This window comes from Martes martes (genome assembly GCF_963455335.1).
Source record: "Martes martes genome assembly, chromosome: 4".
Lineage (NCBI taxonomy): Eukaryota > Metazoa > Chordata > Mammalia > Carnivora > Mustelidae > Martes > Martes martes.
In genome coordinates, this window is record NC_137891.1 from 58,556,731 (window position 1) to 58,700,909 (window position 144,179).

At 41.9% G+C, this 144,179-nt stretch overlaps 1 protein-coding gene and 1 pseudogene across 4 annotated transcripts; one reads left to right on the forward strand and one right to left on the reverse strand.

Moving 5' to 3' along the window:
* The first annotated feature begins 3,846 nt into the window (after positions 1 to 3,846).
* Positions 3,847 to 85,753, forward strand: JPH1 (junctophilin 1). 3 transcript variants are annotated; one of them, XM_080801051.1, is made up of 6 exons: positions 3,847 to 4,488; positions 10,037 to 10,796; positions 61,425 to 61,543; positions 76,369 to 77,018; positions 83,145 to 83,240; positions 83,699 to 85,753. In XM_080801051.1, exons 1-5 carry the CDS (start codon positions 4,110 to 4,112, stop codon positions 83,223 to 83,225), a joined length of 1,989 nt encoding a protein of 662 aa, XP_080657177.1. In that variant the 5' UTR covers positions 3,847 to 4,109; the 3' UTR covers positions 83,226 to 83,240; positions 83,699 to 85,753. The 3 variants fall into 3 exon arrangements, with proteins under 3 accessions (XP_080657177.1, XP_080657178.1, XP_080657179.1); XM_080801052.1 differs by having other exon boundaries at positions 85,050 to 85,733; XM_080801053.1 differs by having other exon boundaries at positions 83,413 to 85,725.
* A 44,111-nt stretch (positions 85,754 to 129,864) lies between these two features.
* On the reverse strand, positions 129,865 to 130,744 carry LOC308342206 (small ribosomal subunit protein uS2B-like; annotated as a pseudogene). The gene has a single exon. The product of its transcript is annotated as a small ribosomal subunit protein uS2B-like (transcript).
* Positions 130,745 to 144,179: the final 13,435 nt, after the last annotated feature.

The window sequence follows — 144,179 nt, forward strand, 5'->3', positions numbered from 1 at the left end:
AGAGGAGAAAATCAAGGATTATTTACTTATTGAATAATTTATTTCTAGTTTTCAACCTGTATTACCCAACTGCCTTCTGGGCATCTCCTCTGGGATATATTGCTGGATTTTCTTCTCCTGAGTGAACCTATCTTCCCACCTCTCTAATTTACTCCTCTTTCTCCATTTCTTTAATTCTAGACAGTAACATCACCATTCATGTGGCCAGCTACTCTAAAAAGTAAGAAATAAAATTCACCTTCACCAGCCCTGCCTGCTCTCCACCCAGGTGGCTTTCTTCTCCCATCTGAAAGCTCTTATCCTTGTTCCAATAAAGGACAGTAATAAGTAAGAGAAACACCTCCAGAGTCAGACAGACCTGGTTGGAATCCCAGATGGACCATTTCTACCTGGAATGATCTTGGGTACATAAACCTAATTTTCTTCTTTGTAAAAGGGTTATAATACTAGTATTAATCCCATGGATTATTATGAGATTTAAATAAATTAATGCATTTAAAGAACCGAGCACTGAATCTGGCATCTAATCTGCCTCCTAAATTGTGAAGACCATTAATTTGGGGATTTTCTTCTTCTTTTGAAATCAATTAATCCGCAAAGCTTATGACCATATTTCTTTTTTATTTATTGTGGATGAACTTCTCAAATCCTTTTGAATGCTTTATTACAAATATGCTAGTAATAATCATTTCGATTTACTTAATCCAGTAATTTAAATTCTATGTGCTTTTTTAAACACACCTTGAAGCAACAAACGCACCTTAGACAATAAACACCTACAGATTAGCTTCTGTCATTTGTAAATTTTAATCAAGTATTTCAATAGTTAATTCTAATATGTAAATAAAATGAAGTCACTGATACATTTTTAAACACACCTTCATTAGAAAATACTAAATTCTCAACAAAACATCCTCACCAAAGGTTGCTACTAGACATCCACACTCAAACGCTTACATTTGGTTACAAAATTTGGGCAACTGGAAGCCTAGACTAGCTGAGTTTTGAGCACAGGGGAAAAAGAAACTGCTCCAGTGGTTATCAGCCCCTGGGCTCCAGTGGCCTCCCCCACCCCACCTGTCAAACCAACATTCACATTCTCTTCTTACTAATCCCTCCTTAAAGCTAAATTCAACTCCCCCTTATCCAGGGCAAAGGTTCAGAGTGAGAGGGAAAATAAGGACATGACTAACTCTGACTGGTGAATTGCAACATTATTCCACTGCCTACTACCTGCTCGGACATCGTCTTCAGCACCTCTTCCTCCTCCTAATTCTCTTTCTCAGTCTTCTCCCACCATTGCTATTGAACCTGAACACTTACATGAATGAACAGATCAGTGTGATGGGGGAAATATTCCGCTGTGATGGAGGCAACATTCCGCTGTGATGGCGGCAGGCAAATGGAAGCACGGCTTGCGTGGCTGCTTTGCCAAAAGTTCTAGAAGCTACCAAAACTCAATACTAATTTTTCTTCCATGAAGAAAGCCAGTGGCAGACTCAGGTTAGGATTACTATTAGCTGAAATTCTGTATTAGATGTTTGGTGTATCGATATCTTCTTCTTTTAATGAAGGTGCCTTCCAAGGAAGATATCTACTATGGATAGCAAGAGATAGATTAAGAGCTAAATGGCCCTATCTTTTTGGTTCCCCAAATCTCTATATTCTATCCAAATGTTATGTGTATCCTCGCCCTTTGTCCACCCACCACAGATGGACTAGACATCCATCACAGAAGCCAGACACTTTCTCTGCGCTAGTTTATTTCAGAAAATCTATCATTTGCAGTGAGAGCTCATTAAGAAAAGAAACAAAAGTTTCCACTGTGCTTGCAAACAAAAACCTAGCCCTGAAATATTCATATATGGATCCTAACACATACAGATGTAGATTTAAAAAAAGAAAGAAAGAAAGAAAAACGGAAAGGACAAAGGTTACTTCATGAAAAAAGCCAGTTTAGAAAGAGGAAAAACATGTTGGGTTTCAGCAACCACACTGTTTTTCATACCAAATAGAACTCCCAAAATTGATGGCGATGTGTCCATCTATGCTAGCTCCTGATCCTGGCGTATCCCATAGTAGAGAAATGGAATTGTGGTTCAGCAGCAAAGACCTGGGCCCTCGTTTTCCCAGTGGCCTAAATCAATCCCTAGTCCAGGACAAGATGCTGAGCAAGATGCGTAATTATTTCAGGCCACTAGGGTAAGCACTATTCCTGGCAACTCTGCAGGCAGTGCCATGGGTGAGGGTTTCTAATTCTCTTTGGTGATTTGGTTCTGTGTAAACGGAGATTTTTCTTTCAGTATTTCAGCCAGAGAAGCAGGAAGGGCCAGCTCCAGTCCTGAGATAGAGCCAATCAAGGTCAATTTTGGTTCCTTTTTCTGCATAGTTGAGTCTATTCTTTCCCTGCTCCCTATCCTGACATCAGATCATTTTTTTCTGATTATCAAATTTGGCATATTTGGCAGCCTCCGGTGCTCCCCCAATATCCAAAAGCCTCTCAGCCTAAGAAATGTCATGAATAACCGGCAAAGCAGTGTCCTCCAGAGGCACCCTCAGACCCCAGGGCTATGAACCACAGAAAGGTGTCTCCCGTAAGTATTTTGGTGGTTGAGACCAATGTGGGCTTTCACCAGAGTCTATACTGATTCAACTTGCCTATTACCAAATCTCTAATTCTTGGCTTTGAACTGTACCACAACATACTCAAGTTAATATCTCACATAGGAAGAGAAAAACAAATCTTGTCGTTCCCATTTGGCGGATGGTGAAATAGAGGTTTTCAAATTTAAAAGAGTTGCCTAAAGTGAATTCAACAAAACAGTGTTGTAGCTGGAAAGTAGATCAGCTGACACCTGTCCCCAGTTTTTTAGGTCACTGGCTTTTTGTAAGTTTAGAGCAGTGTTTTACTTACCATATTCCTCCTTGAGATCTTCTATTTACTTTGTTAAACTGTGGATACCAGGGGAGAGGTACCAGGTGTACATTCCAGACATTTACACAATATCCACGGACTGAGCAGTCTACCTGTTGGGTACATAGCTCCTGGCTGAAGAATTTCTAAGTTGTCAGAAGAACAAATGAGGCATTAGGGGCTCTGATATGAAAGGAAATTGCACATACCCCTGCAAAGATAGATTAAAACCATCCTGTTCCTTATTACAAATGAAAAGCTGACCGATTTAATCTGTGCTTTTTCAAATTACATTGCTCTCCCCCTGTATCTTCATTAAATAAATGCAAACACATGTGCTTAGAAATGGGTAGGTGTAAAAGAACATTCTGCACAATTATATCTAGGCTGCCAGAGATTTATATCACACGCACACATATATCTAGGAGATGTTAATTCATGATGACAGCTGAGCATGACAAATGCAACAGTACACAAGTTGGAATGCCGGAAAAAAATGCAACTACAAACCCCATGCAGACAAACACGCATACAGGAGTTTTCCCTCAACACACACGTGGTCGCACTTACAGGAGCTTAACCACTTTGATAAACGCCAAACACAAACACAGGAGGCTCCGCAGCCCGCGAGCTGCCCCCACACATGCAGCCGCGCCTTCGTCTACCGGCAGGGATTCGCGCGCGTCCCTGGGTACACTCGCCCTCTCACCGGCATCCCACTGCGCGAACACACGCGCGCCAACCGCTCCCCGCGCCCGCCCGCCCGCCGGGGAAGCGTTGGCTCCCGGGGCTGGGGGCAGGGCCGGGTGGGGCCGGAGCGCCGCGGGGCCGGGCCTCGGCGCCCGGGGAGGGGACGAGGGGCGGGCGCGGGGTGGCGCCCGGCTCACGTGGGCGGGCGGGAGCAGCTGAAGGTCTGTTCCGGAGCCTGGGCTGTCCTCTCGCGCGCGGCGCTGGCCCGGGCGGCGGCGGGGAAGGAGGCGGAGGTGGAGGAGGAGGAGGAAGGCGGCGGTGGCGGCGGCGAAAGAAGAGGGGAGGACGGGGGCGGCGTCGGACTGGAGCCGAGCGGCGGCGCGAGCTGCCCGGGGCGCTGTCGTGAGCTCGCCCGCCGGGCCCCCATCCCCGAGCTACACCCTGCCGTGCCCAGCTCTGCCCGCGTCAGTGCCCCCGCGGGGAGCGCGCCGGGGCTGCCCCCCGAATGACGGGCGGAAGGTTCGACTTCGACGATGGCGGCACCTACTGCGGCGGCTGGGAGGAGGGCAAGGCGCACGGGCATGGCATCTGCACGGGGCCCAAGGGCCAGGGCGAGTACTCGGGCTCCTGGTCGCACGGCTTCGAGGTGGCTGGAGGCTACACCTGGCCCAGCGGCAACACCTACCAGGGCTACTGGGCGCAGGGCAAGCGGCACGGGCTGGGGGTGGAGACGAAGGGCAAGTGGATGTACCGGGGGGAGTGGTCACATGGTTTCAAGGGGCGCTACGGGGTCCGGCAGAGCCTGTGCACCCCCGCTCGCTACGAGGGTACCTGGAGTAACGGGCTGCAGGACGGGTACGGCGTGGAGACCTACGGGGACGGAGGTGAGCAGCGTCGCAGGCGGCTCGGCTGCTCCGTGAGCTGGTGCGGTGGGCTTTGCCCAGGCTGCGGGGAAGCGGGGAGGACGAGAGGCGCACGTGTCCGGAAACCCGCCAAAACACCTGGGGAAGCCTCCCACCCATCTCCCGCGCCAGCGTGGAGACGCGACTAGTGCGCGGGGGGGTTTGCTCTGACCCGGTTCTTGGAACGGGCAGTGTGTCCACACCCGGGGGAGCAAGCCGTGAATATACCTGGCCGGCGCCAGCACTGCACTGCCACCAGGAGGGAGCACCGCCCGGGTGGGTTGGGCAGGGGAGAGGACGCTGTCACTTGAGCCCGTCACATTACGTTCCTGATCCCTCCCTCTCCCGGCCGGGTTTGAAAACGGCACTCCGGTGGAGTTAGAGCGAACGCCCTGGGCTTGTGAGGCTGGCGATCGGTGCTGACCGCTCCCCGGATTGGTTTCACGTGGAGTCGTATTTCGCTTCTGGTCCTCTAGTAGCCTAAAGATAGAAGCCAGAACCCCATAACTAGGATGTAGGGGAATTGTACCTTATTTGGAGCGCATTTGGAAACATCCTAGCTATGGAGGTGGAGAGGCCACCTGATGGCAGGTGCGGCTCAGAGGGTGTGAGTTTCCCTTCCCGGTTTTCATTCGGTTCCCTAAAGTAGTAGTTTTACATCAGAAGAATGGTAGTCATTGTTGACCTGGAGATCTTTGGGCAAGTTACTAGGAAAATGGCTCAGAAATGAACAATGAAGGCCACGTTTTAAGAAATATATTCAAAAGATACATTCCTACAGTTGCTAAGTTAACAGCCACTTTACTCCAGCGAATGGCAGTATGGAATCACCCAATTGCGCTAAGGTTGTATGACCTTAGCACGCAATGAACAAAATTGTTATATGAACAAATATGAGCAAAATTCACCTGATTTTACTATTTAACAACTTTGTGAAATAAATTGTGTATATAATAGGGCAGAGTTCCTTTTTTTTTTTTAATTAGGAAAAGTATCCATTACTGAAACAGGTGTCAAAACCTGATGAATTTTCTTGTGTAATAAGCTGAGAAGGATGAATAGCTTATGCTTTGGCAAAATACATTTTATGATGATAAACATAATCATAGTTAATTGAAAAAGGTTAGGGGAGGCAGTGTCAACTTTTGTCGTTACACAGCTCAGAGTTGAAGGGAATTAAAAGGATCCAATTAAAAGTTTCTCCAGCCCACTGCATAAAAGCTTATACAATTTGTACACTTCACTTACTCAGCACACTTGGGCTGTATTTCAAATGCAAAATAGTAGAATTCAATGGTAGAATTTGATAAAAAGACATCTCTTGGACCTACAGTATAAATAAAGGATATGGTTCTCATGGATTAAAAGGAGGGGGGAACTTTCTCTAATACTTTTATATGGGCTCCAGTCTTGAGTTTCACAGTAGTTAATTAGGGCCCTTAAATATTCTGAATGGGCATATAGTGCCTTGGTTGACAGCCCTATAAATATGTTAGCTTGTGATTGGATTTTATTGGAGATCCTAGGTCTGTAATATAACTAAATTCCATGCTCAAAAGTAGAATGCAAATTTTATTTTTTAAATTTGCATGTTATTTTATAACCTCTTAAGAAGGCTGAGGATAGTTCTCTTCAGCTAGGGAAGGTTAAAAATAAATTAGTCTTAAATAAAAAAATAAATCTATTAAAGTTACTACTCATTAAACAAAATCTCTTGGTTTAGAGGATTCATTACACTTAGCAAATACATAGATATATGTATCTATGTATAGATATATATATGTGTCTATATATATCAATGAAGGTCCTCTATGTATGTGTTGTAGAAGCTCAAATAAGTGACCAGGATGACGTTATGGATAATCTGCCTTCTGATTTAAAACTATATTTTTTAAGATTTTATTTATTTATTTGACACACAGAGATCATAAGTAGGCAGAGAGGCAGGCGGCGGGTCGGGGGGGCGGGGAGCAGTCTCCCTGCAGAGCAGAGAACCCGATTTGGGGCTCGATCTCAGGACCCCGGGATCATGACCTGAACTGAAGGCAGAGGCTTAACCCACTGAGCCACCCAGGCACCCCTGATTTAAAACTAACTTAAAAAAAATTTTTAAACCCTTAAAATTTGGCATCATGTGGTTTTCTTCTTCTATGAAAAGAAAAAAAAATATATGCTCCCAGTTAGGAAAGAAAAAAAAAAAAACCTTAAAAATCTCTTTGAATGTCTGCTCTATGGTAGTTTATTTTCCTGCTTTCTTTCATATGTCACTTCATTAGAAAGTCCCTAATCATAAAGTGGGGGTCTAAGTAGAAGTGTATTGCTATAACTTATTTTATGCAAAAGTTTTGGTCAAAATAGGAAATACCACCTTCCCTATTTTTAAGAATGAGTTTATTTTTGTCTCTGCACTACCACCTGTCCATCCCTGTGCACCCTTTGTCAAACTTAGGGAAAATCTGATTCCATGTATTTTGTGACATTTAACTAGAAGATGGAGTATTAATTCCATAAGGAATGTATCACCTGATTATTTTATTAGCGATTTGTGTGTAAAGTGTTGCCAAAACTGCCTGAATGTTAATTAAGAAAAAGAGTACAGTACTAATGAAATCCAAAATCTAGGTGCCCAGAATTTTTTGCATAAATTCTGATCTGCACCTCATTTTTCTTACTAGTCATAAACTATTGAAAATATCTAGGAAGGCACATTGCTTTATTAATTATGTGCATAGTTGCATATACCCATTCGTAGCACATGAATATAAATTTGGCATAGTGCAATCTACATTTGACTGGGACTCATTCTGAACTGAGTGACTTCTACTATAAAATTATGTAGCTAAAATGGCTATATCTAGAAAACCAATGCCCAGATGAAAAAGTCAGAACATAATTTAAAACAAAACCTGTAAAAATAATTTTTACACTTATGAAATATGCATCTTTATTTGAGGAATGGAGACGAACTAATTAGAACTTTATTTGGACAGCAGGGAAAAGTTGGAACCCACCTGCTTCATAAAAATTGAAAAAAAAAAAATAGAAGCCCTTTTTTCCCCCAAAGTTCATTGACTAAACCCATTTTAAATTTCAGATGAACTACTAACAGTTTGAGTGTAAATTGGTTTTTAGCAATTCCATGGAAGAAGTCTTCCATATACTGTGATTCAACAAAATAAGATAGGAACATTTCCAATGCAGTTGCCCCCTCCTCCCCTCCCTGTTTGACAGTTAAGCAGAAACCTAAACTTTCTAATTACTGCTGTTGCCTTAAACTGCTTGGATTTTCAAGCAAATACTTATTTGGAAATTCTAAATACTCTTTTGGAGATACCAGTTATGGAAACTACTTATTAATTTTCTGTCAGTGTTAAACATTTGCTAAGATGGTATGGTTGCATTGTCAAAGTATAAAACTTATCAAATAGCACCTTTGGAAACAGTTCTTGCAAAATTAACTTGTCATTGTGTAGAAAGGTAGAGATGATTATAGCATTACTTGTTTATTTAAGCAAAATATTTTAAAAACAAGGTTGTTTAGGTATGTATAAGTCAGTTTGTAGAACTTTTATCCTAGAACTTGTGTTTTACCCATATAGGCAGAGGGAAAGTCAAAGTTGAAATCTCCTAATTTCATTCCCTTCCTTGTTAAGGTGGTGGTATTTGGAAATGGCTAATATTCAGTAGGAACCTTTTTAACCTGGAATGTTCTATGTGACTGTCTTATCCTTTGGGGTTTAATCCTTTTGAGAAAACTATGGCCCACCTACCTCCTCAGAAGTTCATAAATGTCAGGATAAGACTCATATTTACTCAAAATAGGACATTCATAGTACCAGACCTACTTAGAATTTCATTGTTGTCCCACTGTTGTCCGTTTATACGACGTAAGTATATCAAACTAAACAGAAAGAGAAGGTAGTCATGAAATTTGTCAAAACTTTTGACTTTGGAGCCATTACTCTTTTAAATGTATTGAAATAATCAGCCCATATTAATATAATGATATAAAACCACTAGCCTATATAGCTCAAGTATTTAAAAAGTAAATGGAAATCTAAAATGAAAAGTGACTGCAAGTTAGATCTATATAGTCAGAAACTGAAAGAGGTCAAAAAAGACTGTAATCATGATTTACTTTCTATTATTTTGTGAGTTACTATGATAATAGAGAAGTAATTACATCTTAAAATTTCCACATAGCTCCTTTTGGGGGGGATACTATAATTTAAAATGTGCTTTTAATTAAAGGAAATCTCCCTGATTTTGAAAAGAAAAGAAAAGTAGTTCCCTAATTTTAATATTCAGTTTTTCCTGTGATTTAAAAAGCCACACCAGGTTATCTAGCTAATTTATTTAATAGAAAAACTTACCAAACACAAATGCTTTAGAGATTATCCTATTCCTAAAACGGCACAATATTCATTGAAAAAGTGATCTAGTATCACCAAACTTCTAAGAGATGCCTTTGCTCTGAGATGAATTATATACTGTCAGGAATGGAAGATTCACTCTGGTCTTCTCTCAGTTTTTCTAGGGGTAAGTAGTATATTCTTTTGAGCCACCATAGCTATTTACTATAAAGTCATCAAACAGCTACAGATCACAGGGCACATAAGTTATAAGACTAGAAATTTTGTGTTTGCTTTGGAGGTAATTTCTGCCCTCAGAGTGCTTCTAGTCCACGTGTTTCATTCTGTTGTGTCAGAGACTAGGGAATCAACGAAGGGAATGGTGAGGAGAAAGCAGAACTTTGGCAAGTAGTACAGGACAAATCTTGATCGTTTCACCTGAAAGTACAAAATCTTATAATAAATTGCCCATTCTTTAGTAATGGTTCGCTATGTTCAGGATACATATAGTATTTGTCAAATTAACCTTAGCACCAAAAATTTCTTCCAAATCTAAATAATAAGCCTAAATATTACACAGTTTTCCCTACCTTAAAAAAAATGAACATGAAAGAAAAAAATGTAAAATAATTTGATGGCCCATGTCCTGAGTACTCAGATCACTAATAATTTTAAGTCTTTGAGCCTGTTGGAATGTTATAGTGACAGACCTGGAGATTTTAAAGGTTTTCAGCTAAATGAGTAAAATTAGAATAAAATTCACAAATAGAACTCATTTCATCTTCTGTGACACTGCCTTCCTCTGGGGGATTTTGATGTGTTAATTTCAGGGGAGAAAAGTTGTTTTCTAATGATCACTCTTTTTGTATTAGAAAGTAGTGGTTTCATCTGAAACACTCGGATAAATTTTTTAATGAAAAGCAAAGTTACCAGACTATTGGAAAATGCTATGCAATTACATTAAAACCATAGACACAAAATTACAGGGCAGGAATTCGCAAATGGATGAAAAGTAGCGCTTAGAGTTGACTTGGAAACGTGTGGGATTTGACCGAGGGCCTGCCTGCTCTATGCGCCAGGCTCTCCCGCAGCGCACCCAGGCGCTTCGGGCGCTTGCAGCCCAGACGGCAACCCCTTGCCCCCCGACTCACGCTGTGCTTTCTCACGGTCTCTCGAAGGTACCTACCAGGGCCAGTGGGCCGGCGGTATGCGGCATGGCTACGGCGTGCGCCAGAGCGTGCCCTACGGCATGGCCACCGTGATCCGCTCGCCGCTGCGTACCTCCATGGCCTCGCTGCGCAGCGAGCAGAGCAACGGCAGCGTGCTCCACGACGCCGCAGCCGCGGCTGACAGCCCCGCCGGCACCCGCGGCGGCTTCGTGCTCAACTTCCATGCCGACGCGGAGCTCGCGGGCAAGAAGAAGGGCGGCCTCTTCCGAAGGGGCTCCCTTCTCGGAAGCATGAAACTTCGCAAGTCCGAATCCAAGTCTTCCATCTCCAGTAAGCGCAGCTCGGTCCGCAGCGACGCGGCCATGAGCCGAATCAGTTCCAGCGATGCCAACTCCACGATCAGCTTCGGCGACGTAGATTGTGATTTTTGCCCCGTGGAAGACCACGTCGACGCCACCACCACGGAAACCTACATGGGCGAGTGGAAGAACGACAAGCGCAATGGTTTCGGCATCAGCGAGCGCTCCAACGGCATGAAGTATGAAGGCGAGTGGGCAAATAACAAGAGGCACGGGTATGGCTGCACCGTGTTTCCTGACGGCTCCAAAGAAGAGGGAAAATACAAAAATAATATTCTGGTCCGTGGAATAAGGAAGCAGCTTATACCAATAAGAAATACAAAAACTAGGGAGAAGGTGGACAGAGCAATTGAAGGCGCGCAAAGGGCAGCGGCCATGGCGAGAACCAAGGTGGAAATAGCAAATTCAAGGTATGTAAATGCAGGATGGGTGGTTATGCCTGGTCCTTCAAAACAGTGGGATATCAAATATTATGTTTGTCATTCAGCTGGTAACATCACCAAAGAGCTGCCAGAACCAAAGTTAGAGAATGATGGAAGTGCAGTGGAGTGGGTCAGAAAGGTACCTGCACTGTTCTGAAACGCCATCATCACAAAATGTTGAAGGCACATTGAGATCCCCTTCTTGATGCAGATTACTTCCCTAATACTTACTGGCAGGTCGCTCAGACCCTATGCACATTTTCAGGAATTCAGAAAGTTACTTCCAGGGGTGGTTTTTTGTTTGTTTTTGTTTTATTGAGAAGGCCTCAAAATCTAAATACAGCCGAAATGGAAAGTTACAAGACCAAATCTTGCATGGTTCTTTAAGGCAAAGCTCCCGTCCAAGTTAAGGAGGGCACTTGTGGTGAGTCCTGGGTGTTGTATGTAAGTGATGAATCATTGAATTCTACTCCAGAAACCAATATTGCACTGTATGTTAACTGCCGAAAATTTTAAAAGTAATAGTAATTAATAAGTAAAATATCACTGCAGAAAATGAAAAAACAAAAAACCTCATCTCTATGGGAGTGGCAGAGGGATTAAGGCTCATACAAAGCACTGCGTTCTATGCAGGAATGATTAGATCAGTGGCATATTAAAAGGAAAGGGGTGGGGAGGAACCTGACATGGACAGATGGGACTGTCAATGTGCCAAAGTTGGAAGAAAGTAGAGCAGTAGAGAAGGGATGGAGTGAGTAGGAGAAAGCAGTGAATTATAGATTGAGAAGTGGGGTGTATGTGGGCACAGAAGGACTATGTGCCTGAAGTTTTACCATTAATAGCTGGGTTCAGGGATCCAGCAAGAGGGTTGGAGAAATCTATTGGGAATAGAATTGTCTTACTGTAGACAAAAGAGTTGGTTATAAATGGGAAATATTATTTTCAGGCTTATTTACATGGCCACCGACTGGCCACAGTTTTGTATGACTTGAGGCATATGTCTTTTCCTGCTTCAGTAATATTTTCTCGTAGAAGTAAGCCTTCTTTCAAAGCCACAAAATATTAGCATGTCTTCAGTTTTTATTCTTAGCGTTGAATAAATGGACTCTCCTTTGCTTTGGATGGACCATATGGAATTATTGATTTTTGGACCTTTTGATGTTCAAAAAATGGCAATTTCATGTGGTTCAACTGAATACTTTCAGACTTCTGAAGTTTCTATTAAAAAAAAAACTTTTATGGCTGCTGTTTACTTCTTAGTATCTGAAGCACCACTTGGTCTTATTTTTTGCATTATATTGAGGTATGTATTAAAAGTCTTTAGAATTTCCATCTTTATCCCAAACTCATCCTGCTTTAAAGTTAATATTGTTTGCTGATCAGCACAGTCTTTCAGGAAGGGTCTCACCTCTCTTCTCTGCGGGGCATCCTTTATTTTATATCACAGTTTTCCCAGATCATCAAGCATTGTATTACTTGCTTTTCAGTTTGCTTGTAGATGGGATTCTTGGCACTTCTGATCTTACTGGCTTCTCTAGCTCTCAGCTAACTTTTAGAACTAGTGATATACCTTTGGTTATGCCCTGGCCTCTTGTTTCAAATGTACCCCTGGATTCTTCCATTTGTTTTCCTCTTAGAGCCTGGTGATCTAGTAGAGGCAGTTCGATCTTGGCAGATGGAAAGTGCACCTGCACAGGACACTAGCAAGTGACTTTCTTAGACTTGCTTTAATTATTGACTTTTATGGTTTAAATTGGAGGAATCTAAATAATGAAAGTGAAATGCTTGTAATGCAAGGATCTGTGATCATACTAGTATCATAAAACTCTTAACCCAAGTCCTAGCCACATCCCCTCTGTTGAAAGTCTTGTGGGGATAGTCATGTAGTTTGAGAGTACTGTATTGCATAGTTGATAATCAACAAATGCACTTTTAGCCAGTTAACTGCCTCATTAATATTTCACTTAGCTATTTTGCAAACGCTCAATACCTTATACTAAGTGAAATAAACCAGTCACAGGACAAATATTGCATGATTCCACTTAAATGAGGTCTCTAAAATGGTCAGACTCCTAGAAACAGAGTAAAATGGTGGCTGCCAGAGGCTGGAGGGAGGGGGAAATGTGGAGCTGCCGTTCAGTAGCTCTAAAGTTTCAGTTAAGCAAGGTGATTGTGCCTGTAGCTAACAATACTGTATTGTGTACATAAAAATTCGCTAAGAGGGTAGATCTCATGTGAAGTGTTTTAACCACAGTAAAAAATTTATACTATTTGGATGATGCAATAGACAAAATACTCAATTAACCTTTTATGTCTGTCTTTCACTATGTTACTCCTCTTTCCAGATTCCTTGTTTTAATAAATACTTCAGATACAGAGTTTTGCTACTTCTTTTTGTAGAAAGTAACTGAAGGACCAGCCATCCCCTTCGGTAGCTCTGAGCTTGAAGTTCTACATTCTTTTAAAAACTTTTTTGGGTCACCTGGGTGGCTCAGTTGGTGACTCTCGATTTCGGCTCAGGTCATAATCTTGAGGTGTAGAGATTAAGCCTCCCCTACCCCGCCCTGGGGGTTCTGCCCTCAGCAGGGAGTCTGCTTGAGATTTTCTCTCCCCCTTCCCCCAACCCCGCTCTCAAAAATAAATCTTTAAAAAAGTAATAAATTATTAAAACTTTTTTTTTTTTTAAAGAGAGAAAAAGCTTCCGTTAAGGTTTTGGAGATTGCTGGCTGGGGAATGGACTTCTTACTATATTGTCATAAACCGTGATTCTTGATAATACCTGAGGATCTGCTTAGTCCTTCCTGGACCCTCCAGTAGTTACCATTAATGTTTTGTTTCTAAAAAATAGCAAAAGTTTAAGAATGTAGGTGACACTCTCCTCCTGGTCCTGCCCCAGTAATAGCAGAATAACAACTATAAAGTCAGGCTCCTGGCAGCTGCAGCTCTCAAAATCACGCATTCGCCACTAGCAACAGAGGGAGATGGTAATAGTCACTGACCAGCTCAGTTTGCCACCCAGAGAGTGCTAATCATTTTTCTGTTGCTGTTATTTCTTAGGTTGTGGAGAGTTTTTGTTGCTTAAGTCTCAGGAAAATGGATCCATTTTTGTGCCATAACCCTGTATTATCTTGAAGCCAAGCTTCAAGTTATCCCTGAGAGAAAACAATGGTATCCTCCTCAGGGAAATCAAGAGACATGGAAACAACCACCTTTGGCCCAGAGATTCAAGGTCTGTGGACCTTCCCTTTGCTCCTTTGAAGAGAAGGTGGTGTGTCTCATCAGGAAACACACAGGAGGCTTATTTCAGAAGGTGTATTATAGGCCCCTGTTTAATTCTTACCGATAAGGGAATGTGAGGATCGCATAACGGTTAGTAGATAATAGAAATAATGCAGCAGATAGAGAATTAGTAGATGCTGATCATTTACTAGCAGGTTAGCACTTAAAGAGTGAAAACTCTAAGGGAGACTAATAATTTGCTGACTTTTATAAGTTTTCTTCAGGTTTCTGTTCTAATCAAGTATTATGTCTTTTAGATGTAACAAAATGTTTTCTTCCCTTCTTGTCTTGGTCCTGTGGGTAAAAATCATCTCCTGGAATTGAGAAAATGTCTCAACCTTGTTTTTAAAAGAAATGTTCAAGAGATAAGGGAGCAACTCTATTTTAGGCCCCTCATGTTCAGAGGCAAAGACCACAGCTCTGCCCAAGATGACCCCACTTTGCCTGTTTCGAGTACGTTTCTCATTTGGTCATTTTTATCCCATGAACTCTTGTCTCCAGTCATTGCCTAAGAGATGTTCAAAATACTGGTCCTTGAGAAACATATTTTAAGGAAGAATTTTAAGGTGAGGCATTTGGTTGAAGTAGCCAGTAAGTTGCCCTTAGAGAAGCATACTTCGTTGGAAAAGAGTAGATAATTTAGAAAAGGATGTAGACAGAAGAAGAGCTTTGTAGACTCTGAGCCCCAGAGGACGTGATTATCATGCTAAAGGATGGAAGAAGGCTGGTGACAGGGATGGGAGAGAGCTGGCCTCAAGCAGTTGAGAACCACGGGCTGGCTTCATTGTATCGCATAGATCAGAAGAAAGAAAATAAACTGGGAGGATAGAGTGGACCACCGTTCTGACTCTGTGGAGGCCTCACTGAAGCTGGGAGGGTGTGTGGCTGGACAGGCTTCAAGACTACTGTGAAGTGTCAGTGACTGCTGCTCCCAGTCTCTCCCAGACTTCAGGCTCTGACAGCAGCACTGAGACAGGTAATGTTGGGAGGGAGCCCCGTACCGTGTCTGGCCCAGCACCAACCCTGCTGGGCCCAGCACAGATGTAGTTGTACAGGGGGATGGAAGCACCAGATCGAATATGGAGGCCTGAAGCTCAAGGGATCTGGTGCACAGGTGAGCTTGCTGCACTTATTTTCAGAACTAGAGATTGGATTCCATGTTGCCAATTTTGGAGTTTAATATAAAAAAAAAAATAACACTTTTTTCCAAAAACCCTACATATGTACCATATTTTTCTTCTAAAAAGATAGAATTCCTTACCACTCAACCTCTTTCCTCCATGGCCTGAATGATCCAGCCACAATGGCTTTCCTTCAGTTCTAAGGGAAGTTTTTTCTTGTCCCTTCCCTCTGCCTGGGGCCCCTGCCCCAACTAGCCCTCCCCCCCCAGCTCCATCTTAAGGTTTAGGCATCAAGTCTCTTTAAGGAAGGTTTCCCTAAGCCCATACCCTCCCACCCTACTGCCGCCCCCTTCCACCTAAATGCCCATTTGTCTAAGTTGCCATCATATTTCAGTATATTTGTTTGGTATCTCTTTCTCCAACTAGATGGGAAAGCTAGACCCTGAGGGCAGCTTTGCTCGCTTTTACGCACCCAGCAGCTAGTTTAGATCAGGGCGCTTTCATAAGGGCTCTAGTAAATATTTGATGAATGAGTAAATTAAATTCTTACTACTTAGGCTGTAAACGTTCCCAGGGCTTCTAAGTTTGTTTTCTTGGGCATTTATAAACCCAGCTTTAAAGGAAGGAAACAGCTCTTGTAAATCATCATGCTATAATCTGGTAATAATCGAGGAAGTAGAGAAAATGCAGAAGTATGTGTTACAGGTATGCTTTTCCTTAGCTACATCAACATCAGTGAAGAGTCATTACCAAGGCATGGCTGGGGAATAAGAACTTGAGGTTAAGTCGAACTCTTATCTCCATTCTTCATAGGGATGAGCTGGTCCAGTGATACCTGTGAATGCTTCCCTTAAACAGATACAGAAACTCCAGGAAGCCAGCTTGTATTCACTATAAAAATATTAGCTCGGGACACCTGAGTGGCTCAGTGGGTTAAAGCCTCTGCCTTCAGCTCAGGTCATGATCTCAGGGTCCGCATCGGGCTCTCTGCTCAGCAGGGAGCCTGCTTCCCTTCCTCTCTCTCTCTGCCTGCCTCTCTGCCTACTTGTGATCTCTCTCAAATAAATAAATAAAATCTTAAAAAAAAATATATTAGCTCATCCTACCTGTTTGACATCACTAAAATATGTGATCAGTCAGGACCTAAGAGCTTACTGTTTTTTTAAGAATCTGTTTTCTAAGTGTTTAGCTATCTTTATTCCCTTTTGAAGGTTTTTCTTGTCTTACCCTCCCCCCCCCCTTTTTGGTCATTTTTCTTGAGCTCAAATAACAGTGTTCAATAGAACAGTTCCTTACAAGATTACTTGACTTGATTCACACTTCATTTATTAGTAATTAAAACCCAGAGTCAACCATGAGTCAGTGCACATTACAGATCCAAATTAAACTTCTACCAATTTTAGGGAAAAATCTCAGTCTCTGCCAAGTTATTGTGAAGGGCCAGAAATTTGAAATTCTTTTTTTTTTTTTTTTTTTTTGGAAATTTGAAATTCTTAAATTCGTTTGGACAAACGGGTTCTAGTTCTCTTTTGCAAATCAAAATTCTGGTTTATCCTGTTTCTTTAATGTTAGTAGTCCTATCCTATCTTTAAAAACAATTGTAGATTGTCTTTTCCATTAATTTTTTATTTCTTCTACTGGGGCTCTGGTGAATGTTCAGTTTTTAGCATAAGCGATTTTTGCATGGAAGTTGAATTTTTATGTAATATCTTTTAAGCCATTTTAATGAAGAAGCTGTTAAATAGGTAAAGATATCTGGGGAAAATCACCTAAAATGTGGGAATTCAGTGTTGAGGAGAGCATTAACAATTTTCTCTATGCCTCCTGTGCTCTTCCAATATGGGCCTTTGCTGCCTGTCGCGCTCTCCCACCTGCTATCACCAGCCCTTCTGCGAAAGGCTTCCAGGGGCTGGGTTAATAACGCTCAGGCTGAGGTGCAGAAAAGTTACTGTGAATGGGGATTGATAGTTGCTTCTTTCCTCACAGGAGGGTTATCTTAAGGGCTGAATGAAAAAGTGGATATCCCAGGGTTTTGTGTGTGAACTGTGAATCACCATATCCAGTTCACGTTTTGGAAAATGTGTCCATCATACAAGTATCATTCCCAAGACTGACAGTTGATAGATGACCAAGAAGCCCAGACTGCGATAGAAGTAAAGATGGAGGGAGGAAGGAAAAAGAAAGGGAAGGAGGCTTGGGAAGCAGAAATAGGGATAAGCAAAAGGAAGGGAATCTAATCCACCAGGTGTGACCACCTGTGTTTAGATGTGAATGTATATCAAGACTCACCCCATTTCCAGCCTCAGATCTGTGTGAAGTCAATAGGCTATCAATGGGCAATTATATTTTTTAAGGCTGAAAAGGAACTGAGCAAAGAAATGGCATATGTGTTTGTATCAAGCTATACTGGGGTAATGTTCTGAAGACAATGTAGGATAATAAAGATTCTTATCTTCCTATTGTGTAGGTACACTAGCATAGGTCACCGTGGTCTTTGTATATTACAGTTTCTGTATTGCACATAAAAATTTTGAACACGTGTTTCTCCTTTTTAGCAAAGAATGCCCATTTCCCACGGGCGAGAGTGAATCGTCTGCTCAAATTTCCTTGCATTCTTGTCCAGCTGTTTAAAGAGAGCTCTAGTTCTCTGTATTGAAGGGCCCAGGATTTTGTGGGACAAGCAGTCACTGAGGCTTTTCTGTGTGGGTGTGCAGAGGGAGCAGCTGAAACCAGAAAGATACTCAGGCATCTGCTCTGTTCTGCCCCCAAAGGAGGGGTAAAGCTTGGATGGGATGGTACTCCAGAGGCATGATGGGAACATGCCCCGCTTCTGTCCTTCAGCTCTGATGTCACGGTACCTCATGCTTAGCAGGTCATTACACATAACATGGGAACATACTGTGTTATGGGAGCCTTGTAAAACTTTTTTAGGGTATCTTGTTTCTGAAGACCTTTCTTTAAAAATCCTTCATCCAACCCTCCCAAGTCCAGACCCATTCAGAAACTGAGGCCTTTGGGGTAGGGGGGTGTGTTTTAATGATGAACAAGTAGGTTCAAGCAGTATAAATTCAATGAAAATGGGTCTTATGCCATAATAGTGGGAGAGTCACAGTTATCCAGACTTCCGGGCCATTAAAAACATACTTTTTTAAGCCCTTGTTCATGTAGGCATGTCTCTCCACTTTGATTAAGCAGAGAGCATAAGGAGAAGATGCCGTCTGTATATGGTGTGAATGGGATATGAGGTAATGTTGAATTCTGCAGTAAGCTACTTGGCGAAAACTGGCTGCAAAGACTGGAGGGAAAAAGCAATGTTCCAGGGAGATAATAAGCTAGGTTTTTGGGACACATGTTGGCCTTGTTTTAACTATAGAAATCTGAGTTTGCTTAGGCAGTACAGACTGCAGCAGGTTCGATCTCATTTATCTCCAAAGCATGACATGTTTCCAGATTCTGTAAATCTGAAGAATTAAAGCAACAGTTACTTTCTAGTATAGCTTCCTTGGTTATGAAAGCCCCCCTGTTGTGTTGCCCAGAAAGCTAAAGGTGTGAGATAGCGTTCATGTTCCATCCCGTGTACCCCATACAACTTTTAGCCTTGACCTGGAGATACTCTGCTTTTGGGCAAGTGGCAGAGTTCTGTGGCCTGCTAACACAGCTGGGGGACTTCTCCGGGCCACAGTGGCCAGGCAGCCAAAGCACCCCGCTCACAACTTTCCATTATGGATTAAGCTGACTCTGCCAATCTCACTTTACTCAAGACACCAAACTGGACGCTTGCAAGACTAGTGCCTTGCAAATCTTTGAGATGCTTTTCTTATTATAGATGAAATATGAACATTGTGTTTGGGAACAGGATCCAACAAATGCCAAAGGTATTTATGTAAGTCATTCAGCTTTAGTACAACAGCCTCTTGAGAATAAAACCAAATAAGCTTTTAATAATTTTGCCCCTTCCATTTCAGGTGGTGTTTCACATTTATTTGTATAATATGCTCAATTCAAAATAAGCTTCTTTATCAGGAATTTAATTAATATGTAAGGAATCAAGATCACCTCCAAAAGAGTGCGACTCTTTGAAGTCAAATCTTCTTAGGATTTCCCTGTGTGCCAGAAGAAACTTATTCAAGCCAAGTAAAATACATTAATTCACTTTCTAGCATTTTTAAAATAATTGATTATGCCAGAGATTGACAGATAACTTCTCTATATTTTTGTTAGTTTTTAAAAACTTCTGAATAAGGTTAAAATTTTGCTGAGTTTTGCTGTCTCGGGTCCATCAAGCTTTGATCTCAACTGGCTTAGTCCAGAGATCCCTCTCTGTTTAATTTTTTACATTGGTGTTGGAGCTTTTGGAATTAGTATTTCAAGATTTCCTACATTCACTTCCATCCCCAATATTCATGTGGGGAACCTACTAGTCAAAACGTGTTGAGGAGAAATCCCATAGAAGCTGCAGTTCCAGTTTCAGGAGTAGGAGTGGAGGAGCCATACGTGCCCTCTACCAGCCCTTATTACTCCTTCCCACCTCTCCTGCTCATCCCAGTGATTTGACACATGGTTGAGCTGTGACTGATAGTACCTTACAAAGATGCAAATGCTGTGGAAGGGTTGTTAATTAATACGTTGATTAACACCCTGGTCTGGACTTGCAGAAAAGACACTAGGTTACCAGCCCAATTTATAAGCCCATGAATTGACGACATACTATGTAAATGTAAAATAATGATCAAGATCCAGTCCTTTCTGTCACATGTTAGGAGAGAGAAGAATGCAGTTACCACTCCCAACGATTGGCCCCTTGGTCTGAGCATAGGTAGCACATAGGAGAAGCTTTATCACAGCCTGGGGCTGGAGGCATGATTGTACAGGTGGTATCTAGCTTCAAAACCAAAGGATATGTAAGTGTTTTCCAGAAAAAGAGAAGGGTGCAAAGGATAATGGTCCGCTTGTATTTGGGGTACTGTAAAATGTTTGGTATGGCTGGAGAACATGGCTAGAAAAGACTACTAAATTGGGAGTGTTGAGAGATGAGGTGGAGCAGTAAGTAGGGGCTCGCTGACCTATAAGGGGGAGTTTGGACATTATCACAAAGATCAGGGAGAGCTACTGGTAGGTTTAGGCAGAAGAAGTACGTGATCAAATTTAGAAAGATCACTCTGGATGCAGGTGGTATAGGGACTGGGAAGAGCAAGGGGCAGTAAAATTGGAGGCTGATTAAGTAGTACTCTGCTATCTAGTAATCTGGGTAAGAACCTATGGGCTGAGCTAAGCAGTGACCGTGGGGTTGGAAAGAAGCCCATGTATGGGTGGCAGACTCAGTAGGTCTTGATGGCTGGTTCGATAAATGTGGCAAACCTGGAAGAGGCAGAGTGAGAGGGACCCCCCATTTCAGGCTCAGCCAACTAGAGGGATGCTAGTTCTATTTATTCAGACAGGGACCAGAGAAGAAAGTACTGGTTTAGAGAGGAAGATGTTTGGATTTTGACTTCTTGAATTTTGAGATACTGGCCCCAAAGACAAAAGGGAACATGGGTCTGGAATTCAGACTTGTACCACACATAGAGCTCAGACCCAAACCCTGAGGAACAAAGACATCGATGAGGCACATGGCAGAAGAGGAATTCCACGTACGTGATGCTAGATGCAGCTCTTTTTAAGAAGTACAATAAAGCCATTCTCACATTCAGTAAGAGGAACCCATTGCTTTAGGACAGTGCAATTGTGTAAGTATCAGGAAGTCTGTTCCTGAATTTGTGAAATTATGCTTTCTAAGATTTGTGCTCAAAGGACCTACCCAGTGAGCAAGATCTGTTGACCTGTTTCTTTCTTGGCAATGTACGGGAACAAAATATCACTCTCCCAAATTATTGTGCTAAAGAAACCTCATTTTGGCAAACATTTATTTAGTGCCAGCTCTGTCCAGACATGGCACTAGGCCCTAGGAATACAGAGATGAATAAGAAACAGAACTTGTCATGGAGGGCAAATATCTTGAGGGTTCACAGCACTCCTGTGCTGGGGCCGGTGCTGTGAGCCAGGTGGGGCTGGGAGGTGGAGAGACCCACCGGGAAGCACCTAAGCCACCTGGATGAGCTTGTCACTTGCCTGTTCTCTTACACAAGCAAGCCCTGTCTGCCCAGACCACCCTCACATACAGGCCCCTTTCCTTTGCCTAACCTCTGTTAGTCTTTTGTGATCATGCACAAGGTCTGTATAGCACTGAGTTAGGAAAACCTAACAGAATGTCTCTTCATATATGGACTTTTATCACTGACAGTAGCAATGCTATCAGCAGAGTATACATAGATAAGAATTTTATAGTGCTAAGGAGAAGGTGAGTGGTGCTTTCTTAAAAAAAAAAAAAGTCAAATTTTTTCAACAGCTGAAAAATTTTAATTTAAATCACATTTTAACTTAAAACTATCTCTGCTTAGAGTCTGTAAGATCTGATTTTTGATGGTAGCAGAATCTCAGCATCATTTGGATACAGAAACATCAAAGTTAGCTATCCTGCAGTAAGTTGACTTTTTGGCCATATTTCCAAATAGGGAGGCAGTGTAGACAGTGCTGCACATTTTCACCATGTATGTGACACACTAGTGCAAGCTCCCTTCCCCTTTGGGTCTGAGGATGGCAATTCGGGTGATGCCTTTGGGCCACGTACAAACGGAGCTGACATGGTTCAGTGGTTACCTGGTGCCTGAACCTGTGCCATGAACTTGGCAACTGTCACCTCACCTAATCCCTATAGCCACGCCATTAGTAGGAAACCGAGACATAGAAAGGTCAGAAAACAAGCAGATGACCTATGTAGGGCAGACTCCAGGCAGCATAGTATCAGGGCCCAAACCTTTAATGTCCACTAGGTTTTGAGAATTGGGGTAGGATTTTTTTTCCTTTTACCCAGGCACTTGCCTTAGGCTCATAAAGGAAGCTCCAGCTGGGAGCAGTATTATTTCGTCATATGTTTCATTTTGCCATTTCATTTAACCAACGTTATTCATTCAATAGCCACAAATCTTGTGGCTGACACAAACATGAACAGATAATATCAGTTTAGCATGGTGAATGCTAAGAAAAACTGAAAATGCAAAGGAAGGAAGAACACTAAACACACGTGGGGCTGAAGGGCTGAGCCTGTGTTCTGGAGAGTGAATCGAGCGAGACTCAGCGGAAAGCAAATGGTAGCCAGGGTGGTCCGGACAGAAGGAATATCCGGACAGAAGGCAGAGTGGGACGAAAGTGCACAGGCTGAGTTCCTGGTGGCCGTTGGCTAGAGGGGCTTCTCCATCCACACCCCCTGCAGCAGATCACAAGGGGCACTTGAAAATTTCTGGCCCCCAACCCGTGCTGAGTTCTCGTGTTTTGGGGTGAGGCTCAGAAGTCTGCGTTTGACAAGCTTCCCCGGTTATTCTGAGGCACACTGAAGGTTGGTAAGTATAGGTTAAGATAGGTTAGGAAATGATGTCATGAAGGTTTGGGAGCTGGATTGTCTGTTCCTGTTGGCCTTGGGAAGTCTTTGAAGGAAGTGGAGCCCGGAACCAACCATCTGCCTCTGAGACGGATTTAAGTGGGGCCAGGATTGGAGGCCTGGTCTGTAGCGAGACGGTCAAGACCCAGTCAAGGGCATGGATAGCAGAGAAGCAGGAGACGAAATTTGCAGGAATTGATGGATCGAAGTGTTGGGTGAGGAATAGAGGCAAGTCTAAGAAGTGTGTGTGATATTCTAATATCTAATATCTAAATATCTAAAATCTAATATCTAATGCCCCTAAATAAGATTAGTGAAAAGGTTCATCATTCCTGGAATGTGGGTCATTTATTTCAGACATGCTAAGCAAAGTCATCTTTCTGGATCTCTCATCAATAGATGGGATGAGGGAGAAATTCATCAGTGCGGATGAGGAAGTGGGAGTCATTGGACCACACTGTCACAGAGATCCCAGGTCTGGGCCTCCGCTGCTGTTTTGAATTTGACTTCACCTAACCATACCAATATTTCTCATGGAAATTATTTAATTCATAAACACAGTGAAACATCACTAATGTTTTACTTGCCCACCTCCAGATTCATCATCTATCAGATCGTGGTGGACTGAAAGGGAAAATGTCCCTTTAACAGGACACTTAACAGTGTATACTGTTAAGAACAAGCTTACAGTTAGGGACATATAACCAAAATTAAAGCCATTTTCGAAGTACCCGTAAGCATTCCAGGAGCTCAGCTCACATACCAGTTTTTTGTTTTGTTTTTTTTTTTAATCATCTCAGGGGTATTGTTAAATGTTGACACACTTAGTACCACAGGAGACCTGAAGTGGGAGAAAGGTAGATGTGCCTGACCCATCCACGAGCTTCGGGTTGGTTGGAGAGAACTTACACCCACAAGGAGTAGTTAAATAATAACACAAAGCAATTCATTCAGTCAACTGTTTCTTAGTGCCCATCGCATTCCATACGGGTTTTGAAGTAGTTTATGTAAATGTCTAAACGGTCAGTCTTACGGGAATTAAAAGAAGATTGACTTGTCCGTAAAGCACCTCCAAAGACCTTTTTCTTGGCCACTACTACTATTTTGAGGTCTTTTGTGTGTGTGTGTGTTACCATACAAACTTGACAGTAAAAGCATTTTTCAAAATTGTTATTCTTCTTTACTCCTCGCTAAGTCAGAATAACTTTCAACCCATTATTGGAATGACTAAAGCCTAATTATAGAGCGAGCAGACAGTCCCTAATGTTTAAATCTATAAACGAAAACAAGGGAAAGAAGAGCATATGTAAGAGTCTTCATTTTTTTTTTTCTTCCTTTGGAATTTTCAGTACTGTGTTAATTTTGTGGTGCTAAAGTTCAGTTACTAAACTTTACTCTTGAAAAGTTTTCTTTAAATTACAGCTGCTAAATTTGTAACAGTTAACAGAGCCTCTACTCTATTTAGTGCCCAATCATAAGGGAAATTTCAAAGGAAATGGCATAAGTCAACAAAGGGAAGAAAATTTTAAAAAGTCTCCAGCATCTCCCCTCCATAAACAGTGTCTGTGTAAACACGTATGCATATGAATCTACGTAAATTCGTCCATATAAGATGCTGGCCCTAAGGGAATGCCGAGTAATGAGAAAGGGGAGAGAAATGAGAGAGGCAGCATGAATAAAGGGGTTCCTGGGATAATTGGCGTGTCTGGTGCCAGGTGGAATTGGTCTAGAATGATTTCACAAGGAATTTGAGCCTTGAGCAATATTTTGAAGGAAAGCTAAGGCATGGTTTGTCACAGAGGCAACAAATTTTGCCAGGTGGGGGAAGAATAGCGTGTCTGATGACTCACAGCCTGAAGAGAATGAAAAATGCTTCAAGGCAGTAAAGATCACCAGTGTTCATTATCTATGGGCAATACTGTCCTTGTGGTTCGCTGGAGTAGCTATTACTTCTGGCCTCAAAGCCTTATTAATCTTCTGATGTTCCGTGTTGGTATTCAGTGCTGACTCCCATGGCCAATAGAACCTGAAAATAAGGGTCTTTGATAGGCAGACACTTCCCTCTCACCCTCATCCTACCACCCAGAAAAAAACAATCCGGAAAGCTAGTAAATTGGGGGATAGCAGTAGTGGGGCTGGTCTAATGCGGTTGGTTTTTAGAAAAGAATAAAAATAAGACACCGGATCTGACATTTCTGTTAGATTTTCACTCCAGAGCTTTATCCTCTTTTGAGAAGTCTCACAGTGTGCGTACAGAAACGTACTCAAAACCCGTCTGGACTGTGTGCCCCCCTACTGGTGTGGATAATGTAAGACGCACGGTGTTTTGCGGCAGGTGGTGTAGAGTACAGCTGAGTCATGGTCAGAGAAGAGGACAATTAGATAAGGGTGCTGACTATTGAAGGATCTTAAAAGCACTAATCAGGCGTTATGCAATACACAAGTGGAAACCGTTTCAGAGTCCTGAGGAAGTTGGTAACATGAGCAAAACAACATCTGAGGAGAATGGTTTTAGCTGTCATGCACACAGTGGATTGGACACAGCAAAAGTTGGGACAGGACCATCAAGGACATGAACATATCAATCCACGCATTAAGAACTGGATTCTTGAGAGCCGCAAAGGGGAACTCATCTTGTCTACCAGTGTATGTGTAGAAAGAGCGTTAAAACCCTAAGGATCTGAGCATAGTCCGCTAAGAGCACACAGGGGCCATAAATAATGGCCGTGACACTTTGTGGAGAAGGAGAATGAATCTTTGAGTCGTAGACTTTCAGGGAGGAACAGAGCAAAAAGAGATTCCTATAAGAACGGTAACCAAAAAGCCTTTCTCATTTATGTGTTTCTAAAGGAAGTGAAAACATCAAAATCAAAGATTTATATAGTCACTTGTAATAGAGTTGTTAGGAAAAAGAGAGAAGGCTGCAGTTGAGAAATTCATAAGGAATCATCAGAGATCGTAAACCATGTGCAGAAATGAGGGAATTATTTTATACTAAGATAAGCTAAGCTTAGGCAAGATACTGACCAAGGTTCGGTTGTGGTTATAACTAACATCTCTATTTGCATAATTCCATTGTCTGGAATCAAGTCAAATTAGCAAATCCTTTTTATTTCTTATTTACTTTATTAATAGAGTAGCCATCACTGTATCTAGATGGTCAGCCGTATAGTAATCAGAGCTTTCATTAACTCTTTAGCTGCCTGTTGTCTTTGGCTAAAGTCCATATAAAAGAGTGAAATTGACATCTGTGATTTTCTTTGCCTTGGAAAAGGCATCTTTCGTTTTTGCTTAGTTATTATATGTACAAAACGGATTAAGAGAATAAGCACATGGCTTGTACGAAGACACCTGACTTACTAATTAAACAAAGTGTGAAAACTCTGCAGAGGCTAGTTTCAGGCCCCAGACTCATCCCCTGGGACCTACCCCCAAAAGGACATTAGTAGGCATTTTACGTACATGGAGTAGGTAGGACTAAGAACAGTGAGTAGTAAGTTAGCAGTCTTGCAAAGAGCATTTGGGTTCAGCTGAAGATCAAAATCACAGGAGAACCAGAGCTCTGTTTTGTGCTGATGATGTTCCACAGGGCCATCCATGTTTTTCCTCCCTGGTCTCTGCTCTAACTCGTTGCAAGTTTATTTTGTTTGACCCCTCTCTGGTTTGTAATAGAGAGTCTGCCTAGCCTCCCAGAGCTGGCAGACTCTGGCAGTGGCAAGTCCCAGCTTGAAAAGCAGCTCCCCCACTCCCGCTCAAGCCGCCTCTGACCGGCCCCCTGAGAAATCCCCCCTCCTGCTGGAAATCAGACAGGTACAGGAATGCTTGATAAGGTACAGGGGTCTCTGTTGAGAAGTCTGATTTTTCCATTAAGAAGAAACTGGTTACATGTGTATTCTGGTCTAGTCCATCAACAGTTTTTCTTATTCTCATGAAATAAGAAAATATGAAAAGAAACAAATGTTTTTACTAAACAATGAACACTTACTAAATAAGTCAAAATACAAAATTTGTAGCTCTTTCAAAAGCATGGATTACATTGAGTCATGCCTTACAATTTTTGTCTAGAGGAGGACTCTGAGTTAGCCAGGTATGTAAAAGTTTAAGTGTTCAAGTCATGGAGATTAAGAAGGGATTTCTTTGTAGGAAAAAAAAATAAAACTTTTAGGCAAATAAGTATATTTACAGTCCCTGTACCAAGCAAGTGTAGTGACTTTTAGGAGCTTAAAATAGGCTATACATAACTGTTTTTTCTCATGACATTTTCAAGATTTTTTTTCTCTTAACTTTTCTGTTCGTCCTTTTCCCCATCCACTGCAGCTCTAGAATTAGTATGAAATTCTGCTCACCTGAATTCTAAATAATTTTTAGAAATCTGAATTAATATTGAACTAACAAGCTATAAAGCCACACAGAGTTACTACAAGTTTTTCCTAATAATTGGGCACAAATCTAAAGCTAGCTGGAATCACTTTTAGTAAGAACCACAGGAGTTAAACCTAGAATAAAATGTTTCTTATACCCAGAAAGAAAATGGTAATCATGAATAAGAGGTCATTTTTAAACTTCAGTAGCCTACTTTATGTTTATGTAGACCATATAGCTAATAAAAATAATTGTCTTATACATCACATGGGACCCAGCACAGGTATCAAGACCTAATAGGCACTCTAAGTACTTGCTTTTGATTCATTTATCATTTTTGAGTTAGCAATCTTCCTTGGGGACGTAGAATCCATTACGAAACAAAGATCTCATCGTGCTTCTGACAGTTCATTTATCAGCTCAATACGACATTAATATATGCTGAGGTCATTGCATAAAAGTTTTGAAGTTTAGCGAAAATGATCATTCGTTACTGAAAGTCCTTTGTAGTTAGCGACGCTGATTTCCTGGGGCTCAGTTGTAACACTCACGAAACCCAAGTGATAGGAGACAATCAGGTGAATGTGTTGAAGTTTGAGAGGTCCAATTCACTCATTACCTGGGGACAGTATCCCTTTCCCAGACAGGCTCAGATCAGCACCCAGGAGTAAAACCCCGAGAGACCTATTCACAGGGGACCTGAAGAACAGGCCGCTCTTTCCCATGGTACTGGCCCTGCCTTACGTTTGGGGGCCAGGATGCCAGAAAGACTCTCACAGCTTGCCAGACTGGGCTGAGGGGGGAGATTTTACTCAAATAGTGTCCATGTGGCCTTTTACTTACCTTAGATTACTTGTCCGAAAAAGGGGGTGGTTTGGCACCCAGCTCACAGGAGTTGAAAGAATTAAATTTGATTAGTGTCTGCGTGCCCCTTACACAGTAAGTAGCGTTTAATAGGTACTAAATAAACCAGTAACAGCCGGCAGTCGAATACTTCCCTACTGAGGACTGTCTAAAGGCAGCCCTGGCCCTCTGAGAGCTCCTATTTCCAGGGTAGGAGATTGAGGAGAAAAGCAGCAGGTATTAAAAACGAGGTGACAAAGGGAAGAACAGGATATATAAGAAGCCAGCAGAGGATCCCTAAGCACCTGGAGGGACTGAGAGAGACTTCAAGGGGGAACTCTTGGGCATTCGTGGGGAGACAAGTAGGCATTTCCAGGAACAGAACAGGGTCAAGAAGGCAAAAGCATGGAGGGTTAACAGCTCTTCTTTGTCCCTTCCCTGCCACGATGCTATTGTTACTTATCCTCCCTGAGTTCCAGGGCACGGAGAGGCAGTGTGTGCGGTTTGTGGCCAAGAACACACACACCGTGGCTGCAGTCTGGGTTCTGATCCTGGCGCCGTCAGCGCTGGGACTGAGGCCTCATGTGCCTTCATCTGCTCAGTGGGAAAAGAACAGTAAGAGCCATTTGCAGGATTATCCTGAGGGTTAAACAAGGTAATAGATTTGAGGCGGAAAGGGGATGCTAAATGTTTCATGTTGGAGTAAATTTTGTAATTATTTCAACCAGCGATTCCTGAATACCTGCTCTGTGTAGAGCAGAAACAGTTGGTGTTTGGGGGAGAAACCAAAACGAGATAGGGCCCTGTGCTCCAGGAAATTTGTAATCTAGTGGCAGAGATGGATAGGTAAACAATTTGCAGCGCAGCTGGAAATGAAAGTAGAGCTACGTGGAGGTTGAAGCAACGTGTGGGAGCATCACTAGGAAAGAAATCTGTTCCAAGGAAGAGGAGGAATTCTTGGGAGAAGTGAGATTGGTGTAGAATTTTCGCCCAGCGCTCATTTTGGCTTGCTTTGGCTCCGTCGTGTGTGACTCCGGGCGGGTCCCTGCAGGAGCACTGTTCGGCCTATTTCCTTCCCTGTGGCCGACTTTGTCTTGGCTCCTCTCCCATTTATTTACCTGGATGGCATTCAAACGCTTCCCTTCGAACTGACGCTGGAAGGGTAAACACAGTAGGTTTCTACCATCGGCCTGAAGGAGATGTGGGAAGAGCAGGCGCTGAGAGCGGGCAGGAACTGGGGACTTTTTCTTCAGTGGGAAGAAGGCAGGTTACAGGGAAGTCCCCAGGCCCCAGGCTTTGGAACCCTGTCCCAGAATTCCCCTTCCAGCCCCTGTGTTGCTCCTGTTCTGTTGCTGTTGGTTCCCAGGGCTCCACCGACTGCCCGCATTCAAAGGAGCTTCCTCTGACTTGCAGGACGCCACCTCCTTTGCTCCCCCAGTGCATTGTGAGGCCTGCACTGTGCCTGGGAAGCCGGATCTGAGAAATGGGAGAAGTGAGAGCAGCACCCTCCCATGCACCTGCCAGGCTCTACAGGGGTCCCCATGTCTTCCAGGGGCTACCAGCTCCCTGGTAGGAGGAGGGTGTCTCTTGACCCCCAGTGTCTTTTAGCAGTTGGGTCCAAGCTACCCTGTTTCTGGCAGGACCATCTCATGGAAGCTGGTTTGTGCCTGACTCTGCCCCATAGTTTGAGCTCTGATAACGTGCCAACCTGCCTTTTTGGTCATTCTGATCCTGGGAAGAGAGGCTTGTAAGTCAATGCTAACTCGGTCATCTTTGCCTTTGAAAATCAAGGAAAAGGTGAATGCGGGCTGTATGTATCTCAGAGTTGTGGAAAGGACAAAAGAGGACACGATTCCAATAAATGTTTAACTGACAGCCTGATTTTTGCCCAGAGTGGTTTAGGGAATTTTTTCTGCAATGTGGTATAGTAGTTAAGAGCGCAGATGTCCAAGCCACAGCAACTTCAAGTCTTGTCTCTGTCACATTTTTAGCTGAGTGGCCTCGAGTGAGCAACTTTACCTCTCTCAGCCTTATCTGCATTGTCTGTGAAATGGGCATGATAATTCACAGTGCCTCCTCACAGGGTTAAAATGAGTCCTTGAGTTGGTATGTGTTTGAGTTCAAAACAGTGCCCGGCACCAGTCAGCATTGTGTAGGCATGAGCTCCTACACTTGTTATGGAGCACATAGAGAAATTTGGGGTGAACTTGTTCTCCTGATGCCTCATTGGGCATATTTGAGGATCTAATGTCTCTTGAGGCCCTATCCAAGGCTTTGATGAAGTTCAAGTAATATGCGTGTTCAATTACTGGGTTAGTGGAAGTTCATTGGCATTCATAGGCTTCTGAGAAAGATTGCTGTAGAGATTTTCCCCCAAATTCTAGAATAACATAAATGATCTTTTTTCCTAATACATCACATACAAACATGAAGACAAATCCCACCCTGCGGTATGCAGAGCCACACCTCTATTTGAGGTGCCTGTAGGCCGCTCCAGGGTGTGTGCAAACTGTGGATATAAAGACAGATTTTTGTGATGCAGGTTTCCTTTTTGAGACTCGGACCAGCCTGATTCATTCACCATTGTGTGCTGTGTGCTGTGAAAATTTAAACAGCTTTGAGCTGAACACCTGTGTCTTTGTCCTGGCTCTTGCCTTGCAAAACAGGATTTGATTGGACTTCTCTTTTCAACCCAGTTACCCACCTCCATGCCTGCATTTCTGCATCCCTACCTCATAGTGCTTCTATCCGCTTTTCAGAAGAAATAGCCAGACTTGAAAGGATGAGAAAATAACCTGAAAATTAGATAGAAAAATCCTCTTTATGCTCTGTTTATGTTTGATTAAAAACAACGCACTGTGAAATGCCTCTGCCGTAAGATGATTACAACATCTTCATTATGTCCTTTCCGAGGCGTGTCTGTTTAGCCTTTCGGGAAATAACTGAAACCAGCCTTTCCCCCCCACTTGTAGTTGGATAGATTTGCAATCTGCAAAATGACTTCAGAAGAATAGAGTAAAAAGTAAGGATCCAGAATCCGTACTTACAGACCCGTATGCCTTAGGCCATTGTGACAAATTATGGAAGACCCAGACCACCGTCCTTTCCTACACTGAGTACTTGCTGGTGCTTCTAGGGGTAAACACTGCTAGGAGTTCAGAAGTGAGTCTGAGATCATCCTGGCTCTCCAGCAGGGTGTCCTCCAGGAGTGCATTGCAACAAATCGCCATGACGCGAGGTGACGAGCAAGTGCTGTGATGGAGTCAGTTACATTGCCTCCATCTTTTTAGTCTTGCCTGAAATTCAAAAGAATCAAGGGATTTTTTTTTTTTTTCCATGTGGGAGCATCAGGAATGGCCTCCAGGGAAAGGGGTTAGAGTTGGATCTTGGACCTTGGGAAGGATTTCTGCAAATAGAGATGGGAGAGAGCATGTTCTAAGCAAAGAGCATGAAGAAAGAGCACAAAAGCAGGGGTGGGGGGGAACAGAGGCACGATAGGGAACATCCTGCAAGGGACCCAGTTCCTGGTGTGCTCCCGAAGCTCTACAATTATTTGCATTTTTCAGTTAAATGCATTGAGGTTATCTCCTTATTTCAAAAAAAAGAAAAAAGCTTTAGTTACCATTATATTAGGCCATCTTGTTCTTGCTGAGCAGATCTGTGTTACCGTCTCTCTCTGAAGAGGGCTGTGTTGTAGCTGTAGCTGGTGGTATAATTGTGGTAGGTGCCCTCATTGCCATTAAGGCAGGTATGTTGACCACAGTAGTCATTTATTTCCTTTTAACCCTGTAAAGAAATGAAAATCAGATATAACTGAACTCTGGCTCCACTCTCTCAGGTGAAGTTTCTATAGAAAATGTTATTTTCCCCTTTTTGATGGTTGCTTGGTTTCGTGGATCTGGTGGCTTGAGTGCAGGTATATTTCTCGGGACTGGTTGGTTGGTGTCTTTCAGAGCTTACAAAGCAGCCTCCTTTCCAGCAGTCCAGCCGCTCCCCTCACATATGGGCGAGCCCATGTTTGCCAAGCAGCAGACTCAAGTAAAATCCTCCCTCCCTGGACAAAAGACATGCATAATTGGAAAGTCACTTTTAAGCTAAGTAGCTCTGCACAGCAAAAATATTTACCAGCTTTTAACAGAAACATGTGAACAAAAGATTATTCAAATAACCTAACCCTGTCATTACAACTATGTAAGTCTACGGTTTCATGGTCTCTATTTATTTAGTGTTGACTAAGGATGGTAACCACATTGATCTCTTCCGAGAAGCCGTCCGTGGGCTCTACTTTCTTTTTGTTTCGTCTGCCTCCTAAAGCATTTCCTTGAATGCTCATGTACTCCGTAACTCTCTTTCTTTCTGCCTTTCGCTCATGCTTGTCTTCTACCCACATCTGCCCTTCCCTGCCAATTTGTCCCATTTCTGGACTTAACCATCCACCATCCTTCTGGATATCCCGCTCTGCCTGGCGCATTCTGACCCTGAAGTCATTTGTAGATCCAGCTCATTTAATGGATGTTGATTGAGAGCCTCCTTCCTGCTGACATGATGCGGTCCAAGAAATGGGTTTTCAAAGGCAGCACTTGCCCTTTGGGTGCCCATAATGTCATGAGGTGAGATGGGCAAGTAAACAGCCCATTACAGGACAGAAGTGCTGGTGCAGCTGAAATTCTGCTGCAGAGGGCGGCGGGAGGCTTAGCGACCCATGGAGCGGACGGAGGAGGATTGGAAGATGAAACCTGCCCCAGCCCTCCTGGGGCTGCCTTCTCCAGCCCCCTCCACCTTCCTGTCTGTTCCTTGGCATTCCGTAAATACCCCTGTTTCAGTACTTCTTAGGCTATAGGTCTGTGCTTATTCTGTCCAGCCAGTTCCTATGAGTAATTGTACACCTCGAAGTGGATAGCGGGTAGGACACATTCTGTAAACTGTGACTTCCCCGGGCTTGGTCTTTTCATCTGTAAAGTGAGAATGGAGACTTAGAATTCTTGCCATCGTTTTTCTGGTTTGAAAAAAATAAATAAAACCTTATGATTATCAGCTAAAACAAGTACATATTTATATGGAAAACCATATAGATGTTTTGCCTTTATTCTGTGATGAAGCAGACATGATATAAAAGTGAATTTCGGGGCGCCTGAGTGGCTCAGTGGGTTAAGCCTCTGCCTTCGGCTCAGGTCATGATCTTGAGGTCCTGGGATCGAGCCCCACATCGGGCTCAGCGGGGAGCCTGCTTCCCCCTCTCTCTCTGCCTGTCTCTCTGACTACTTGTGATCTCTGTCTGTCTGTCTCTCTCTCTCTCTCTGCACCAAATAAATAAATAAGATCTTTAAAAATAAAAAAATTTTTAAAAAGTGAATTTTTTTTAGTAGAATTAATTTCTAAGGATAAAGAGAAGAGAAATTGTAGTTTTGTTTTTTTTTTAAATAGTTCTGAATATGAAAGTTTGTTACCAATGCCAAAACAGTAGTCTTGAAGGAAATGTATGGTCAGAGGGAAATTTTACTTCCTTGGATAGACTTTGACTCTAAAAGTCTCTGCTTTCTGTCTTAAAAAAAAGAGAAGCTGAACTGATTGTTAAATCGAATATGTATACTAATGCAGTTTAGTGAACTTCCCAAAAATCATTTTGAAGTGATTCAAAAGATTCTGAGAAATATAAGGATTTGGGTTGTTTCTAAATTCAGTAGCCCATGATTTTTAAAGATGTTGAGTCTCAGTTTGAGTCCTCAGGATTCATCACCATTAGTAGAAAACTTATTTCTTTAAAAGTACAGGGTAATTCATGGTAAGCCTTACTAGACCACTTCTTACGTGTGCAAGAGCACCAAAATGTAACTGGGTTTTCTCCACCATCAGTGCACATAGCAGCACTTGGAAATTTAGAAATTCAGAAACACTTGCTGTCAGACCAGGCTCTACTGCAAGTTGTCATTATAGGTGGTATTTGGGTATTCAAAAGTCTGCCTTGATTATTTTTTTTTAATTCCATTTTCATTATAAAGCCTTCCTGGGAAATGGTTTTTGTTTTATAAGTTAAATTCAGTTTAGCTAGTATTTATCATTTACTATTTGGGCAGACCCTGGAAGGCTCATTAGGAAGATCAAATACACGGTATAATTAACCACCAGTGTAAGAAAAACTGCCAAGCAAAGTGTTTAAAACCAGATTATTTTATCACCCCTTTCATGAATTTCCAGTGTAATAGAGAAGATAGGACAAATAAGGGAGCATGTAGTTAGCCAATACCATGAGTTTTATAAAGGGACAGATAGACCTGAAGTAACCGCAGGTGGGTTAGGCAGACAAAAGCCTCATTTAAGAAATGAATTGTAAATGGCATTTTGAAGGCAGAGGTGGCAGCATTGTAACGACCTGGGCATGCCTACAGTGAGAGCCAAGAACAGCCCAAGTTCATGGTGACTAAAGAGGACTAGACAAGGGGATCCACTGGCAGTAAACGTTACCTACTGAAGACTCGTTAACAGAATGTATTTTTAAACAGATCATGCTACTGACCTATGCTTATGTCAGTGGTGATTTTTTTAATTTTAATATTTTCTGTTTTTTGGATAAATGATGCATGTTCGTCGTTCAAAATTTTAAAGTTACAGAATGGAAGACTGAGTGATCAGTCTTTCTCCCATTCCTGACTCCAGCTAATCAGTTCCTTTTCCTAAAGACCACCAATGTTGTTAGTATCTTCATAAAATTTTTCTAACACTTATACATGCAAATATACATTTTATCCCCTTTAACATAAATGGTTATATGCCACAAGTCCATAATTGCTTTCAAGATGTTTTGGGTCCAGATTTGTTTTAGAATTCAGAATTTATTGGATTTCAGAAAAGCAAAATGATACTTATAGCATAAATTACTTAATATCTATGGGACGTCTGAATAGCATGTAATAATCAAACATACTAATTGACCAGGGAGCCTGAATAGTCACACCAAATGGGATAAATAAGAAGCATAAATAGCTTCATGTCCGTTGCATTCAGGTGTTACTGTCAAATAGGTTTGGACATTAAACTTGAAATTTGGGGCTTTTAGAGCTTTTTAGATGTTGGAATTGTACAGATAAAGGATTGTAGCCTAGAATGCAGGCTGTTCTATACCCTGCTGTTGTTTTTTAATTAGTAGTGTATAGTGGAAGTCATTCCATATCAGTACATAAAAAGCTTCCTCATCCTATAAGCAGTTAGAATTGATTCATATACTAGACTTCTATTAGAAAGTAACTTAAATACATATGTAGTGCTTCGTGTACTTATACATTTATGTGTATATAGATATATGAGACTCATATGTATTGGTGCAATTTAGAGCAAAAGCAGGTCTAGGTCAATTTTTTCCAAGGCTTTTTACAATAACGCCTCTTTTTTTTTTGAAGTAGAAACAGTAATAATACCATTTTATGAAACACACACATGCACACAGAGACACGCACAGTTGAGCCAAACCAACAGAGCCACAATATACAACATTATAATTTGTTCGGTGTTGGGTTTAAGAAAAAAAAAGCCTGGGGAACTAGAATTTACTTTTCAGTATTCCTTAGGAGAATTCTTTGCCAAGTAAACATATGCAGGTTTATCTGTAACATCATTACCATTATCCTTTGTAGTCTTCTTGCTACCAGGAAAGGCAAGAGGCTGTTTCAGTAAGGGAGACACTCTTTTTAATTGGTGTGTCAGCACCAATGACTGAAGGAGAGAGACTGGTAATAGCATGCGCTGTTGTCACCGTGCACCGGTGTTTCGGCAGCGAAGTCTGACTAAATAAGGCAATGCCCAAGTGAGCCTTATCAGTGCTTGACCACAGTGACGGACGGGCAGCTGCTGAGCGGTGCCTGTCTGCCTGCTGGCAGTCCCTTAACCTCCTGCCAGAGGTGCGCTCATCACCTCCCTCCGGAGTTCCTACCTGCAGAGCCCCAAGTGGTCGCCACCTGCCTTTTATTTTCTATAAAGCTGAATGTGAAACTTAAAGTCTCTAGGGAGGCTGAAAGAGAGCTCAGCTTACTGTTCCAAAAATGTGTTATGCATGTAAGCATACTTATTTTTAGTGATGTGTCAGGGGAGATTTTGTTGAGGAGTTCATTCACCACTCCTGGCTCCCAACAGCTCTGTCCCCAGCCGCCACAGCGCCGCCCCAGCCCGTCTTCCCAGGCTGGGGGTCCTCCCCCCCAACCCAAGGCAGGAGACTTGCAGCCACTGCCACCCCTTGGACTCCTTGGGTGCAGGGCTGCAGGGCAGGGAAAGGAGGAAGCGAGGAAGCGGAGGAGAAGAAGGGGGGAAGGAACCTTTAATCCCATCTAGTCCATCAGCTTGCCTCTTTGCTTTTCCTTTCTCCCATCTCCATCCTGCATTGTTTATATTTGCCATTCTGTGTATTTATAAAAAGAAAATGGGGCAGGTTTTTTTGGGTAGGAATCAATCCAAAGGTACAATTCGAATGCCAGCAATGCCAGATTTTCCGTTAATATTAGTATTCCAGCCTACAAACCAGGCTTCTGATCCAGGCTTGGTTGTGCAGCCCTTGGGCCCTGGGGTGGGGTGGGGGGTGGGGGCGTGGTGGTGACTGTACCCACGTGGACGTGTGCAAGAGCTTCCTGGAGCCCGTGATTGTGGGCCGTAGCGCTCTACAGCAGAGCTGAGAGATTAAAGTCCATGTGGGGACAAAGCGCTGACCTGGATTCGTAACTGGTGTCCACCTTCTGCCCTCCTTCAACTGTCTTCCCTCCCTCCCTCCCCCAGCCTTCTCCACTCCTCCCTTCCTTCCCTCTCTCCCTCCCTCCTTCCTTTTGTTGTCCTAACCCTTTAGCTTAGAAGGTTAAAGTAATCCCATTTCTCGGGTCCTGGCTTTCTGTCTGCATCCCTCAATGGAAGGGCCCCTCTTCTTTCCCTCTTTCCCCTTTATCGGTTTCCCCAGGCCCATTCCCTTCCCCTCCATAACCGCCCAGTGATAAATGTTGATTTTATGCCATTGATTCTGTGTAAATAGAAAAGCATAGTGTTGTTTCTAGATATTTTTAGTTTATATGAATGGCACTGCGTCACACCGCTCATTTTCTTTTATTTGTAATCATTTAACATACTAATAACATTTTTTATTTTATATAATGCTAAAGTTTTGTTGATTTTATTGCCACTCAAGACTATTTTAAGATGTACATCTGGCCTCCATGCAGGCTTAAGTACACCTGGGCTATTGGCTCTGACCTCTACACAGTATTCTAAAGTACACATGCATCCGAATTTATGTACCATTCCCCCAGTGATGGATGCCTAGTTTGCCTCTAACACCCCACTGTCACAAATACCACTATAATAAACGTTGTGTTCAACTCTCTTTCAAAAGCCAAGATGCAGTTCATTAAAGTGCCTGTAGGAAAATCTTGGGGTACCTAGTACCTGTTTAAATGCAAATGTATACATTCTAAAGTTCTTTAGAAGTTCTTCTGTAGTATGGAATAATGTTGGTACCCACCACAGAATGAGTATTCTTGGCATCTCTGTCCTGATGGCACAGAAAAAAATAAAACTTTCTGATAGAGTATGGAATGCATTCTGTGGTTGGACAGATAGCCTCTGGATCCTCTGTTTTAGAATTAAAATATTCACACATCTTCCCTAATGATAGTTTGAGTCTTTGATAGGCAGAGCTTGGCAGAACATTCTAGACTAGTATGGGGGACTGATCTTATTCACACTCTGTAATTTAAGGTCATGAAGAGTGGGAAGAACACAGGCTTTGCAGGCAGGGAATGTCTTAAGTCTACTTTGAGCAAGTTATTTCATCTCTCTTAGCCCTTGTTTCTTCGTCAATAAAATTAGGATTATTGAGCCCTCCCCATAGGACCATCAAAAGGATTAAATAAGCTAATAGGTAAAATGGACCTTAACGCCTGACGCATAGTAAGCCTCTCATAAGGGGTAACTGTGGAACATTAGAAAAGTGTCCTCACCTCAGACTGGATTAAACAGCCTCTCACACATATTTTCAAGAGCAAGCATTGTCATTTTTCTATAGCCTCTCCTCATCTTCCATCTGTTGTAATGTCAAAGATGGCTGACGGTTGGCACTCCTGGGAAGGGAGAGGCTGGCGGTGGGCGGCACCAGTGGTTATAAGAAAAGGACAGGGTGTGGGAGGGGGAAATCCAACTGTGTTTAAGATTTATCCCATGACCTAATATCATCAAAGTATGAATGTGAGGAGATAATTGTGGGCTGAGTGAGGTCAGGATTGGGTAGCTCACACTGAGCACAGTGGACAGATGAGAATGGGTCTGGCACATCTTGGGGAGCCAGGGCTGAGAACTTGGATTCTGGCGATCAGAACACTGAGCATCCTCTACAAACTCTCATGAAAATAGTGTATGCTTCTCAGGCTTCAGTTAGAAATCTGTCCATAGATACTTGCTTCCAAAGAAAGTGATGTTATTTCAGTGTGTTAGATACTAAGACTGGGTCTGTTTGCCCGAAATAATTGGACGAACACATCTGTCCACTTAGTATTTTCAGCTCTCTTAACCAGTTTGGCTCACCAAAGGATCAGTAGGATTTTTGCTCCTACTATATTAAGGCAAGCCTTAAATGCCCAAGTGACCACTGGTAACATTCTGATCTGGGGAGGACAATGGTAAGCTGAGTGGGTTTAGCAGTGAATTTCCAGCTGATTACTACTTTTAAGTGTAGCTCACAGGATTGATAAGAACCTTTTATCTGAATGATCAACTTAGTGAAAGTTCATTTTATTGGGATTATATGTGACTTAAATACAAAAACCAGTGTAATAAGCAAACAATTATTACAAGTTGGCAGATTTCCCACCATAACATTTTAATAATTTCCAGCTGATAGGCAGCATAATGTGGAAGAAAGAGCATGGGCTTTTTCATTAAACATACCTGGGTTCAGTCCTGATTCTGCTGTGTACTTTGGGCAAAACACTACGTATCAGAGCTTGACTCCTTATACATAATAGAATAATAACCTTGAAGGACTACTGCAAGAGTCCAATGCAATAATTTCGTTCACAAAGTGTTTATTAGCAAAGTTCCTGGAATATATATGCCGAGTAATTGCATGGGAGTGTATATATATATTAGTGTGTGTGTTTGTACACACACTTTATAGTAGTTATATAAATAGGAAAATGTTAATTTTTACATTTCTCTAGGGACTTCAGATCATTTTTCAATGTCAAACTTAACTCTAGGATATTTATTGCATGGTTATGCTGTGCCTTGTAGAACCTACAGTAGTCAGTAGTCAGTGCATTGCCGTCTTTCCTCCCCACCTTGCTTTCCCAGCCGCCTTCCTACCTTTTGTGTGGGCTGTTCCTTCCCTGCCTCTCCTCTGTCCCATTCATTTCAATGCTAAAAAGAAAGGTGAGGCACGCCTGGGTTGCTCAGTCAGTTAAACGTCCAGTTCTTGGTTTCGGCTCAGGTCATGATCTCAGGGTCCCGGGATTGAGCCCCAAGTCAGGCTCTGCACTTAGCAGCGGGCAGGGTAGAGGGGGCAGGGGGCGGAGGAGAGTCTGCTTAGGATTCTCTCTCTCCTCTGCCCCCTCCCCTGCTCATGCATTCACTCTCTTTCTCTCTCAAATAAATAAATGTCTTTTTTTTTTTAAGGTGAATGCAATAGTGGTATAGTTAATTGAATAAAATAAGTGGGAAACATCTGTCTGCTGTAAAGTAGCCCAGTTCTTGGCAGTCACACTTGAAACAGCTGTCTCTGCACATCCTCACATTGTCCCCTAAGGACAGGTCCCCTGACTTTCACCACACCGTATGGCTGGTGAAGCGATAGCTTTTCCCCAGCTAGGCAGGAATATGACTACTTTGCATCCTGTATGTCTGTTATAGAACCCCCTACCATGTCATCACCGTGGGTGCTGGCCTAGGGAGGCTGGAGTCACATAATATAGACCCCTCCCCCCCAGTGTGTGTGTGTGTGTGTGTGTGTGTGTGTGTGTGTGTGTGAGAGAGAGAGAGAGAGAGAGAGAGAGAGAGAGAGATGTAACCATTTCCCCTCTAGGCCTGACCTTCCTGGTCCATATATAAATGAGTTGGGACAAAATGATTTGAGGTCTTTCTCCATTTCCAGATTTTGTAAAATATGTTGATGTAATGATTAATAACTTGAGCTTTAATTAGCAAATTGCAGGATATTTAAAGACTGTGGCCAACATTAGAGATCGACTTGTAAAAATAATCCACCATGAATCCTTGACACTTGGGCTTTGCTCATAGGTATAAACACCTACTGCTAGATTTTTTTATCTGTTTGTTATAAAATATGTACCATGTGAGTTCTTACTTTCCACAGATGATCTGGTTGCTGTGTACAAGCCATTATTTCTTAATCATTCCAGTTGAAGGAAAGTTTTAGTTAAAAGGTACAGCTCCCTCTCCTACTTGAATCTGACTTTATTTACCAAAGCAAAATAATTCTTCAGATTTAGCAGGAAGACTATTATCACTTTAAAAAAAAAAAAAGTAGAGAAAAAGAGGTCTAGTTTTTACTTGTATGTAATAAGCAGATTTCTAGAAATAAGTGTAGCTGCACAGTTTCTGAAGATTCGAGTTGACGAGAACTTTAGAATGCCATACTTTTCCCGGGTAGTCTCACACCTCAGAGTTTCTCAGGTTTTACACAGGAGGCAGGGGGAAGCTGAGGAGGTGGAGATAGGCACCTGTAAGCTGTGACATCAGCACTTTTATCCCATTTTATATAGGGTAGGGGAAAGTAGGTTAAGGTTGGTTATAAGAGCAAATTAAAGGGACTCAGTGAGGCGTCTGCCTTCAGATCAGGTCATGATCCTCGGGTCCTGGGATCCAGCCCCATGGTGGGCTCCCTGCTCAGCTGGGAGTCTGCTTGTCCCTCTCCCTCTACCCTTCCCACCCCCTGTTCCTTTTCCCTCTCTCTCGCAAATAAATAAAATCTAAAAACAAAAACAAAAAAAAACCAGAACGAATTCTTCATTTCATAGATGAGGATGCCGATATGTCAGAGGGAGGTGAGAGGCCTCTGGTCATAAATAGTTAGGAATCAGCGATAGAAGCCAAATCTCTTATACCCCATGCAAAGCTTCTCCTCTACAAGTGCTCAGACCCCTGAAGAAGCAACAGACCCAGCTGCAGCCAGGATCAGGAACACAAAGTGATGAAGCCCATCGGCCATGCCTTCAGAGGACTGAATGCATGCGGCTGTGTCTGAGGGAGTGAAGACCACTAGGACCTTCAGTATTATCTTCTACTTGCCTTCCAAATTTACCCTGTGGTTTACTTTCAAAACTTAAGCCTCCTGTCAGGTAAAAATTTTTGTTGATGCAATTTTAGATCAGCTCTCAACGAAATTGGATCCGTGTTGGAGAAGTTGAACAAGGTAGATCTAAAATCACAAGTATAGCGCATACCAGCTCTTCTTTGCTCAAGGAAAATTAGACCTCTGTGACCTTAGGCAAGGAACCACTTCAGGCTGGCCACATACCCAGTCACAAATAGACACTTTCTGTCTCCATATCCACATACCGGGGCTTCCAGAGTAGAAAGAGTGGCCCGTGGGTTGTGGTAGCTTCTAACTGGTAACAATTCTATGGGTGTGTCTGGGTGTGTCTTCAGATTTGCAGATCTCATGATATCCCCACAACAAACACACTGACAACCAGTTTGTGCCCCCAAGACTTTTAAGTAATCTGCCCATGGTTGCATAGCTTGCACGTGGTGGGACCAGGACGCACATGCAGTTCCTCTGACTAAAGCCCTCATCAGCTCTCTGCTGCCCCTGCTTCACTTGCATAGTCACAGTTGCTGTCCTTCTCGTGAAGGTTAAGGATTACGTGAGTTTGGCACAGTCTGATGCCTGATGCTGTCTGATCACTATTTTCTGGTTGCATGTCACAAAGATACAGAAATAGCGTATAGATGGCTTCCCTTTGTATAGAAAGGAAATAGGAACTCACATTCCAGTCTTGTTCTATACTCAAAGAAACTCTGGAAGTCTTTAAAAAATAGCAATACTGATTTAGCTGTGGCTGGGTTAATACCAGGATATGAATAAGGGACAAAGTAAGAGGGAGACTTTTCCCATTATTTTTTCATATTGAACTATTTTTGAATATATTACTTATTTAGCAACTTAATATATTTTTAAGTTATTCAGTTAATTAAGTGGATAAATATTATCTATAATGATGTTGAGTGTTCTATGCCCAGCCTTATCTGTAGTTTCTGTTCTTAGGGTCTAACTCTGCAAAGTAGGGCCTACCACTCTTCAGTTACCTAAGAAGAGTAGGTAACTTGCTCTGGGTTACAGGCTAGTGAAGGTGAGAGCTAATTTGCATCCAGGCAGCCTAACTCGAGAACTCATGTTCATAACCATTACAGGCAGGGATTAGACAGACAGCAAGAAACTCAATTTTGAGTATGTTCCAAGATGAGGTAAGAGATATTTTTAGTTTGGCACTTTTGAAGTCTGTGAATCCTAAATAATGTGTCCACATCTATAGAGCAAGTCCAGGGAGACCGTGAAATTTCCATTATGCCAGTCTAATCCAAGGATTACATTTATGCTGTGGTTGTAACAGCGCGCTGTGGATTGAGGTATTGGGTTTTCAATGCCAAATATTACAAATGCTGAGACACCCAAGGACAGGCTGAGGGCAGTAGGTGGGGAGAGAATAGTGAGAGCCTCCAGATGGCAGGAGACAGCAGGGAGCAGGATGGATGACAGGGTGGCCTCAGGGTGATCAAGCAGGCAGAAGGCTTCCGATGCCACTACCACAGCGGTGAAAGGACCACTGTAGGGGGTTTGCTGTGTGTCACCCGCTGAAACCCCAGGGAAAGACAGTAACCTCAACATCTTATAAAGGTCTGAGGGAGGCCCTGCAACCTGGTTCAAAAAAAAAAAAAAACGTATCTTGGAATAAAATCACTTGAGAATCTGGTATAGCTAATAATCACTTGTTCCTTGATAGCACTGAAATACTCTTATTTAAGCTAAAAATTGTCCCTAAAAGTTTATTCTATTTAAGAATCAACTCATGTGAAAAGAAGAACCATACATGCTAATTTAGAGCATAGCTGGAAAAAAATATCTTTTAGTAAATTCGAGCAATGAGGAAAAACAAGTATACACAGAAAGAAAAGATTACCGTGAGGAAAATCTACGGCTTGACTAGGATTTCGGGGTGTGGAGGGTGTATGCACAATTCTCTTCCGTTCAGATTTGCTCCCACCACTCACTAGCTCATAACCCAGAGTAGCTAAAGCTCTTGGAACAGATAATGCAAGTTAAACCTGGCATATAAAAAGCACTTGGGAAATGCTAATGGAAATTATCATTGTCCCCATCATCATAACACTTGCCGATTAACTTACTACAGCAAATTCATCCCAGGCGTTTCTGTTTCTCCAGAGTATAAGTCACTGAGCTGACTAGAAAGACCCTGCCCCCCGCCGTCAGTGCTGCCTAAAGACCAGAGGCAGGCCTGACCTCCAGGCCACAGCGACCACAGACAACGTCTCACTGCTCTGCCCACGACTTCATAGCTCAGTGTGGCCTTGTTCAGGTCACGTGAAGCATGGGCGCATGGCTGCTGTAAACCTCCGGGTCCTGTCCCATCCATTCACCCCTCTGTACAGTCCCCCAAACCCAGAAATGTGGCCTATGCCTCTTTGTTTTCAGCTCCTACCACCTATAGCTTTATGGATTTATTTGTCTAATATCTGTTTCTCTCCCGAGCTCTTCAAGAAATATGATAGAATTTCTCTTTTCCCTTACCCCGTCCTTCCTAGAAACAATGACACATAAGCCCTTTGTTTGTTTTAATCTTGGGACATGTGTTATCTGTTATGTGTGTGTTTTAGTTGATAATACCAGAAGCACACAATATAATAAAAGTTGAACTAGTAATTAAGATGTTATTTAAAAATGTCTTTTCAAGTGCTAATAACCATTTAAGGTTTTGGGTGGGGGGGTTGTGTGTGTGTGTTTTTTTAAAGATTCTGTTTATTTATTTGACAGAGGGAGATCACAAGTAGGCAGAGAGGCAGGCAGAGGGAGAGAGGGGAAGCAGGCTCCCTGCTGAGCAGAGACCCTTGATGCGAGGCTCCATCCCAGGACCCTGAGATCATGACCTGAGCCGAAAGCAGAGGCTTAACCCACTGAGCCACTCAGGTGCCCTGTTTTTTTGTTTTTTGTTTTTTAAGCCACAATTGGTCTCTTCCCTCCCTTGATTCTGACCTAAGAAGGTGACTCTCATAAAGTCCTTTCTGTCCCTGTATTCTCAGAGCAGGGAGTACAGAAGAGCCCACTTCCTGTCCGTGTTACAGGAGGAAAATCCTGGTGATGGAACTGCTGTTACATTAAGGGATTTGAAGTTCCTTTAGGGACATTATGTTTCCATTATCTGTTGTGCTGTAGCCACAATTATACTCCCATTGGCAGCATTTCCATGGCAGGTTCCTGATCCAGACTTGTAAATACATGATTTATCCTAAAGAGTTACATGTGGTTGTGGCAGAAGAGATGCTCACATTTTTTGGTCATGCTGCCTTTAAGAATGAGCTTGGACCGTATTTTAGGAAAAGAAAAGATAGACTGGGAAAGCCTTAGGTAATTTTCATTCCTAAAAGACTACCAAGGAGGCTGGCAATGCATTTGGGAAAGAAGCTTAAAGAACTAAAGGGTAATTTATTTCGGGTTGTGTTTTCATGATATTCAGAACATAATGATATTCAGTAACACTTGGGTGCCTTCTAGTAAAAACAGGCGTCTCTGTATTGATCCATTTTCTTCATCTCTGTTTTTGCTACTGTGTAGATGAATTTGAAAGCAGGTAGCCCTAACTACATGTAACCAAATAGTCTACTAATGGCTCTTCCTTTGTTAGGGACATTTAAAAGGGGTTTCATATTAATTGACAAGTCTGTGTGAGTGAATGCTTTCTTAACATAGTATTTCTGAAATGGTTTTCCTGCTCATTCCAGAAAACAAAAGCCCAGTCTTATTTCCTCCCTGCTTGGGTAGTAAAGTTTTTTTCAGAAAAAAAAAAAAAAAAAAACAAGTAGCGTCTTAGCTGACAGCCAGTCAGTAATCTGGTCATTTCTAAGAGCCCAAGCAGTCAGAGTAAATACCTCTCAAGTAAATAGGCAGAAATTTGGTTTTTATCCTTCAGCTCCCTAGACTGGCTGGATGGATGGGATCATGTAACCAATCTGGATTTGAATCCCACTGTCAGCAAAACGAATATGTCAGAGCATTTGTACATTAAGGACTTGAGGCGAAAGTTCCTGGATTTGTAAAATATTTCCTTAAAAGTTAAGTGTCTTCGGGTTCTTCATCACAGATGCTGCCTTTAGGCTAGCTTTGAACTCCCAAAATTTACAAGACCTCAGCGGGCTCTTTCTCTAGAAAGGTGTCTTACATTGTATTTAACTTTTAATGATTAGTGTGAATTTCCGACCTATTTTTCTTCCCTGAAGGAACAGCATAACTCCCAGTAAAAACATAGCCCCTCTGTGCTAGGTAGAAAGGGTACAAATTGATGAGGGCGGAAGAGGGTGGGGGTCCGTTAGGAGAGGCAGGTTAGAACCAAGTGTTTCTTTGAGTATCTGTTTCTAAAGGCTCAGAAATGAAAAAGCTGGCTTTTTAGAAAGTGCGTATAATTTCTCTTAAGTCTCTCTCAATAGACGCATAATATTTTACAAAATTCATATCTGGAAGTTCATCTTTGAGAAATTATTCTGCAAATATGCCAGTAGCACTCAGCCAAGAGCTGGAGGTGTCTTTATTTTTCCTTTCGTCATCGTTCCTGTTTCTCAGTTTGCCTTTAAGTTTTCAGTGGCTGCTCCATGGGTCCCTCCCATGCCTCATCCCTTCCCCGTCATGGCCCCCCACCCCACTTCATGGGTGGGAAGCACCTGGGACGTGGAGAGTGGACGCTAAGCCGACCTGTATGATACAGAGTCTCACACAGCTTGACTCAAAGCCAGAGCACAATTGGATTATGTCAAAAAGGGAAAAGGTGCCACGTGCATTTGCCGTGTTTCTTCACAGAGCCGGCCAACTTAAATATAGCCTACGACCACAACTTGTCCAGAATTAAAATAGCCCAGAACAAGTGGCAAATGGCAGGCAATGGGGCTCTTTGCCAAGAGATGGCTGAGGGACGGGGAAAAATGGGCTTTTGAGATGGATCCTACAGGCTTGAATAACAACAGCAAATAGGACACCCCCGGGTCCTACTTTATAACTTAAATTTCAGGTCAATGTAAATTCCCAGAGCATAAAAGAGAAGACTGGTAAAAACACTCAGAAGCTTGTAAGGCTTCTGACTGATTAAAATATGCCATATTCTTAACGTTAAATTAAAATCTGGTTACTGGATTCCAGTTTCATGATTTCTCCTCTAGAGTCAAGGACAATACCATTGCAATTAGGTTTTCCAGACATAGGAACATTTTTAAACCATGAATTGAATTACATCATAACCCTGTAATAAAGCCTTATTTTGACAAAGGAGCCTGGTGCTGGACAAAATAAGATTATAATTTAAAAATACAAGCAGCCCTGGCTGAACTAGTTGCCAGGGGGCAGTGTTAGTAGTCAGTATAAGAGTTTGAGCTAGTGTTTTGGTTAAATTATTTATTCCTAAAATTTTTGTTTGGTTGTTTTTAGTTTTTCTTAATTCCAACTCTGTCAGTTTCCCAGGGATCAATAAAACCAAATAAAACAAAAAACGTTTTATTAGAGGACAGTAAGCACAGTTAGGTATTTGCGCCAAATGAGAATAACAACAACAAAAAAAAAGCGGTTCATTCATAACAGTCACCATTTGTTGGTACAGACGTACATTTCAGTCAACTATGACATCCACGTATTAAAATGTGTGTATATTATATATTTATGTATTTTTCCCCGAAAACTCACCATCCAGTTAAATCTACCAAGCAAACCTTTAGCTTACTTCAGAAATGTTTAGTGATACAAGAGATTCCTGGTCTTACGGCATTTAAATCTATAGTTGATAGTTACAATTGCTAGTTACTTCTAAGATTACAAAGCAGATTAAAAATAATAATAATCCTAGGTCTTTCCATTATGTCTAAAATGAAAAAGATTGGCTCCAAAAGTTAATTTCAGACTTCTAGAACTAAGGTGGATAAGCTGTTTTCTGGAGTTATGCCAGCACCATGGAAAAGCTATTTTAACGTAAATTGCGTGAAGTTACTTATGGTATTAAAGCATGTCACTTATGCTAACTGTAGCGTCTCAGAGCTCAGGATATGACAGAAGCCTCTCTCTCAGACCAGCATCAATCTTTTTTATTTCACTGTGCCAGGCAAGACCGCTCGTTTGAGCCGCTGTTGCTGTGACGGCTCAGAAAAACATTGCAGAGAAATTTCATATTTACAGTTGACTGTTGCCAGCAGTGATCATCTGCCAGAGAGAAATTTAAGGGGAAAAAAGCTTCAGTTTCACCACCAGAATTGCCAGAATGGCAGAAGGGTCAGAGCAGGCTGGTGGGGTATACGATACAAATATAGTAAGTAGGGAAAGAAGAGTGAGCATGATATTTAGAATTTAGTAGAACTATGCGCACCTGGAGTGGCAAATAATTTAAATGCATTTCTAGACGTTTGTAATAATGCAATATGTTGAGGTTTTATTGGAGGTCGAAAATATTGGGAGTTGATCATGAAATGAGGATTTGGATTGCCGTGGAAAGATGTCAGGAGAGACAAGCCAGGGGTGATTATCTTCGGGAGCCAAATCCAAAAGCGATCGGAAGCCTGGAGACGTGTCAGTAGGAAGACGAGGAACAGCAGGACATTCTGAACGTTGGGAAGAGCTCCTGAGGGCCTAGATTCTAGCCGCAGGCCGTTCACCAGCCTCAGACATCCATGCACTGCCCTCTCCTTGTCTTAGATGGAAAGAGCTTCTGACACATCTTCTTACTCTGTGGAACAAATGCCGTTCTCCAGGGCATTCTAGTTCCTCCCTGGAAGAAGCCCTGTCTACAGGGCGGTGGAGTCCCCCTGTACTCCTAAGAGAACGGAGGTTTCTTGAGGTTGGGCGTGTTTTGTGTATCATGATTGACTCTCGTAGGCATCTTCTTCCTCTGATGTTCTTCATGTTTTCAGGGTAACTGATGGACCCAAAGCCACTGTATACGAAGCAATCAAAGGACTTTCTGTGTCCCCATTTCAGTTCAGAACAAAACAAAGAACATGAAGTATTATACTTCATTGTGTCCACTGTGGCATTATTTGGGTCCAAAATTATAAATACATTGTCCAGTTTCTCGCAGAATCCTAGAGAGCCTCTTGGGGTCACAGGGTTCTCTGCCTTAGGTGCAAGGAGGTTTTACACATTCCTACTTCAGATAGGCAGAGCGGCCCTCAGGCAAGAACACGTCCTATTGTCGCCCACTCTGTTGTCATTTATTTCGGTAGGTACTGTGATTGTACTGAAAAGGCAGGAAGGAGTATTTCCAGTACTCCTGCTGTGCCTAAAACTTAGCACAATCGGGAAATCTCACTTGGAAAGTATAGCACAGTGCCCTGAGGGAAGCCGGCATCCCCCTTGGAAAGTATAGCACAGTGCCCTGAGGGAAGCCGGCATCCCGCTGAAGCAGCTGTCAGGAAGTAGTGAAGCAGCAGGTAAAACTATGGGCCTTTGTGGTAAACCTGGACAGCTCTCTGCTGAGGGGTGAGGATGGGGGTGGGGGGGTGGGGGGGTGAGGTCGGTGAGCAGGCTGCCTAGTTTGGCAGGTCACTCTCCCCGTCCCTCCAGAGTTCAGACTGACTTTCCCCCAGGTGTAAGACAGCAATTAGTAGATTTTGAATTGGGGGCCTCAAAGGAAATCCTTAATTTCACGCAAATCACTTCCTAAATCTTCCCCTGTTCTTGGGACGTGTGGCATTCCTTCTATGCCTGGAATTCTTCCTGAAATTCTTTGGACTTGATCTGAGTCTTGGATGGGTGAGCAGTAGTTCCATTTGGGTTAATGCATCTGTCTCCTCAGGAATGGAGTTCCGGAAGGAAGGCAGCTCGTGCATTCCCTGGTGACTGCAGCAGGGTCCATCCATCCTACTGACAGGCATGGCATCCCAGGCCCCCGAGTCAATTAATTCTGAGAAGAAAAATAAAGGTTAAAAGTTCATTAAAATGTGTCTAGAGTAGGCATAGGCAGACAACAGGCTGCTGGTCAAGAATATTCCAAGTATCATAAGCACCACAGGGATGTCAGGTTGAAGCAGATCACTCTATCAGGACCGGCAAGGAAAGATTCCTATTATTTGAGCTAGAATATAAGGTGATTTTTTTTTCCTTTATTTGAATCCTGCCTTGTGTTTCTACCACTAACTCTGCATTTTTATCTTGATATACACATATTCATCTTCAAAACTCTCTCTGCACCCCTCCAAACTGTACTGTTACTTTTATTGAAAGGTCCAACACAGAAAACCAGTTAACCCTGGTTTATATATCTGTTTCTGTCTCCATTTTTCTATGTCCTTGGGTAAGCCATTATTTTATCTATTGAATACTGGGATGAAAATTGCTGTTCTCAGTTTAACACAGCAAATGCTGAATATAGGTAAAAATTACAACAGAAATTTTTTGAGATTCTCATGAGGATGAAGAAGAAAACTTTTTAAGAATTCCGGAAGAACTGGGTGATCTTCTGATACCTCCTTTTAAAGTCGGAGGTGTTAATTACTAATTCCGTGATTTGGGGAAAGGCAACTATGAGTTGGATGAATCTGTAGTATTTTTAACACCACCTAAAAATGTTCCTGCTAAAGAATACCCTTGATGAAAACCAAATCTTTCCTGTAGTCTGTAGTGAGATGTTTTCTGAGCTGTGTTATTTTCATTTGAAAGTCAGCCAAAACTGATTTTTAAAAAAATATTTAAAGAAGAAAGCTCAAAATTAGCATTTTTTTTCCAATGGGAGACATAAATCTATTAAGTTTAAAGAATCAGAGGAATAAGGAGGGCAACAGACTCAAAGAGAAAGCATGAATATATAAAAACTATGGATATGAATGAAAATAGCAGAAAGAAAAGTTTATAACTAGAAGATGAAACAATTAAATAACAGAATGTTTGCTAGGGCAAAATAAAAAAGGTAGTAATACAGAAACCTTTTTACAACATAGTCACCCACTTTGCCCCAAAAATTAAGAGAGTTGGTGGGTTCCGCCTGACCACTACCCTCTGGGTACCTTCCAGTTCTCAGAGGCTCTTCCAGTGAACAGTAGTGTTTTTTCATCTGTCTGGTAAAGCAGAACTCTCTAGAGTCACTTCCTCAAAACCAGAAGGTTAACATAAATCAGAGCAAATCCTTTGTGCTTTTGTATCATTGTCCCCAGTATCTGTTGGCACAAGAGGCTAAAGATTTAAAGTAAAAACAGTCAAGGACTCTGAGTTGAACTATAGAATGATTCCTTGACACCAACCAGGCATGAAATAAATGGACCAACTGAATTACAAATCCTACAAGAAAACATGAAGTGACTAAAACCAATATGCTGAGAGTACAACTACAGTTGACCCTTGAACAACCCAGCGGACCACTGAACTTACACACAGATTTTTTTCTTTTTTTTTTTTTTTTTACAAATGCAGTGTTATATTGTAAATATATTTTATGGTTTTCTTATTAACATTTTCTTTCCTCTAGCTTACTTTATTGTAAGAATACGATACATGTACTATTTTTTAAAAATGTGTTGACCATTTATGTTATCAGTAAGGCTTCTGGTCAACAGTGGGCTGTTAGTAGTTAAGTTTTGGGGGAGTCAGATTATACACAGATTTTTGACCATGCAGGGAGTTGGCACCCCTCACCCCTGCGTTGTTCAAGGGTCTGCTGTTTATCCCTACTATTCCAGCATTCCTCACATAGCAGGCCTCTCATAAACTCTGCAGCTTCAAAACATGCACATTTAACATGATGGAGCTCAAGATGCAGAACAGTTTTGCGTGGCCAGTCCCAAGCCAGCTCTTGCTCGTACGGTTCTGCATCAGATGTTCAACAGAGGAATAGATCCCTTATTGTTCACTTTGTAAGCATATCTGAATAGAACAAAGTGAAATGGAAACTTGGTAAAGTGGGGATATTTAGGGAACCATTTTAGGTCATAGGAAATAGAAAACAGATATTTTATTACCTAAGGAAACGTGTTTCAACTATGAGTTCAAGGAAGAACTCTAAAGACTTTGTGATTTTTATGAGTGAATGATGTTCACTTAATTTTTTTTAACGTACAAATTTTATCTAATGGAATAGTTTGAACATCAGGGTGTATGTGTAATGGGCAGTGACAGCAGTAAATGGAGACTAGGTCCACCAGTGAGCCAATCACTCCGTCAGTCTGTCACTCGGCCGGACACCACTGACTTCTATCATGTGTTTTAACCATTAGATCGTCTTCAGTTGCTCTAATTCTTAGTCATACTTTAATTTGTACCCATAGTGGACCCCTGGTAAAGGATAAAAACCATAACAACACTGATGGAGAGAGAAAAACAGTGCTGACACGCCAATTCTTGTCATTACCCAGGTTTTCACTATTCCGAGGGTTGTAAAATTCGTACCATGCACATCCGGATGTTTCTGTTACAGCGCTAAATAGAAAATATAGTTGTGATTGTATCTAGTTTTGTTTTATGGAACATGCATCCCTTTTAAAATAATTTACCCCACCTTTTTTTACCAAGAGCTGATAATTTGAATTAAAGATAGACCCTTTAGTAATATGCCAGATTTAGTCAGAATAAGGCAGTTTCTACGAATTGGTCATAGGAAAGACAGATGCCTTATTTCAATCAATTACAAAAGCACGTACAACTACAGTAGTTTGCATTGATAGGACTTCACAGTTACCAAGTCATCTTTACATTTTTCACTTGATCTAACTTAACCCTTGCTGTTTCCCCTGGCCCAGAGTCCACCGCTGTCTGTGTGCCCTTTCTCCCTCCCCAGGGTTCCGTCCCGATCTTCCTCATTCACGTCTCCACCCTGCATCAGGGCTACCTTCTGTTTGTGCTTCTCCCAGAAGGGAGAGCCCTGGGAGAGGAAGACGTAGCATCAAGGAGACCTGAAGTCAGGTCCTCTTGGTAATATTCAGCAATTCCAATATTCCTTGTTTCCATTCCCTAGAACTTCTGTACGGTTCTGATTCCAAATCTTCACCCCCCCAGATTCTTCCCACCAGCCCTAAATTTTAGCACAAGACTAATAATGACAATTTATTGACTATGTACCCTCTCTAAGTACTTCACATCAGTCGGTTCTGATCTAGAACAACTCTACAAGGTAACGTCCTCCCCATCTTATAGGTAAGGAAACTTAGTCTAAAGGAACACAGTCAGTATGTGATAAACTAGAACGTGAACCCAGGTCGTCTGGTCCCAAAGCCCACAGCGCTCAGTCTCTTCCAAGCTTTCAAAGGATCTTTCAAGTAACTTTAAAATATTGGATGAGCCCATCACTGTTCTTATGTTTTGTCCTGTTTCCTTTCTTTTGCTTCATCTAGGACCTGTCTCTAACAAAAATTGTCACCTTCTCAAGGCTTCTTCATTTTCCCCGGTTGTCTGAGCATCTTTCTTCCCACCTAGCGATAAGATCAGCTCTCATTTTCTTAAGATTAGCGTAAAACATCTTTTCCCTTGGCCCAGTTAATCCTTCTGGTTACTGTCCACATTTCCTCTTTCCTTTCTGGGACAAAAGTCTCCAGCATGTGGCCCACACCTGCTTCCTCTACTTCCTCTGCCCATTTCCTCGCTACACCCCCCCCCCCCGCCTCAGTCTGGCTTCTACAGTGGATTTCTTGCTAGTACTGCCCTCTCAAAGGTTCTTACCAAATTCAGCAGCCTCTCCCCTGCCCTCACCTTTCTCCGACACAGGACAGGAGTGACCACTCATCCGTTCCTCAGATTCCAACTGCACTTATTTCAGGGACTACAACGTAAATCAGCCAGTCATTGCCTCTGCCCCAGAGAAGAGACGCATTCCCATCTGGCCCCACTTAACTCCTAAGAGGAGCACAGGATTTACCCAAGAACAAGAACTTGGAATACTTCTTTCTTTCTCCAAGTTCCTAGGACAATTTTGTCTCTATCCTCAGTTCTTTGCTTTTTGTTTCTCACTTACCCGATGAGTTCATCCCTCTTTCATGAACTTGTCTTCTGTGATCACGATGCCCACCTTCCTGTTTGTAACCTTGACCTTTACTTTGCGTTGCAGCCCTGTGTTTCTAGCTAGAAATGCTTGTGTCATGTAAAATCCTGCTCATCTAAAACTAAATTTGTCATCACCTTCCAGCTGTCTTCCCTTACCACCTGCACTCCTTTTAGCTGTAGTAAACCATTCATCTGGATACCAAGTTAGTGTTCTTGGGGTTATCTTGCATGTTTCTCTTCTTAGCCATTTATCCATTTTACAAGTGTTTGTTGAGACATCCCTGTTCCAGGGTTTTTGTTAAGAGCTGGCAAAACAGACATAAAGACTGCCCTCATGTTTCAAAGTCCTGATAGTCCTTCCTTTAAAACGCCGTGGGTCATTCCTTCCAGCTCTTGCCCTCTTACATACTTAACCGTGCCCTGGCATGGACTAGTGTGGCAGCGTCTCATCTGAGAATCTAACCTCTGGTCTTTTCTCCTCACTTCCTCCTGACACATAGGATGCTCCATAAATACTTGTACATCAGGTGATATCATGTATTAGATATTTATTTTTAATTATAAAATATACATAATATGAAATCTACCATCCTAACCATCTTTAAGTGTGCAGTTCAATAGTGTTTAGTACATTCACTTTGTTCTGCAACCTTTTATTTTGCACAACCAAAACCTGTACCTGTTAAATGACGACTCCTCGTTCCCCTTGCTTTAGCCCTGGCAACCCCCCTTCTACTTTCTGTCTCTATGAACTTGACTTCTCGAGGGACCTCATATGAATGCAGTCATTGGATGTTTGTCCTTTTGTGACTGGCCCTCTTCACTTAGCACAATGCCCTCAAGGCCCTATCCATGTTTTACAGCATGTGTCAGAATTTCCTTCTTTTTTAAGGCTGAATAATATTCTATGTGTACACCACATTTTTGCTTATCCATTTATTCATTGAGAAGCACTTGGATTTCTACCATTTGGCCATTGTGAATAATGCTGCTGTGAACGTGGGTGTACAGATATGTCTTTGAGACCCTGCTTTCATTTCTTCTGTCTATATACCCACATGTAGAATTGTTGGATCATATGGAAATTTCTATTTTTAATTTTTTGAGGAACCCCCATACTGTTTTCCACAGCAGCTGCGCCATCTTACACTCCCTCCATCCGTGCACAAGGTTTCAAATTTCTTCACATTCTCACCAACACTTGTTGTTTACATTTTTTTTTTTTTGATAGTGGCTATCTTAGTGTGAGGTAGTACCTCATTGTGATTTTCATGTGCATTTCTGTTATGATTAGTGATGTTGAGCATCTTCTCACATGCTTATTGGCTGTATGTAGATCTTCCTTGAAGAAATGTCTATTCAAGTCCTTTGCCCTATTTTTAATTGGATTTATTTATTTATTTATTTATTGGTCATTGAGTTGAAGAAGTTCTTACATATTCTAGATACTGACCCATTATTAAATGATCAGCAAATATTTTCTCCCATTCAGTGAGTTGCAGGTGATTATATTTTAATGAGAATTTTTAGTCTTATTTCGTGGTAGTGTTTTTGATCTTTAGAAGGGCCCTCATTAAAAAGGACTTTTTAAAAAATTATTTCAAGAATAAAACATGCCTTAAATTTTTTTTGTATAGAATTCAGAATAAAGTAGTAGATGGCCAGTCATTTGGCCTCTTCCAACTGAGGATTACAAATGGGCTTTTGACCTGGCTATCCAGAGACTAGATAGCTTTTAAGCTTATTAAATTTGATCAAATGTTATGGAATAAAATCTGTAAAGTACCTAAGAATGAGGACTTATATTTCAAGCTTGGAAACGGATGTAGAAAAAATCCTGTGAAGGAAATTGAAAATAAATAGGATCTGCTGTCCCTAAATTATGACCTGTGTTCCTGAGCTTTAACACACAGTGAGGGGCTAAACTTCAGAAAACGTAGTATAACAGGAGCTTATTGATCTGGTGATTTTTTTTTTTCAATAGCCTGCCAGTTTCCAAAAAGGATTTGCAGGGCATTATGATTCACACACATAACAGCATTCCTGACACTGGAGAATGTTAAAGCCGTGTAATTATAGAAGATAACCGTGCACATAGATTGAGGATAATTTTATTCCAAGATTCCTAGTAGCCTTTACAAAAAGAGAAATAATAGATTATGTAGTTGTTCTCCTTGTATAATACAAGGAGGCACACAAATTTATCTGCAGAGGCCATTTTTTTTCTGGCATTAAACTTTAAGAGGAATGTGTCACCAAGACCTTCATAAACATAACAATGTCACTCATAAGGGATGGCATTTTACAAAAGATCCGTAAACATTCTTCATATGAATCTTGGTTCTTCCACTCTCCCTTTGATAAAAAGCCAAGGGTATGATACGATTCTACAAAGGGATTTGTATGATCTCTAATGTAATGTGGTTTGACTTTTGATCTCATAGAGAAGAGTCATCTGTGGCCTAGACTGGCCTCAGCCTGGTCTCTGACTGGTAATGCTTTCAAAGCCAGTATATTATCACGCCTCTGTGAAAGTTTGGGCCCTTGAAAGATCAAATACCAAATTTCAATGGGGATATAATGCTCCTTAGTTTATATTTTATGTCTAAATAATTTGATACCACTTTCAGAAAAAGAAGAGATGAACTCCTACCCGGTGAAAAGGACAACTCTTTGTTAATGATGTAACTTGTGTTTAACCAGGACCTAAGAATTCCATCCTGAAGTTACTATTCCAGGTCCTGTCTTTTAATAAATAAGAAAGCAACTGAGGGAGGAAATTAACACTAGTAAAAACTAGTAAAAAAAAAAAAAATGGTAAAATGGTAAGGAATGGACTTAAAACAAGTAGTCTCCCCAAACCAAATTTACTGAAAATAGAGATTTAACAGAATCTGTAACATGTTAACCATTTTCCAGACTAAAATCTTGATCAGCTACGTCAGTCAGCTGTAGAAGATTGGAACTCAGAAGTCGAGACTAACATCTGAGGGCCCGCCTGTACCTTACTTAGCAGGAGGAACACTTGCTGAGCCTTGCCGGGCTGGACTTATCAGAGAACCAGATCAAGATAGAACAGTTTCTTCCGGGTGCAGGAACTTGAAATCATGTTTGTTTTTTAGCTGAGATCTGTGCAGCCACCCCTCTCTTGGTCCTGTCAAGAGTACTCCTTACTTCACAGACTGATTTCTTCTTTAAAAGGGCAGCTGTATGCACGAGGTGATTGGCTTTCACAAATCTGTGTCTCTCATAAATGAATAAGGTCACAGTCCGAAAGGAAGGCTAACAGGTCATATTTTTTCTTTTTCTTTTTTTTTTTTTGCATTTTCTTATTTCAGAAGGCTAAAAGGTCGGGTTTTTTTTGTTCTTACTGTTTTTTTGCATTTTCTTATCATGATACCTTAACCCAGGAAGGGATGTTAGCTGTTGTCAGGCATTTTCAGGAGAACCAAAAGGGAAACAGAATGGGCAACAGACACTAGAAGCAGGGAGGTCAGTTCTGCCTTTTCAGGAACCCGATGAAAGGTGGTGGCAGCGTGATCAGGGCAGACACGGCAACAATAACAAGAACTGGCTGAATTGAGGATTGGTTTTGGAGGTAATGCCAACTGGATTTGCTGTCCATGGATGTGGTATGTGACAGAAAGGGGGACATCAGGGATGACTTGAAGGGTGTAGGCCTGAGGAACTGGAAAATGAGGTTGCCATCACCAGAGATTTGGATTCTTATGCACAATTGAGCTTATTTTTAAATTTTCCTAATAATCTTCTTTAAGTATTTGGACATCAAAGCAAATCAGGTGTATAGCCTCCTAATCAAATAGATCATCAGCTCTGCTGTCAGATTTTAAATTGTGCCAGTAAACTGACTTTGATTTAATATAACAAATTTAAAAAAACATCAAAACCCACATTTTTCTAAAAGCAGTTAATTGTTGGGAAGAAAACATATAAAAAGGCAGAAATGGCAAAATTTGTAAATATCATATACAGTTTTACCATTAGCAGATATGTTGTCCATTCTAAATTAAAATCTTCATCAGCTACGTCAGTGGACAGATGAGTAGAAGATTGAAGTTAGGAGCGCCCTGGGTGGCTGAGTGGGTTAAATGTCCGAGTCTTGATTTTGGCTCAGGTCATGATCTGAGATTTAGCCCTGCTTCAGGCTCTTACTCAGCGGGAAGACTACTTGTCCCTTTGGCTCTGCTCCCCACCCCCCTTGCTTGCTCACTTGCTCTCTCTCAATTAAATAACATCTTTAAAAAAATGATTGAAGTTGGAAGTTGCGACAGACAGCTAAGAGCCAGCTTGTTACTTTAGCAGGAGTATATGCCAGGCATATTCAATATATTGTCGATAGACGTTTTTGTAAAAGCATTATGAAGTTTAAGAAATACCAGGGGCACCTGGGTGGCTCAGTCAGTTGGGCGACTGCCTTCGGCTCAGGTCATGATCCCAGAGTCCCAGGATCGAGTCCCACATCGGGCTCCCAGCTCAACGGAGAGCCTGCTTCTCCAACTCTGACCTTCTCCCCTCTCATGCTCTCTCTCACTCTCTCTCTCAAAAAAATAAAAAAAATCTTTAAAAGAAAAAAGAAAAATCAGAAAAGCCAGACTATTTTATTTCTGAGTAAGATGACTTGAGAGTTCATGAAAAACTATTCCAGTTATTAAAGAATAATTTCAGGTATTCATCATCAAATTACTGATTGGAAAAATAGGGTGAAATGAAGTTCTTGTGTACAGGGAATGCCTTACACCCAGAAATTCCACATTTACTGCTCTGGCTGTTCGCAAGTGACCTTCGCAGGACTTATGTCCGGGGCGGGGGGGACTCACCCAGCTGCTTGTGTGAGCTTAGCCAGCTGCTCAGGTCTCCCTGTCTCTTCACCCATACATAGTAACTCTCTACAAGCTAAAACTTGGGTATATTTGGGGGGAAAATAAATAGATAAATACATATATGTCCCTAACAGAAAGTCGACAGCTGATGTTGCTGTTTACTTACTTTTTACTGCATTTTATGGGAGAAAGTGTATGTGATAATGGTATTTGGAGATTCGTGAGGGTCTGATCACTCGTGGATATCGGCAGTGTGTTGAATACGTGAGAGGCTTCTTGGGTGTGCATGTTCCTACTTGTGTTTGTGTGTGTTTTCCACATGACCAGCTACAGCAGCAGGGTGTCCGGTTTGCATTGTTGCAGCTGTCCTCCCCAGACTGACCAGCCCGAACCCCCCCACACACACATCCCAATCCGTGAACAAAAGCATGTCTTACCACTTGGCCAAATAAAGGGGTCGTGGGTTGCTCTGGAGCTAAGCCAGGGATTTGAACACAGGAATTCACTAACATGAGCCAGAGTTAAGCCCAGATTTTCCCCCCAGGCAAAATCCAGACCTATCAGTGGCCTGGCCACACAGAGCTGGTGGCAACAGCCAACTCAGATGGGTTCCTGTTCTCTTCTACTTCCTGTCATTGGGTCTAGGGCTACCAGAAGCTCTCGTGCAGATCTCTCGTCTTGGGGTTTGAATGTGGTTTTGACTCATCTTGCCAGCTGCGTAGGAGCATTGACACAGGGAGGGGCACGAGATGGGAAGGTTCCCCCCTCCCTGCTGGGTCTCACAGGAAAGAGCAAGTAAAAGAGTACAGGGGTTATGGCTTGACTAACACTGTGCTTCCAAAATATATTTGCAGAAAGATTAAGCTGTATTTGTTTATTGTTTATTCCAGTTATTGTAAAAAGCGGTAGAGATAAATGATAGCATCTTATTTGAGGATGTGGTGGTGTGTTGTGATTTTAACAGAATAAACTGTTTGTACTTGGTTTTATAAATTTATCACTGAAAGACTAGCAGATTTTATTATAAGGCAGCATAACTGTACTCTCTGGCTTCATTAATTATGATGCCTAGACATAATTAGGCTCTATCTAAAAATAGCAGATAAAATGGAAGATCATTCTGGGAAAAAAGAGTTGAGATTCCGAGAAACTGTGAAAGAACATAACAGAGGGCATCCATTGGTTCTCAGGTGCACCACAGGGACTGAAGTGTCCCCCATCACCAGCGATGGCTCCCACAAGGGAGCCCATTGTTCAGGAATATGGTCTTACCCTCTTGGTTTTAGTTCCATTTCATGATACCTTATAATCTGAAACATCCTCTGTGATTCAGAAATAACAATTTTGATGATTGGAAAGTCGATCCATTAATTTTTCATTAATGGACTTCATTTTTTAGAGTAGTTTTAAATTTACAGAAAAATTGAGCAGAAAGTAGAGTTGTTCCCTCCTCTCCCCACACCCACACAATTTCCCCTATAATGAAAATCTTGCACTAGTGAGTACTTTTGTTACAACTGATGAGCCAGTATTGCTACGTCAGTATTAGCTAAGGTCTGTGGTTGACATCAGGACTCACTCTGTGTGTGGTACTGTCTAGTGGGTTTTGATATATACATAATATCATTGAGCCCCCATTACAGTGTCATATAGAGTAGTCTCACTCTTTTAAGTTTCTCCCGGGCTCTACCTATATTCATCCTTCCTCCACTTTGACCCCAAACCCTTCACAACCCCCGATCTTTTTACTAGCTCTATCGTTTTGTCAGTCTGTTCATTTTTAAGTAACTAACCAGCTGTTCTTAAGGACACATCATTCATTCCTTTATTCATAAAATGAGCCCTCAATAAATCCCAGGAGCTAGGCAGTGTCCTACACATTGGGAATATAGCAGAGGGCCAATCTTCCTGAAGCTTACATTCTAGTGCACCCAGCCTCCCGTGTTGGCTAGGTCCTAAGGAGGAGTGAAGTGTCCCATAAAGAAACAGAAAGAGAGGAGGTTGTTGGAGAATTTGGAAATGGGACCTCCTGCCAGTTAGGCAGTTAGCCCCCGACCCCGATCTTAAGTCAGACCCCATCTTCCCTGCTTCCCTCCAGCAGCTAGTCCCAGGAATTTAGTCTGCCAGCCTCCTCTAGCTGCCACCTACATTTTCCATCCTTTTAAGAACTGCTAGGGCACAACCTTATTTCCCAACTTTTCCTCTCCTGCTGTTTCTGAAATAAGTGTAAGCACCTTTTTCAAACCTTCATCAAGCTTTTACTACTAGATATCTGTAGCCCTGCCTGGTGCTAGTTAAAGAGCATAGAAAGTTAACAAAATCATAAGAAATAGATGCCCATTATTATCATCTAAATATTAACTGGACAAGGTCTTCTTTGGAAGTGGATGACCTAGAATTCTCTGTCTTACCCTATAAATCCTCTGTTCTTGGGCGGGTGGACATCAGTTCTCCTGTCTTGCCATAAGAAGCCCCATTCTCTTTTTTTTTTTTTTTTTTTAAGATTTTATTTATTTATTTGACATACAGAGATCACAAGTAGGCAGAGAGGCAGGCAGAGAGAGAGGAGGAAGCAGGCTCCCTGTTGAGCAGAGAGCCCAATGCAGGACTCGATCCCAGGACCCTGGGATCATGACCTGGGCTGAAGTCAGAGGCTTTAACCCACTGAGCCACCCAGGCGCCCCAGGAAGCCCCATTCTCTACCCGGCTGCCTCCTTCCTCACCCTAGTCGTCTGGAAAGAGAAGTTTCATGAGTGAGGACGGGCCAGGGGGCAGGTAGAAGACTAAAGACATCTGTGTCCTCCTCTCCACCTCTGCCTCCTTGTTTCACACAAAAAACAGACTTAAGTGGACTCCTTAGAATCTCCTGAGCACTTCCTAAGTGCAGACCCTGCGCTTGGCATCTGCAGGCTGGCGAGAGCCCACTGTGGGCATCTGTTCCCAACCACACAGTGATGTCATGCTCGTCCCTTGAATTGGTCCTAGAGGGAGTATTTAACTATGGAGATCAAGGCTGCAGATAAGAGTTTCATTACTTTTTTTTCCAGAGTTACTTTATTCAGCCTGCTACTGGGCAGACCCTTCTTAATCAAATTCTTACACAGATCCTGCCACAGAAATTAAACTCATGAACACCGTATTCATAAGCTGTTAACTCTAGTCTCCCCGGTTTGCGGGGGAGGCTGCCGACCAAAGTCAGCAGGAGATCTGACCCAGGAAGTTTTGAAAACCAGGCTTTGCATCAAGCTACACAGAACTTGCTCTGCTTTTCATTTCCCTTGAAAGAAGGGCGGAGGCAACATACAGGTGGGCCTCCGTCCATGTGGGCCTCAGAGAGCTCACGGCACTAGGACCCCAAAACTTGCAGGCGGAGGCACACGGCCATGAGCACAGTAGTGTTTCTCTGCCCCAGGCTGCAGACAGCGTGCTTGTCCGTGGGTAATTAACAAGGTGCCGCCCTTGCTGACTCGCCCTTTGTGCCCCGTGTAGGACTGCACACGCAAGAGCGAAAGCTGACGCCGCCGACCAGGCTGCCCAGGCCGCCCGCCAGGAGTGTGACATCGCAAGAGCGGTGGCCAGGGAGCTGTCACCTGACTTCTACCAACCAGGTGAGACTATTGTCCAGAGATGAGAGAGGCAGGGGTACTGCCTCTGGTCCTTTTTTTTTTCCCCTTTTCTTTTTCCTTAAAGGTCTGTGCTTCGTGGATTCCAGCAATACTACAAAACAAGTAGGTACAAAAAGTCCTAAGTATTTGAAGGCTGAGTGTTAAGTGCTGGAGATTTGGCTTAGTCCCCAGTGTCTCTCCCTTCCTGCCTCCTGACTCTTCGCAACAAACTTTGAGCTGATACCAGTAAAGGAGATGGGAATCCAGAAGAAGTTTCTGATTCTAAGAAATGGTGTTAGCATGTTAGTGCCTGTTGCACGTGGTGTAACAAACATCCCAAATTCAGAGGCACCTGTAACCATACCATTAGCTGTAGTAACACATGAACCAATAACTACTATGACTATTTTTTTTTTGATCGATCAGAACTAAAGTTCAAAGGACAATCCAAATCATGGTAGGATAAATTAAAATGACAACCTCATTTAAAAAAAACAAAAACCAATCCAGATCATCTACCTCTCAAATGTTCTAAAATATCAATAGGTTAAAATATTTAACTGACTGCCTAGTGGTTTCTTAGTAGATTGTTTCCATCCCTTTCTATAATAGTCTAGCCACTATTTTTTATATATGTTTCTTCATTGGTTTGTTTTTTTTTTTTAAAGATTTTACTTATTTGACAGAGAAAGATCACAAGTAGGCAGAGAGGCAGGCAGGCAGAGAGAGGAAGAAGCAGGCTCCCTGCTGAGCAGAGAGCCCGATGTGGGGCTCGATCCCAGGACCCTGAGATTATGACCTGAGCCGAAGGCAGAGGCTTAACCCACTGAGCCAGCCAGGCGCCCTCTTCATTGTTTCAGAAGCAACATCTTCCCAGTGATTGAGGGATAAACAGATATCTAGATGAAGAGATCAAAATGAATGTTCTGTAAATTTCTATAAATATCAAAATTTATATTTTCTTGATAAGGAGTTTTTCCCCATTGGTTTCTATAATTCAAGCTGGAGAACTAGCATCCTGCGCAACATGTGAGTTCAGCTGTGCTTGGTTCCAGTAAAGGTAAATAATCCTGGAACCCACCAAATGAACAAGGCAGGTCAAAGTTGACAGAATAGCAAGATCCATACAAAAGCTAGAAACTTGGCTGTAATAAAGGGTGGAGGAATTAGAAGGAAAGGAGGACGTGGGGATTTTTTTTTTTCTACAAAGAAGGGAGATAGTAAAAGATGGGGTTAAGAAGACTTTTTTTAGGAGAAACACTCGAAAGGGACCCCGTCTGGTTGCTGAGTGATAGAGCTTTCAGAGTGACTTCTGTAATAGTTCAGCTCCAGGGAGACAACTGTGATAATGGGTGTTTTCTTTCATGTGCCTCCTTTCTAAACCTCTGGATGAGATTTCAGTCATTTACCATATACATATATTATTAAGAAAGTGGAACTCTTTGCAATGACCTCTGGTAGGAAGAGACTATTTTCTGGTTTGAAGTGAACACCCACTTCCTGGTGCCCAAGTGTGTTGGTCGCTACCTGTTGGGTGTGAGAGCTGCACACTGAGTTCAGCCACAGAGTTCCAGGACTGTCCTGTTCCCTCCCCAGTGGCATGGGGAAGCGGCTCAGTAGTCAGGAGATAGTGCTGCTCTGTGAAGTAGCCCTAGGCTTGGGCTGCTTTGAAAGCAAACAAACTTGGTATTGTTGTCTGCAGAGGATAGTTTCTAGGTTCTGTTGTTAAGTCTGCGGGCGGGGGGGGGGGCAGATGGGGTCCCTATAGATTTCTTTAGGTGTTACCAAGAGGTAAATGATACTGAAGGTCATCTCAGTTTCCCAGACTAGATGGTTTTAAAAGCCTTTTATGGCATAAAAGCATTTGAGGGAAGAAAATATTGTGGGAAAATGTAATGCCACCCTCTTAGCTAACGTACCAGCTTCATACAAGCAAGTTGTCCATCAGTAATGAATACAGCACAGTAGCACAAGATGACAACGGGTCCTTTTAAGACAAGGGCTAAGGGGAAGGCTGCAGTCCCTTTGACCCATAGCCAACTCTTCCTGCAGCAACTGCACAGAAAGCCTTTTCTGTACCAAGTATTATTGATCTTCTCAAGGGAACATAACTCAAGCTTTCCACTCTGCATTTATAGGGTGATCAAATCAGATAGACATTTCTAAAAGGGCTTTCAAGTACTTTTTTTGAGGTCAGGCTACTCATTTAATTTACATATCTTAGATATAAATATTTCCATTGTTTGAAAGGCATGTGTTGTGCATAGACATTGTTGGCCCTGGGGTAAAGGAGGTCTGTTGTACCTTACGTGTTGAATGCTTTTCCCAGAGCTGGCAGTATTTTCAGATAGTTGTCATCTTAATTAAATCTAACGCTTTTAGTTCAAAACTGCATTATTCTACAGTTCAGTTAAAAACTAAGGAAAAAATAAAAGCATATGGGAAGGCTTTGTCACCCAAAGGGTTAAGTTCTAACAAATAATGAAAAGCATTATTTGATGTGACTGTATATGTAGATAATTACATGATTACACACAAATCATCACTGTCATGTGTATGAGTGACACAGCAGGTCACCCCCCACCAAGAACTTAGAAATGACATTTCCCTCCAAGGGTTAAATTTTCAAATGAGCCTGTGGTACTGCACAAAGATATATAAAGTGATCATAAGTGATAGCACAGCTATATTTACAGTAAGATTTCCTTGTAACCCGATCAAGTGTATTAAAACTACCTAAACATTTGGTCACCCAAAGTAGTATAGAAAAAAAAAAGGCCACAGAGGCAAATATTGGCAGTGCCCATCCAAACACCGTCCAGGGGAGAGAGAAGCTGTGGCCAAACCCTGGAGTACTGCAGTTGAACTGGCAAGGACATTTCTGTTATGGGGAAGGATGCAGGGAACCATAGCCAACCATGTATGGCTTTATTGGCAAGACCATCCCACTGAGGAAATGGATGCATCAGGCTAGCTGAGCCTGATGCCTTTAGATGTTTGATTCATCTCCTGCTTCTTGTCCTGATTCCATGTTCACTGTAACCTAATTTTGGTTGAGCTTCTCACGGAGGTCTCCCAAAAGGAACAGCATGGGCCGGCACCCTCTGTGCGAGGCCCCTGGCCCGTGAGGTTTCCATTGCTCACAGGGAACTCGTGAATTGACCTTCTGGTGTTTGACACCAGTCTTGTGAGCTCTGGTGATGTGAGTCTGCCCCCAAGGGATGGCCATACTTCAAAGTACTGATGAAATCAGGTTTCTAAGCCAGGAAAGCTGAGAGGAGATTTTGGATGATCGCTAAGGAAGCAGAGGGGAGGATGATTGGGAAATGGTATGGTTCCTTGTCCCACACTTTCAGTTTCCTTCCCATCAAGATACTTACTCTTTTTTAATGTATTTTTTTTAATTATGTTACATTAGTCACCATACTGTACATCATTAGTTTTTGATGTAGTGCTCCATGATTCATTGTTGGCATATAATACCCAGTGCTCTGTGCAATCCGGGTTCTCCTTGATACCCATCACCGGGCTCACCCATCCCCCACCCCCTCCCCTCAGAAACCCTCAAGATTCTTATTTTGTTTTTAACTTCAAGTGATATTAAGTAGGCTGCAAAACTTATATTTATCAAGAGTGGGAGTGACTGGGCCAAAAAAAAAAAAAAAAGACTGAAAAGCACTGCCCCAGCATGTGGTAAACATGTTTACTTTGAGCTGTCTTAGGATATAGTCAGCTCACTTCCGTGGGCACCATCCTCAGCAAGTTTTTTCCTCTTGTGTTTGAGCATATGTATTAGCTCAGCTGCTATAACAAAGCAAAATGCTACAGACTGGGTGGCTTAAGCAACAGAAGTTCATTTCTCACAGTTCTGGAGGCTGCAAGGCTGAGATCAGAGTGCCAGTACGGTTGGGTTCTGGTAGAGAACCATCTTCCTGGCTTAGAGGTGGCCTCCTTCTCCCTGTGTCCTCACATGGCCTTTCCTGGGTGCATGTGTGCAGATAGAGAACAAGAACTCTGCTGTCTCTTCCTCTTCCTATAAGGGCACGCATGCTGTCATGGGGTTCCACCTTCATAACCCAGTCTGAACCGACTTACCATGTAATGAGCCCTGATACCTGAGTGAACACTGCATCTGAAACTAAGTATGTGCTATATGTTGGCTAATTGAATTTAAAAATCAATTAATTAATGGGACGCCTGGGTGGCTCAGTTGGTTGGGCGGCTGCCTTCGGCTCAGGTCATGATCCCAGCATCCTGGGATCGAGTCCCACATCGGGCTCCTTGCTCCTCGGGGAGCCTGCTTCTCCCTCTGCCACTCTGTCTGCCTGTGCTTGCTCGCTCTCTCTCTGACAAATAAATGAATAAAATCTTTGAAAAAAAAATAAAAATAAAAATCAATTAATTAATAATAAATAAATAAATAAAACCTACTCACCTCCCAAAGGCCCCAACTCTAAATATGAACACATTGGGGATTAGAACTTTAACATATGAGTTTGGGGGAGACACAAACATTCAATCCATAATAGCATGTATGTGTTCTCACATAACACTCTGTATGTCATTTAAAGTAAAAGTGAAATATTTAGGGTATTATGGGCCAGTGGTAACTAAGCTCACATTCCTGGTATGAATTAGAAATCTTCAGAAATTGAAGTATATTTTCATTACATAATGGTCTCTGCGTATCATTAATATGTAGTATTTTTGGTTCAGGGAAGTATCCTGGAAGAGAGGACTTCTAAACTCACTTTCCAAAATCCAAAATTCAGGATACATTTTTTTTCATGGAAAAGGGGAAATGGAATAATCCACCAGTTGACATGAAATTAATAATTCATGAGTTTGCTGGTTATTCCTACCATTTATTTCAGTATATTCAGTTCCACAAATGGGTGTTGAGTGCCAGCCCTATGCAGGACACCAGAAGGGAGGGCCCCCAGCTTGCAGGCAAGAGCCCTGTGGCTATGTTCATAGAAGTGAGAGTATTTTTATAGATGGGACTCTAAAGTCCTATAGGAAAGGGGCATTCTTTCTACGTAGAATGTAAAAGTAATTGTGCTATGGGTTATATCGCCTTTTTAGAATCTTTCAATTTGGTCCTCTTCGACGGACTGGCAGTCTCCAAAGAAGATACCTAGTTTCTGTTTAATAACTTTTGATGTTACTACAAAGCCCCTGCCATCAGCCCTGCCCTTGTAGACATTTGTTGTGGGGAATCTTCATGGTGCTCCTTCTGCCCATAGCCAGCACACCGAGGCTCACCTAGGAGGAGCTAGTTGCCTGCCCTGCTGTCACCATCTGCCGTATCCGTGCAGAGCCTTCCTGCCAACTGTAGTAAGGAACATTTCAGTGTTGGTGGATGGCATGTGCTGAACGTTGTTTCATGTTGTGTGGCATGCCAGTGAGCAGGGGACTTGTATCTGACTTCTTTCTAATAGGAACTCCCCAGTCCCTTAGGATTCAGAGACGGTCTGTAAAGATCAATGAAAACACTTCCTACAACAACTGTCATCATACATGGTAATCTTGCTCGCTGGCAGTATTCTGATGAGTCTTTGGTAATGAACTGCTGTGTCTCATGTGTTTAATGTTGCTGGTATGGCTCCGCTGACACACATTACTACACAGAACAAGTAGCAAGCACAACATGTGCCTTCCAAGAAGAGAGTCCAGGAAAAACTTCTGTCCTCTGCATTATATGTCTTGTTCAAAAGGCACTCATTTGTTTTCTGGAAAATCGAACTGTACATTCCCCCCTAGCTGGCCAGTCCCTACATGACTACCCCATGTTGGAACCATTGACGGCTAGAGTCAGGGCCCCCTTTTTTGGGCATGCTTTTAAATGGCTGTGTCTGGGTACCTTAGGATCCCCTGGAGCACTTGTTAAACATCAAGACTTCAGGCTTCGATACATACTTAAAGTCTCTGGGAATTGCACCCCTGGTGCTCCTGACAGACAGCAAATATGGAGCCACTGCTGTAGAGTACATTTATTTTCTTATCTAGCTGTTTATTAATGCACGGTAAAGCTGAGAAATTTTTTTAATATGCAAGTTAGTAACAGAATGTATGTCCACCATTCTAGTAAATTCCTTTTTTTTTTTTTTAAGATTTTATTTATTTACTTGAGAGAGGTAGAGAGTGAGAGAGAAAGAACATGAGAGGTGAGAGGGTCAGAGGGAGAAGCAGACTCCCCGCTGAGCAGGAAGCCGGATGCGGGACTTGATCCTGAGACTCCGAGATCATGACCTGACCTGAAGGCAGTTGCTTAACCAACTGAGCCGCCCAGGCGCCCCAAATTCCTTTTTTTTTTTTAATTGAGGTATGCCTGATATACAATGTTTGTATACAATATTGTGATCTGACAACTCTGGGCGTTCTGCAATGCTTACCTTAAGTGCAGTTACTATCCATTACCATACAAAGTTATTACAAAAAGTTACTAAACATTGATATTATATCTTATTATATATTATATAGTTAATACATATTGTTATAATAGTATATTATATAATTAATATTATATTAGTCATATTAATTATAATATGAATATTATTGACTATATTCCCTATGCTATACTTTTCATCCTCTCCATTTATTTAGTTTTTACCTCTTAAACCCCTTCACCTATTTTGCCAACCCTCTTTCCCTCTGGCAACCAGTTCTCTATATTTATGAATCTGTTTCTGGTTTTGGTTTTTTTTTTTTTTTGTTTTGGTTGTTCATTTGTTTTTTAGGTTCCACGTATAGGTGAAATCATATGGTGTTTGTCTTTCCAAATCTGACTTATTTCACTTAGCATAATACGAGGTCTATTCATTATTGTCACAAGTGGCAAAAACTCATTCCTTTTTATGGCTGATTAATATTACCGTGTGTATGTGTGAGTGTGCTTGGGTGCATGTGAATAACAAATATTCTTTATTAATTCATATATAAATGGACACTTAGGTTGCTTCCATATCTTGGCTGTTATAAATGCTGCCATAAACAGACAGGGGTGCAAATCTTCTTGAATTAGTGTTTCTGGTTTTTTGTTGTTTTTTTTTTGTTTTGTTTTTTGTTTTTGTTTTGTTTTTTTGTTTTTTTTTTTTTTTTTTTTTTTTGTTTTTTTTCAGTAAATACCCAGCAGTGGAATTGCAGTAATGTTTGGTAGTTCTATTTTTAATTTTTTGAGGAAACTCTATACTGTTTTCCAGTGACTGAAACAATTTACATTTCCAGCAAAATAGTGCACAAGGTTTCCCTTTTCTCCATACCTTCAACATTCATTATTTCTTGTCTTTTTCATACCAGCTAGCTATTCTGACTGGTGGGATGTGATATCTCATGGTGATTTTAATTTATAATTCCTTGATGGTTAGTGATGCTGAGTATCTTTTTAGGTGTCTGTTGGCCATCTCTATATATTCTTTGGAAAAATGTTTGTTCAGGTCCTCTGCCAGTTCTTTAATCAGATTATTTGGGTTTTTTGGTGTTGAGTTGTATGAGTTCTTTATATATTTTGATACTAACCCCTTATCAGACATATCAATGGCAAATACCTTCTCCCATTTAGTAAGTTGCCTTTTCATTTTGTTGGTGGTTTCCTCTCTGTGCAAAAGCTTTTTATTTTGGTGTAGTCCCAATAGTTTATTTTTGCTTTTGTTTTTCTTGCCTGAGGAGACATATCTAGGAAACTTCTGCGAAGGCCAATGTCCGAGAGGTTATTGCCTGTTTCAGTAGTTTTACGGTTTCAGGTGTCATGTTTTAGGTCTTTAATCCGTTTTGAGTTTACTTCCATGTATGGTGTAAGACAGTGGTCCAGTTTCCCAGAGCCATGACTGAAGCACTGTCTTTGCCCTATTGGGTATTCTTGCCTCCTTCACCATAGACTGACGACATGAGTTTATTTCTGGGCTCTCTATTCTGTTCCACTGCTCTATGTGTCTTTTTTTGTGCCAGTCCCATTATGTTTTGCTTACTCTAACTTGAATCTGGATTGTGATACCTCCAGGTTTTTTGTTCTTTTTCAAGATTGCTTTAGCCATTTGAAGTCTTTTGTGATTCTACACAAATTTTAGGACTGTTCGGGGTTCTGTGAAAAATACCGTTGGTGTTTTGATAGGGATCTAGAGATTCATGTGGGTAGTATGGACATTTTCATGCTTCTGATTCTTCCATTCCGTGAGCATGGACTATCATTACATTTGTGTCATCCTCAGTGTCCCTCATCAGTGTCTTATAGTCTTCAGAATACAGGTCTTTGACCTCCTAGGTGTGTTCCTAATTGTATAATTTTTGATGCAGTTGTAAATGGGATTGTTTTCTTAATTTCTCTTTCTGCCGCTTCACTGTTAGTGTATAAAAACACAACAGATTTCTGTATATTAATTTTTTATTCTGCAATCTTACTGAATTCATTTTACTCATTATGATAGTTTTTCATGGAGTCTTAGGGTTTTCTGTATATATTACATAGCATCATGTTATCTGAAAATACTGATAGTTTACTTTTTCCTTACAAATTTGGATAAATCCTGAATTTGTAAGCTGCACTGTGATGGTCTCACATTTTCAAAATGAAGCGCATGGGCTCTGTGACAGCTTTATTTCTCATGGTTCAGTGACTCTGTCTCTTTTCCTCACAACTTTAAGAATGTATAACTAATCATGTTCGCCAGTGTCCATTCCCTTCCCCTGCTCTTTTCTGTGTAGGCACTTAAGTTAAATATTAGCTTTTAATGTGGCTTTATCTTTAGATTTGCAAAAATAGCTTTTGTTCCTACCCCTTAGATTGAAGTCATTAAAAGTACTTTGTAATTTCTGTGTTCCAATAATGTAAAATTGAGCAACAATGAAGTAAAATAAAACCAACCAACTCTGATGAAATTTGGGGTAGGAGGGTTAAGAGAAAAAAAATACGTAAGCAACGCACTGCATCAAACTATCAGATATTATCTGTTATCACCAGAGGGGAGGAAGGCTTTTTGTGCCATAGAATCATGAGGTGGTTCTCCGTGGAAGACCAGCGTAATGGGTTTTTTAAGTAGGGGCAAGTCTGTTGATGAAAGAACAGGACTTTGTGGTGCTGCTGCTATTTCTCTTGCCGGTATATGCCAGTCTCAGCACCAAAAGAGAAGTCAGAAACAGGAAGCTCATTACCTTTTGAGTGATTTGCAGATGCCCCTTTTCCTTTAGGGCACGGAGATACCTTTCTTTGGGCCAAGAATTCATACTTTCAGAGAAAATCGCCAAATTTCAAAGGGGTGGTGGTAGCATTTGGGGAAGGCTTCAAGTTCAGTAATTATTGCCATATGATCTTATCCTGTTTGGTTGGAAAGTGGGATAATATTGTTTGTTATGTTTTGGGCCCTGAATGTGAACTATAATTGCGGGTCTTTGGGAATTCTCATTTTTTGGCTTAAAATATTACGTATATATTGTTGTATTTTATATTAAGGATGCACAGAAGCTGTGGGATTTTGGTTTTCAGCTACTATAGCTATTTTTGGGTCAGTAAAGTAGGGTAATAATGCCTGCTTCCTAAGATTTTGGTGAAGCTTTAAATTTTGGGAAATACCTTGTATAAACAGCAGTCTCAGAACAATAAGTTACTGTTCAGACCACCAGAGGAAGAGCAACTAAAAGTCTAAGTAGGCAGTATGTGTTTTAACTATGGAGGATAACTGTCCTTCAGCTCCTCTGTAAATCTTCTAAGTCTGGGGTGAGGGGTGGGAGTTGGGGACAGGAAGGAAAGTGAACAGATGCCAGTTTCTGTAAACAAATCGGTGGGGTGGTTTCTTCCTGTATACTCAAGAGATGATGTTGTCAGCTCCCGCCCATTTGCAGAGAATAGGGCCACCTGCGTTGTGACCTCAACTTGACCTCATGGGATGAAAGTGACTGATAGGTAGAGTGGTGGTCAAAGGATATAGGTGATCTGCTTATAGGGGAGGAGGTGAGAGGTGAAGTGCCTACAGGGAGGGCACTGCCTTGGAGTGCTGTCTTGGACAGCCCCGGGGTTTCCCACTGCCTGGACCACTAACATTCATAAACTCAAGGCCTGTATCATCTTGTGCTGCATGGTCTGGGTCGTTATGCTTCGCTCCTTCAAAAATTGCCACATAACACTACAGTGTACCATTTTTTTTAAACTGAAGTATAGTTGACACACCAAATGTTACTTTATTAAGCTTATTTATTTATTTTTTAGAGAAAGAGAGTGGGAGTAGGGGTGGGAGGGCCCCAGGGAGGGAGACTCCTAAGCAGACTCCTTGCCGAGCATGGGTCCCAATGCGGGGCTTGGTCTCAAGACCCTGAGATCATGACCTGAGCCAAAACCAAGAGCTGGACTCTTAACTGGCTGAGCCACCCAGGTGCCCCACCAGATGTTACTTTAGTTTCAGGTATACAGCTTAGTGATTGCACAAGGTTATACAGTCATGCTCTACTCACCACAGTGTAGCAACCATCGGTCACCCTACAGCGCTGCTACAGTACCATTGACTGTATCTCCTGTGCTGTACCTTTCCTTCCCACGACTTATTCATTCCATAACTGGAAGCTTGTGCTTTCCACTCACCTTCACCCATTTTGCCCATCCTTCCACCTTCCTCCCCTCTGGCAACCATCAATTCTCCATATTTATGAATCTGTTTCTGCTTTTTATTTGTTTTGCTTTTAAAATCCTACATATAAATGAAATTACATGGTATTTGTCTTTCTCTGACTTATTTCATTTGGACAATACCCTTTAGCTCCATCCATGTTGTCACAAACGGCAAAAATCTTTTTCATTGCTGAGTAACACTCCGTTGTTTGAATATACATCTTTTTTGTCCATTCATCTATCAAGGGACACTTGGGCTGTTTTCCATAATTTGATTATTGTAAGTAATGCTGCAATAAACATAGAGGTGCATAGATCTGTTCAGATTAGCGTTGCCATTTTCTTTGGGTAAATACTCAATAGTGGAATACCGGATAATATGCTATCTCTATTGTTAAATTTTTGAGGAACCTCCATGCTGTTTTCCATTGTGGCTGCACCAATTTACATTTCCACCAACAGTGCATGAAAGTTCCTTTTTCTCCACATCCTTGCCAATACTTATTTCTTATCTTTCTAATACCAGCCATTCTGACAGGTGTAAGGTGATATCTCATTATGGATTTGATTTGCATTTCCCTGATGATTAGTGATGCTTAGCATTTTTTCATGTGTCTGTGAGCCATCTATATGCCTTCTTTGGGAAAATGTCTGTTCAGGCCCTCTGTCCATTTCTCAGTCAGATTGTGGGTTTTATTGGTGTTGAGTTGCATTAGTTCTGGCATAATGTTTTAGACATTAAACCCTTATTGGATATATCATTTGCAAATATCTTCTCCCATTTAGTAGGTTGCCTTTTTGATTTGTTGGTTTCTTCTTGGCGAAAGCTCTTTATTTTAGTGTAGTCTCAGTAGCTTATTTTTGCTTTTGTTTCCCTTGCCTAAGGAGACATACCTAGAAAAATGTTGGCTGGGGCTGATGTCAAACAGATTATTGCCCATGTTTTCTTCTAGGAACTTTGTGGTTTTAGGTCTTACATTTAGTTCTTTAATCCATTTTTACTTTTGTGTATGGTGTAATAAAATGGTCTACTTTCATTCTTTTGCATGTAGGTGTCCAGTTTTCCCAAGAACCATTTATTGAAGGGACTGTCTTTTCCTTATTGTATATTCTTGCCTCCTTTGTCATAGAGTAATTGACCATATAACCATGGATATATTTCTGGGCTCTCTATTCTGTCCCATTGATTTTTGTGCCGGTACAATACTATATTGATTGCTATAGCTTTATAGTATATCTTGAAATCCAGGATTGTGACACTTCCAGCTTTTTCTTTCTCAAGGCTGCTTTGGCTATTCAGGGTCTTTGTGGTTCCATACAAATTTTAGGATTATTTTTGTTCTAGTTCTTTGAAAAATGCTATTGGTATTTTGATAGGGATTGCACTGAATCTGTAGATTGTCTTGGATAGAATGGGCATTTTAATATTTAATATTTTAACAACATTAATTCTTTTAATCCATGAGCATGGAATGTTGTTCCATTTGTGTCATCTTCAATTTCTTTCATCCGTGTTTTTGATGCATCAAAGAAAACATCAGGGATTGTTTTCTTAATTTCTTTCTGCCACTTTGTTATTAGTTTATAGTGTACAGCTTTCCGTATATTAATTCTGTAAACTGCAACTTCCAAATTCATTTATTCTAATAGTTTTTTGGTGGAGTGTTTAGGGTTTTCCTTTTTAAAAAAAATATTTATTTTAGAAAGCTCGTGGGCAGGAGGAGGAGCAGAGGGAGAGAATCTTCAGGCAGACTCTCTGCTGAGTGCAGAGCCCAACGCAGGGCTTTATCTTTTGACCCATGAGATCATGACCTGAGCCAAAAACCAAGAGCCAGACGCTTAACCAACTGAGCCACCCAGGTTCCCCTAGGGTTTTCTATATATAGTAAGTTTACTTGTTCCTTACCAGTATTTATGCCTTTATTTCTTTTTCTTGTCTGATTGCTGCAGCTAGAACTTCCAGAACCATGTTAAATAAAAGTGGCAAGAATGGACATTCTTATTTTATTTCTGATGTTAGAGGAAAAGCTCTTAGTTTTTTCACCACCAAATATAATGTTAGCTCTGGGCTTGTCATATGTGGTCTTTATTATGTTGAGGTATGTTCCCTCTAAACTCACTTTGTTGAGAATTTTTATTATGATTAAATGTTGAATTTTAATGCTTTTTATGCATCTCTTGAGATGATCATATGATTTTTACCCTTCATTTTGTTAACGTGGTGTATTACATGGATTGTTTTGCCAACATCGAACCATCCTTTGCATCCCCAGAAAAATCCCAGTTGATCATGGTAAATGATTGATTTCATTTATTATTTAACGAGGTTTGCTGATATTTTGTTGGATATTTGCATCTGTGTGCATCAGAGCTATTGGCCTATAGTTTTTTTGTAATGTCTCTGGTAAGCTTTACTTCCTCTTCTATTTTTTGGAATAATTTGAGGAGACTAGGTATTAACTCTTCTTTAAATGTTTAATAGAATTCACCTGTGAATCCATCTGGTCCTGGACTTTTATTGTTGGGAGTTTTTGATTACCAATTCAGTTTCATTACTAGTAATTGAGATGTTCAGATTTTCTATTTCTTCCTGATTCAGTTTTGGAAGACTGTATGTTTTTAGGAGTTTATCCATTTCTTCTAGATTATCCAGTTTGTTGGCATATAATTTTTGTAGTAGTCTCTTTTGTATTTCTGTGGTGTTGGCTGTTTTCCTTTATTTCTAATTTATTTTGTCCTCATTTTTCTTAATGAGTCTGGCTAAATGTCAGTTTTGTTCAATTTTTCTATTGTGTTTTTACTCTATATTTCCTTTGTTTTTGTTCTAATCTTTATTATTTCCTTCCTTCTACCAACTTTGAGCTTTTTTCCTTTTTCTCTAGTTCCTTTAGGTACACCTGTATTGCTATAAATTTCCCTTTTAGATGTCCCTTGGGGCATCCAAAAGATTTGGATCACTGTGTCTTTATTTCCTCTCTGATTTTTGGTTGTTGAGTAGCATTGTGTTCAGTCTCCACATGTCTGTGTTTTTTCCCAGTTTTCTTTCTTGTAATTGATTTCTAGTTTCACATGGTTGTGGTCAGAAATGATGCATGATAGGATTTCAGTCTTCTTAAATTTATTGAGACTTGTTTTGTGGCCTAACATGCGATCTAGCCTAGAGAATGTACAGTGCACACTTGAAAAGAATGTACATTCTGCTGGTTTTGGATGGGATGTTTTGTATATAATCTGTTAAGTCCATCTGGTCTAATGTAGCATTCAAAGACACTTCTCCCTTTTAAAGGGAAAAAATGACAATAATATAATAAGAGACGTTAACACCCACTTACATCAATGGATGGGTCATCCAGGCAGAAAATAAATATCTGTTAATACTTGCTTTATGTATTTGGATATTCCAGTGTTGGATGCATGGATCTTTATAGTTACATCTTTAGATCCTCCTATTGGATTGATGATCCCTTGATCTTTATATAATGCCCTTCTTTGTGTCTTGTTATAGTCTTTGTCTTAAAGTCTATTTTGTCTGATACAAGTATTGCTACCCCAGCTTTTTATAAGTATGTATCTGTCAATAATTAGTTTAAATGTAAATGGTCTAAATGCTCCTTGTCATGACTTTGATGCTTGCAGAAGCCCTTGAAGAACTCCAAGAAGTTTAAATGATCCTTTGATGGGGCACCTGGGTGGCTTAGTCGGTTAAGCATCCTTTGGTGAAGTAGCATTACAAATGTCATCTGCAGGTTCTATTCTTACTTACAGAGTAGATGCTTTGTTAAATGTTAATTTATTAAATATTTTAATATACTGAACATACATGAGTCAGTTATTTGAATGGGCACTTTGTGTTTTGGTTATGCTGCAAAATTTGAATATGCAGGTTAATTATGTTGTTATCACTAGTGCTCCATCAATATGACTTTCACCTCAGTGTTCTGCAAGCAGGCAGGAATGTTGCAATTATTAGGGAATCAGAACCGTTTAACCTTTATGTCCAGCAAAATAGTATAAATAATGGTAAATATTAATTTTTTCTGCAACAGATAATCTTTTCCCCTCCGAAATGAAGTGTGCTTATGCTTAATCCAAGCCTTGGCAGTATTTTTAAAAGAAAAGGAAAAAGAGGAATGGCTCATCTGATGTAGCAAAAACACATATAGATAGCCAGAAGGAAGGAGCCTTTATGCCTTATCTTAATTTTATCACCTTCTGTTGTCAATTTTTCCCCCAGGCCCAGATTATATCAAACAGAGATTTCAGGAAGGTGTAGATGCTAAAGAGAATCCAGAAGAAAAAGTACCAGAAAAGCCACCTACACCAAAGGAGTCTCCACATTTTTATCGCAAAGGCACGACACCCCCCAGGTCTCCTGAAGCAAGTCCCAAACAAAGCCACTCACCCCAGCCCTCCTCCCCAAAACCCACGAAGAAGCAGAACCCCAGCTCAGGGGCAAGACTCAACCAAGACAAACGGAGTGTGGCTGATGAGCATGTGACAGCCGTCGTCAATAAGCCTTTGATGTCAAAGGCTCCCGCGAAGGATGTAGGAGCCATGGTGCCCACGTCCAAGTACTCTGGCCGCCACCACACCCCCAACCCCAGTAACGGGGAACTGCATTCTCAGTACCACGGCTACTATGTGAAACTGAATGCTCCCCAGCACCCCCCAGAAGACATGGAGGAAGAGGAAGGATCAAGCCTGTCTTCCTCAGCGCTGGTGCACAAGCCATCACCCAACAAATGGAGTCCCCCCAAATCTGTGACAAAACCAGTTGCCAAAGAAAGCAAAGCTGAGCCAAAAGCTAAGAAGTCCGAACTTGTTATACCAAAGAATCCAACAAACAACGATTCCTGCCCTTCCTTGGAAAAAGAAGCCAATTCAGTAAGTTGTCCGTGATGTGATTTTGCCTCCTTTTGGTTCCTTCAGGTAGCAGTGTAAGGGTGACTTGCATCTTGATGATAGCTTGTCTAGCAAAAGTCTCGACGAGCATCAGCCACGTAAGATACATGGGCTACGTAAGATAGAGCTTAGCACATCTGTAGCCTGAGACAGCAAAGAGCTCTCCGGGCAGAAACAAGTCCCTGTTCGCTCCGCCACCCACCCCAAACATCATTCAGGTAGCCGGCTTGTTACTGTACCACACGTTAGCAAGGCTTTCCCCACACTTCTTGGTAAGTTTTGGAGTACCTTAGTTTGAGCTGCTATGACAACAGTGCTGTCAACTGGCTGGCTTAAGCAAAAAACCTTATTTCTTTCTTATAATTCTGGAGGCTGCAAATCCCAAGATCAAGGTGCTAGGAACTGGGTTCTCACCAGACATCAAGTCTTGTCTGGTGATGTCTGATGAGAACCCAGTTCCTGGTTCAGAGACCTTCTCGCTGTAGCCTCAAGCAGCTGAGAGAAACAGCAAGTTCTCTCCTGTCTCCTGAAAGGGCACGAATCCCATCAGGAGAGCTCCACCCTCGTGACCCAAGGCTCACCTCCCAAACGGCCCCCTCCAGATACCATCACACTGGGAATTAGGGTTTCAACATATGAATTTGGGAGGAACACGTAGTCCATGGTAGCTAACTCTCTGGCTAGAAGGGAATCATGGGCCCTGACAAGGTCCAGGTCCTGTCAGAGCCCTAGCTGGGAAGAGGATTCCATCACCATTTGCTAGGTTCTTGGCCCTGCTTTTGAGCCTCACAAAAGACACAGTGTGAAGGAATGGATGGAAAACAAGGCCTGTCTACATCTGTGTGCCTGATAAGACTTACTTCAGACCTAAAGAGACAAGCTAAAAGTGAAGGAAAAGATACTCCAGTCAGCATCTTTTCTAGCTATTGTGAGTTATTCTCCTAAATATTTTGTTTGGATTTTACTCAGTCATGCTTTGCCCCTAGAACATTTTCTTTCTTCTTCACTGTTTAAAATTACTTTGGTCTTCTAACTTCCCAAGTATAAGGGCTTCTAAAATTTTAGTTTTCTGGTAAATGCTAGTTTTATTTTCAATTAGTCTTGAGCATTTAAGGTTTTTAATTATTCAACCAGAAAGTTATATGTTACTGTTACTTGATGAGCATGTAGAGATTTGATAATGAAATATGGAATTCATACTTTATCAAATTCTATAGAATTTACAAAATCTTAAAACTAAGTAATTATTAATAAGAAATCAACCAACTGATCTGTTGACCTGGTCACATGTTTTTGGATCAGAGGGTGTTGCATGTTAAGTGTAGCTTAAGAAGGAAGCCACAGCTGACTGAATATTTACTAGTAACTTCTAAGACATTTGCATTAGGGTGCAGATTAATATAGTTGCATTATATTTAAGTTTTTTTCTTTCGTCTGTTCAACAGGGTGAACCTGTTTACAGGTAAACAGTAACAATGTTAAATAGTTGAAATTTATCTTTTTTTGTTAACTTATATTTGATATTTCTTAGATTTATTTTGCTAACAAACACTGGCTCTCATCTTTTTATCATCTAAATATAAATTGATCAGATTAACTACATTGGCTTCCTGAGAGTCATTCTCTGTGGGGATAAATAGTTTTTAAGACAGACAAAGTTGATTAGTATTAGTTTGCCTGATTTACAAGAGTGAAATTCAAATGATGGAAGGCCATGTAGTTTCTACCTTGAGGTCCCAGTAGTGGGGTTCAGTTGACTTCTGGAACTCCGTAAGAGGAAGTGAATGACCCAGTGTCCTACACACTATCTTTCTGTGAAATGTTACTACTGTTTGATAAATTCACAGCCTCCTTATTTAGAAAAACTATCTTTTTTTACTTACACGCAGAACCATCTGGTTCTTGGAGGTAACCTGTAAGTTGGTCTCTAGGGCTCCCTTCCATGTCCCATGAGAAAGGAGGCCTAGCACTCTACAGGCTCTGTCATTACAGGAACCAGAAGTCAAGATCGCCTTGGCACCTTCCTGTGAAGATTTTAACAGTTAACCTTCTTTTCCTGATGATAACACAAAGCTGCCTTTCACTCTCCTGATGACCGTTTTCTGGACAGTTTAGAAGTGATAAAATCATCATAAAGGTAGTTAATGAACAATCTTTAAAACTAAGGAGTACTGCATTCAATTTTGAGATAGACACTGTGTAAGTTAGAGGTTTATAAATACCTTGAAAATTCGTAGGAATATTCACAATGAAGCACACACTGGAGGAAGGACCAGACTGAAGCAGTGATCATTGTGGGCAACCGAGAAATCTAGTATGAGTCAGAATCGTCCTTTTTAGGGTGTTTGAATACACTGGGATCTGGAATTTTAGTCACCAGCTTATTGACTGACACAGGATATGCTGGTGGCTAAGGGTGTGGACTCTGGTGCCAGACTTCCTAGGTTCAAATCCCAGCTGTGTTGCTTCTCAGTCGTGTGACCTTGGGCAAGTTTCCTAACTGCTCTGTGAGTTGTTTTCCTCATCCCTACCTATATCATAGTGTTGTTTTGAGTAGTGCTTACATAGCTCTTAGCACAGTACATAGCACATAGTAAGTGCTCAAAAAGCAAAGGCCGTTATTGTTTCAACACAGTAGTAGTTGAAGCATAAAATGGTTCATAAATATTCCAATAGGTTTTGACCCCTCCTCAAGATCACCTTGGATGTCCATCTCCTAGAAATACAGAAGATCTGAGACACAGGCTAGCACTTAGCAAATTAAGTACTTGATATAAGTGGTAAGAGATGAGGGAGTATGCCACTATTACTCTATGACCCTTCTCAAGAAACGTGTGACTTCTATGGGCCATGGTTGCACACAGATTGATGTTCCATGGAAACATATTTTATGTGGAACCCACATTTTTGTAGGATTTTGCAACATAGCAACTTGGGTAGGAGCCAGTATAGACATCATTGCCCCCTTATCATCAATCAGACCAGCAAGGGGACTTCTGACTAGCAATACTGACTCCTGAGAACTCCCTGCCCTTTTTCTTAGCCATTACTCTCTTCCAAGTCTATTTTGAAATTTACCTAAACTTTCTTTTGAATTATTGTAAAACTTAAGGCATCCGTGTCATGTCAGTTTTGAACCACGTACACACACACACACACACACACACAATTAAAACCCTACAAACAGTAAATACATATAAACTTGGCTATTTATACTCCACTTTTTTTTTCATGTTTTTAGGGAAGTTTTAGATTTAACATAGACTGCAGTAACTTCTCAGAAGATTCCTCAGTTTTAAATGACTAGTAGTCTTTTGAAGAAAAAATATACATTTCTTGAGGTAAAACTTCTTTATTTTCTAACTGCCTGAAAGTTCTCCCAATCCAGACTTGTACTTTGTCCTGCTGCAGCTTCTTCTATTACACCTGTCTCAGTCAGTCTTGAAAAGCAAGACTGATTTTTTTTTTCCATTTTGCTATTTTAAGATACAACTGGCTACCACGGTCATGTTTATAAGACTTCACCTTAAAGCTTCCCACCCTGTGCCCAGCCTAGGTATCTGAAGAACACTGAGGCACATCTTGATATCTGCCTGTGAAACATAGCATCCCAGAACGTATTTTCCACCTGGTTGCTGTTTGAACTTTTTATTGCTGCCTTACCTTCATCTTCACTGAGTCATCTTAAAAAATAGCTTCATAAATGGAGTTGTACTAGTTGGATAAATATATATATATATGTATGTGTGTTTTATATATAAATTTATATATATAAATATGTAACATATATATACACATACATATGTGTGTGTGTGTATATAATATATATATATATCTCCATCCAAACATGCTAATGAATTCAAAAAGTTAGATAAATTTGTGGAACCTTGTAAGGATTCATGACATGGGAGTTAAAGGTCCAGACACACCTTAGACTTTTTGAACTTAGATTCACTGAAGGCACTTCCTCTGTTTTTCTACTTTTCCTCGGTCCACTATAGGACACTGAACTCTACATTGTGTTGTTCTGACCGCATATACTCCTCCTCATCTTTCATATCACTGTCTTTGGGAATTATGAATTAAACCCAATGACGCAGAACAGTAACATGAATCCAAACTTAACATATTCATGAACAAAATCTAATCAAAGTTTGTGATAGCATTTCCTTAATTTCTGTGCTGTGTTATGATGTTGAAAGATTATTTCAATTTTTTTCTGAGATGTAAGTATTTCCTACAGTAGACATTTTAAGTTGCTCATGATTGAAGAGTTACATAGATTAGGATCCTCCCAGTAACTTAGAAAACTATTCTAAAAACAGTTGGTCATATCAAGATTTAATGTTTTCTGCTACCACGAAATCAGAGCATATAGATGAAAATGCCATTTTCAAGAACATGATAAGAAATTATTATTTTTAAACTAAGGCTTGTGGCTATTACAGGGATGTAGGAAAAAAACCTAGCAGTCTGAAGTAGACAAAGTTTAATTTTAGTTCTGTAATTTGTTTAAACTGGATGAGTAACCTTGGACAGGACACTTACCCTCTCAGAGCTCTGTAACTTGTAATCACCTGTGAAGAAGAAACCATGTACCCAAAAATGCTCATTATTGGCCCACTGCCTGGCATATAAAGACCGGCAATAAATGTGCTTTTTCCTCCCCTTTATTTGGGATTTGGAAGCTATGGTTTTTCTTCTTCCTAACAGTCCCCTTCTCAAGGATACACATTTTTACTTTTTTCCCCCACTCTGATTTTACTAATCACTTTGTTCTTCATTTAAGGCAGTGAATTAATAAAGTCAACAACCATGTCCACAACACCTGGAAAAGTACCAGGTGATAACAGGTGTTCATAACAAAAACCTGGATGAACAGGGCGGCCCATATGCTCGGGTGCACGGCGGTGAGCAGAGCATGGCTCCCGCCACCGTGGAACTCAGTCTAATGCAAAGATAGAGATTAACAGGAAGTGACAACATGCCAAGTGTTAGGCTAGACGAAGACCAGGGCACTCTGACCCCTGCCAGGGTGGTTGTGGCCCATCTGGGGAGGAGACCCCCTATAAGAATGACACCCAAGCTCCATACCTTACATCACGAGCACTGGACCAATTGAAACTTCAGTCTTCCTTCCCTCCACCCCAGAATCACATCAGTACCGCATTTGAGAACTCTGTTACCCTGTTGCATTGTAGCCTCGTTACATATTCAAATCTAGTACAACCGTTGCCTCATCTGTAAAATTACCATTGAAATACCCACCCCACCCACCTCATAAGGCCAGTTTAGAACACAGTTAATGCTACATAAGAATTAGACACTATTTGAATAGTAAATACCAAGATCAGGTCTCTGGAATAAGGATGGTCAAGCATGAGCAGCTCTGAAATGTTGGGTCAGTAAGGTTGGGTTTTGTTTGAACAAGTAAACAAAGTTTGGGTACCTTGGCTAGCTGGTATTTATTATAGCCATATTTATCAAAAAGAGGATTCTGCAATTTGTTAAATAGAACTTGATTTCTGGAACGTGGTGGCTATGAGCAAAGAAGTGAAGAATTAGACCTGGTAGACCATTTCTGCAAGTGTTCAACTTCCTGCTTATAATTTTTACTTCCAGGGTGGGTCGGTGTCCAAAACTCTAACCAGGAAAAGCAAGAGTCCTACATTTTTTCCTGAGAGGCCTCGGTACCCTATAAAGATTTTAGCCTTTCTAACTGCCTTCCTGAGGAAATCATTTTTCCTCATCTAAATTACACCCTAACAAAAAGTGCATATCCACTTTCCATTAGTTCCTCACCCCATTACGGCGAACTCTCACCTAGACTATTATCAAATGTTCTGAGGTAAATGAACTAGATTATTTGATAGTCATTTTTTTAGATTTAATCAAGACTGGATTCATTTCATAGTGAAAGTGAGGAGACGGCTCTATCTAAATACGGCATTGCTATTTTTAGTTTATACCTTTTGGAGCTGCTGTCATTCGCTCCCACTTTATTTACTGCGACAGGGTTATTTTTTTGGTAATTGATTTTATGATCTAGCTTATATGTGGATATTAACATGGAAACATCATGCTTGGTTTGTTCTGTTTCATTTCCAGGGCCCTAATTCAGTCATGATTGTCCTTGTCATGCTGTTGAATATCGGGTTGGCCATTCTCTTTGTTCACTTTCTGACTTGATTGGAATTAGGAAAGGTAAGAATAGCCTTAATTTCTATATAAAATCACTGTATATAACATGCTTTTCCCATATTTGAATTTACATTTTTTTTTAAACAACTGCATCTTGTCCTTCACTTTAATTTTGGCTGTGCCTGAATGTGATTCAACATAGTTACTTAATGATATAACTGTTTTGACCCTTCAGTGAAGTCATGACAACTAGCGGTGTTAGCCCGCAGTTCTCTGTTCTCTGCCGTGGCATCGTCAGCCCTTTAAATGGCACACCCCAGTCAGACTCAGACTCAGGGAAGGAGGCTTGGAATTAGGATGGGATCGCGAAAGAGATGAAACTTGGAAAATTCAACCAGAGGACCTGTTCGGTCCCCCTGGGAATGCTTTGTGGCTTTGGGGGTCCTCTGGGAGCTGAAGCAAGCAGCCATGTCGGAGAGCAAAACTTAATAATCATTCTTTTTTAAAATCTGCTGAACCAGCCCCAGCCGGCGAAGTTCTTGGCATTGGCTACTCCATCTGTCCTAGCGGAGTGTGACTAAACTGGAAATGTATGGAGCTGCATTTTTTTTTTTTTTTCTGATGGAAGTCAACAGCTGCCTTACTATTTTACCATCTGACGTTTTTAGTAGGGAGCTGGGGAAACAAACGACTGCCCGAGGAATGCGGTCGGAGGATTGTGTTGCTGTGGCCATGGTTCCAACATTCACTCCTATCTCATTCGAAGAAATAGGTAGCAGCATCACTCACCAGTCTTATGGCACGACCTGCTGCTTTAACATCTCCTGGAATGTTCTGGGAGAGAACTTTTCGTTGGCTTGTGCACGACTATGTTCATTTTTGCTGTTTATTGAAGTAGGATGTATAGTCCTCTACAGCGTGTGGTCCTGGCCAGAGGAAACACACTTGTTGCATCTCAAGGAAAAGAAACAACAATTAATTCTAGAGAAGACGTGTTTGTTGCGATAGCAGTACATCTTTTTTTTTTTTTTTTTAATGTCCTTTAGTCGTCCTAAACCTGTAATAGGCTGTTTAAAATTTAGCAGTGTTGAAGGCATTATACCTTCCTAAGAAATATTTTTAAACATTACTGAGATGAATCTTTAATGCACTTAGGAGGTGCTAAATTTTAAAAGCTGAAAGACAACAGAATTCTAAGAAGTGTAGTCAAAATGTTGCATGGATTGCAGTAATCGGCGTTTAAAGGATTCAGTTTCATTGCTGACGTACTTTACAACCAAATAAAATCTTGTCAGTGACTATGTTAATTCCCATGAAAGTTAAGCAAGATGCTATTAATAACTGCTCTGATCTTTTTTTTTTCCTCCAACTTAAATTTTTGTTGAATACATTCAGGTAGAGCGTAAAGCTTTGTTAAACCTCTGCTTCTCGATTTTATGCCTTTCGTGTTTTTCAAAGTCCTTTCGTAATTTTATTTCACATTTTAAAGGCTTAGACATTTTTATTTAAATACTTGTCTTTTGCAGTCAGTCCTTTGTTATTCTGACATAATCTGATTTTTTTTGCTGTTTTATAATTCATCCTTTACTACTCAGAAGCATGCTTATTACTTAGAGACACTACGTGGTCTTTATAATTATTTAAAAAGAAATCAGGGGAGGAAAGGTACCTTAAATCTCTCTAAGATATTACATCGTGGAGAAGGAGCTAGCTATTCCTAAATATTTTCACGATCTGCATGGTTTAATTCGATTTTTTTTTTACCGTATTTGCTACCTTTTCAATGCAGAAGAGACTACTCACGTGTTAGCACAGGTGTGGACTAAATGCTTTGTCACCTGCAGGGTAGTAACCCAGTGATGTTTTTTGCAGAAGTGCAATATGTTGAGAATCCTGGGTGTGACCAATATGGAATAAAGAAGAAAGCAGAAAGAGAGCAAATGAAAATTACAACTTGTATATTTATTTATTTTTTACATTTTGCTTTGACTTTTAAATTTAGGAAATACGTTTTTAGCCAAGAAACGTTTAAGCTCCTGTGTCAGTCTCCGTACTCTCACTGCGCCTTCCTAACCCCGTAGCTCTTGATGCTGGGAAAATGGATTTTTTTTAAAAAATAAAATAAAATATTTAATCTTCTTAAGTGTTTATTTAAAATGTGTAATGCTTTGGAAATAATGGGTAACAGATAATTAAAGGATATGTTTATAAAGTAAGCATGTTGGTTCCATTTATAAATATATGTATGATTTATAAGCTTTTTTAAAAACAAAGCTCAAATTGTTGGTATTTTTCTAAAATGTGCACAGCTGTATTTTACATGAAAGGCTCTTTCTAATGGGTTGTTATACTGTGCTCTACATTTTGGACAGCACATGAAGTCTGCCAATGTACTTAATAAAACATGACCTTGTTTATTTAAAGTTCCTTGCTGTGAAAAAGAACTCCCTACATGTGAGTTCCTTTATTTATAATCCTCGAAACCAAAATGTCTAATGTACAGTTTTCACAACTGTATCCGCTCTAATAAAAAAAAAAGTTGGTTATTAATAAAGTTGCAGGTGTGTTTCCTTTGTGAGTAAATTACTGTCTTGAGTTGTATGGAATTTGGGGGTTGGTGGGTTGCATTAAAAGAAAGATCTGAGAAATTGACAGTAGAAATGGGGTACAAAATGCTCAAAGGAGCCACATGGGAGGAGGTAGTTGTACCATTATTTCTTTCTACATTTCTTTCATCCTGGGCTTTTCAACTGATTTGGTAAAATAAGATTCCTTTTTCTGTTTAGTGCCTTCATTAATGGGATTAGTTCCTTAGCCAGGGTTTTAAGCCTGCTCCTGTTTTTAAGGAAAACTCAAAGTTGGAGTAAATCTACCTCCTGCAAGGGTACTTTTCAAGTAATTAAAGTTTTTGGGTCATTGTGCCCCCAAAAAGTTAATATGTTGCTATGGTCCCTGTTGAGACACACTTCAGGAAGTTTAGGCACACTGTGCATAATAAACTTGCCACCACTAGAATTTCCAGCCACTGGGCTCCCTCTGAAGCCCTCGGGTACTGGCCCAGGGCACCCCGACCCCTAGCAAGCTGCCTAGGAAAGACAGTGAAAGGCCCACCTCCAAAACAGCTTCCCAGGGAGCCGCCATGGGGCTTTCACCTTCCCAAATGAGCCCAGTCCTGTTGAAGGCTAAGGTCCTGCAGACCGCTGTATAAAGAATGCATAAAGTTACCACCTCTAAGTAGTCAAAGACTGAAGAACTTAAGTGATTCCTCTCCCAGTAAATCCCGAAAGAATAGAACACAGACTTGTCCGGAGCAGACAGGAAAAGCACCGGGTGCTAGAAAGATTATCGATTCCCGCTTCAGGTCCAAACCACACGTTTTGATGGCAGAAGCCAAAGCTGGGGTGAAGACTTTGTGGTTGGGAAATCTGGAAAATATTCTCCATGCCCTTTGAATGCAGTAACTATTTCAGGAACAATGGTAAGCCGGCTCCCCGGGCATACGCTCGACGGCACTCGCAGCCCTCCTCCCACGCTCTGGAAACTTGAGCAGCCTCGTCTTTCCCACTCCGTATGTGGCTGCACACGTGGCCTGTTCACGATCAGCACAGCATAACCAGCGGCTCGTCGGGCTGAGTTTGATTAGCCTGGGTTTGTAAACTGTCTACATCCACCATTTACTTCTTACCCCGAAGGTACTGACAAGGACTTCCGTGTTCAGGAGTCTCATGTATGGGAATAGGAGGAAATAACAAAATACATAGAATAAAATGAACAGTCTTGAATGCAGTGAATATGGGTAAAATTCTCGGCTACGGTCATGGCTGATTATGGATTTTTCTCTAGTCTATGCCCTGGTTTCCTCATCTATAAAATGGGTGTAACTAGAGCCCTGACCTTCACAGCGTGGTTGTGAAGGTGAAATGAGCTCATTTAAGTTAAGGGTTTAGTAACTGTTGTGTTAGGCTTTGCCAGTTGGAGGAACGAAGAAAAAACTTTTTAATTTCTGTAACTGTCTCAAACACAGTAACAAACTGAGTGAGATTCCACTATAAAAGCCTGTTTTTAAAGGTTAATTATGCCACAGGTCATATTATGTTCTTTCTTCAGTAGTGAGGACTGTAAAAATCAAAGGCCACACTTCACCACAGAGTGCCTTCTCTATGCTAAAATGCAATTTTCTGTATAGTGTGGTGTGAGACGTTTGTTTTACAAGGAATGTTCACATCAGTGACTCATTAGATTCCTACAAGATCCCTTGGGAAGAATTCCTGCAGTTAAATGACTTGCCCAAGGTTGAGTAGCCAAAAAGTCATAAAAATTTGTATCCGAGTCCCAGATCGGATTCTAAATGTGCTTATTCATTTCATATTCTTGGTTATTATTCCTCCACACTGTCATACTTACCAACCATGAAAGGCCAGAAAACGTGATAAAATGCAGGCCATAGTACGGGTTGAATGAACCCATTTCCGTAAGTCCCTTGATGTCACTTGGTTAATATAATAACTACAGTAGAGTTTATTGAAAGTTCTGAATAATGTATTTACAGTCCTGTTTAATGACTTTTAGGGTATTTACGATAATTTTGAACCTTATAAAATACTAAATATTAACAAAGGCTTAGCATCTAAATGATGTTTTGGAGTGAGAAGCATGTTATACATGAACTATGTGTGTGTTTGAACTTGATTTCAAGGATTAACCCAGAAATTGCCCATTGCGTCCAGAAGACCTAGAAGATTTAGACAAATACCAGGACGTTCTTTTGTGACATCATCCGTATTCCATACGGTGTACTCAGTATGCTCTTGAATCCCAAATCTGATTTAGGTAAACTATTAAAATTAACTCTAAAGTGAAGCCCTAAGTTCTGTTTGGCTGGTGATTAGGAAAGCAGCTCTCGTACCGACATAAAGAATATAGCAATCTTTGAAGAGAATTCTGGCGAGAAGATCTGGAGGGAGGGACAGACTCAGCGGAAGATTACGGTACTCTTGGACAAGTCTTTCCTTCCCATCCTTGCCCCACGCAAGCTCATTCATGAAATACCAAGAACATCAAGGGTCCAATGGAATTATGATAATACTTGCTTAAGGGAAAGCAACGGAGGTCTTTGGTTTTAGGAATGTATGTCACATGTCACATTGCTGCCACTTATGGCACATACTTGGTAGAAAAGAATCTGATCAATATCATGTCCCCCATGCAATAAAAGCAGAAGCAAAGGTGAGAAAAAGCCAAAGGTCCTGTAATCTTCTCATGTTCTGGGCATGTTCTAACAACAGCTTCCGACCACCAGAGCAGATGCCTAGAGTCAGGTAGCTGCTTCTGATAAAGGCCAAGAAGATGCTCAGACATAGCCTTGTTGCAAAGCTAACGGGGTGGAATCCATTAAGGACTAGATCTTGCATTTTAAAAGCAATTTTACATCAGATAATTGTGCCAAATCAAAGCAGAGGTTAGAAACATCCAGATCCACATAATATTTAAAAGGATAGACAGCTATCATTTCAATCTGTGGTTACTCATCAGCCCACTGAAACCAAGCAAGAATTTGGGTAGTAATCGCAACACAAGAAAACAAGTGCCAAAGAATGCATTACATCTGTGCCCAAAATAAAGTTGATGCTATCTACGTCTCATTTGTTTGGCATGATACATGTAATGTGGAGGATCAGCATGATTTTTCACTTCTCAACGTCCACTTTATTTCTCAATATGTACATCCTTTACAATTTAGATTTCTTCCATTAGGATTTTTGTGCAAAGGAATCTCCATTTTTTCCACTCTTTCCTTCACAAAAGAGTATTACTAATCTCAAAGACCCTGGACTGTATTCTGGGGTTTCTCTTGGTTCACTCCAACGATCAACAATTTACCTGAGTTTGTGTTGACATTCTAAAGACTATTTGAGTAAATTATAAAGGAAGGACTGCAAACCTATCCGTGACCCTGTTCTGAGCTCTCAGGGAAAGAGAGGGGGTGGTTATTTAATTTTTTTCAAGATTTTATTTTTTTTAAGTAATTTCTACACGTAATGTGGGGTTCCAACTTACAACCCCAAGACCAAGAGTCATACACTCTGCCTATTGAACCAGCCAGGCACTGCCTCCCTGCCCCCCCCCCTTTTTTTTAAAGATGAGCTTTCAGGAATTCTAATGTGGCCTGTGTGTTTAGTACCCTGCCTGATGCCTTAGTGCCCTGCAAAACCTGAGCTCTCCATTGTGCAGAACCATGGCTCCCTGTCAGTCCCCACAGCAGCAGCATGCTTTGAGACAAACAATTTACCAGTGCCGTTTGACAAACATGTCAGCTTCCTTGAGAATATGAATGCAAATAGAGAAGCATAAAAAGGCTTCAATTCAGGCATGCCACTTTCTCAGACGCGAGTTTCTAGAACCAGCCACACACTTCCTTTGGAATTAACCTCCTGTTCATGAGGAGGTTCAATGTCAAATGGACACTATAAGTCCATTTTTTTTTTATTTTTTATTTCTTTTCAGCGTAACAGTATTCATTGTTTTTTCACCACACCCAGTGCTCCATGCAATCTGTGCCCTCCCTAATACCCACCACCTGGTTCCCCCAACCTCCCACACCCCTATAAGTCCATTTTTGTACACTCTAAGGACTGTTTTGGGGTCTGTAAAATGGGAACAATAATATCTGCCTTATAGTGTCTGGGTTTTTTTTTTTTTAAGATTTATTTTGAAAGAGCACGAGAGCATGTCTACACACGGTGGGAGGAGGGGCAGAGGTAGAGAGAAGAGCTCAAGCAGGCTCCATGCCGAGTGCAGAGCCCTACTCAGGGCTCAGTCTCACAACCCTGAGATCACGACCTGAGCCAAAACCAAGAATCAGACGCTTAAACAACTGAGCTACCCAGGCACCCCCATAGTGTTTTTATAAGAATCAAAGAACTTCAATCAGCTCCCCAACATGTGGTAGACTCTCAACATATAGTAGGTACTATTACACTTAATTGTCTCAACTTTATCAGCAAGTTTTACTTATTCTCTCCTCAAACATTTGTTAGGTACCATTGAAATAACTTTCTTGGCCCAAGACAGAGCAGCCCTCTCCTGGGGTGCCTTAACAGCAAACTAGGACTTAGATAACTTTTGGGTCCCTGTAGATGCTCCACTTGACCAGAAACACGATATATCCCATCAGCCAATCCCCACACCCCAAGCCAACTCTGGGTCGCTTGCCCCAAACAGGTGTGGCCCCAACCAATCAGATAGTTCTATTTTTTTTCTTTATTCTTTTACCTTTATTCTTTTCATGCCTTCTACCCCATTTTTCAGGTCTCCAAAAGGAGACTGTTCACTTAATGAAGTGTCAAGTAGTTCATTTATAATACCTAAATTGTTTTCTTGACTATTTTTAATAGTACTTAACTGGTTTTTCTTTAAATTCACCGAAATGAAATTCTTTGGTCATGAAGCAGCAGGTCCTCCTGAACTAAGGGATGCCTTCTGCATAGCAAACCAGCTGTACTTTGAAGAGTTAAATGAGTTCCTTCTCAAACGCAGAAGGACAGACAATAAAAATCAAAGCACTTACTGACCATCTGTAAGATACACTAGTGGGCATGGATGCATTTCTCATTAGAAGCTTAGGAGTACTTAATACAGAACACTCATACTAGCACAACTATTCATTAATGTCTATTACTCACAAAAACTGCATGATCAAAAGACACAATTAAGGTGCATGAGAAAGGAGCCCGACAAAGTCTTGCCATAATGATTAGACTCTGAGTTATAGCAACAAACTTCCTGAGGCAGGACGCAGGAGGATGTTCACTGATACGCAGAAATGTGTTAATTTCCCAGCTCTTATGTTTAACCACTATGGTTATGAACATAGGCAAATGGTCTGGCTTCAAAGAAAATTAAAATACATCTAATCAGAAATAATAGCATGGCAAAAATATCAGCACGTCAGAGCTTCCAGAGCTGAGTAGTTAGTGTAACATCCATTAGTTTATAAATTCATCATTAATATTTATAAAGAACAGAAAAGAGCCTAAGAAGTTATCTGCTCCGTTCAATGTAGACATCCTGACAGCTTATCTCAAATCCTGCATTAAGCTAAACTTGAGTGCTTTTCTTCAATAGGAAACAGGAAACAATTCTCCTGCTTGAAACATATTTCATTCACTCTTTTAAGGAAAACCTGACTTTAGAAGAAAGTCACCTCCTGGTACTTTAAATAGCTTTTATGTCATTAAAACACACACTTTCCCACCCCACCCCCTACCTCCCCACCCCATCACCAAATCTCATTCGGTATCAACCACAACAGGAAGGAGAAGATTTCAGTGGTTTTCAAATTCCAATGAGCATTATTAGTATCACCTGAACAGTAAAAACATTCTGAGCCCCACCCTGTCAGTTTCTGATTTAATCGTTCTGGGAATTTGCATCTCTACCGTGCTCCTTAGTGATGTTGATGCTGCTGGCTCCCGGACCAAAGAGCAGAGTAGAAAGAAAAAAAAAAAGAATACGTAGACAACAGACTAGCATCCATTATCACAACATTATTTGATCCTTTTAACAGATCCCAGGACTTAGATAACTTTTGAATTTAGAATTTAGGTAACTTCCCTATTTTGCCACGAGAAACCTAAGGTTGAGATGGGTGAAGAGAACTGTTTAACAAAACACAGCTGATTAACAGAAACAAGAGTCCTACCCAGGTGTGTCTGGCTTTAAGTCCTGGGTCTTTCTCATACGTCTCAACAGCTCAGCATCTGTCCTCTGGCCACCAAAAGGTTAGAACATAGACCATTGCCAAGTAGTTCTGACCACTGTCAGGCAAAGCATGAAGGCTGAGTCCTTAGGTTCACTGGAACAAAACACTGATGTCTAAGATTGAAGGTAGTGCATTGCCCATCGCTTGAAGGAAACTCATTCTCTGTAGCCATTTCTCTCAAACCACATAGGACACTGGACCTCATTCTTTTATGATTTGCACACTCAAATACTTCCATTTTATCAGGCGTGTTCATGTTTGCAAGCCTACACATAACTCTTCTATCTGTGTAGACTTTCTCCTCTAGTTTTGACAGGAAAAACAAAACAAAACAAAACAAAACCTATGTCATTAAAGATGACAACAGTATCTGCACGTACAGATTCCATCACGTCCTGCTGACCTTCCTTAGCAATCACCAGTCTCCAAGAGGAAGCCTGATTATCAAAGAAGAGAGAAGGCAGAGATGGCCAGGAAGCAAGGGGGCTTTTAGGAAAACATCCTGGTCCTTATTTTTGTCAAGAGACAAGTGTGGGATTGAGAAAGTTAATCCCTCAAAGAGCATCAGACAAGTTCCCTATCTGCTTCAGAGAGTCTATCTTCAACACTGAGATTTTCCACAAATGGCAAGAAAAGACAAGACACAGAAGAGAAATACACAAGGGTCGATAAATGTGAAAAGACGCTCAGTCTGACTGGTAGCCAGGGAAATGCAGATTAAAATAATGAGATTTTCAAAATCCAGTGCTTTCCACATTAACCACATTCTTGGTTGAGATATAAGAGGAGCTTGATTTGGAATCAGCACTAGATCTCGACTCCATAGCATCTACTTTCTCATCCTGGGAAATGTTCCCAGGCTCCAAGGAATGTCCCTCTTCAGTTACTGCAAGCCACCTTACTTGATTTTTAGCACTTACTTGATTTTTAGCACTTTACTGCATGACCCATTTGTTTTTTCAAATCTGTCTCCACTAACAGGCTGTGCTGTCTTCACAGGTGGGGATTTTGTCCCTGGTCTTCACCCAACAGTGCCTGGCACATGCCTATGTCCAGTAAGACTGATGAGTGAATTCATAAATCCAAAATAACCTTGGGATGCCTGGGTGGCTCAGTCAGTTGAGCATCTGCCTTTGACTCAGGTCATGATCCTGAAGTCCCAGGATCGAGTCCCCTGTGGGGTTCCCTGCTCAGCGGAGAGTCTGCTTCTCCCTCTGCCCCTCACCCTGCTCGTATGCTCTCTCTCAAATAAATAAATAAAATCTTTTTTTAAAAAATGAAATAACCTTGCCCACTTGGAACAGCTCACTCACTACTGAAAGAAAGCCATCTTCTGCAACATGCTCTGAGGACATGACCCCCAATTCTTACGTCTATTGTTATAGTAATATTAATATTACTATGCTAAATGTGGGGGTGGGGTGAATATTTATGGAAGAATAAGTTGTAAACATATGTAGAAATCCTGTTCAGGTATCACTCATTTCTATTTGGCAAAAATTATGACTGAGAGCCTTTGTAAAAGTAGTTTGCTAAGCAATTTGATAATATATCCAAAGAGGCCAACAGATTGTCTATCTTATTACGAAGATGATTTCTAATAAGAAAAGTTTCAGTTAAGCAAGATGAGTAAGTTCTAGAGGTCTGCTGTACAACATCGTGCCTGTAGATAACAGTACTGTATTGTGCACTTAAAAATCTTCCAAGAGGGGGCCCTGGGTGGATCGCTGGGTTAGAGTCTGAGATCCAGTCCCACATCCAGCTCCGTGTTCAGCAGGGAATGGGCTTGAAGACTCTTCCTCCCCCCTCCCCCCACTCACCGGCTCTTGTTCTCTTAAATAAATAAATCTTTTAAAAACATCTTTTAGGAGGGTAAATCTCATGTTGTGTTCTTACCACAATAAAAATTTAAATTACTTCCTAACACCTTGAAATATTTTCAGGCATTTAGGATTACATGGATGGTGAACAGATGCCAGGAGCTCATTCAGAGTTGAGAGTTCCTGATTCTTTATTTGAGTGGCAACTATGGAGGAGAAGAAAAATGGACAGGTTAGAGCAACACTGAGGAGAGAGAATTAACTCAAAGTGGTGATTTAGTATGGAGAATAAGGGGAAAGTCGGATTCCAGAATGATGTCAAGTTTAGGCTTGAGCCACTGAGTGCTTGTTAGAGTCCCTAATAGGGGAGATGGGAGGCGGTGTGCACAGGAGCCCAAAGACACAGAAAACTGAAAACTAACGTTTGAGACACAGTGGACCTGGGGGGTTTGTGAGATGGGATCGGAGGAGAGAACGCCATTGGGGATATGGGCCCAAAGTCCCAGAGAATTCTGTGATCAGGTGGTGTACGGGCACGTGGTGAAGGAAAAACACCCAGCAAGGATTTGCTTTTCTCTTTACAAATTTTCTATCCATTCTTCAGAGCAGGTCTCTCCACAAGACTACAAGATTCTTGTAATTGATACTTTTTAATTGCCTCTCTTCACAAAAGTAACTATTTTGTCATTAATTTCACTCATTAAGGCTTAATTATTGCAGAGGTATTTGACGTTGTTCTAATAACTTTTTAGGCCTGAGCCTGAGGTCCCTGAGTATCACATCAAATGTACAAATTTTCTAACTCATTGTTTCATAAAGAATTTGACAGTTAAACTCCTGTGTATATCTGTGAATGCTTAACCAATCTTTAGATGAATCATGAAGGGTCAAGAAAGTTTTCCTTCGTGAGGGGGAGAAGGAGGAGCCCGGGCCTGGCCATCAGGCCCGGGGGCAGAAGAGGGCAGCTGCTAATCACTACTGCACAAGCCCCTTCCTGCACGAGGTGGGACTGGCTTCTTTGTCCTCCTTCCTGTTGTTTCAGTTTCCTGTGCCACTGAGCCTACCACTGAACTCATAGATAAATTTAAGAATCAACAAAGTTTGATCTTGAAGTTCACCAGTATGTTTTAGTTATTATCTGGATGGAAAGATCCACTATTCGTTTGCTGAAATAAAAATGGGGGTGGAGAAGAAGTTTAAAAAAAGAGAATTAAAGCTTCAGTAGGTCTTGGGAACCAAAAAGGCAAATAAATCTCTTCTACCAAAATGGTCTTTCAGTTCTACAGAGAGATTACCCACTCATCCATGAAAATGTGCACTGGTAAAGTTAAAAGATAAGTCACTAGATAAACCAGAACTCTTAAGTTTGTCAAAATCTTAAGCTGAGCTCTCAGCTACCTAAAAATCTACCTCTAGGGCAGGGAATCGTTATCAGGCAATCTCATTCCTCTGCCAGATTTTTGCTTTCTTGGACTCTTTTAATCCTTGGTGGTGACCATGTGACCTAATTCTAGCCAATGAAACTTTGCTGAATCTTTCAGAAAGGTTTTTACTTTCCTGATAAAAGGAATAGGTAGCAGAGAACTCGGTGTTGCCCCACCCTCCTCTTTTTCTCTGATTTGAATGTAGGTGTGATGTCTTCTGCTATGGCAACTACCTTGAAACCATGAGGCAACAAGCATAAGAACAAAAACCTAGCAAGAATGGGGAAGCAGAAAGTTGGGAAAAGTTTGGATCCTTAATAACATTCTTGAAATTTTCTTGTTAAATTAGAAATGTCATTATGGTTTAATCCCCCTTTAAAAAATATTCTCAGCTGCTGCTAAAAAAGTAATAAAAGGAGGGAAATGATTCCAACATTGTATGAATATAAAAGAGATCATCAACAGTATTTATGCTTATTGTTTGCATCTCCCCTAAAAAGAAGAGACAATTTTATAAATCAATTGATTTCTGTGCTTGAGAGAATTGGACTTCTAAAGCACACAAGACCTGTTCCTCAAAAAGTTAAAAATAGAACTACCCTACGATCCAGCAATTCCACTACTAGGTATTCACCCAAAGGACACAAAAGTACAGATTCAAAGGGGTACATGCACCCCGATGTTAATAACAGCTTTATCAACAATAGCCAAACTATGGAGAGAGCCCAAATGTGCATCAACTGATGAATGGATGTGGTTTATATATTTATATATATGTACATATGTGTGTATAAAATTATGTTATATATATACACACATATGTAACATTATATATTACATAAAAAATATATAATACCTATGTTATATATATGTGTATATAATGGAATATTACTCAGCCATCAAAAGAATGAAATCTTGCCATTTGCAACAACATGGATGGAGCTAGAGAGTATATTACGCTAAGTGAAATAAGTCAGTCAGAGAAGACAAAAACCATATGATCTCACTCATATGTGGAATTTAAGAAACAATATAGACAACCATATGAGAAGAGGGAAAAGAAAAAAAGGAGAGGGGGGAAAAGCCACAAGTGTCTCCTCACGACAGAGAATAAACTGAGAGTTGATGGAGGGAGAAGGCAGGGGAGGGGCTAAATGGGTGATGGGTCTTAAGGAGGGCACCTGTTGTCATGAGCAGTGGGTGGTGTGGTATGGAAGTGATGAGTCCCTGAATTCTACTCCTGCAACCAATATTGCACTGTATGTTCACTAATAATCAATCAATCAAACATTGAAGACCTGAAGAGACATCAGCACCAACTCTTGACTCCTTCATGGGGCTTCCCTGACAACTCAAGCAGAATGGTTTGCTCTCCTCTGCAGATCCATCCGGCCCACCCACACCACCAAGCTCATAAATTGCACTAATCAGTCTCTACCCAGTCACTGCCATTTGAGTGCCGATTGTGTACTGGCCTGTTGCAAATGCTTCATGACATTTTCCCATTAGATTCATTCTTGATAATAAATAACTGTAGGGAGCAGTCATTGTTACCCCAGATTCACAAGTGAAAAACAACAAATCGGGCTTCATGAGGTAATACATATCCAATGGCACTCTCACAGCTAGTAGTAACAGAGCTAGAATTTGAAACCAGGTCTATTTTTGAAGTCTGTCTCACAGGGTTTGTGAGAACTCACTTCCCAGTTTGCGTTAACGGCGTTACCTGCCACTGTTCCATCAGAGCTGACTTCTCTTCATGGAAGCCATTGTTACCTCCCACACATCCTGCCTCCAGGGTCTCTTAAATGATCCCGTCTTTTCCAGTCCCCTCACCACCATTCTAATTTGGCTCCTGGTAACTACCGGGCAGGGCATCACAGAAAAGTCCAGACCGGTCTCCCTGCCCCTGTCTGCTCTTCCTATAGCTCCTGCTAGGACTTGCTGGAGAGACAAAGCCAAATATTTCTAGAACATAGCTCCAAACCCATGACCTCCTTATTATAGAATGTACACACACTTCTTCACTGCCCTAAAAATGAGAAGAAACAGGGGAATGCACCCCCACCCCCAGGCATTCACAGGACCACGCCAGACCCTTTCCAGTACAAAGCCCTCATGTCTGAAGAAGGATGGTCAGAGGCTCTCCCCTAGTGAGATCCAAGCCAAGTCTTGACTTTCCAACTGGCCAGCACTTGGCCAGAGAACTTAGCCAGCAGAGGGGCAGAGAGCCACACAGAAAACTCCCTGGAATTTGAGTGTTAAGTTTATACAACCACAGGCCAGCCAGGTGTGCACCCTCCTGTCACCAAGGTGCAAGGACAGTTCCTGGGGTCCCTGAGTTCCAGGAGCTGCTCAGCAGTCAAAGGGACCCTGCAGCCCTGGCCAGCCAGATTTTCCAGGTTCACCCTGACACGGCTTCCGGTTGTTGTGCTCAATACTAAGACAGTGCTGCCAGCGGTGGGGGCGTGTCTGCTTTGTAAAATTACAATTTTATATGCATAAACTGGAATAAAGAATAACTTGCTTCTCTCATCACCTTAACTATAGAAAGTACATCCTGTGGAACTCTCCCCGTAGAGGTTTACAGATGTTGGATTCTCCATTCTGCACATCAGCAATCCTTTTCAGTATGAAAGGATCTCAAAAGACTGAGGCCGTTTACGTGCCCTTCCTGGAATCAGATGCTCCTTCCAGCTCCATGTGCTCCCCCATTCCCAGCCAGGCCCTCCCACCTTTCCTTTCCCATGCTCTGTACCTCTTCCCATCCCACAAAGTGGTGGCGGGGGCATTTGGAAGATGAGTGCCTCCACTCAAACTGCTCCCTGCTCCTGACCCCTGCTGCTAGTCACTGCCCCCCCCACCCCCCCCACCCCCACGCTCTCTCTGCCTATCCCACCAGGCATCAAGGAGAATGTCATCAGGGTCATTAAGTGAAAGTCACGTTCTCCACCTTCAGCCTCATGGGCAGCCATGAAATGTCAGTGTGTGCCCCAGGCCCCACACGGAGGCAAACTCTCTCCTCTTGAGCGGGGCCCTCAGCCGTCTCCAGATACCAGAGAGAAGGAAATCCTGTGTGTGCTCTCTTAAGAGAGATCCTGGGAAAGTGGCAGCCTGAACACCTGCTCCGAGCCCCATCAGCTCACCTGAGGATGGGCGGGAAAAGGGAGACGCAATGACGCGGCCAAGCTCCCGTCTTCCCAGAACAAGGCCACTTTAGGTAAGTCGACTTGAGCTCCCTTTTTTCTGGAAAAAGATGAGGCTGCTTTGGGAAACACAGAAGTAAATTCCACCCTCTGTCCTCAAAAAGCTTGCACTCTAGCAAAGGAGACAGACACGCATTGACTCTTGGACTCGCCCGAGTTTCCTGGGCCTGAAGATAAGGTACATGGACCCAGCACCGTGCTGCTGAGATGCCGGGTCACAGCAAAGGAAAAGCAGCGGCCAAGCGCTGGCTGAGTCACCACCCAGAGAGCCCCGCTGGCCGAACAATACATTAGTTAGAGCTTCTCTGATGACATATGCAACTGGACGGTCTTCAGCCATCAGCCTTTACGGCTCAGATCAATGTGTTTCTAATTCCTAAAGAACAGATCCTGTGTGCTGGGAACCACAGCTGCACCGAGGAAAAGCTGCTGTCTATGGCAGCTTGTTTTCAGAGCGGCGCTGGCAGACGAAAGAGAGCATGCCAATGACCCGCATTTCCTAGCCTAACAACAGCCTTCCCTCCTCGTGAGGCATCTGCTAGTTCCATGCAGTGCTCTCACCAAGGGAACCACCAGAAAGTGAATTCCTTTGTATCCACTGGGTTCTGGTGAGTTTTCCAACACAGAAAGGAACCACAGCACGGGGAGGCAGTGGTGGGGGGCGTGGGGGGGGGGGCAGTGCTGGGTAGGAAGTCCTGGGTTCTTTCTTGTCCTGGCCTGCCATAGGCTGGTTCAACAAAAATATATTTAAAAAAAAAAAAAGAGTATTGGAGGCAAATAAGAAATGAGAGAGCAGGGAGCAAGGAGAAAGAAGAGGATGGGAAGAGGAATATGAGCCCGACAGAGGGAGGTGTCAGCAGCAGCACAAGGAAGTCCATATTTAAGAGGCCAAATGGAAAAACCGAATTGGACTTTGAAGGGAGAGTGGAACACTTAAACTACCTTCCCTGGAGCCTTTTGAGAGCTCTGGACCTGGCCCAAGTTTACTTAAAATGGGATAGGTGTTTACAGACTGAACTCCTCGTTCCTAAACTGCCCTCCATCCTGGGTTCCCGAGCTGTAATCCTAGGTACTTCCTCCTTTTGTCTGGCCCGTTTATCACCGGCTCACGTCTATTTCATGTCACTGAATAGTCTTTCAACCTACCTCCCACTTCATTTCTACTGTCTCTGTGTTGGTTGAGCCCCTCAAAACTTCTCATCCATATGATAGACAAGGCCTCCAGGGACAGGGTGGGCTCCCCTTTCATTTTTGCTACCAGAACTGTACAGATCCCCAAAATGATACTTCACATGATAACAACCTCAAGGCACAAGTGTAAAGGCACCGTGCGTCCTCACGTGTCTTTGACTTTCTTCACCTGTGCTTTCACCCCACCTGGAATGTCATCTCCGTCCCACCACACTTGTCCAATGCTCAAGTCAATCGTTATCTCTCCAGAGAAACACTCCCCTAACTTCCTTAGAATGAAGTACCCTTCCAATTGCCGTAGCTACCGGTAATTGTTAGTTGCTTTGCCTTTTTCCTTTCTCCACTGTTGGCTCACTGGAAATAGAGACTATTACCCTTACCCTTGTCCCCCTTTGCATTCTACACTTGAGTTGGGCACAAGGAAGTTGCTCGATAAATACCACCTGAATGAGTGAATGAATGAGCAATTCTCTCCTGAAGGAAAATGAGCTAAAACTATAGGAACATGTATGAGGCTTGATTATAATGAAAAACTTGTTTTATAAAAACATTTTTTTAAAGATGTTTCACCTCAACCTCACATATATGAAATTGATTCAACATGTGACCTATAGGTGCAATGGAATACTATGCAGCCATAGAAAAGAAATTTTCATATAGGCCACAAAATAAAAACATTATGCTTTGCTAATTCAGCTAGACACAAAAGAGCAAATGTTGTATGATTCCATTTATATGGGGTGCCTAGAATAAGCAGTAAGACAGAAAGTAGAATAGAGGTTACCAGAGGCTAAGAGAGGTAGGAGGGAGAGCTACTGTTTAACGGGCATAGAATCTGCATTGGGGAGGATGAAAAAGTTTTGGATATAGATAGTGGAGATGGGTTGACAACACTGTGAATATATTTAATGCTACTGAATTGTATGCTCACAAATTATTAAAATGATAAATATTGCTGTGTATATCTTACTAAAAATAAAATGAAGAAAAAAGTATTGATACCTACTACATCATGGATGAACTTTGAAAACATTGTGCCAAGTGAAAGAAGCCAGTCACAAAAGGCCACATATTGCATGATTCCATTTATATGAAATGTCCAAAATAGACAAATAGGCAAATCCGCAGAAACAGAAAGTAGACTAGGTGATTGCCAAGGACTGTGGGAAGGGAGGGAACAAAGAGTGCTGTTAATGGCTAACAGGGTTTCTTTGGAGGCTGAAGAAAATATTCTAAAATTAGAGAGTAGTGATGGTTGCACAACTCTGAATATACTAAAAACCACTGAACTGAACACTTTAAAAGGATGATTTTTATGGTTCGTGAATCATATATCAATAAAACTGTTATTTAAAAAAAACTTTTCAATTCTTAATCTACTAAAAGGATTGCAATTTGAGAATTTAAATCTTTCCTTCTGAATCTTGGAGAGTATTATAAATACTTACTGATCTATTGATCTAACTTGTTTAGGGCCAGGAAACAAGTAGAATTGATGGCTTTCTATGATCACTTAAAGAGTTCATGAGGCAGTTAATGAAATTCAACTGACAGGACACCATTTTTACCTACTAGGTTGAAGGAAGTCATAAAGTTTAATGATACACAGTGTTATCTGTGTTCTCCTCACAGCGCTTACTAGAAGACAATAAGCACTCTCATATACTGTCAAGTAATGTCAATACTTTGGAAAGCCATTTGACCATATATGGTAAAAGGTAAAATACAGTTATCCTTTTGACCCAACCATTCCTCATTTGTAAATTTATCTGGAGATATATATTTGAATAATGGGTAAGTACATACATACAAGGCTGTTAACTGCCATGCTGTTTATAACAGCCAAGATATTGGAAACGATTTAAATATCTACCCACAAAAGACATGTTAAGGAGATTTTGGTATTTCCACACACTAGAATGCAATGCAGGTATTCAAATTGTTGAAGTCTATATACATCACAATACACATTACATTTTAAAAAGCAAGGTATTGAATTTGTGTAAAATGAAGCTGCTGGTTGTCTACCCAGTATTCATGCTTTCCTTCATTCTTACTAAATGAACCCTGACTATATTCTGGGCTGCAAAGCACCTGACACATACCCTTATTTCCCAGCCTCCCTTGCTTCTGAAGATGGTCATGAGCCGTAAGTGGAAACTGTTGGGGAAGGCCACTGACAAAACCGCTTAAGTGAAGCTGACTCAGCCAGGAGAGCACACCCTTTTCTTCTTTCTTTGTAATTTTGGCCTGGTTCATGGATGTGACGGCTAGAGCTCTGGTAACGATTCTAGAACAAAAAGCAACTTTGAGGAAGAAGCCGTACTAGGCTGGCAGAGCAGAATGACAATCAGGAAGCTACCATTTGTCTGCCTGCCTCCTGCCTTCCTCTGACTCTTTATGATGGAGAACAATAAATCTCTGTCTTTTCGAAGCCACATATTTGAGGTTCCTACTACAAGCAGCAAAATCTTTTCCTGACACGATCTTACCGACATAGATGAATATTTGGTATACGTGGGATGTTGTGACAAACTATGGACAGGGACTTGAGGGTCTGTGGTAGAAGGGAAATGTATTTATTAGATACTCTTGTGCTCCTTGAATGTCTCCTATGTCTGTATCGACATATCTTAGGGGACTCCCTGATTCTGTAGCTTCAGCTCTCTCCTAGACCTGCTGCTTACTCTGCTCGCCTGCTATCACTGTGACACACTGTTTCCGCCACACAGGCCAAGTGGCCAGTGTCTCTGGCTCCTCCCACCGCTTCAGATGAAACACCACACGGTAGGGTCTGACCTCTGCCAAGCTGAGGGATCAGGTGATGCAACCAGGGAGAGGGGAGGGGCCATCACATCCCTGGGGTGAACTTCAACTTATGGAAGGACAGGAGGTAGAAGAGAGCCAGCAAATAAATTTCTTCCTCATTCTTCCCCTGCCGGCCTGCTCCAGGGTATTGTGCTTCTCGTCCCATTGCCCACCCCCACCCCCCACCCAGCATGAGACTGAGAAGTTGTCTCCACTCATTTGTGAAGCAGCAGCCACCACCTGTGTGTACGTGAAGTAACACAGCACCTTCTGTGTGCTTCCCGTCTTTCCCCACCTCCAACCTCTTTCCTCACTCCGGGCACCGTGTCATTGTGCCTCCCAACTAACCAACAGCACTTAAGCATTTCTTCAAGCTCTGTTTCCTAGGCTAAGGCAATATGCATATATTTCTTTTTCAATTAAAAAGAGAGAGAGAGAGAGAGAACTAGCTTTTTTTTAGAAACCCAGCAAGCAAAACAAATGAGGGCACTGGACCCCGGCCAGTGGATTTGGAGCTATTCTATTCCATAAACTCTTTTACTGCAGTCATTAAACCAAAAAATTAAATGTAAGGCCTTTTTTTCCCCCCTAACACAACCCAACCTCCTTATTTTTCTTAGTGCATCTTATTAGGCCTTTTACACAGTCTGGCAAATAGTAAAAACAGAATGTTTAAAACCACAGTACATAAAAGGATCTGAATTTTTACTGAATGATTGAAACCCAAAGGGACAGATCCCAAAACCAAGGACATAGGAGAACACCTGCCTGTGTTGTCCTCGTCTGACTTCGTCTGAAACTTAGAGACCGTCAAAATCCCATCATCCTGGAATCTGATATCACAGACTGCAGGATCAACGTGACAGACTCCAGGGCCCTGCAGCGGTTTCTATGTTGACAGGGACTCCAACATTCACTGGCAGCCAGTTACTAAAAGTGTAGGCCTTGGGAGCCATGTCTTTGGAGCTAGATGACCTAAGTGAGAATCCTTATGACTGCGTTTCTCAGAACTTGGAGTAATGGCCACATTCCTCCGGCATTCTTCTTCTATAACACAGCTTCAAAGTCATGAGCTTCTGTTTCTACAACAGGGAGCCAGCACTGAGACCACAGGATTATCAGCCAGACACATACAGCACTTACAGTACTGGGGTATGGAAGCTCCAAGACGCCAGCCTCTGCCTCCCTTGAGCAAATTGAGGTGCCCCTCCGTGCAGTTGGCCATATCGGCTTGGACGTATTACAATCCAGGAACAGACAGAAATTCATTTGCACAATTATATGTTGTGCCCACACACACCAATGTCACCCTCCCCGTGTTCTCTCTGTCCCTTAGAGACCCTCCGTGCCAAGTGAGGAGATGGCAACATAGTGCAAGTGTTCTCACGGCTGTGCCAGGGACCAGTTGTTGTGTCTAGGCACCAAAAAGGCATTTTCGATATTCCAAGCACGCCTCCAGCAGAAACACTGCAGGCAGGTCCCAGGACTGAGCCGCCTGAGTCGTCCCTTCCAGAGGAGAAGTCAAAACTGCTACCTGAAGAACAAACCAGGAACTTGTCTACCCATGTTGACCGCAGCTTTGCTCACAACAGCCACAAGGTAGGAGCAACCCAGGCGTCCGTCAACATATGAATGGATAAACAAAATGTACTCTATCCATAGAGCAGAATATTATTCAGCTTTAAAAAGGAAGGAAATTCTGACATGTGCTACAACATGGACGAGCCTTGGAAACCATATGCCATATGAAACAAGCCAGACACAGAAGGACAAACGCTGTATAATTCCACTTATATGTACCCAGAAAAGACAAATTCATCGAGATGGAAAGCAGAACAGAGTTCACCAAGGGCTGGAAGGAGCAGGGAGATGGGGAGTTATTGTTCAACGGGTTGGGATTTCTGTTTGGGATGATGAAAACCTTCTGGAAATAGATGGTGGTGACGGCCACACAACAACGTGAATGGATGGAATGAATGAATGGACGAAATACCACTGAACTGTAACTAACATGGGTTAAAATGGTCAGTTTTCTGTTACAGAATAACATAATTAAATTTTTTTTAAAGATTTTATTTATTTATTTGACAGATCACAAGTAGGCAGAGAAGCAGGCAGAGAGAGAGGGGGAAGCAGGCTCCCTGCTGAGCAGAGAGCCTGACGCGGGGCTCGCTCCCAGGACCCTGAGATCATGACCTGAGCCAAAAGCAGAGGCTTAACCCACTGAGCCACCCAGGTGCCCCCACAATTAAATTTTTTAAAATCAAGATAAAAATGTCATTCTGTAAATGGGAGTATTAAAAATAAGCTATGCCTTTAACACACATTCATTAAGTAGCTATTTATATTCTCAATTTTGAACTAGGTCTTCTGGGGGATGCCAAGCCTCATAATTGGTCAATGTCCAGAAGCAGTTGCATTAACAAGAAATCAGCATGGGGAAAAAAAATAATACTTATATATGTATAATAAAGTTTAAAATAATTAATATTATGTTTACTTAATCTCTTATTTCGTTTAACCCAAACTACATGGCACCTGAACCAACCTAGGTGCTCAGAAAAATATTGGAAGTTGATACTGTTAGGTCTGTTATTATTATTATTTACAGATGAGGAAACTGAGACACAGAGGTTAATAACTTGCCCAACAGTTATTAGCATGTGGCAATGCTAATATAGTCTAGTAATTATCAATGTCCAAGCTTATTTCACAAAATTATAACTACCTTATCATTGTGTATGGCGGCATCAGTCACTACCCGGACACAAAAATACCCTTCGGACTGGAGTAGTTAGAATAAACAATGCCAAAACAATGGAGGCCCAATCAAAAAAGGATATATTTCTCCCTTATGTAGCAGGTAATGTGGAACCAGTCCATTACTAATAATGACATCCCTTGGGGATTACTTTAAAATAAAATCTTTAAAAATAATAATAATAGGGATGCCTGGGTGGCTCAGTCGGTTAAGTGTTTACCTTCGGCTCAGGTCATGATCCCAGGGTCCTGGGATCGAGTCCCACATCAGGCTCTCTGCTCAGCAGGGAGCCTGCTTCTCCCCCTGTCTACAGCTCCCCCTGCTTGTGCTCTCGCTCTCTGACAAATAAATAAATACACTCCTTAAAGTAATGATGATGATGATGATGATGATGATGACAACTCTGTGGTGTTGGGAACACAGGCACTTTTGATCTTATTCTGCCATTCTTAGTATACAGATCCCATTGTGTAGTCTAAGATGACTGCTGTGGATCCAGCCATCATGTTAACATTCTAGCCTACAGAAAGGTGAGAAGACTGAGTCAAGACTTCATCCCTTTATGTCCACAACTGAGAAGTTGTACACGTCACTTCTGGGCCCATTACAGAACTCAGTTGTGTAGGCACACCTAGTTATAACGGAGCTTAGCAGTCATAATGGGACTCTCTGGCTAACGGAAGAAGGGAGGTTGTTATGAATGGACAATGCACAGTCTTGGTCTATTCACCCCTTCTATCAAGGACCTTCTGCTGGGTCAGGCCACTCTGGGGAGCTTCTCTATCCCACCAGTAATTCATGCCAGCAATCCACTCTGCACTGTGCTTCTGTACTGTGCCATCAGCCATGGACAAAAAATGCTGCTGTTAGGAAAATCTATACTAGGAGACTGAAGGTTTGCAAGGGAGGAAAGGAGATAGTCCCTTAAATCAACCTAATCTACTCTATACGTAACATTAACTGTGGGAGGTGAAGGAAATAGGAAACTATGTGGCCTGCAGCAACTAAAACATTCAACTCAAGTGTAGCCTGGCTACAAGGGCTTCTAGAAAGCAGCGTTCTTAAGGCCAGGACTTAAGACCAATGCCCTCTTCATTTTCACATTCCCAGCAACCAGGATAGGATAAAGCCTACCAGAAAATAACTGAAAACAACTAACATTTGCTTGGCAATTTGCTGTTTGCAAGTCTTTATCAAAATTTACCAAAACAACAGCAAATAGTTGCCCTTATTGTTCCCATTTCATAGATAGTGAAACTGCAGGTCAGGGAGCCAAGTGAAACACTGCCCAAGAATACACGATCAGGAAAGTCAGGGCTGGGACTCGGATAGGTTGAGGGGAACATTGAATGTCAAGATTTTTCTACATTGGCCAAGTCTTCTCTCCTTCTGAAACTATCAGTGTTTAGCCTAACTTCTAAAATCTAAACTAATCGTACTTATGGAACTATTTACTATTTATTCTTCCATACTACAGAACATAATAACTGTGGTGCTTATTACTAGGTGTATGTCAGATTTGCTGACATCACTAAATCGTGTTCCTGCATGCTCAGTGTTCCTATCAAGGGCTCTCCTTTTCTCCTTGATACTGCTGACCCACAGGTACCAGCATGGAATAAGGTGTAGTGTCAGAGATTTTTAAACAGGATGGCAGTAGCAAACCACAAGGTATTTTACCTCCATTTCTGTCTCCTGGCTCCCCACCAAAGCCAGCTTACACCCCCTGCTGATGGCAAGCAGGAGAGTGAGGAGAGAAGGAGATGTAATGATGGGACAAGGACTGATGAATGGCCTGGGGGGCTGTGGTGATTGCAAATGCACCGGACTTGACTCAGATCTAATAGGTCGGACCCTCCTCTGATGCTAGCTGCTAAGCAGCCCTGGGCAAGTAACTCAAATGGCTCTAGTCAGTTTCTTCGTCTATAAATCTAAGGATAACAGCAGTCCACAAAGAATTAAGTGAAAAAGGGAAATTGAATGAGCTATCACAAAGGTGACCAGCACATAGTAGACCCCTAGTAAATGTACCCAGAGAACTCTACCACTGGAGACCATTTGCTCCAACACTTCTGTTTCATAAGTGAAGAAGCTGAGGCTCAGAAAGGTGAAGTGGCGTTCCCAAGGTGACCCAGATGGACAGCACAGAGCTAAGAATGGATACCAGCTCTTTTTACTCCTGGACTAAGGCTCTGTGCCCTGTACCATGCTGCTCTGACTTGTACTAGGAGAGCTGTGGAAAAGCCAATGAGTATGCATCCTTCAGGAGCAGATTTAGAGAGCTGAAAATCTTAGAGCTGGAAGCATGCACGCAGGCACACGTGCACACACACGTGCACATACACACTAAGAACTCTCCTTGAGCCAGGGACTTTGTGTCTCATGGACTGCTACACCTTCAGTGCCTAGAACACAGCCTGGCAAAGAGTAGATCCCAGGCAATATTTTTGGCTGACTGACACACGTGCACACACACTTCTGCAAGGCAGAGCATTCATGGGAACTCTAGTGCCTAGTCTGTAGACGGAGTCAGTCCTAAAATTTAAGCCAGATGAGTTGAGCCTCGGAATCTTCCATCATCAGCTAGCACTTCTTCTGCCCGGTGTCCTGTACCTTCAACTCCCTAAAGAATTTTAGGCTCTAAATAGCTTCTCTACCATCAAAAATTAGCTTTTTCTCATTCCATTGCGTCTGGGCCCTGACCCCAAACAACCTATATGGCAATTGGTGGGATTTGATTAATTAAATTAACCAATGGACAGATTGGCAAGAATTAATAAAAATCCTCAGAAATTCTAAATAGTATAAGGCAGGGTAGAAGTTACCATGGGACTTTCCTAGAGAACAAAAAAGTTGTAATTCACCCCTGTTTCCCTAGATACCCAGAAAGGAACATTGAGGGAACATATGGGAACCTTGATCTAAATTTCATCTGTTGTTTTTCTCTTTCCTTGAGGCTCTTGGCAATAACGAATTGTTATAAGGAAGGCTGACCCCATTCTTGAGAACAAGCACCTGAGGAATGTCTCTGTACATGTGGCTTATTAACAACCAAGATGCAGGATTCTTTGACAGGATGGAGAATATAATTCAAGAAAGTCAGAAAGGAAAAGTTCTGTAGATCAAAAGGGAAATGAAAGTGTCCAAAAGCTGATAACCCACCCCAGGAGCGCATGGCCAATCACTGACTTAGTGTGAGTACAGATGCCTCCATGTTTGCCTCAAAGCAGGACAGACTGCAGTTCAGTGTACCCTACAGATCTCCTATCCAGATTGGGCTGAATCAAGATTTTTCCCAAAATCACATTCTTGTGCAGCATCCTTCCCTATCTTGCTTCCTTCTCTCCCTTTGAGTTTTCCTAAGGACACTCCCTCAATAAATTATAAGCACACACATTCCCACCTCAGGCTCTGCTTTTAGAGAACCTAATCTAAGCGAGGATATTCTGAAAGTATATAACTGGGAGATTTCACCAAGTCAGAGGGGATAGGGAAAGCTTCCCCAGGAAATGACTGAGTTGAAGTGAAAGAAAAATTCAAAATCCATAAAGTCGATTGGAAGACAGAAGAGAGAGGCAGAGGAAACAGCATGAGCCAAAGTCCTGTGGCAGCAGAAAGCAAAGCTTTTTTGATTGCCTACTGGGAGCTTCAGAGTGGGGGAGCCTGGTGTGAGATGGGACAAAGTGATGGATGCAAAACAGAAGGGCCTAGTTTGTCTAGTTCCAAGTGGGGAGTTATAGGGAGGCAGATTTCAGCTTAATGATTTGGCAGCGACAGAGAGCTCTCACAAAGCAATGGTTGTCTTGAGAAGCCATGAGTTCCTGTGAATGAGAATGTACAAGTAGAGAGATAGCTGGTACCTATCAGGGAACTTAAATGGCCTTGGATGCAATGTTGGAGAGAAGATCCTTAACATTTCAGATTTTAAAGTTCAGTGATAGGGGCACTGGGGTGGCTCAGTGGGTTAAGCCATTGCCTTCGGCTCAGGTCATGGTCTAAGGGTCCTGGGATCGAGCCCCATGTTGGAGTCTCTGCTAGACAGACAGCCTGCTTCCCCCACTCTCTCTCTACCTAACTCTCTGCCTACTTGTGATCTCTGTCTGTCAAATAAATAAATAAAATCTTAAAGTTCAGTGATAGAGTGCTTGGCCTATTAAGCAAGGCTTCAGTAAATAAAGGTATTCCCCCCAATTCTGAGTTGTACATAGAGCAGAGTTAGCCCCAAGTGCAAGTGAGGGGTAAAAGAGGTTGTTTCTCCCCTTATCCCCAAGAGTGCCACAAGGCTCTTGAACTGGCCTTCCCCACAGGAACTGCTCTCTCCTTGAGAAAACTTTCCCACAATGCATTCCAGTTCACAGGTGTCTACTCTCACTCAATTATACACCACAGTCCAATGTATTGCTGGACACATGGATTTGGAAATTAAACTTCCTGATTTCAAGTCCTGTCTCTATATTTTCTGCTAATGTGACCTTAACTTGTCTTTATTTTCTTCATCTGTAAAATGCTAATGCTGATGATATCTACACTATTGGGTTTTATTCACAAAAAATGGAATAATAAACAAAAATCACTTAGTGTGGTGCATGAACACCACAAATATTCATTAAAAATTGACTACTAGGGGTTCCTGGGTGGCTCAGTGGGTTAAGCCTCTGCCTTCAGTTTGGGTCATGATCCCAGGGCCGTGGGATCAAGCCTTGCATCGGGCTCTCTGCTCAGCGGGGAGCCTGCTTCCCTCTCTCTCTCTGCCTCCTTCTCTGCCTACTTGTGATCTCTGTCTGTCAAATAAATAAATAAAATCTTTATTTAAAAAAAGATCGACTACTAGAATTTACATTAAGGAACTAATTAATAAAGCTCAATGCTGCTATTTCTGGGATAGAATAGTGATTAATAGTATGAATTTGGAGCCAGTCTGCCTGGACTCGAATCTTGCTTCCACCACGTTCGAGTTGTGTGACCTGCTTTGGACAAGTTGCGTAATTGCTCTGTGCTTCTATTTCCTCATGTGGAAAATGGGGATAATAAAAAATACTGACCTCATTAGGTTGCTATGAGAATTAAATGAGTTAATAGTCATAAAACCTTTACACCAGAGTTTCATGGAGGAAATATCAGTAGGTGTTAGCTATTATTTGCAGAACTATTCACATTCCGAATGATTGCTCATTGAGAGTCCGAAGGAATGAATTTGTAATAGTAGCCATTCAGGTGGTACAAATCTCTCTTCTAAGTGGGAGGGGCTTTGGTGCCTACCCAATAGAACCATATATGTGAACAAGAATCCTCTCAGGGCGCTCAAAGCTCAGACCATACCAGTAGTTCTGCCGCTGGGGGAACGTCTGGGAGGCAGGCAGGCCACCATGGTATAGAGATGGAAGAGCAGGTATCCTGTCACTCACACAGTGATTGGAAAGGGGCTGCAGAGAGAGGGGCCCAAGCCAGACATCCTCAGACATATCCCGGAGCAGCCTTGTTCCCTTTCTTCAGTGCTTAATGGTGTTCAGCCGTTGAGGGAAGTGTGACATATCTTTGTGGATGTCCTTTACTATAGACCCTAGTGATGGCCAAGCTCCTTCTCCAACCTCTTCCACTGTAAGCACAAGCCATTTCCGATTCATCTTTGTATTTCCAGAGCTTGACAGTGGGCCTGACACATGCTAGTTACTTGGTAAGTCTTTTCAAACTGACTAGTCTGTCCGTAGATGGCTCCATTCCGGCTCCGGCCTCCTGCCTCCCGATTCATTTCTGTCGCCGTTAAGCCAGACAACCTCTGGGGGTTTATGTTGGGAACATTCTTTGGGGCTTCCTGAATTTCTAAATTGCAGCAGTAACATCTTCCTCGGTGATTGCCACTGGTTTCAGAAGAGGACATCAACAGAATGTACCAGGACAACGCCCTGAACTCGTCTAGCACAGAGCTCAGAGAGGACCAGCGAGACAGACACATCCCAGTCTTCACAGCTCCACCCCAGGAAATTCCATTTCAGCTTGTCCAGGTTTCAAAAAAAGAGATTCTTAGACCACTTCTCTGAGAGTCTTCTGGTATGATCTGAATGCTCTGGGTTATTTAAGGACTGCATTATTTCTTCACGACTTCACCCGTGATTTTTGATACAGTCTCTCCTCATTCAAAATAGCTATACCAGACAGCCATGTGGCATGTGTCCCTCTTTATTTCAAGAGGGCATAAAATGTAGAAATATATGGCATACCACCCTAATGATATTGCCTTGCATTCGGTGCTTTCATGTACTTTAAGTTAATTCTCACAAATGTTTAGAATAGCCTTCCACTTTACAGAGGAGAGAAGTGATGCTCACGGAGGCTTGCCCAAGCCACGTAGTGGCAGATGTGGAATGTGACTTTGGGTCTCCTAGTTTCTATTCCCACTAAAAGTAATTGTGACAGATCAGAGGAATTTGCAGATGAACCAGTCCAACATACTCCTTCAAATTTGATTCAGGAGAAAACCTGAGCTAATTCTAAAAAACAAAAAAGCTGGAGCATAAAGCAAGTCTAGAACCAGGACACGTGCTATAGGTGACTGGGAAACAGTGGTTGAGGAGTAGGGCAAAGCTGAATTTTCCAACAGCTTCCACATTGAAAAGGATGGGCTAGACCACTGCCAGTCTGCTCTGCTAAAATAAGCACTAACCCCACCATTCATTCAGCGGCCATTCCTTACTGAGAGCCAGGCACTGGGCTCCCTGTGGGGGTGGTAGAGGTAAATGCCTCAGCAACATTCCAGCCCGCAGGACCGCAGGAGGAACAGGGGAATCCATGGGTTACAGTGCAGCGTGGTGAGTCTCACAGTTAAGAGTATGCGGGAGGGGAGGGACTCCACGGGCAGGTCCACTCAGCCTGGCAAGGTCCACAAAGCTTCAAAGAGAAGGTGATGTTCAAAGTGAGCACTGTGAGGCAGAGCAGAATTTACCAACTGGATGAGGGGAAGATGAGTGTACTCCAGGCAAAGGGAACAGCTACAGGCAGAGGCAGGGGGGAGCCTGCGATGGCACCACGTGTCAGGGCAACATGTCTGAGGAGGGGTCGGTTCATGGCAAGTCATCTGTCACGCTAAAGAGTTTGAACTTGGCCTTAAAGTGACATGTTATATTCAGTGACTTTGTTTTTAAATGGAAGTGATGTATCTAGCTTCCGTTTTAGAAAGTTTACAGGGAGGATTGTTTAGAAAAGAGGGTACACTGAATGGGAAGACTGGTTAAAAACAATGACAGCCAAGTAGGTGAGAAATGGTTAGAGCTGGAATTCAGAGAGAAGCGAGGAGGGTGAAAATCCTTGAAGGATATTTAGAACTAGAAATTATTGGATATAACGATACACGGAAAGTAAAAATTGACACAAACTTCCAATGGGCAACTGGGAAGAAGGTGCTTTTCTCTACAACAGAGGAGCAGAGGCTAGGGGAGAAAGGGAATTAATGAGACGGGATGAAATGTGCTGAGTTGGAGATGCCAGTGGAATACTTGGTGGAAAGGTGATAGGAGGTGAGAGATAGGAGTTTGGAGCCCGGGAAAGAGAATGGGAAGGGGCTTATGGATTATGGAATCATTGATATACAGATAGTAGCTGGGGTCACAGGTGTGGGTGAGATGATCTAGGGAGCACACAGCAGCAGATAAGGAGAACAAGGCTAAGCATAGCTTTGGGGAACAATAGTTCCTGGGATTGGAGAAACAAAGAAAAGTGCAAAGGAAACAGAAGTAACTGGTGCTAAGAAGGGAGAGGGAGGAGTACAGAAACATAAAAGGGAAAAAGACAATGGAGTGAACCTTGCTTGAGCTCGGATTCTGTACCCAAACCCTGTACCAGGAGTTTTACATATGTTCTCTCACTTAATGCGCCTGGAAAAATCCCATGAGTGAGTATTAGTTTCCCAATTTAACTAAAATGGAAATTGTATCCCAGAGAGGAGAAAAAAACTTGCCCAGGATTACATAGCTACCAGCGGTGAAATGGGATTAAAGCCAAACCTATCTGGCTCCAAAGTTCGGAATACTCTTTTCATAGCATAAATTGCTTCAGAAAGGTCAAGTCAAATAAGGCTGGAAATGGCTGGATGAATGTAAGAAGTCATTGTTCAGGCAAGGAGGAAGCGTCATTGCTGTGGGCTGGAGAGTGAACAGAGGTGAGTATAGGGAGACTGTGAAGGTACGGTTGTTCCTTAGTTTTTTCAGAAAACCACCCTTACCCATTCAACAAGTATTACAAAATATTTTTGACTGTTCCGATTATGCACCACACACTGTTCTAGGCCCTGGTGATACCAAGTAGCTTGTATTTCGGTGAGGAGAGGGAGGCTCTTGCCATGTTATATCAAATGCAACGCATGTCAGATGCGAGGAATTGCGAAGAAAGGAAGTAAATGCAGGTGGAGAGTGCGGGGTGATGGGGAGAGGAGGAATGGTAGTACTTTAGGTACTTTAGGGTGGTCTCTGAGGAGACATTTGAAAAGCCACTTGAATGAAGCACTTGAAAGAGAGAGGCTTGCAAAAAAAAAAAAAAAAAAAACCCAAGCAGAAGGAACAGCAAGCACAAATGCTCAGAGACAGGACTGCACCAGTCCCTTTCCAGGATCAGCAAAGAAGCCAGCAAAGCTGACATGAATTCCGTAATGAAGGCAGTGGCAAAAGGAGATCTGCAGGGGCCAAAGCGCCCAGGGCCTGGGAAGCCATGGCAAGAAATCGAGGTTTTAGAGGGAAATGAGAAGCCTCTGGAGGCCAGAGGTGCTGCCCATCATCATCCCTCCTGAGGGAGAGGTTATTGGACAAGGCTTCCCTGGAAAATGGTGCTCCTGTCCTCACCTCCTTTCTGGCTGAAGCAGCCTAGAGAGGGCCTGGAGTGGTAGCATAGCACTAGTGAGCAGGAAAGCTGGTAGAATAGGGGCAAGCCCAGAGCAGGACACTAAGTCACCTCCCTAGCCACTGCTTCAGTCATCAAGGCACCTAGGTAGGGCCTTCATCAAAGCTGCCACGTGTAGAGCAACGCTTGGCATCCTGAGTATTTCTACTGGAAGTCTGCATCTCAGCCCACCTCTGCCACATAGAAGCTGCTCCCCAAATAGACGTACTAGACAAAAGGAACCAAAATGGGAATGAAGTTCTTCAATAGCTAGCACCCAGAACAACCTAAGAGAGATGCTATGGCCCAGTGTGACTTCAGAGAACTGAAAGCTGATCCATCCCCTAGTCAGACACCAAGGTTCCCTGGGTGTGTGAGTACCAGCTCTGCCCTGCCCTGCCACACTCAACGCAGGGAGTTAATAACCGCGAGAAAGCACACACATCCCAACACAGGGCTCACCACGGGCATCCTGCAGCAGGCCCTGAGCTGTCCTCATTCAGCCTTCTTCACATCCCAGTAAGATTTCAGGTGAGGGAAGCCATCAGCTTGGGGCAGCCTTGGCCCAGGGGCACATCAGCTCTAGAGAAGAGTTGTGGAGCTAGTCTTCCAGCAGCCGACCATTTTCTGTGACTTTATTGGCACTCTTTGAGTTCTTTTTTCTAAGCCTATTGGTTGCAGGAACTATCAGTTGAGGTCAATAATATTGGGTGTAGCCTCCCTTCCATGTCTTTAGGAGTAACAGAGGCCAGATTGCAAAGGAGGTCCCTCACTCTGGGGGATTTGGGTGGACCAGCTCACAGGGCTTTGTCACACACTGAAGAGCCACCAGGCATGAGGGGCAGTAAGAGTCCTGATAACTGGTGTGACCCTCTGTCCTAGGCTGTCTTGGCTGCAATAACAAAATGCCACCCTGGGTAGCATTTAGACACAGAAATTTCTCATAATTCTGGAGGCTGGAAGTCCACGATCAAAGTGCCAGTATGGTCACTTCTGGTGAGAACTTTCTTCCCTGTTCATAGCCAGTGCCATCTTATGCTGTTTCCTCACATGAGAAGGGGCAAGGGATCTTTAACAAGGGCATGAATTCTGCTCATGAAGGCTCGTCCTTCATGACCTAAAAACCTTCCAAAGGCCCCACCTCCTAATACCATTGTCTTTAGGAATTTGGATATACACACGTGAACTTGGAAGGGACACATTCAGACCACAGTACCCCAGGTATTGGCATACATTGACATGTCCCTCTCCCTTCTTAATTATGTCTTCAGTTGAACATCTGAATGGGTTTCCTTTTCCATCCAAATCCAAGGGCTTCACCCAGATCAGAGGGAACTATTTTAGAGACTTTCTCTACTCGGTCTTCTGCGTCTTGGCTACGCTTTCAACTTATCTAGTGTGCAATTCCGTATAATGTCTCCAAAGCACAGGACCACATAGGTGGAGATTACCAGTAGTACCCCTATTTAATAATTTAGGTAATCAGCTAATTACTTTTTCCTGTCAAGAAAAAAATACTCCAATGATTTTAGTCGAAAATATAAATATAATTACTTTTTCCTGTCAAGAAAAAATACTCCAATGATTTTAGTCGAAAGTATAAAAAAGTGAAAGTATCTTAAGATTCCATTTTCTTCTTTCTCCTCAGTTTGACTTAATTCCATCTTGGCCAAATAGCTTTTATGCTGTGTTCCCATAACATGATATATTCCTCTAACACAGCACTTACAACATTACACTGGCCTGCTTACTTGTATCTCTTATTAATCTGTTCAGACATAGTAAAGCATGTTTCCTGTTTTAAGGAAGTTCATAGTCTAATAAAGTAGGGAAAAAGATAAGAAAATGATGTCTGTCTTAGTCACTTTGGGCTGCCATATTGAAATACCACAGACTGGGTGGCTTAAACAAAAGACATTTATTTCTCACAGCTCTGGAGCCAGATCAAGATGCTCGCAGATTCTGTTCCTGGTGAGGCCGCTCTTCCTGGCTGCATCTTCTGTGGCAGAGAAAGGGAAAGAGGGAAGGGGGTGGGGTGGGGAGTGAGCTTTAGTGTCTCTTCCTCTCTCTATAAGGACACTAATCCCATCATGAGGGTCTCACCCTCGTGACCTCATCTGGACCTAATCACTCTCAAAGTCCCCACCTCCATATACCATCACACGGGGAGTTAGAGCTTAAGTATATGAATTTTGGGAGACACAAACGTTCAGTTCATAACAACGCATTTTAGTGTGACAACTGCTTTGTGGATGATGAATGTCTGGATGAAGGGACAGATGGACACTTCACGTTGAAGACAACAAAATATTAGCAAATGTGATTTTCTTCATCCTCCTAGGACCTAGAAAAGTCCTGGGTTTGGTGGGGGGAATTTTAAGAGACAATGAAGTTATTTCAAAAATAGTGGTCTACCATTCATTCCAGGAACAAAAATATCCTACAACACTCTTGGCCTTAAAACATGGGGGAATGGATTATGATCCAAACATCAGAAAAGTCAGGGAGCAGATAGATACTTTCGCAGGGGACATAAACAATATTCCTTATCCTATCTTTGTAGAAATCATTGTAGAGTCACTTACCATACGAACACACACACGCTCACTTTTTTCTTTGTGTATCTTTGTCTAATTACAAAGGTAGCACAGTGTGTGCAGAATTAAAATACACAAACATAATTAAAATACAAGTCTCCAGGTTTCCAATAGTAACCATGGTTTTCTTTTAGGTATGTCCAATTCGTATTTGATAGGAGGCTTTAGTAAAGAACTTTTAAAAAAATGAAACTCATTCTTTTATGTACATTTCCATTCATTCACTAAACAAGAGTGCTAGCTCCATGAGGGCAGGAATCTTTACACGTCTTGTTCATTGCTGTATCTCTAGCTCTAAGAGCTGCATCTGGCACATAGGTGATCTGTGGATAATTGTTATGTGAGTAACACCCACGATGAACACCAACAATATGCCATACTCTGTCCTGGGTAGATTCAGCAGTGGAAATGATGGGTAAGGTCTGGCTTTCATGGACTTAGAGGATTGGCATGATTATCCCATCTAACCCTATTTGTGAGAAGCCCAGAGACCCACATCCTGGACCTTATTCTTCTCTTCCCACCTCTACCTGCAGCCAGGAAGAGCGGCCTCACCAGGAACAGAATCTGCGAGCATCTTGATCTGGCTCCAGAGCTGTGAGAAATAAATGTCTGTTGTTTAAGCCACCCAGTCTGTGATATTTCAATATGGCAGCCCAAACTGACTAAGACAGACATCATTTGTTTTCTTATCTTTCTCTACTTCACTAGACTATGAACTTCTTAAGATAGGAAACAACTTTTTCTTTTTCTGACATCTTTACATTTCCAGAATAACTCATGAGTCACAGGAAATGTTGAATCAATGAGTTGAATGAATCGATATGTTTTCACACACAGGAATGGGATCATTCAACAAAGAAAAATTCAATTTGAATGTGTGGCTCTCCTGGTAGGAATGTCAGGAATGGGGCAAGGGAGAGTCTCTGGTCCCTTCTTATATCCTGGAAAGGCAGCTGCTTCTTTGGCAATCCCTGGATGAGCCCTAAAAATACCGGTTCTCATTTCTATTCCTCTCCTCACTCCCTCTTAATTAGGTCTTAAATTGAGCACCTGGTTTACGCTTCACACAAATCCACGGCCTTGAGAAGCTTTCTCTACACAGAGATTCTGTTCCATCATTCACTTTTCTACTCTGGACTTTATTCCTGCTACACTTGTGCAGTTTGGAAGAAAATCACTCAAGGCACTGATCTCTGAGGCCAGCATAAACTGCAATAAAATCACGTGGCGCATCGTATGATTTCCTTGTATAAACATTTCAAATCATCGAAGCTGCAAGTAGAAACTAAAAATTTCCTTATGTAGGAAGCGCTGCAGAATCTCCTTCTTTAAATTGGTTACAAATTTTGTTTACTTTCGTCTTCCACATTTTTTTTTCCCCCCAAGAGAAACGCTTGCTCACTTTTCTAGCTACCTTGTAGAGCTGGGCTGCAAAGTGAGATGAATCGTCAGGTTTCCACAGCAGCTATAGGGAACCTGAGCTGCGCAATCGGACACTTGTGTACAGGGGACGTGTAACACCCATTTTCCCCAGATGGAGCTCACTTATTTTCCGTAGCGTTTTAAAACTGGGCCTGGCACCCCGATTCATCCTATTTATAGTTTAACATGTAACATAATATTTACTCCAAGCTCCAATAGAAATGCTTCTTATAAATGTCAGTGGATTATTTACTATGGTAAAATAATTACTTACATAAATGCTTCCCCTTTTCAGGGTGGGTGAAGAGGAGACTGCTAATGCTTCTTGGATTAACCTAGTATTATTACCGTTTGAAGTTCTTTTACATTTAAGATGGTTATTACAAGACTGCACAACTTTGCCTGCATGGAACATCTGTTGCTTAAGTGACGTGAAGCGTTTTCATTTTAACCCACATGGTGAAATCAAACAATGGAATGCAAATGCCAAACGGCCTGAATTAGGAGAGAAATCATTCCAATCTGCATGTGGAGGGAGTAGGGGGGCCAACATTCTATTTAGTGCTCTTGATTGACACCTGTAATTCACATTGCTTTCATGACAATTATATCGAACATGCAAAATGGTTATACGAGAAAGAAACGCTGGAAGTCCATGATCCCTAAGGAATTATTATAGTGGCTGAAGGCAGTTTTGTTCCTGGACTTCTCAGGGATTCAGATCACTAGCGAGAAAAAATAGCAAATGAGATCTATGTTTGGAGAATTGTCACGTACAGGCATGTTTCTCTTGGGGAGAGGAAGGACATGTTTTTCCCAGCCCTGATCACAAGGAGATTATCAATATGAAAAAAATTTCAATGGAGATTTAAATATAGTGAAAGGAAAAAAAAAATGTTGTTCAAAAAAGGAAAAGAGCAAAGAGCAGTGCGTGAGTTTTTAATACTTTTTTTTTTAAGATTTTATTTATTTATTTGACAGAGAGACAGATAACAAGTAGGCAGAGAGGGAGGAGGGGAAGCAGGTTCCCTGCTGAGCAGAGAGCCCGATGCGGGACTCTATCCCAGGACCCTGGGATCATGACCTGAGCGGAAGGCAGAGGCTTTAACCCTCTGAGCCACCCAGGCGCCCCGAGTTTTTAATACTGTTTGCCCCAGGACTAATTTTTCCATAATAAGATTTTAAGGAGGGGGTGAATTTCTGACCAGGAAGTGGCACAAAATTAAATCCTGTATGTGAGCAGCATCACAGATCAAAAATAGTCCTAATTTAAAAATAATGCTGATGACTTTGGAGTGCATGGTTTTAAGTGTATCATATCAGCTCCTCAAGGTAAGCATTTTACACTTGATCTTAGCCAAAAGGTCAAGAAGCGATCAAGGCAAGCATTTTCAAAATGAGGGAATTCAGGCGCAGAAAAGTTCAATGACTCGCCCAAGGTGGACCAGTAAAGCTGGAATAGGTTAAGGAAAAGGTTGTCAAACTCTGCTTTAGGAACCCTTGGGGACCTAAGACTCCTGTGGGGGTCCTTGGGGGTATCCTTGACGTCAAAACTGTTTTGTAATAATGCTAATCTGTTATTTGCCCTTTTTACTCATATTCTTTCACAGATATGAGGTTTTCCAGATGTTACGTGACTTACGACACTGTAACACTTCAGAAGCAGATAGAAGAGGCAGACAGAAGAATTCAGCTGGCATCCAAGAGATAAGCAAAAATTGCAATGCATTTTGCAAAAAGGCACTCAATTTTGTTTTTGTTTTGAAAAACACTTTCATAAAAAATACGTTTATGTTACTATATAATGGGTTCTTATTTTTAAATGATTTAATAAATATTTCTTAGATTTAATTCTTAATGTAACAAATATCTACACAGGAAACCCATATAAGCAAAAACTCTTTAGAATGCTCAGGGCGCCTGGGTGGCTCATTCGGTTAAGCATCTGCCTTCAGCTCAGGTCACAATCTCAGCCTTCTGGGAGAGAGCCCTGTGTCATGTCAGCGACCCTGCTTATCCCTCTCCCTCTGCCCCTCCTCCCCACTCCTGCTCTCTCTCTCTCTTTCTCTCTCAGATAAATAAATAAAATCTTTAAAAAACAAAAACAACTCTTTGGAACCCTCACTAATATTTCAAGAGTATAAACGGGTCCTAAAATGAAAAAGGTTGAGAATGACCATAGTAGGGTCTTTCATGGCCTGTAAAAGGAGCATTAACATATCACAGGCACTGATGACAACAGAGGCCATGATAACATGATAACGTAGCAGGATCTAGATATTGTCAAAAATCTCAATGGAAACAAACAAGCAAACAAAAATCAGTCCGAGATCCAAAAGTTGTCCACCCCTGAATATGTTGGCACCTGACTTTAGAACTGAGATGGAAATTTTAACCTAAATGGGTTTTGGCTTTTAAGAAGACCCCGTCTAGTGCTCCTTTAGCCTGGAATGTCACCAAACAGCCACAGGCCATACTTGTTCACTTTGTTTAGACGTCTACTCAGATGACACGGTCATCCTATTCAATCAGCAGTCTTCCCCCATTCTCTCCATTGCTCTCTACCCCTTGACTTGCCTTACTTTTCTTTATTAACAGTTATCACATCTAGCACATTTTTCCCCTGTACCCTCTACCACATGAACTGCAAGCTGTTTAAAGGCAGGAATGTTTATCTTTTTGTTCACTGTGCAACCCCAGTACTCAGAATAGTGCCAGAAACAGAGCAGGTACTTGATGACTGAGTATTTGAATACATGAAGGAATGTTTTATGTTAAAAGATCTAATATAATGGAAGGGCGAGTACAAAAATAAAATGGGGGTTTTAGGCATAAACTATCTAAATAGAACACCAATACCGAGCTAATATTTGAGTAGGTAATTGTAGAATAGCACAATATGTTTGCCACTTTTTGCCCCCCCCCCCCCACTTCGGGACACACAATTCCAGCTTCCCTTGCAGGTGGGGCTGTGGGACTGAGTTCTGGCCAGTGTTTCTCAAACTTGAATGTTAGTACAAATCACATTGTAATTTCATAAACCCATAGATATTAATTCAGTGGGTCTGGGACCTCTGACTATATTTCTAATAAGCCCTCAAGTGGAAATGATGCTTCTAGTCTGCGGACCACACTTGGAAGCTCCTTGCACACCTAGCCCTTAAAAAACATGCCACGTAGAAGCAATAACCCCCAGCAGCAAGGAGCACCTAACCTCCAAATCAGGGTTTCTTATGTAAAAGGAACCATGGCTCCTTGGAGAAATGGCTGATTCTAGGACTGGGCAGAAAATGAGCTTGGAGGATCTTGTTCTGCCAAAAAGGAAGTGCTTACTTATGCCAGAGGGACACAGGAGCCAACTGAAACAGTCCCAATGGCCAAAGCTGGAACAATTTGAGTCACAAAATAAATTAAAAAGTTCTGGATTATAATCCCAAGTGTAAAATAAACATATGAGTCTATACTTATATAAATAAATAATTGGATAAATGAATGGAAGAGAAGAGACAAGCCTCTTGTGCAGAAGAATTCAAAATAATTTTTATTGATTATCTACCCTCAAGGAGGAAGAGCACAACTTTCTACTCCTTAAGTGTAAGCTATGCATAGTGACTTTTCCCAAAGACTATAATATTGAAGGAAGGAAAAAAGACTAACTTTACAGTGGAGACACATGGCACACACTACCTCAGCTAAGTGATCAAGGTCAACATCAACAGGGATAAATCATGTTGATAGTATGCTGATATAATGACAATGGCATCTTACCTCTATAGTCTTTCTCCCAAAAATACATAAAACCATCTAACCATAAGAAAAGTCCAACAGAGGAGTGGTGGCTCAGTCAGTTAAACATCTGCCTTCAGCCCAGGTCATGATCCTAGCATCCTGGAATTAAGCCCCACATCAGGCTCCTTGCTCAGCAGGGAGCCTGCTTCACCCTCTCCTCCCCACTCGTGCTCTTTCTCACTTTCTCTGTCTGTCTCTGTCTCTTAAGTAAATAAATAAAATCTTTTAAGAAAAGAAAATTCCAACAGAGGGGCAGTCTACAAAATACCAGACCAGTACTTCTCAAAACTATCAGTTCATCAAAAACAAGAAAAGTCTGAGAAATTACTACAGCCAGAAGAAGCCTAAAGAGACATGACAACTAAATGTATTGTGGTGCCCTGGGCGGGATCCAACAGAGTGGCTATAAACCACAGAAATACACCCCACTAAACAAAATGAATCCCCAATTTCCCCTTAGCCAGGTCCTTAAAATGCTCACAGGGCCTCCAAAACCACCTGACATAAGGGAAAGTAAGATCAAGGAGTCAGAGTGAAAAAGACAGTAGTCATAATTAATTGCAGCTAAAATATTTCACTTTGCAATTTTTACAAAAAACACATAAGGGCACTCCTAGGGCCTTTCCAGAGCCTCAGAAGAAGCCCATGCAGAAGAGTATCCCAGAGACTTAAGCCTGAATAGCTTCATGGCAAATCCATCTTTGGACATAGATTGCCTTTAAAATCAAACATTGGATAGAATATAATATGGACACTGGAATCAAGCAGCGCACAAATAGGATCCTGGCTCCACAGTTTAGTACCCAAAAGATGTCTGGCAAGGTTTTTAAACTCTGTGATTTGCTTTGCTCACCTGTAAAATGGAGATCATAGGAGTACCTATCTCATGGTGTTATGAGGGTTCAGTGGTTGACACATTGTGTAAATACTCAATAAATACCAGTTGTTGTCTCTTTTTCTTAATAGTAGGGGTGCAATGGACAGCAATTTGTCTTTTTTTTTTTTTTTAAGAATTTATTTATTTACTTGACAGAGATCACAAGTAGGCAGAGAGGCAGGCAGAGAGAGGAAGGGAAGCAGGCTCCCTGCTGAGCAGAGAGCCCAATGTGGGGCTTGATCCCAGAACCCTGGGATCATGACCCGAGCCAAAGGCAGAGGCTTTAACCCACTGAGCCACCCAGGCACCCCAGCAATTTGTCTTTTAATTTTGAAAGAAGATACTGTCATGCTCCATCTGCTGTTTACCATGATAAACTCTGCTGTTTGCACTTGGATGGGGCCTCTTCAGCTTCCTCATCTTGCCGATGAAATCAAAGGTCGCGTTTCAATGACAACATTTCTTCAGGCAATTCTGGCCTTCAGGTAACAGTAACTAGTGAACTTTTCATAGATCCAGGAGTCCCCTCATCAAAGTATTTCTCAAGGAACTGTCAAGGGAGGGTCCTCTGTGTCTTCCTGAGGGGGTATAACTAGCTGATGGTTGAAAGACTGCACATGACAAAGTCACTCCAGAACTCCTAGCTCTTTTGAATTCCTTCCTCTCCCTGCTTACACACATCAGTTTCATTTGATGGGAGCTGCCAACTGAGGCCAAATATTTTTGGGGGGGGTAGGGGGGTCAACTAATCAAGCTAAATATTGGAATGGCTTTCAGCTACTAAACTGATCCCAGAATCTCAGGTAAGTCCAGCCTCATCAGTAAACTCAGTCTGATTTAAAATTAGATTTCTTCTTCCTTGGTTGGGAAGCATTCCATCAGAATTTATTTCCACATACATTCTCTAGTATTCTGGTAACAGAAATTAATAGTCCTATAATTCTTTGTTATGGAGACCTCTCCTTCCCAACTTCACTGTTTCATCAGGCTCCTGGGACAAGCTGAAGTCCAATACCAGTTACGGGTTTAGAAATACATAGTAGGATGGGGCAAAAACTTTTGGCTGACAATTTTTTTTTTTTTTGATTACCCAACACCTAGACCTCCTTCTAGTAGATGGAGGTGAGGGGTAAGGTCTGAGAAGAACTGGTTTCACACTGGGAAGGAGTTGCTGTCTTCAGGTGAGGGTATGTTCCCTGCCCCACAACATGGGAGACTGGGCTGCTTTGACTGATAAGGCTCACTGGAGTCTGGGAGTCCAGCTACCCATCTGAGTCCTTCACATTCACCCATACTTCCTCATTCTAATTCTCCCTATAACACATTGTTTTCAATTTGGTTGGTTGTAAGCAGAATTTTTAAAATAGCATAAAAGTAGCAGAGCACTTTGCTTACAATAAAGGTAAATATTATTTCATGACAACCTTGTTTCAGTTGTATCAAGCAGCGTGTGTGCGCAAGCATGCGGGGTCATGATGGAAGATAAATGTCTTACAAGGGTCTTGACAAGGTTCTTGACAATGGTCAATAACATTTAAAGCTACTCGTGTTAAAGGTTGACAAATGTGTAGCTCTGACTAATGTAATTCAGCAACTTACATAAACTTTGAATTTGGTTTTGGGCTATATCAACCATGCAGCTTTAGGTGGTAAGGGTTTTTTGTTTTTTTGTTTTTTGCCTTTTATTTTTTTAAGTAGGGTCATAAAAAGTCAAGAAGTGCAATCTCTGCCTTCAGCTGAGGGTTTATAAATATTTGCGCTTCTCGTTCTCCTTCTTTGGGTTTTCTAGAAGAACCCATTCCACCCACTACACTTGGGTCCTCATACCTTCATATTCTGTGTCCACAGTAATGTGGTCCCCCAAATCTTGCCTTCAATGAATGCTTCATTACAGATAATGATGGACAATAATTTAATTAGTATTTGCCACTTCATACTGTTGGGGAGGAAAAAAATTTCCTCTTTTAAGATTCTTCTAGCTAGACTAAGAATTAAATTGATATGAGACAGGTTAACAGGAGAAAAATTTAACTTCAAACATATAGGGAATTCACACAGACACAAAATTCTAAAGACAGACAAAATGAGGTATATGTCATCCTGAACTAAGGATGGGGTAATGGCCTGGGCCAAAGGGATAGGGGCCTGGAACTTCAAAGGGAAGGAATGCAATTTTGGTAAACAAATGTTTGCTGGGCCATTCAGAAACAATGGGATATAAAGACAACTTTAATGAAACAGGTCTTACTGGGTTCCTCCCTGTCTCCCATACCTAGTTCATATCATAATGTAGTTATCTGTGGTGACAGCTCTCCTCCTGGGGCAGATAGATCCTTTTCTAAATTCTTTCAGGTAGTTGGGGGTGGGGAGAGGTTAAACTCCTTTCTGCTTCTTTTGGGCTTTGGTTGTTTTCAGACCAGCATGCCAAGTGGTCCATTTGGGGGCAATCTGCCCTCAGACCCCTATCACATTAAGAGTTGCCAGAATCCCATGATTAACCTAATGCTAATGGAGTTTTTACTGTCCTCCTCCCAATTTTAATTTTTCTTCTTTTTCCGAGGATCTGTTGTCTGCATCACACTCCTCATTATTAATGTCTATATCCAAGCAATTTTAAACATTAAAAAAAGACTGAATAACATAAGGAGAAAATAAATGTACATTAGAAGATATTGAGTACCTATCATGAGACCCAAAAAAACCAAAACAAAACAAAAAAACAAACTCTTTTAAGGCCTGAGATATAGGAGAAGCAATTTAGATTCCTTTCTAAGTCAGCATAACTTCCCATAAACTTTGTTTAAACAACAAGCCTGATTTATGGCCCACCAAACATACATTATGCACCTGCTTTGTAAATGAGTAGCCTAAAGGAAAACCATCTTGTCCTTAATACACCGATCAATGCTCCTACTTCTGCATTCTTTGATGTTAAAATTTGTGATTCCTGCCTATATGCTAATTTATTATCTTTTGAGCTTTTACAAGATGTAAAAGAATATATAACCCTTTAAAAACTTCATTCTCCAGAGCACTTTTTTCCTGGCAACTGTCCCAACTTGGGCTCAAATAAAACTTTCTAACTTTTAGAGATTCTAAAAGGTTTTTTTCATTTTGTGTCAACACCTGGAAGTCCAGAGAACGCTAATCAATAGGCTAGAACCAAATGCCCACTCTGAGGCCACCACCTTAAAAAACATTTCTCCATAGTTCCTGTATTATTCAAAATCGTAAGCAGGAACATAAGATTGCCTGAGCATCTGGGGACATGAAAGAATTTCTACAGTTTCTCTAGAGGCTGAGGAAGGCCTTGACTGGCATGAAGATGCTGTCTATTACAGATCCTCAAGAACAGAAGGAGGTCCAGGTGTTGGGTAATCAAAAAAAAATTGTCCGCCAAAAGTTTCTGCCCAATGCTACTGTAAATCTATGGGTACGACCCCTCTTTCTCACTAGACTGTGAGCTACTTCAGCAACTGCCTTGCTTTTCTTTTTATGCCTCAAACCAGTTACCACAGCCCTGGATTAAAGTAAGTAATCAAGAAAAGTGTTGGGTTGTTATTGCTGTTTTGTTTATTTTGTTTAAAATAAGAGAACTTCGGGCGCCTGGGTGGCTCAGTGGGTTAAGCCGCTGCCTTCGGCTCGGGTCATGATCTCGGGGTCCTGGGATCGAGTCCCGCATCGGGCTCTCTGCTCGGCGGGGAGCCTGCTTCCCTCTCTCTCTCTCTGCCTGCCTCTCTGTCTACTGTGATCTCTCTCTGTCAAATAAATAAATAAAATATTTAAAAAAAAATAAATAAAATAAAATAAAATAAGAGAACTTCTTGAGCTCTCAAGAACCACGAGTCAAAGAATAAAGCTGAGGGACTTTACAAAGAAAAGATCAAGGATAGTTCAATCTTCCTGGACTCAGCAACAGGGTCACCCAGAATCCATAAGAGACAAAAAAGGCAGGCAGATGAAGACTAGCATCCACCCCACACTGGCCTGCACACAGGAAAAGGATCCAGGAAGAAAATACAGAAATTGTGCCAACTAAGCAAATCTGTGGTTAATTTAGGATTGAATCCTAGAATCTATAAATTCAGGGATGCCTACATGGCTCAGTCAGTGAAGCGTCTGAATCTTGATTTTGACTCAGGTCATGATATCAGGGTGGTGAGACTGAGCTTCATGTTCGTCTCTATACTGTGTGGAATCTGCTGGAGATTCTCTCCTCCATTTATACACCTTCCCCCACTCACATGTACTCTCTCTTGCTCTCGCTCTCTTTCAAATAAAGAGTCTAAAGATTCTATAAATTATCTTTTAAAAAAATCTTATCCTCTTTTTATTTTTTAAATAAAAGTTCCCTCTGAGTTATTGAATATTCTCAAATACAGGAAAAGGGTCTCAGCTAGTATAACTATCAGGAGAGAAAAGACAAAGCTGAGTTGTCCCATGGACACCCAGCAGAGCTAAGATGACCAAGAGGTCAATGAGACTTGATGGAGAAGCCCAAACCAAGAAACTAGAGAATTCTTTTTCCCTTGGGATCACTCACCCAGGTGTGGGAGGAGGAAGAAGAGCCAGGGAGGGAAGTAAAAAAAGTGAAATCAGTAGCAGGGGGGAGCGATATTTGGAGGCAAACTGGAGAGACAGATGTCAGGACAGACATCTCCGGGAGAAAGAAGTGTGCACTCAGCTGAAGACCATGTTCTAAATTGCACTAAGGGAAACAGACAAAAAAATGTTCAGCATGGTGAAACTGTAGGGCTAGACAATCCAAAACTGGGATGCCTAACTTCCAAAGGGCAGATGTCTGCGAATTCCCGTCAAGCAGTTACACATCTGTGGTTGCTTTTAAATATGTCAAAATTAGGCTAATAATTACAGCACTCCCTTTGTCTCAACTCTCCTCAGTTCTCCATGTTCCTGAGGTAGGTAATATTAGTAGCATTATTTCAGAGAGAGTGATTTGGGATACTGAGAAGCCATCCTAGCCAGAGTCATACCACAAACCCTTAGGGCTTCCAAGTTTAGAACTCAGGCTGCGGCTGCTGCTTCCTGGTTTGTTGATTAAGATGCATGAATGATAGCTTTTTATAGATTTTATGACTCCTTCATAAGTACCAGTTATTTTAAATTCAAAAACTCCTTTCTAATTTCGGTAGTCAACTGAACACTTTGGACATTCTTGCTGGAGAATTAGTACCTCTTGGTGGATGGCCTTCATGCCAGACTGTTACATCTATTAATAGACATGCATGGATCTTTTTCTGGCCAGAAACAAGTAAATGTTCCAGGTTTAATTTAATTTGCAATATGCAAGAATGGATACCTGTTCATTTGGACACTAAAATATTTTTAGTGTTTTGAAACTTTGAGACTTTTACCCAAATAAGACAATTTTTAATATCTTCAGTGACCTACTATTTCTTATCCTTCAGGATGCCTTATAAACAATTTTACTGAGTCCTAGAAAAGAGGCCCTAAAGCTGGATGGCTAGAGATAACCAGAGTATGAATTATAATCAAAGATTTGCAATTTATTGCGTTCTTCACAGAAGCTTAAGAACTTCTGATAATTGGGTCATGTCTTAAAGAAGAGTTTAAATCAATGTTTAGAGCATTTCTTTGTGTGTGCCAATTTATTCCTCAGAACCACCAATATTTTGTAGCTGGATTCCCCTTATGATTATGTCATGTGTTCGGAGCCATTTTATATTATTGACTTTCCTCATGCCTATTTTAATCTGGAACATGCCTCCTTTCCCAGTTACATTACAAACTTCTAAAGGGCAGAGCCTATAACAAACTTCTCTTTATTGCCCTACAGTATCTACTCTAGTACCTTGCATCAAGTAGGTGCTATGATCACTAACTAAACCAACAGAAACTGGAAATGTGGAGATGAACAAGTAAAGAGAGAGATGATCAGAGCCACGAGCCTAGCACTCAGAAGCTGCCAGCATATTGGCTGCAAATCATCAGTCACACCAAAGGAAGGACCCATCCCTTCTGATTTCATTCGAGAGACCTGGTCGCGCATTGTGATAGTGTCCTACCCATCCCTTCCTCCTGCCTCTTCACTTCCATTCCTGGGCCAACAGAGTTGCACAGTAATGAAGAGGAAGTCTACAAACATTGTCATCACATATGCAATAGGCATTACTTTCAGAAAGGGTATGTGGAATCCAAAGGGTCACCCACACTAACGCCCAGACTGATCCAGTCTGGGCTTTATGTGGTCAAGACAGTCAAGACATTGATGCTCTTTGCTGATTTGGGGCTTGGACAGGAAAAACCTGAGGGAGCTCTGTCCTTTCAAGGATGCCTTAAGAGCTAAAGACCTATCCCATATTCAGCCTGATTATAAAAGATCTGAACAAGAAACTAGGTTCAAAACTAGCCCAAGATTTGGGGCACCTGGGTCAGTCATTAAGTGTCTGCCTTCAGCTCGGGTCATGCTCCCAGAGTCCTGGGATTGAACCCCATGTTGGGCTCCCTGCTCCACAGGAAACCTGCTTCTCCCTCTCTCTCACTCCTCCTGCTTATGTTCCCTCTCTTGTCTTTCTCTTTGTCAAATAAATAAATAAAATCTTAAAAATAAAATAAAACAAAACAAAACCTAGCCCAAGATTTAATTCGATCATAGAGTTAGACCAGTGAACTTAGTTTTGGTCTCATATTCCCAGCTGTACCCAGCAGAATTAATTGATCTAAAACATTTGTTCAAGAACCTCTTTTTTGAACCTTTGTTCAAAACATGAATGAACTGGGTACAAAGATAACAGACACAGGTATATAGACACATTCAGATGTTGTCCAGTGGAGATCAAACACATTCCTTGAAAGTTATAAGACAACATAAAATGTGGCTAAGCCCACAGAAGAGAGGCATGAAGAAAGTTCTGTGAGAATTAAGAAGTAGAATTTTGTTCTACCTGGTGACAATCAGGGAAAGTTTCAAGTGACCATATCATAGAAATGGGTGGGTTTGGGCCAGAGCTAAACCTGTATGAAGAAAGACAGTAGGATATGAGGCTGAAAAGGAATCTTATGGGCCTTTAAATTCTTAAAGAGCTATAGAGGACCTCACTTTTTTTTTTTTTAAACTTTTAGAAACTGCTTACTTTTTCTCAACATGATTTCCGTTGTGTTTGCCTTTGCAAAAGAGCAGCTTAAGACCACTCAGTGGTTGTTCCTACCCATTCAGTGGCCTGAGCGTTGGGAGCTGCAGACCAGTCTTCAGTGGCTGGCTGGTTGTTTCAGTCTTCAGTAGGGAACTGCTAAATTGGCACCAAGGGCATCTGCATGCCTCTAGACCAGTCAGCTACTTCAGGTTGAGTGATAGTGAACTCAGGAGTTGAAGCAGTCCATTCCTGAAATTCCTCCTTGGTTACAGCCTTTTTAGCAGCAGCCTGTTCTTTTTCTTTCAATTTCTTCAGAATCTCTGTAGAAGTAGAGATCAGGCATGACATCCCATGGTGTTCATGGGAGATGGTGCCAGGCATGTGCAGAATTTCCTGGACCAGCATCTCCCACATCAGGCTGTGTGAGCCCCTTTGTTGTTGCAAGGGATGGCCATGTTCACACAGTGCAGAGGAGAGTCTGTGTTACACAGAGCGGCGGTAGGCAGGTTAACGTAAAATGCCTCTGTGAGAGGCTGGTGGGCAGCCCTGGGATCAGTAACCACCAGAATTCTCAGCTCCCAGAGGCTACCTGGACCGGGGTAGTGGCATCTACAGGAACAAGTGGCCAGCAATAGCAGTGGCTCTAGAAGCAGCAGCGTACTTCAGCTCAGCTCACTGGCCAGTATCCCTGGATGATATGACACTGACAGGAGTCAGGTTTTCAACAGCAACAGTGGTACGACCTGCCAGCAGAAGCTTCTCCCAGGTTCTCTTTAGATTTACGATATTGATGCCATCACATTTCCTTTTGTAGATGCACTGTTCTGTTTCAAAGTCAAGGTTGGTGCCACCTAAGTGAGTTCCGTGCTGCAAGGAATTTGAGGACATCCTCCCCCTTCATTTGTAGGACATCAAGGGCTCTGGACATTATGAAAGTTTTCTTAAAGTTATGACAGGAATACAAAACACCACCCCATGGACCTCTTCCTGTGCAGTGTGAAAAAGGGGAAATTTAAATTCCCTTTTTTTTTTTTTAAGATTTTATTTATTTATTTGACACAGAGAGAGACAGTGAGAGCACAAGCACAAGCAGGGAGAGCAGGAGAGGGAGAAGCAGGCTCCCAGCAGAGCAGGGAGCCCAACACAGGGCTCAATCCCAGGACTCCTGGATCATGACCTGAACCCAAGGCAGACACTTAACCGACTGAGCCACCCAGGCACCCCAGAACCTTACATTCTTGATCAAAGAGTTTGAGTAGAATAAACCACTCTAGGTTTCTGAGCAGAGGAGGGCCATGAACTGTTCCTCATGCAGAGATGAAATCTACCAGCAAGGAACAGAAAAGACCTAGGTGAGGAAAACACGGAGTAGATGCTCCTGTGGTGGGAAGAGAAGAGAGTGAGGACTGGAGCCCCATGTTGGGCTATGGTGGAATCTGGGGAAAAGGAACCAGATGACCTGATATTTAACACTGAGATGCAATGGGGTAGTGTTTTTTACTTCATGAACAAACACAAGCGGGAAAAAAAAAAAAAAAAAAAAAAACAGGAAAGAGAACCAGATTCTGTGTTGAGACATGCAGAAAAGTTACTTCCAAGTAGTGAAGAGCATGTGGGCTTTTTCTAAAGTATTTCTAAGACCCTCATTACCAGGAAAGGATATAGAAAACATGATTTGTTTTGTTTTTGTTTTTTTTTTAAGATCTTATTTATTTATTTGACAGACAGAGACCACAAGTAGGCAGAGAGGCAGGCGGGGAGATAGAGAGAGAGGAGGAAGCAGGCTCCCCGCTGAGTAGAGACCCTGATGCGGGGCTCGATTCCAGGACCCTGGGATCCTGACCTGAGCTGAAGGCAGAGGCTTTAACCCACTGAGCCACCCAGGCACCCCTGTTTTTTTGTTTTTGTTTTTTTTTTAAAGAAAATACCTTTTCTTAATCCAAATCTGGTCTCCCAAGTCAGCATCTAATTTGCTTTTTACCATGGCTTTTTTATATTTTTGTCAAATTAAAGGAACTTCAGATGTGAAATTTATCTTTACATTTGCTTTTTTTCTACCATCCTGTTAGCCCATACCCATGGACAAGTTTTTTCAGGACTGCTCGAAACTAGTATTTTCTTATTTCATTTATTCCTGTTTAAATTTTATTTTTAAAATATCTACAAGTTTTTCCTAGTAGTTCCAAAGAAAATGTAGTTGTGGAGGAAGTCTTATCACATCTGTCTGTAAGTGTCATCATTCCTCCTCTTAGGTTTCCAAGCTATTTTGAATTTGCACGTTTAGCCCCTCTTCCTGCCATCATGTAATTTCTCCCAAATTCCTCAGATACTATGTGACAGTATTTATAAGACTCTTTAGTACTTTTTCCGCGTGGAACCCAACCCTGTTTTTTCAGTTGCATTGGATCTTTGTGAACCTGCATAAACTCCAGGCTATGACTTGGACAGCAGATACCTCTATAGAACTGAAGAGAACGTCATTCCAAAGCTATGAATTCTGGATTTTTTGCTTTGTTTTGGTTGTTCAAGTTTACCAAGCCAAATGCACAAAGCCAGGTAAAAAAGAGGTTGTTGAATTCCTGCTTTAAAAAAGTACGCCTCACTGAAAAGTCATCAATAGGAGCAGTCCTACAACCTCAGAAAACGTTTTAGGTGTTGAATATCTACCAATAGTTATCACCCATTACACCACTGTCCATTGAGTTAGTTATCTGTGATAAATCTCCTGTACTTCTCCTTTCAGAAATTCTTTTTTCACTCCAATCCTGTCTCCTCTTCGCTTGATAAATTACAAGCATAGCTGTGTGTGTGTGTGTGTGTGTGTGTGTGTGTGTGTGTGTGTGTGTGTAAATACCTATTCTCCTCATGTGTGGTGCTAACTCAACTATCCATCACCTTTACCTGTACCTGTGACCCACTTCACAATACTCTACATTTTGGAAACTCCAGTTCCCTGAAAACTTCCTCTGCACCAATGTTATTTCTGGATTTTGGAGTGATAAAGAACAACTCATTACAAATATTTCCCCACCCCCAGCTCATGCAGCACTGGTGATGTGAGTGTCCCACTCAGGCATGAGATGGACCGTCTGTGGGTACCTGCTGGCCTGGCATCAATGCTGGTTCAATGTTCCTGAAGGAATAAAGACTATGCTCCCTAAAGTATGACAATAGAAATTCAGGACATCCACCCCAAAATATGTGGCTTTGATAAAGTGGTATTTTTGAGCTACTGAAACTTGAAAACCAGCAAATGCAAGGAAGGGCTTTCTCTGAACTTCCCCCTTCTTTGCCCTAAAGACCAGCTCCCCACCCCCCCAAACTAAATTATCATGAATGCCCTCCCTCAGAGGTTCACCAACTAGGAAAGACTGACCCCTGTCACAGGAGAGGATACTGGGTGTAGATACCACACATAAACAAACTTTGTCACAAACCATCATACCTCCCATCGGTTCATCTGAAGGCCCACTCATCTTTCCTAAAAATCATTTACTCTCCTCTAAGAGGCCCATATGCTCCCTCCCCTCTCCCTATTAAGATGATATTTACGTTGTGGTAATCATTTTGAAATGTATATACATCAAGTCATTGTAAGGACCTATTTAGCCAGAGCAGCTCCATCCTGCCCCTGCCCCTCCCCCGCCAGGGGACTTACTTAAAAACAAGTCCCGGAAACCAGTTCCAGGTAACAAAGCCCAAATACAAGGGTGGGTCAGGCCAGGTGGAGGCATTCAATCAGTGGGGGCCCATACTGTCTCCCTAGCTACCAAGGAGTTATGGGCCCCACCCTTTGGGAGCCTTTTGGGCCCCAATTCTGACCAAGGTGATAGGCTAGTTTGAATATCTAGTATAGGGTAAATTGTAATTCAATTGTTCACTTATGTGTGACCTAGCAGGACTGTGCAGCTTTCTCTGTGTTACAATCTCATTGGCCACCTGTGCATGGCCAGGCCCAGCCATATGGCTTTTGCCCTTAAAAGCTAGTCTGTAAGGCAGAGAGAGGTCGCCTCTTTGCAAGAGATGGCCCTGGCCGGTCAGTTTGATTCCGATGCTTGGCTTGAAATAAAGCTTTGCTTTACCTTCGCTTTGTATCAGTCTCACTCCTTTGACCATGGACCCAACAGTCATTATGTCATACACCTTAAATTCATACAGCTTATGTCAATTACACCTCAGTGAAACTGGAAGAAAAAAGTAAAAATAGCAAAAATGAACTTTAAAAATAGATGGTTTTAAATCCTCAATTCAAGCCACCCCACAAGTTACTCATTTTTCCCTGGTTTTCCTCCCATGTATACATGACATACTACATGTTAGTAAATTTCAGCTTGTTTCTCCCTTGTTAATCTTTTATTACAGGGATCTCAGCTAAGAACTCAAAAGGGCAGAGGAAAAATTAGCTTTCCTCCCCTACAGAGCAAAGCGGCCTTATTGTGTCAACCAATATAGCTTACACTAGATGCTACTTCTGCCCCCACCTGAAGGTAAGGGCACCACTTCCCTCCGCTTCCAAAGCTTTGGACGCCCCTCCTTGTCACTAGAAAGCCCCTCTCCTCCTGCTGCCTGCGATTCAAGAAATCAGTTGCACCGGGGACCACATTCAGAAACAGAGGCACCTCGGGGGAACAGGAGTTGCCAAAGTGCCAAAGCTTCCACCACTCAACTCACTCCACACCCGGGGCCCAGGTGCGGACTAGCCTCTCGGCACCTTTGTTATTCTGTGACCAGCTCTCAAAACAAGGCAACTTTGTACTCTCAATGATTCAAAGAGAGTTTGTGTAGAAACAGCTCCTCCTTTCTTTGTTATTCGGAAAGCTCTTCCCACCCCCACCCAGGGATTAAGACACAAATCCTTTGGGGCCTGGGTGAGGGGACTGGAAGAAACTGGCTAAACCTGAAATAGTCCCTTTTCCTCAGTGCCTGAGGCATAGCTACAGGACCAGCCCAGCACCTGCTTGAATCTCTCCTGGCTTCAATAATTTATTTTCTGTGATATTTAGTTCCTTCCAATTTACCCTGATATTTTTGAATGCTGAGGAAAGATCCCCTTCATCTCAAACTGTTCTCCTACCTCCTGAGTCCCTCCATCCCCAAGGCAAGGGAAGGGGATCCAGTGAAATGACCTATAAAGTTGTGGGTGCCTGTAAGAAGGGGGAGTGGGTGGGCATTAGCTGAACTGAAAAATCCGCAGACCTAACAAAACCTAATGTTTCCCTCAGAGCAAAGGAGATCATGATAAATTTGAGAAAGAGCTTCACATGAGTCCCTCAGCATTTGGAAACACGCCTAAACTTAGAAAGGAACGCCTGCTTTTCTTCCAGAGCTTTCTAAAGATGAACGGTTTGGGGTATTGTTAGGTCCCCCAGTAATGGGTCCGTGATTAAAGGAGCGAGACTGATACAAAGCAAAGGTCAAGCAAAGGTTTATTTCGCGCCAAGCATCAAGAATCAAACCAAACGTTTGGGGCCGCGCCCCTTACAAGAGAGGGCAACCGACCCCTCTCTGTTTCACAGACTAGCTTTTAAGGGCAAAGGCCATGTGGTTGGGCCTGGCCACGCACGGGTGGCCAATGAAATTGTAACACACAGAGAAAGCTGCACAAGTCATGCTAGGTCACACATAAGTGACCAATTGAATTACAATTTACCCTATAGTAGACATTTGAACCAGCCTATCACCTTGGTCAGAATTGGTGCCCAAAAGGTGCCCAAAGGGCAGGGCCCATACTCCTTGGTAACTAGGGAGACAGTATGCATCCCCCAACTGATCGGGTGTCTCCACCTGGCCTGACCCACCCTTGTATTTGGGCTTTGTTACCTGGGGCTGGTTTCTGGAACTTGTTTTTTAGTAAGTCCCTTGGGGGAAGAGGGCAGGGACAGTTTAAGGGTTAAACAACAAGGTTATTGTTTAACCTGGATGGAAGCCTCTGGCTAAATAGGTCCTTACAATGTCACCTGCAACAACATGATGAGATAGAATCATGGTGATGGTAATGAGCCTGGAAAGAAGATGGGGCAGCCCTGCACCCTATTCCAGATTCTTGTAGCCTTTGAAGGGTGAGGAAAAGAACCTCAGATCCTGGGATCCCACAGGAGGGAGTGCAAAGGACAGAGAGGGAGCACGAGCTACTGATGTGCCCTGAAGGACCCGGATGTAGGGATTTCCCACCCAGAAAGATGCTTAAGGGTGTGGACCACTGTCATGGACCAAAGAGAGACACAGCTGGTCTCTCTCAGCAGGGGATATGGATGGGATGGAACGTAGAGAGACCACCCTAGTGATGAAAGCCACCAGCAGCACAGAAAACCCACTTAGCCAGAGTAAAACCAGGGCAACCTCCCTCCTCAGTCTCCTGCTGTGGAAGGCAAACCCAGCCATCACTCCATTTCTCTTCCCCAATACAGGAGAGAAGCTAAAGTCTAGAAAAGAGTAGCGGGAAGGGGTCCTGGAACCAGACCAGTGGCTCATGTGCTTGCATGTGCACACACACACAACACACACACATGTGCACACACCTCCAATGTGGGATTCAGAGGAGAAATGAGAACGTAGACCCACCCCTCCCCTTTTCCAAGTCCCCTGATCCAAAGCCAGACCGGGTAGGCAGAGATTCAAACTAACTAGAAAATTCATCTTTTTTTTTTTTTAAAGATTTTATTTATTTGAAAGAGAGAGAGAAAGCACTAATGAGGGGGAGCAGCAGAAGGAGAGGGAGAAGGAGATACCCCGCTGAGGAGAGAGCACAACACGGGGCTCAATCCCAGGACCCTGGGATCATGACCTGAGCCTAAGGCAGATGCTTAATTGACTGAGCCACCCAGATGCCCTAGAAGATTCATCTTTAAATTAGGCTGTCCTGAGTTTAAATGACTGAAAATGATTGATAAGTTATCAAATCTGCTTTAAACGTTTTTATGGGCTCTGTACTAGTGAGAAGCAGAGATCCAACATTGAACAGTGAGGGGCATTTACTGGGGGCGTGGGGAAAACCATACCCTACCAAGTTCATATTGATCAAGAAACAAGTTACACTTGCAATATTCTCTCTGAAACACACTGAAAATCTAGCACCTTCCTCCAAATCTCCTTTCCAGGCTCCAAGTTGTATGATAGAGATTAAAAGGAAATACAGTAGAATTTCAAGGAGTTTCCTTGAAAGTCCCAAATTCATTTGAGCACCTTTTATATCCACAAATTATCCCAGGATGATAGTTGCCTTTGCCCTCTTAGAAACTTAGAAACTCTGTAGTTTCTAAATCAAAGCTGTGGCAGTGTTGGGGTGAAGGCCATGAACGCAGAGAAAATATAAGTAGTACAAATTAATCTTATTCCTTCTTTCTCCCACTTTAACCACGGCTCCTACCTCTGCCCAAAGAAGACACTTGGAATATCGAGCCAGCAGTGAACAGACCTTTGTTTGTTGGACAGTCTCTTACAGCAAGTATGGTCTACTTGGCCAGCTTGAGATACAAATCAAATCATGTCATTTATTATTCTAATTAACCTCTCAAAGCCCTATCTATCTTTTTTTTTTTCCCCAGGAACTCTAAAACCTCCCTCTTCTCTGGGATTCCTAAGAATTTCAGGGATTTACTTAATGCACAGCAAGGGAGTTAAATAAAAGTGATAGTTTCTAGTACTCCCATGCTTCTGCCTGCCACATGATGTCACTGTTGAACACTAGTCCTGCACAGTCATGGTGCCCACAATGGTTTCTTGTCGAAAGGATGTTCTGAGTTAGTGCCCTATAACCTTGCTTTATAACCAGCTCTCTTGCTTTAGGCTCACATGCTAAAACAGTATCCTCCAAAACAGAATGAAGCCAGTAGGCTTCCAGCCTCCGTTACCATGTGCCCCAGCCTGCTTCCAAACTCCTTTGGGCCTTTGCGATGAGTCCAGGGCACCTAATGCAAACCGATCCGCCAGACTCTGAGAGCTCTACAAAGCTGCCTTGTTAAAGCAAAGCGAAAGACTCTGTTACACCCTTCAAAAAGGTCTTGCATTAAGCATACTAGAGATTTTCACTCAAATGACTTTTTTCTGTATAGAGATCGACTCAAAAACTGTTTGCCATATTTACCTACACAGTGAATTACTGAGATTTCTCTTGCTAAAAACAATTGTATGGGCACCCTATTGTGCATTTCAATGCTTAATTAATAAATGTGGTACTACTGGGGAACTTCGGGAGTGACACTGAGGTTTAACTCTGAAATGACAAACATATTCTTCCTTGGCTTAACAAAATAGTAATTTGGTGCCAGATTATTAGCTTGTAATGGATATGCCCTCTCGATCCACTTCTCCCAACCCCTGCTGCCTCCATCTTTGTCTCTAGGAATTCTCTTCCTTGCTTTACAGTTGGGTTTGGCCCATGAGAGGCATCTGTAAGAGATGAGAAGTGAGCCGTGACCACAGCAAACCCCTTCTCCAGTTGGGTGGCCCCATCCACAGAGTCACCCCTCCTAGCTTCTAGTGGCCGTGGCTTCCTCCCCTTGCTACTCCCAGAGCATTGTGCTATTCCTTCCTGGTTTCTCTAATCCTGTCCATGCCTTAAAAAATTTCTCTTTGTTAGACTATCTTCAGATTCCCAAGTTTGTGGGTACCATCTCTTTCCTGATCAAAGTATGACTGATACATCAAAAGTAAGATGAAAAGTAATCCTTGTTATTGAAGCAAACCATGCTTCTGATTATTGCAACTTTGTACACAAAATGCTTTCCCGTGGACAGATTCAAGAGGACTCTCCACCATAGCTATGTCCCTAGTCCACACCTTAAAAGGGGCCCCTCTCCTAATACCAACGTTGTTCTTGTGGAACCTCACGGTGAATTATTTCTGCTGACAAATGCTCAGCAGCTCTGGGCCAATGACAACCTGATTTTCAGTGAATTGGCCTTTCAGCACATTGGTCGTTTGGCAAAATGATTTGGCAAGTTGATTTTTAGTAAAGTGACCTACTTCCACACTTGATGTCCACCCCCTCTCCCCCACACATACACCGTTCCGCCCATGCATTTCCTTGCTGTTTTGGTTTCAAACATAATGTCTTTCCCACTACAAGGTAAGATCCTTTGAGAGGGAGAATCATATACTATTCACCTTCGTGTTTTCCCCAGCCCTCTCACAGGGCCTGATATGGTGGTATACACACGTAGCTGGTCAGTAAATGTTTGTGAGAGAGAGTAAATGAAGTCATGGTGAAAGACTGAAGCAAAAACAGCCCGAATTCATCAGAGATGTACAAACTCATACATGGACAGAGAGGGTTCCTATCTCAGTGTAAACAGTCACTGAGAGAAAGGAAGGAGGTGGGAGAAGAAAGGGATGGAAGGAAGGTTTCAGAAGAGGAAGGATGGAAAAGAGGAAGGGAAGGGATAATTAAGGAGAAAAGGAAAACAAAGAGGAAAATATCCTTTTGTAAATATATTTTTTGAAGATTTTTTTTAAGTAATCTCAATACCCAGCATGGGGCTTGAACTCACAACCCGGAGATCAAGAGTCACATGCTTCACTGACTGAGCTAACCAGGCACTCCTATAAATCTAAAGTAAAAAATAAATTTGGATATCTATATAATCAATGACTTATATAAATAAGTACATAACTGAAAGGACTTTGTCACTAATACATCTTGAATATCTCTAATAAAGCCTTAAAAAAAAAACCTGTTAATAAAGGAGCACCTGGGTGGCTCCGTTAGTTACGCATCTGCCTTTGGCTCAGGTCATGATCTCAGGGTCCTGGGACTGAGCCCTGCTTTGGGCTCCAGTCCTGCTTTGGGCTCCCTGTTCAGTGGGGAGTCTGCTTTTCCCTCTGTCCCTCCCCTGCCCAGCTTGTACTCTATCAAATAAATAAAATCTTTAAGAAAAACTGCTAGTAATTACATAAATAATGTCCAACACATATCTTCTTTAACAGTATTTTCAAATTTTGATTCTGAAACGACACAGATTGTTTTAACCCTCCTCCTCTCTTGAAATTTAAAACTCAAACCAGAAGGCTGACCAGGATCCAAATATGAATATGGTGGATCTGTCTCTGATTTCTAAAATAGGACCAGAGAAATTACTTTCCGTGCAGTATTTTTAGCGGTGTGAGGGAAGGCGCTCCCTGTGCTGTTTCTTGGCAGACTCACAGTCTGCCACTCCTGCGCCCGTCCCCTGAATCCTCCTGCACCAGGCAGCATCCGCACTCCTGCCTTTGAGCCTCCAGAGTGGTCCGCAAGGTTTACTGGAGTTCCTTTGCCTGAAGCAAGGCATTTAGACAGTGAGAGCTCATCTCCTTGACAACTAGACTGAGAAGAAGAGTTCGTTTATCAGTCAGGTACAAAGTTCCAGAAACAACACAATTTAAAGAGAAGCTAATTCATGTTTATTTGGAACAAGTACTCTATATATTTAATCAATCCTTTGGAGAAGTAGATATAATTTTCCTCTTTCCACCGATAAAGAGGAAGGAGGTATGGAAAGGTGAAATCGCTTGCCCTGTGTTGCTCAGCTAGCTAATGGTAAAAGCAACACTGAATTAATAACCAGTATTTGTATAGTACTCTTGGTTACCACAAACTTCTACTTACTGGTCCTCACAACAAACCCAAAAGATAGCTTGAATACATGTTATCATTATTGCTGTTCCACAGAACGGAAAACTGGGGTTCGCAGAAGGAAAGGAATTTCTTTATATCTGTGCAGCTCTAAAGGAACAGCAACAAGGCTTGAGACTGTGACTTCTGACTTCCCGGAGCTGGGGCGGTGAGCTGCCCACCGGCTCTGGCTCCTTGGGCAGCACACTCAGGGGATGGCTACTCCTCCAAAGTGTGCGTCAAAGAAGCAAACTGCCCAGGCAGGGTGACCTGGCAAGGATGTCAGGGCGGCAGAACAATGAAGGTTATGTCTGTATCCAGATGATCCCTAGATAACTGTGTGGCTCATCTGAAAAAAACAAAAACCACGGGACAGGCGGACCAGGTAATCCGTGACAACAAATGGTATTTGGCTTATAGAACCTCTTCCTTACAAAGCATGACTCAGGAAAGCTGGGTGACCATATGTCCCATTTCTCTGCGACAGTCGTGACCTAGGCTGCTGTCCCGGGGGAACTAAGCACAGTGCCCTCTGGTTCGCAAAGGCATCGTGGCTTGTGCAATAGATCGTACAGTCAACCTACAATGAAAACTTGTATTTCCTAATTTTCTAAAACAAAATTCTTCTCCTACCTTCTTGGACACTCCAAAACCTAACTGCAACACCAATTTAATCAAACAGGTACAGGATGACACAGTAATGTCGGGAACCCGAGGCAGAGTTCAGAGTAGAGGCCAGAGTGAACCAGTATGTGTAGGAGTTGCACTTTCTCAACGTTTTCAAGTTGGTTTAAAAAAAAAAAAAAAAAAGTAAGTCATATGTTTTCCCCAGGTTCACTGTAATTGAGGCTCCCTAGAAATTTTCCCACAGCAAGCATCATTGCTAAGAGACAGCAAGAAAATATCTTACTGCTGAAGCTCTTTGTTGCTATAATAATGAGTCTATATTGGGAGTAAAAGAAGCAACTTCACTTAAACACACACACACACACACACACACACACACAGATACAAAATACAATCCAAGATAATACTTTAAATTTTTAAATCCTAAAACAAAACAAAAAACAAAAAAAAACAAAAACCGGAAAGAAAAGAAAATACTAAATGTCACTTTCTCTAGCACTACAATGATGCAAACAAGTAACTAACCAGAGGTGTTGAGTTACTTTCTATCCACTCTCAGACATGGCAACTTGTCCTTGGTGGTTTTAAAATCAGCTCATGAGTTTATAGTTTCCTAAGCAGCCTTTCTGTCTTTTAATTGCCTTCAAAAGATAAAAGCTAGAAGTCTTTGCACGCTCCTGGGCTTGGCCCCAGGACAGTACAGCACATAGTTTCCTGCATCAGCAGATCAGATTACATGTGCGTGAGCAAGCCTTGCCTGCCCGCCAGTTCTTCAAGGATCCATTACTGTTTTCCAGGCACCTAGAGGACTCCGCCCTCCAATTTCTCACTTACTGGCCACAAAGGCGACTCTTAATGTCATCAAAACTAAACCAGATCTCCAGAAGGCAACATAATGCTGTAATTAAGAGCTTGAGCTTCAGAGTCCCAAGACTCGGGTCTAAATCCCAGCTCTGCCATTTACAATCCATGTGATTTTGGTTAGGATTTTTATCTCTTCATCTGTAAAATGGGGATGATGATGGTGCATGGCTCACAGGGTTTGTGTGGGGACTCAGTGAAATAACTGAGCATAAAGCCTGGAACATAGTATGTGCTCAAAAAGTATCCATTATCAGGGTGCCTGGGGGGCTCAGTCAGTTATGTGTCTGACTCTTGATCTCAGGGTCTTGAGTTCAAGCCCCACCTTGAGCCTACTTAATTAAAAAAAAAAGGGGGGTCCATTATCCATTCTTAGAAGTTGAATATGGCCTAATATTTCAGTTTACTTAAAATCATCATGGTAAGGGGAGGAGGTGGCTTTCATAAAAAGGCGGCAGAATTTGGAATGAGAAAACTTGAATTCTAGTCCCGGTTTCCTCATTCACTGGCTTATAAGGTTTTTGGATTCGTTTCTTTGAAACACTATTCCTCCCCACCTCCAGCCCCATAAAAGGATGATAAATATGTCCTAGAGTCATTGAGAGGGTCCAATAAAATAAGGAAATTTTTTTTTGTAAATCCAACATTTTAAAAATTATTATTAGTCAAATGAGATTGAGAGCATATCTGCATAAACCTAAGGGCTGATGTCATGAAAAGGTCCAGTGTCCTAGCTGGAGAGCCCTGTGTCTCACGGTCTCAGGACCAAGCTGGATGGCTGCAGTGAGCCTCCTCCTATATCTTGGACCTCATCAGCCTGGTGGTTCCATTTCCTATTCTGGCAGCTTTCACGCCATGAGCAGGAGACTGCAACATGGGAATTCTCTTTTTGCAATTTGCAGTATTCCGCCAACTCCCCACAAAGGAGAAGTAGAAGGGAGGGCTGGCGTACTGTGTACATCTATGCCCACTAATCCCAACAAGAAGCAACATCTGACAATGTAGATGATCTAAGAAAACACTCTCGGTGATGTAATAAGGAATAGGAACCTGCCTAACCCACTAGGGATTTGCTAACCACAACTTGGCCCTGTATGGTTTCTTAAGGTGAGGACAGAAAGAAGAGGAGGGCAGCTTCTGGGATCCTTACATAAGGCCTAATAGGAGGGCCTAAGAAGACACATCTAGAGCAGGAAGATAGGACATTCAAAAAGAAATAATCACCCCCCCAAAGAGGTGTCCAAAGCCAAATGTTTTTATTTTATTTTATTTTATTTTTAATTTTTTTTAAAGATTTTATTTATTTGACAGAGCGAGATCACAAATAGGCAGAGAGGCAGGCACAGAGAGAGAGAGGAGGAAGCAGGCTCCCTGCCAAGCAGAGAGCCCGATGCGGGGCTCGATCCCAGGACCCTGGGACCATGACCCGAGCCGAAGGCAGAGGCTTAACCCACTGAGCCACCCAGGCGCCCCAAGCCAAGTTTTTAAATTGGCATTTAAAATTTATAAAGTCAAGCAAACTGAGGGTTGCTGGCGGGTGGGGAGGTAGGGATAAGGCACCTGGGGGATGGACTTTGGGGAGGGTATGTGCTATGGTGAGCTCTGTGAAGTGTGTAAGCCTGATGATTCACAGACCTGTACCCCTGGAGCAAATACATTATATGTTAATAAAAATAATTTTAAAAATTTATAAAGTCTTGGGGTGCCTGGATGGCTCAGTCAGCTAAGCATCTGACTCTTGATTTCAGCTCAGGTCATGAGCTCAGGGTCGGGCTCCACACTCTTTGTCTCTCTGCCCCTCCCCTGGCTCATGGGCTAGTGCTCACTCTATTTCTCTCTCCAAAATAAATAAATCTCTAAAAATAAAATTTATAAAGACTTTTTCTACACTACCATAGGGAACCCTTGTTATAGTATTTTCCTTCTTCCAAGCAACATCCGACACCTGTAGACATAGGCATTTATTCTGTAAACAGGAACCTGAAGCACGGAGGGATTAGACTATGACAGTACTCTCTTCTCTTAGCCAAGCATACCATGGTAGTTCTAAGCCCAGCTCTGCAATAATCAACAAAACAGCATTTGGATCGACTATCGTTTGTGAAGAACCGTGTTAATTTCAGCATACCTATATTCTCTAGACAATTGGTTTTGTGGAACATGTCAATTCATACCATTAGCTCTTCTATACCACCCCTAGGAATTGGCTAAAATATCTACAGACAAGCTTACTATACAGAGTTTTAGGGAAATAAGTATATAAGAATTAGAGATAACAATTACAAAA

Coding starts and splice junctions, on each gene's coding strand:
- JPH1 (XM_080801051.1), top strand. CDS start 4,110: ATGACGGGCGGAAGGTTCGACTTCGACGATGGCGGCACCTACTGCGGC. Junction 10,797..61,424: donor GTGGAAATAGCAAATTCAAG/GTATGTAAATGC, acceptor TGCCCCGTGTAG/GACTGCACACGCAAGAGCGA. Junction 61,544..76,368: donor ACCTGACTTCTACCAACCAG/GTGAGACTATTG, acceptor TTTTTCCCCCAG/GCCCAGATTATATCAAACAG.